This window comes from Primulina tabacum, chromosome 6 (assembly GCF_025594145.1).
Source record: "Primulina tabacum isolate GXHZ01 chromosome 6, ASM2559414v2, whole genome shotgun sequence".
Classification (NCBI taxonomy): Eukaryota; Viridiplantae; Streptophyta; class Magnoliopsida; order Lamiales; family Gesneriaceae; genus Primulina; species Primulina tabacum.
Window position 1 is genome coordinate 37144542 of NC_134555.1, and position 140748 is coordinate 37285289.

General features: G+C 35.7%; 10 protein-coding genes and 1 long non-coding RNA gene across 20 annotated transcripts; 7 read left to right on the forward strand and 4 right to left on the reverse strand.

The window, feature by feature from the left end:
- The first annotated feature begins 24326 nt into the window (after window positions 1-24326).
- Window positions 24327-32682, forward strand: LOC142549325 (uncharacterized). 7 transcript variants are annotated; one of them, XM_075658218.1, is made up of 9 exons: window positions 24327-24452; window positions 25752-26938; window positions 27490-27549; window positions 27718-27780; window positions 30033-30206; window positions 30810-30869; window positions 30964-31029; window positions 31141-31380; window positions 32169-32682. In XM_075658218.1, the coding sequence occupies exons 2-9, from the start codon at window positions 25765-25767 to the stop codon at window positions 32387-32389; spliced, it is 2058 nt and encodes a 685-aa protein (XP_075514333.1). In that variant the 5' UTR covers window positions 24327-24452; window positions 25752-25764; the 3' UTR covers window positions 32390-32682. The 7 variants fall into 7 exon arrangements, with proteins under 7 accessions (XP_075514333.1, XP_075514332.1, XP_075514334.1 ...); XM_075658217.1 differs by having other exon boundaries at window positions 24444-24525; XM_075658219.1 differs by having other exon boundaries at window positions 24444-24525; window positions 27721-27780.
- Window positions 32683-39468: 6786 nt separating this feature from the next.
- LOC142549329 (protein HEADING DATE REPRESSOR 1-like) lies at window positions 39469-44882 on the forward strand. The gene is made up of 4 exons (XM_075658228.1): window positions 39469-39826; window positions 41139-41351; window positions 43801-43928; window positions 44652-44882. Exons 1-4 carry the CDS (start codon window positions 39739-39741, stop codon window positions 44856-44858), a joined length of 636 nt encoding a protein of 211 aa, XP_075514343.1. The 5' UTR covers window positions 39469-39738; the 3' UTR covers window positions 44859-44882.
- Window positions 44883-45000: 118 nt separating this feature from the next.
- LOC142549327 (putative polygalacturonase) lies at window positions 45001-49586 on the reverse strand. 2 transcript variants are annotated; one of them, XM_075658224.1, is made up of 5 exons: window positions 48905-49585; window positions 48009-48129; window positions 47060-47308; window positions 46242-46395; window positions 45001-46018 (listed from the first exon to the last, which is right to left on the reverse strand). In XM_075658224.1, exons 1-5 carry the CDS (start codon window positions 49310-49312, stop codon window positions 45478-45480), a joined length of 1473 nt encoding a protein of 490 aa, XP_075514339.1. In that variant the 5' UTR covers window positions 49313-49585; the 3' UTR covers window positions 45001-45477. The 2 variants fall into 2 exon arrangements, with proteins under 2 accessions (XP_075514339.1, XP_075514340.1); XM_075658225.1 differs by lacking the exon at window positions 47060-47308 and having other exon boundaries at window positions 48905-49586.
- Window positions 49587-51722: 2136 nt separating this feature from the next.
- On the reverse strand, window positions 51723-54420 carry LOC142549328 (putative polygalacturonase). Its single transcript, XM_075658226.1, has 3 exons — window positions 53727-54420; window positions 52830-52950; window positions 51723-52129 (listed from the first exon to the last, which is right to left on the reverse strand). Exons 1-3 carry the CDS (start codon window positions 54132-54134, stop codon window positions 51867-51869), a joined length of 792 nt encoding a protein of 263 aa, XP_075514341.1. The 5' UTR covers window positions 54135-54420; the 3' UTR covers window positions 51723-51866.
- Window positions 54421-68032: 13612 nt separating this feature from the next.
- LOC142549330 (uncharacterized) lies at window positions 68033-73961 on the forward strand. Its single transcript, XM_075658229.1, has 7 exons — window positions 68033-68157; window positions 68543-68733; window positions 69088-69327; window positions 71584-71695; window positions 71796-71970; window positions 72375-72615; window positions 73444-73961. The coding sequence occupies exons 2-7, from the start codon at window positions 68550-68552 to the stop codon at window positions 73734-73736; spliced, it is 1245 nt and encodes a 414-aa protein (XP_075514344.1). The 5' UTR covers window positions 68033-68157; window positions 68543-68549; the 3' UTR covers window positions 73737-73961.
- Window positions 73962-80793: 6832 nt separating this feature from the next.
- LOC142550232 (cell wall / vacuolar inhibitor of fructosidase 2-like) lies at window positions 80794-81324 on the forward strand. The gene has a single exon (XM_075659470.1). The coding sequence runs from the start codon at window positions 80794-80796 to the stop codon at window positions 81322-81324; it is 531 nt and encodes a 176-aa protein (XP_075515585.1).
- A 5017-nt stretch (window positions 81325-86341) lies between these two features.
- On the forward strand, window positions 86342-88641 carry LOC142548172 (uncharacterized). The gene is made up of 2 exons (XR_012820927.1): window positions 86342-86580; window positions 88478-88641. It is a non-coding gene; the product is annotated as an uncharacterized LOC142548172 (long non-coding RNA).
- A 5462-nt stretch (window positions 88642-94103) lies between these two features.
- On the forward strand, window positions 94104-106291 carry LOC142549331 (uncharacterized). 3 transcript variants are annotated; one of them, XR_012821178.1, is made up of 21 exons: window positions 94104-94572; window positions 95144-95398; window positions 96137-96261; window positions 96537-96581; window positions 96660-96741; window positions 96842-96910; window positions 96991-97161; window positions 97250-97315; window positions 97834-97902; window positions 97993-98136; window positions 98208-98257; window positions 98514-98693; window positions 100169-100260; window positions 100372-100466; window positions 100535-100579; window positions 101007-101129; window positions 101212-101260; window positions 101336-101382; window positions 102070-102131; window positions 103967-104070; window positions 105934-106291. XR_012821178.1 is itself a non-coding variant. In XM_075658230.1 (20 exons), the coding sequence occupies exons 1-20, from the start codon at window positions 94411-94413 to the stop codon at window positions 105995-105997; spliced, it is 1995 nt and encodes a 664-aa protein (XP_075514345.1). In that variant the 5' UTR covers window positions 94104-94410; the 3' UTR covers window positions 105998-106291. The 3 variants fall into 3 exon arrangements, 2 of the variants coding, with proteins under 2 accessions (XP_075514345.1, XP_075514346.1); XM_075658230.1 differs by lacking the exon at window positions 103967-104070; XM_075658231.1 differs by lacking the exon at window positions 103967-104070 and having other exon boundaries at window positions 100169-100245.
- Window positions 106292-109726: 3435 nt separating this feature from the next.
- On the forward strand, window positions 109727-110844 carry LOC142549332 (fasciclin-like arabinogalactan protein 14). Its single transcript, XM_075658232.1, has one exon. The coding sequence runs from the start codon at window positions 109757-109759 to the stop codon at window positions 110624-110626; it is 870 nt and encodes a 289-aa protein (XP_075514347.1). The 5' UTR covers window positions 109727-109756; the 3' UTR covers window positions 110627-110844.
- On the reverse strand, window positions 110582-112961 carry LOC142549333 (ABC transporter I family member 17-like). Its single transcript, XM_075658233.1, has 4 exons — window positions 112808-112961; window positions 112128-112457; window positions 111409-111596; window positions 110582-111309 (listed from the first exon to the last, which is right to left on the reverse strand). The coding sequence occupies exons 1-4, from the start codon at window positions 112821-112823 to the stop codon at window positions 111055-111057; spliced, it is 789 nt and encodes a 262-aa protein (XP_075514348.1). The 5' UTR covers window positions 112824-112961; the 3' UTR covers window positions 110582-111054.
- A 2092-nt stretch (window positions 112962-115053) lies between these two features.
- On the reverse strand, window positions 115054-118201 carry LOC142549334 (ACT domain-containing protein ACR11-like). The gene is made up of 10 exons (XM_075658234.1): window positions 117510-118201; window positions 116995-117052; window positions 116779-116904; window positions 116557-116651; window positions 116319-116403; window positions 116154-116213; window positions 116016-116071; window positions 115645-115750; window positions 115313-115381; window positions 115054-115232 (listed from the first exon to the last, which is right to left on the reverse strand). Exons 1-10 carry the CDS (start codon window positions 117653-117655, stop codon window positions 115170-115172), a joined length of 864 nt encoding a protein of 287 aa, XP_075514349.1. The 5' UTR covers window positions 117656-118201; the 3' UTR covers window positions 115054-115169.
- Between the last annotated feature and the right edge of the window lie 22547 nt (window positions 118202-140748).

Sequence of the window (140748 nt, forward strand, 5' to 3'; positions counted from 1 at the left end):
TGAAAAGTGAATAATCTGCCATAGACTGCTTATATCCAGCCCTTTGAATAGCCATAGAAAATTTAGAATACCAATTTCGAGAAGCTTGTTTTAATCCGTAGAGCGACTTGTTTAGTTGGCAAACGATGTTCTCCCCCTGTCGACTATAACCAGGCGGCGGAAGCATGTAAACTTCCTCATCCAAGTCTCCATGGAGGAAAGCATTTTGAACATCAAGTTGATGAAGGGACCAATCACGAGCTGCGGCAATGGCAAGAAGGCAACGGACTGTAACAAGCTTGGCAACCGGTGCAAATGTTTCATTGTAATCTAACCCTTCGACTTGATTATAACCTTTAGCGACGAGTCTCGCCTTGTAACGCTCAACAGATCCATCTGATTTATACTTAATTTTATACACCCACCTGCAACCAATTGGTTTTTTATTTTTAGGTAAAGAAGTAAGGTCCATGTCCCATTTTCTTCTAATGCTTGAAGTTCCAATTTCATGGCCTCTCGCCACTTAGGATCTTTCTCAGCCTGGGAAAATGTGTTAGGTTCAACAAGACTAGAGATATTGGCAAGAAAGGCACGATGAGAAAATGACAAGTTTTTGTAACAGATAAAATTTGCTAAAGGATAACGAGTACCCTTACCTGAGTTCGCCGTTGAAGATGACGATGAGCTCGGGGAAATCAACTTGGTTTGGGAGCAATGAAAATCACGCAACCAAGTCGATGGTTGGCGAATACGTTCTGATTTTTGTAATGCAAGTTCATTTGATTCAGATGTAGGAGGTGACATGTTTTGTGTGGGTTTTTCATGAACAATAAGGTCACTGTTTATATTTTCTAGATGGTTATGAGACGTTTGAATTTCAGATGGAACAACATGTTCATGTATGGCTAAAGGTAGAACCAAATGGTTATTTTCATTGCTTTCTTGCATGGAACCAAAAGGGAATACATGCTCATGAAAAATAGCATCTCGGCTCAAAAAAATATTCTTAGCCTCTATGTCATAAACTTTATAAGCCTTTTGGCCAATAGGATATCCAACAAAAATACATTTTCGAGCTCGCTGATCAAATTTATGATTTGGCTTGACATTGGTAGCAAAACATAAACACCCAAACACTCGTATATGATTATATGTGGGTGGCTTTTTGTGAAGAACTTCAAATGGTGTTCTCTTCAAAAGTAAAGGTGTGGGTATGCGATTTATAAGATAAACTGAAGTAAGCACACTTTCTCCCCAAAAGGTCAATGGTAAATGGGATTGGAATCTTAATGCTCTAGCTACGCTCAAGATATGACGATGTTTTCGTTCAACAACACCATTTTGTTGGGGTGTGGAACTAACAGTAGTTTCATACATTATTCCATGATCATCAAAGAAATTTCGCATAGAGTAAAACTCACTGCCTCTGTCTACTCTGAATCTTTTAACTTTCCTATTAAACTGGGTTTCAACAAAGGTAAAGAAGGATTTTAGTATAGGTTGAGTTTCATATTTATGACGCATAAGAAATATCCAAGTATATCTAGAAAAATCATTCACAATAGTTAAAAAGTAATAAGCACACGAATGAGACATAACACGGAAAGCTCCCCAAATATCACAATGTATTAATTCAAAAGGTTCACTAGTGGATATAGAACTTATGCCAAAAGGTAGTCTTGTTTGCTTGGCTAAAGGGCAAATATCACAGACTTTATTTGAATGAGTAGAAAGTTCACCAATCGATTGAGTAAGCTGCTTCATAGGTTGCATGGATGGGTGACCGAGGCGTTTATGCCAAAGATCATATTTTGAAGATGCATTATTGACTTCAGGAATGGAGGTTTTTGGTGGTTCTGAAGTTATGTAATAAAGGCCATTATGTTGCTTCCCCAAACCAATCGTCTTCCTCGTTGACAAGTCCTGTAAATGACAAAATTCAGGAAAAAAGGTGATAGAGCAGTTTAAGGATTTTGTCATCTTACTAACAGATAATAAATTGACACAAAAGGATGGCACACACAAGACATCTTCGATGATAAGATTGGGACTAATTTTAGCAGATCCGATTGAGGAAATTTGTGCTTTATTTCCATTGGGTAGTCCAACAGATGTGTGAGGGGAAATTTTTGTGTCTTGTAATAATTTAGATGATGAAGCCATATGGTCAGTGGCACCACTATCAATGATCCATCTCTTGGGAGTTTCAGAATCAATATGACATGAAGAGCAAAAAGAAGTGATCAGACCTGTAACATTTGCATTCGGCAGAGTGCTACCATTGTTCAAGAGAGCCAGGAGTTGTTGATATTGTTCATTTGTGAAGCCCGGAGTTTCTAGTTGGGAATTGTTGGCCGATGATTCTCTCGTTCTTTTATTCTTCTCATTATTCCTGTGGTTTTTATGCCCAGTGGGGAAGCCATGTAAGTAGTAGCATTTATCAACGGTGTGGTTGTTTCCATTGCAATGACTGCAATACAACTTTGCTTTGCCTTTGTGTGATGGGTTGTTCCCATAATTGCTTTTTCGTATGTCTACCAGCATGGCCTCTTTAGAGACAATCATGTCTCTCTGTTTTTCTTCATTTATAATCATGGAATAAACTCTTCCAATAGGAGGAAGGGGCTGCATAAGTAGGATTTGACCACGAACAGCGGAATACGATTCATTTAGGCCCATAAGAAATTGTATCACCTTTCCTCTATGTTCTCGCTCCTCCATTTTCTTTAAAGCACCACAGGAACAAGCTGGAAGATCATTATATGAGGACAGTTCATCCCACAATCCTTTTAGTTTTGTGAAATAAATAGCAATAGACATAGAATCTTGTTGAAGTGAGGCAATATCTCTTTCGATTTGAAATATTCTAGGGGCATTGTTTTGAGAAAATCTTTCTTTCAAATCAGCCCAAACTTCAGCGGCAGATTCCGCATAGATTACGCTATTAGCGAGATCTGGCTCAACGGAATTAAGGATCCAAGATAAAACCATGTCGTTGCACCTTTTCCATGGGAGAAAATTTTCAGTACTTGATATTGGTTTCTTGACGGTTCCATCAATGAAACCCGTTTTGTTTTTGGCGCTAAGAGCTATGCTCATCGAACGACTCCAAGTACCGTAATTGTCACCATTCAAAAGTTTGTTGACCAAAATAATTCCCGGATGATCCGAGTGGAGAAGAAGAAAAGGGTCGGATGTGTCGACGACGACGCTTCCTCCAACTTTGTTTGATGTTGAAGAAGTTGAATATGTCATATTGGTCTAATATATTAGAAAATGATAATCCCAAAAACGTATTGCTCTGATACCATGTAAAAAAATAAGGAGACCAACAAATTCTGGAAGAATGTTTTCTCATACATCTCATCATCTACGCAAGAACTCTTACATCCATATATAAGAAAATGCTATGAAAGAAAAAAAGGAAAATACATATTTGACAATTATGACTCTAACGGTACAGAAAGAATAAAGGAAAGTATGACCAATCACATGCTAATCAAAGTAAGGAAAAAATACACGAAAATGGATAGGCAATATTTGCCCAAATTAACACAGTATATTTTAACACGCTAATCATATTAAAATATTTCATCATTCTACAAATCACACACTTCACCATTAAATTATTTTTTCGACGGATTCCAACCTCAAATCATGTTAAAACCATCATTTTGCACCATTCCTATTTCCAAATATTCAAATGAAAGAGGCAATTTAGTTTATTGGGAAAAAAATTTATTTAACCTAATTAATCATTTTTATATAACAACTTTGGACATCTCCCAATGAATATTTCTCACTTACGACTTGTTTGATCTATTTTCGTTTTTGAGAAGAGAATCTGAAATTGAGAGAGGATATTGCGTAATATTAGGTCAATTCTAAAATAGAACTAAAAAAAATCGATTTTTATTATTACAGTTATTATTATTTAGTTATATTTTAGAATAAATTTATTAATTTTTTAAAAAATAAAGATGATTCAAGCTCTTTTTTAAACCATAAAAGTGCATCATTCGTAATTATTTTTAAATTTGTTGCTAATTTGTATTGATTAGCATTTTTGTTTCTGATCATCATATTTTTTTCTAGATTATTTGTTCTACATTGTTTTCATATTCTATTCAAAATATTTAATTTTCCTTTTCAGATTTTTTAACAAGTAATCAAAATTAAATTATATTTTAATGTTTTAAAATAACTTTAATAATAATAGCCAATACTTATTGTAAGGCCCGAGAATTTGATTACCGTAATCTGAAATAATTTGGTGATAATTGATAGGATTATAGACAGAATGAATTAGACTGAAAAGACGAAAGAAAACACGGAATATGTGCGAGGGCAGAACACCTCGCGCATATGCGCGACAAGGAGCAGCGCATATGCGCGAGAGTGGCAGAAGACCTCGCGCATATGCGCAAGAAGTGGTCGCGAATATTTGCGCATATGCGCGAGCTGTGCATAAAGGGAGTGCCGAGTCCAGAATAGTTGGCGCATATGCGCGACATGGATGGGCGCATATGCGCGAGCATGGCAGAGAAGTTGGCGCATATGCGCCGGATGGAGGCGCGCATATGCGCAAGTTGTAATGCACCGAGACAATAGGTCTCGCGCATATGCGCGGGGCTTGGGCGCGCATATGCGCGAGTCATGCAGAATGAAAAAGTGCCACTTGCCCCTTACATGCAACGTGTATATATATATATATATATATATATATATATATATATATATATATATATATATATATAGACATATCAGTCTTTGGAAAATTGAAAAGAAAGAAACGAGAGCCGAGGGAATTCTCAAATTTTAAATCGTAGAGTTGTGGTTTCTGCAAAATCCGTCCGTCTGAATTTGAATCCGAGTATAGCACCGAGTTCCTAGCGACGACAGCTACAACAGGACGTAAGTTTTATTGAATTCTGATATCGTTTGAAATTATGATATTTGGGGAATTGTGATTTGACTTGTATTATGTGTTCTGGGTTTACTGATCAGTATATAAGTGAAGTCAGATCGAAGAATGTACTGTTTATGTAATTGTTATGATTTTCGGAAGTGATATGATTGAGATTGCGCAGATTTGATGTTATGACCTGTTATTATTGAAGATTATGATTCGTATTGATATCGATTATGAGTTGTGGTATTATATCTGTGATGTTGAGATTGACGGGGCTATCAAGACTGTATTTTTATGCCGTCGAAACATCAGTAGATTGATTTTGATCAGATTCAGTATTGATTGAGATTGTATCATGATATCGTTGATATGAATCAGATTATGTTTGATTTGAGTATTGATCAGAACAGGTTTTGAATTGAGTTATACATTGATACAGTGTATTCGATATTGTCATTTCAGATTGATATGGACAGGTTTGAATTCGAGACTTCGACTTCGTCAGACCGAGAAGAGAAAGATATAAATTGATGTTGATGCGGGATTGCACAACTCGAGTCCGATTCGACTTGAGTTTCCCAAAATCACATACTTCATCTTATTGCATTGATATTTGCAATTGATGTGATTGCTATCTTTGGTCTATTGATTTATGTATTGAGTCATAGGCTGATACGCCTAGATGATTGGCCGATATGCCAGGGCGGATGTGCCTAGTCTGTGACGGATAGGTCAAGACACCGGATGTTTGGCTACATCGAAGTGGATAGAATTGGAGTTTCTTCTATTACTGATGTTCGATATGGAAAGAGCCAAAGTCCGTGAATAAGAACGTGCCACCACTCCGATCGGGAGTGTTGTTAGAGTAGGTGCCCGTCGAGCCAAGTGTTGGCCGAGTGTTCACAATGAAACTCTATGTATAAGCAGTCTTTATTTTAATAATATTTGAAATTATTGTTTTGGCAAATCTTTATCTGTATACCCATGCTAGTTGCATAGATAAAGCCCTTGAATATACAAATAGTAGAAAGAATATGAGATGCTCATATGATGAGTATCTTGAAACTCATATTTGGAATACTGTATATTCTAAACAGTTCCTAGTCGATTCAGCCGCCGCTAAGAAGGATATAGGCCGCTAGAGTTCGAGACTAGTATCTGCGATGTGAGTACCATATTTCATTGGTATGGGACATTGTGATGTCCAAGCATGCAGATAGGTGCTCCTGGTAGAGTGCACTGAACAACCCTCCATAAAGGACTTTCCAAGTGGTTCTCACTTATCGAGTGGAAAAGTCCTAGTTTATGGTTGTACACCATTAGTCCTTATGACCCGGGACAACATTGAGACTCTATGTGCTAGAATTACACTTTGACTTGTTTACCGACTCTCATGGGGTCATCAGGTGGCAAGGTTGGGTGTTCTGTCGAAACATATAGGAGTCGATGCATTGTAGTCGGGGATTCACCGCTTACCTTCGGGTATGGATATCCTATGTGTTCTCATGTATGTGTAGGTTGAAATCTCTGATCAGAGTATGGTGGTAATTATGAAAGGGGTTTCATAGATTGCACCATCGATGCAACAACGACATAACACATAGTATCGATTCATTGACAACTCTCGATAAACCAATGGTTGTCGAATCGGTCGGGATATATGAGTTGAAGGGACCGTACTATACGCTAACCATAATTGAATGGTTCTTGCAGGCACTATCATTTGATACCTAGGGAATCATGTAAGCGATGCTGCTAGGCGTTTAACATGATTGGTTTGGTACTATCAGACTTGAGTTCTGACGTTCTTGTTATCAAGGAGTTGATAAGTAAGAATGGAGCAATTGGGGTATGCTCATATAAGGACATGTTTAGTCCGAATCACATGGAGATGTGAACCCACGGCTAGTTGTATCAATGAACCATTGAGGGCCACACAAGTACTAGCTTTCTAGATCCCGTTGAGAAGTAAAAATAGTTCAATGTGTTGAACGGCTTATAAATGAGTTTATAAGCGTTGAGAAAAATAGAAGTATGACTTCTATGAGAGAAATGTAATTTTTAATTTATGAATGTGTTCCTAAATTAAAAATAGGCCAAGTAAATAATGTATTTGAAATTTGTGATTTTCATAAACATTATTATGGACTAAATTAAATTAATTCAAGTGTTGAATTAATAAAACGCTAGTGGGCCTAGTAGAGTCCAAATAATTAAATTAATTCAAGTGTTGAATTAATTAAATAACATTGGGCATTGTAGAGCTCAATTGGAAATAATTATTTAACTAGTGGGCTTGAGTAAAATCAACTAAAGTCTAATTGGGCTCAAATATGTTTGAGACAATTTAAATAGTCCATAGGCCTTGTAATAGTTACAAGCCCAAGTCACATTGCATGCTTGGAAGGTGAAGAGTTGGGGAATACTTTTGATTAAAATAATGCATGGCATGCAACTTTTTGGATCAACTTTTTGCACTACCAAGACAACTCTTCCCTCTCTCATTATACACATGTTGGCCGAAATTTTTTGGGGATTTCTCTCCAAGTTTTTCTCTTCTTTTCTTCTTCAAGTGTTGAGGAAGAAATATTCTTCTCTTTGAAAAATCTTCTTATTTTTCTAGTGCAAAATAAGAAGGGTTCTAGCTTGCAAGTGGTGGGCTTGATATTGAAGGAAGGAGAGCTTGTAGATTTGTCATCCTTGAAGAGCCAAGTTGTTTACAACTTGGTTGGTGCCATCATCAACCTCAAGAGGTTGATAGATAACGATTTTCTCAACACCCTATGTATGATATTGGTGTTTTATTGTATTTGCTACACAAACATAAAGGTGGCCGAAAAATTTCTTGTAAAAAAAAATTCGATTTTTAAACTTCCGTTGCGCTTCCGGTCACCGTAACCGATCCGCTTTCAAGTGGTATCAGAGCTAAGGTTACGATTTTGTGTAGCAATTACAAGATATTATATTGAGATTGATTTCTAACCGCATGAGACCAAAATTTTGCAACAAAAGAGGCCGAAAATTTTCATGTTTCGGGCTGCCCAAGGGGCTGCCCATTTCGGGCAGCAAGGGCAGCCCGAGGGGCTGCCCGAAGGTTCCCTTTAAAATAAAAAAAAAATTTGTTGCCGGAATCCGGCGATGGCGATGACGACTAGGGTTTCCAAAAGTGTTTTGGATTATCAAAGTGGCTTGGGCCTTGAGTTGTTGGGCCATTGGATGGCTAACATATTTGCAAATTTTAAATGGGCCAAAATGTTTTTGGTGAAAAATAAGTTTTTGGGCCCTTAAGTTTAAAATTACAAAAGTTGCAAATTTTTCTCATAAAATAAATAATTGAAGTTGGACTTTAATTATTTATAGTAAATTGTAATTTATAAGAAATTCGGTTATAAATAAATTAATTGGAAAGTAGAAGGTGTTTGTATACTTTGTTAATTTAGTTTATAATCGTGGCGGTTAGTGATTGGATCAAGATATATAATATTGGATCAATTAATTATTGTGATAATTAATTGATGGTGTATGATATGTGATATTATGCATGAAGGATGATCAAAAGCTCAAGCCCAATTTGCTATGTGTATACTAGGATATTTTGTGTTGAATGATTGTAATAATTATCAATTTATAAAGTGGGCTTGGTTTATGGCCCGTTCCCACCCCCGATGAGATGTATCCCTATTTGCCATGGATATTTATTTGTAAATATTAGTATAGTGGATGATCAAGATTGGAAGATGGTGGCCATGATGATTATGAAGATCGAAGACATGTAAATATTGGAAGCTTATGTAATAGTTGCATTTGCATCCCGTGCATTTCCCTAGGATTGGACCTAGGCCCGTGTTTAGCTCACACGGTCCGTTAGTATTGGGGCGATTGATCATCCTTGTTTTGTTTACTGTTTATAATATATGCATGATATGTTATAAATAATGAGTATGTGCGTTATTATTATGATAATAACAAAGTTGCATGAATCCGACAAACATACGATCAAACATGGCGAGCTTTTAAATAAAATTAATGATGAGACATTTCAAAATTAAAAAAAAAACCCTCATTTTGAATAAGATTCAAAATTAATATCAAGCCCAAAAAGGGGGATTATAAATTTGTTTATAATTTCCTTGTCTTCCATCAACAATGGGTGCATGATGAACGCTACCTGTACTCGGGGCTCGGCTCATATTATTGGGGGGCCCTGGGTGCCGAAAAGCTGTGACATCCATTGACATGGTGATGTGAACTACGTGGAACTCCCATGATTTCGGCTCATATTATTGGGAGAACTCATGGCGACCGTCCATTAAGGTTCAACATCGATGGGTAAGGCTTGACACGTGAAGATGAACGACGTCATATTATTGGGTCCTAATCAAACGTGAGACAAAAATTTACGTAGAGGGTTGCATTGTGATGCAATTGGAAACTACCTTTTAGGAATTATGATTGGCTGATATTATTCGGGATCATGATTCGCTAATTGGACCTTACGTACCTACTAAGGAAAGGAGTTTCCCGTTTTCACTAGAGGGTAGTGAAAATGTCAAAACAGTGGGAGCGAAAATTTATAAAGTTAAAGTCCAAACTTTATATCTTATTAAATATTTTAAAATAGTCATTAACATTTATCTGTTTTACTTTTCAGTACAAAACTTTGACAATGTCTTCGATTCCCAACCCGATATCCACTATACTCGAAAAACATGTGTTAACCGGACCTAACTATCTCACTTGGCTAAGAAATCTGAAAATCGTCCTAAACTCGGTAAAGATTGCATATACACTGACTGAGTCGCCCCCTGCTGAGGCTCCGACTAACTGCACTCCTGAGGAATTGCAGACCTACAAGGATTGGTGTGACCATGACTTGAAGGCTAGATGTTATATGCAGGCTTCTATGAACGATGAGCTGCAGAGGCGTTTTGAGGATGCAATGAATGCTGCTGACATTCATTTGCACCTCAAGAAGCTCTTTGGTAAGCAGACTCGGCCTCTTAGGCATGCTACCGTCAAGGAGCTGATCACTATGCGCATGCGAGATGGGGCCTCGGTCCATGAGCATGGCTTGAAGATGATTGGGCTCGTGGACAAGCTCGTTGGCATGGATCTGGTCTTGCCTTCGGAGTTGACCACCGACGTATTGCTCTTATCGCTGCCTAGCTCATTTGATCCTTTTGTGGTGAACTTCAATATGAACAAGATGGAGCCGACCCTTGAGGAGTTGGTGAACATGCTTGTGACCTTTGAGTCCACCATCAAGAAAGAGAAGCCGGTTCTTTTTGTGGGCTCTTCATCTGGTACGAAGACCGGTCCACCTGGGAAAGGAAAGAAGCGTTCTTTCCAACGTCCCAAGAAGAACGCGCCCTTGAAGAGGCAGACTCCGGGTCCCATAGTGGCAGCCACACCAGTGAAGGCTGACAAGACTGTTGACATCTGTCATCACTGCAAGATGCCTGGACATTGGAGGCGTAACTGCAGGGAATACCTTGCCCAGAAGAGTTCTGGAAACGGTATGTTCTATATCGAAGTAAAAATTTCAATTAACTCTACTTCTTGGGTATTGGATACCGGCTGTGGCTCACATCTCTGTAATGATTTGCAGGTGATGGGAAGAAGTAGGAGGCTCAGGGAAGGTGAGACCTTCTTGAGGATGGGCAATGGGGCAAGAGTTGCTGCCAAAGCTGTTGGAGATGTTTCTTTAATTTTGAACAATGATTTTAAGTTGTTGTTAAGAGATGTTTTGTTTGTACCAGACTTGGTGAAAAACATTATTTCCATTTCTATGTTAGACAAAGATGGATTTTCTCGTTTATTTAGCAAAGGTGTTTGCAATATTTACAAGAATGAATGTTTAATTGGTACTGGAGAACTTGAAAACGATCTCTACAACTTAAAATTGAAAGATATTCCACTTAATAATGTCCAAGCTATAGCAACAAACAAGCGCAAACAAGATACTCTAAATTCGGCACAATTATGGCATGCTCGATTAGGACATATTTCCCTAAGAAGGATGAACAAGTTAGTGGGAGTAGGCATGTTTGATATGTCTGATATTAATGCTCTCACGACTTGTGAATCCTGTCTAAAAGGAAAGATGACCAAGATTCCCTTTAAGGGCCATGTGGAGCGAGCCAAAGGGTTATTGGATTTGATCCATACCGATGTGTGCGGTCCGCTTAGCATCACCACTAAGCATGGACATGCCTATTTCATCACCTTTACCGATGACTTTTCGAGGTATGGGTATGTGTATTTGATGAAATACAAGTCTGAAGCCTTTGAAAGGTTCAAAGAATTCAGAAGTGAAGTAGAGAAGCAATTGGGACGAAGCATCAAGACACTTCGATCGGATCGAGGTGGTGACTACTTGAGTGCCGAGTTCCAAGAGTATCTTAGGGAGAATGGGATTCTCTCGCAGTGGACTCCGCCCGCTACACCACAGTTGAATGGTGTTTCGGAGCGTCGTAACCGGACTTTGATGGACATGGTTCGGTCTATGATGGGGTTCACTGAGTTGCCGCCATCCTTTTGGGGATATGCGCTTGAAACAGCGGCAATGTTGTTGAACAATGTCCATACAAAGGCAGTTGATAAGACACCATATGAGATATGGATGGGTAAGCCACCCAAATATTCTTATCTTAGAATATGGGGGTGCCCTGCTTATGTGAAGCAGGTAGTGAGAGATAAATTGGATAGTCGATCCATTTTATGTTACTTTGTGGGATATCCAAAGAATTCGGTTGCATACTACTTCTATCATCCCCAAGAAACAAAGGTGTTTGTTTCTAGGAATGCAACCTTTTTGGAAAAGGAATTTCTATTAGATAGAAAAGACGAGATGATAGAACTCGAAGAGGTTCGAGAGACACCCACAATTGTAGAACCCACACCCGAAGAGCCAAGAGAGGAGATACAAGCTCCTAGAAGATCCGAGAGAGTCTCGAGACCACCTATAAGGTATGGTCTGCTTCTTGAAGAGGGCCATGATGAGCCTAACCATGGATGTGATCCAAGGACCTTCAAGGAAGCATTATCTGATGCCGATTCATCCAAGTGGCTTGAAGCGATGGAATCTGAGATGAATTCCATGCATTCGAACCAAGTGTGGAATCTCGTGGATCCACCTGAGGGAATTGTTCCCATAGGGTGTAAATGGATTTACAAGAGGAAACTTGGGGCGGATGGGAAGGTATTGACCTTCAAGGCGCGATTGGTGGCAAAAGGATATACTCAAAGACAAGGAGTTGACTTTGAGGAAACCTTTTCTCCAGTTGCAATGTTCAAGTCCATAAGGATTTTGCTAGCCATAGCTGCATGGTATGACTATGAGATATGGCAGATGGATGTTAAGACAGCCTTTCTTAATTGGGATATTAAGGAAGAGATTTACATGTCTCAACCCGAAGGGTTTACATCTATCGGAAGTGAGCATATGGTATGCAAACTTCAAAGATCTATTTATGGTCTAAAGCAGGCATCTAGGAGTTGGAACCTCAGATTCGATAATACAATCAAAGAGTTTGGTTTTGCTAAGAATCCTTAGGAACCCTGTGTGTATAAGAAGGTCAGTGGGAGTGCTGTGACATTCCTGGTGTTGTATGTTGATGACATTCTACTCATTGGGAATGATGTAGGAATGTTGCAATCAACGAAGATATGGTTAGCGAGTAAGTTCTCGATGCAAGACTTGGGTGAAGCATCTTTTGTATTAGGAATACAGATCTATAGAGATAGATCAAAAAGATTGCTTGGTCTCACCCAGTCCACATACATTGATACCATCGTGAAGCGGTTCTCGATGGATGAGTCCAAGAGAGGACATCTACCAATGTGTCATGGCGTGTCCCTATCCAAGTCTATGTCTCCCAAGACTGATGCAGAGATAGCGGCGATGACCAGCATTCCTTATGCATCTGCGCTTGGTAGCATCATGTATGGGATGATATCTACACGTCCTGACGTGGCTTTTGCACTAAGTGTAGTAAGTAGATATCAATCCAACCCTGGTCTTCCACACTGGAAAGCTGTGAAAGACATCCTCAAGTATTTGAGAAGGACCAATAAACTGTTCTTGGTCTATGGGGGTGGAGAACTGAAATTGGAAGGCTATACCGACTCTAGCTTCCAAAGCGATATCGATGACTCGAAGTCAACCTCTGGATTCATATTCATGCTCAATGGTGCTGCTGTCTCTTGGAAGAGTTCCAAGCAAGACAGTACAGCGGATTCCACCACTGAGGCAGAATATATTGTTGCATCAGCTGCAGCAAAGGAGGCTGTTTGGATAAGGAATTTCGTCCAAGAGTTGGGCGTCATTCCTAATGGAGTTGCTCCTGTCCCGGTGTTTTGTGACAACACGGGAGCCATTGCTCAAGCAAAGGAGCCGAGGTCTCATCAGAAGTCCAAACACGTATTGAGAAAGTACCACATCCTCAGAGAGATTGTGGAAAGAGGAGATGTCACGATTGACAAAGTCGGCTCCGCAGATAATGTTGCTGATCCACTAACTAAGACCTTACCTGGACCATTATTCGAGAAGCATCGCGAATCAATGGGTTTGAAGCATATGGGTAGTTGGCTCTAGTGCAAGTGGGAGATTGTTAGAGTAGGTGTCCGTCGAGCCAAGTGTTGGCCGAGTGTTCACAATGAAACTCTATGTATAAGCAGTCTTTATTTTAATAATATTTGAAATTATTGTTTTGGCAAATCTTTATCTGTATATCCATGCTAGTTGCATAGATAAAGCCCTTGAATATACAAATAGTAGAAAGAATATGAGATGCTCATATGATGAGTATCATGAAACTCATATTTAGAATACTGTATATTCTAAACAGTTCATAGTCGATTCAGCCGCCGCTAAGAAGGATATAGGCCGCTAGAGTTCGAGACTAGTATCTGCGATGTGAGTACCATGTTTCATTGGTAGGGGACATTGTGATGTCCGAGCATGCAGATAGGTGCTCCTGGTAGAGTGCACTGAACAACCCTCCATAAAGGACTTTCCAAGTGGTTCTCACTTATCGAGTGGAAAAGTCCTAGTTTATGGTTGTACACCATTAGTCCTTATGACCCGGGACAACATTGAGACTCTATGTGCTAGAATTACACTTTGACTTGTTTACCGACTCTCATGGGGTCATCAGGTGGCAAGGTTGGGTGTTCTGTCGAAACATATAGGAGTCGATGCATTGTAGTCGGAGATTGACCGTTTACCTTCGGGTATGGATATCATATGTGTTCTCATGTATGTGTAGGTTAAAATCTCTGATCAGAGTATGGTGGTAATTATGAAAGGGGTTTCATAGATTGCACCATCGATGCAACTACGACATGACACATAGTATCGATTCATTGACTACTCTCGATAAACCAATGGTTGTCGAATCGGTCGGGATATATGAGTTGAAGGGACCGTACTATACGCTAACCATAATTGAATGGTTCTTGCAGGCACTATCATTTGATACCTAAGGAATCATGTAAGCGATGCTGCTAGGCGTTTAACATGATTGGTTGGGTACTATCAGACTTGAGTTCTGACGTTCTTGTTATCAAGGAGTTGATAAGTAAGAATGGAGCAATTGGGGTATGCTCATATAAGGACATGTTTAGTCCGAATCACATGGAGATGTGAACCCACGGCTAGTTGTATCAATGAACCATTGAGGGCCACACAAGTACTAGCTTTCTAGATCCCGTTGAGAAGTAAAAATAGTTCAATGTGTTGAACGGCTTATAAATGAGTTTATAAGCGTTGAGAAAAATAGAAGTATGACTTCTATGAGAGAAATGTAATTTTTAATTTATGAATGTGTTCCTAAATTAAAAATAGGTCAAGTAAATAATGTATTTGAAAATTGTGATTTTCATAAATATTATTATGGACTAAATTAAATTAATTCAAGTGTTGAATTAATAAAACGCTAGTGGGCCCAGTAGAGTCCAAATAATTAAATTAATTCAAGTGTTGAATTAATTAAATAACATTGGGCCTTGTAGAGCCCAATTGGAAATAATTATTTAACTAGTGGGCTTGAGTAAAATCAACTAAAGTCTAATTGGGCTCAAATATGTTTGAGACAATTTAAATAGTCCATGGGCCTTGTAATAGTTACAAGCCCAAGTCACATTGCATGCTTGGAAGGTGAAGAGTTGGGGAATACTTTTGATTAAAATAATGCATGGCATGCAACTTTTTGGATCAACTTTTTGCACTACCAAGACAACTCTTCCCTCTCTCATTATACACATGTTGGCCGAAATTTTTTGGGGATTTCTCTCCAAGTTTTTCTCTTCTTTTCTTCTTCAAGTGTTGAGGAAGAAATATTCTTCTCTTTGAAAAATCTTCTTATTTTTCTAGTGCAAAATAAGAAGGGTTCTAGCTTGCAAGTGGTGGGCTTGATATTGAAGGAAGGAGAGCTTGTAGATTTGTCATCCTTGAAGAGCCAAGTTGTTTACGACTTGGTTGGTGCCATCATCAACCTCAAGAGGTTGATAGGTAACGATTTTCTCAACACCCTATGTATGATATTGGTGTTTTATTGTATTTGCTACACAAACATAGAGGTGGCCGAAAAATTTCTTGTAAAAAAAATTCGATTTTTAAACTTCCGTTGCGCTTCCGGTCACCGTAACCGATCCCCTTTCAAGTGTAGGTGGGTGTATGTTCTTATTCAGATCGGGATCCCTAGATTAGGATGAGTCGAGTCAGAGTCTATGAGTCACGGAGTGTGATTCAGAGTTTATATTGATTCATGTTTCTGATTTTGATACATGTTATGAATATCTGTTTCATGCTGTTATATTTGTTTATATGAAATGCATGTATACATGATTTATACTGGAAATGTAATTCTCACCGGAGTTATCCGGCTGTTGTCTTGTTTGTATGTGTGCATGACAATAGGTGAGAAATGATCAAGATCAGAAAGAGGATGAGAGATGATAGTTAGCGTGGAGATCCGGGCCCAGAAGCAGAATAGGATTCAGCACTGGATGTATAGATGTTGAACCTAGTTGAGATAGAGACATGTAGTACATGACTTGTACTTTTATATTGACATGTATATTGGATAGATTATTATTACGTTTCCGCATTTATATTTAAAAAGAAAAAAATTTAGTCCCACTTTTCTTAATTGTTATATTTGACATTAATAATGATTAAGACATGAATTAGCGTCCGGGTCCCCACAGCAGGTGGTATCAGAGCAATAGGTCTAGAACTGTAGGTCCTTGAGACTAAGACAGAAGCTAGTGAGCGGGGTAGAATGAGTTTTCTTTCCTTGCATGTGATTGCTAGCATGTGATTTATTATAATGTTGAATTACATTGTATATGCTAATATTGCAATATGTGTTTACTGTTTTTAAAGATACATGTTACCTGAATACCTGAGTTGATTTGATAATATGTATTATTTGAGAATGAATCAGAACCAATTCTTGATCAGAGGTAAGCTGATTAGAAAGGGACTGAGACGGATTTGTCTCATGTGATTGCTAACTCTTGTGATCATCAGATATCCCTTCTCGAAGAATTCCAGAACGAGAAAATACTTTGACCGATCAGATGAATGTGTCAGAAACTTTGATGGAAACACAGTTGATGAGGTTTCAGTCCTTTCAACCGACGATTCTGAGGGGTATTGAGACGACGACTGATTGTGAGAGTTGGCTTGATGACATCGAGATGCTATTTGATTCACTCGATTACCCAGATGAACGGAGAGTTAAACTGATTGGGCACCAGTTACGGGAAGTCGCAAAGAATTGGTGGATCGCAACCAAAGAAGCCCTAGAACAGCATGGTACAGTGATTATGTGGAAAGTCTTTAAAGTTGAATTCTATAAAAGGTTTTTCCCGGGTTCGTATCGAGAGGACAAGAGGGCAGAGTTTGAAAATTTGAAACAGGGACAGCTAAACATTGAAGAATATGTTGCTAAATTCTCTACTTTGCTACGTTTTGCACCTCACGTTGCTGGGAATGATGAAGTTGTAACTGACCGGTTTATCAATGGATTGAATCCTGGAATACTTGCATTGGTAAATGTGGAGCGACCCTATATTTTTTCTGACGCCTTGAATAAAGTAAAGAGAGCCGAAGCAAGTTTGATTCGACAACAAGAAAGGCTATATGTGATCCAATCTCAGAAACAGCAACAATCTCCAGTCCAATTCCTACAATCCCCTTTGAAATTGGAGGTTGGTAGTAGTAGTATTGGGAAGAAAGAACAGTTGAAAGCTCGAAAGAAGCATTTCAAGAAGTTAGGGAGCGGTTCATCTAGCTCCAGTAGTTCTAGCCCGAGTTATACCGGGGTCTATTGTAGAACCTGTGGAGGAATACATCTCACAGAGCAATGCCAAGGAGTGTATGGTAGTTGCAACATTTGCAAACAGCAAGGACACTTTGCTAGAGTTTGTTCACAGAAAGGTTCCCGAAGATTCCAGGGAGCATAATCATCTGGATCAGTGACTCAGATCGATAGTTCATCTTCTGTTGTTCACTCTTTCCAACCACCCTCTACTCAGACACAACCAGGGCCAGAAGGAAGCCAGAGTAGTGGTAGTAACCGAGGAATGGATCCAAGATGCACTTGAGGATGTAGTGGCAGGTAATCGATCTTTTATGATTATTTTGCGTATATATATATTGAGAAATATCAGTACATCATGTATATGATTTCTGAATGAATTGCATTGATATATGCTTTATCTGTTGAGTCCGTATTTACTGCAGTAGTTATCTCCTTACCTGTTGGGAAAGAGGTTTGATATTAGTGAATTCCGTGAGACATCGGATACTGCAATAGGATAAGAATGAGATTGAGTTAGCTTGTGTTGTACTGGTGTTATCTGATTCTGACCGCATTATTGATATTGATGTGTTGGCCAAGTACAGAGCTATCGCGGATTATTTCCAGGAAATGGTAAGATTCGGACCTGAAATTGCTGAAGAATGAACATGGTACGGTAAGGATTCTGGATTTAGAATACCTTTGATATATGTGATGTTCATGACTCGATGATTATCGAAAGGAACGGAGTGATTCCTTATGTATTCAGTTGATTTACTGAGATGGAGCGTATCATCGACTGATTTGCTAGTGACAGAAGCGTTGCTAAAGTCGTCCCAGATGAGCTTCCGGGTTTGCCTTTAATCAAGAAGATTGATTTCAGCCTTGACTCGATATCAGGTACTGTTATTATCTCTATAACTTTGTGCCGAATGATACTAATTGAATTGAAAGATCAGTTAAAAGATTTACGGCCTGAGAGTTACATCTGATTGAATGTTTCTCGTTCGGGATGTATCAGCAATATTGGTGAGTTGATAAACTCTGTGTTCAGAATATTTTGAGGATTCTCTGATTAGTTGATCTATGATATTCTAGTATAGTCGAAGATTATGACTGATTTGGTTGAATATCTGAGTATTGTATTGAATATTCTGGGAACTGAAAAATGGTATACAGAAACTGTTGAAATATGCATCTTGATTGAGATAGATTGTATTCAGGGTTTGTTATATCTGAAGATGATATATCTGTTGATTCTAGTACAGTAAAGCTGTGATTAGATGACTGAGATCGACATCAGTGTCAGAAACTTGTAGTTGCATGAGTTAGCAGGCTACTGTATCTGATTGTTATTCTGAATTGCTTGAGAATGATTATTTTCTGCAGCAGTATTTGATACAGATTGTATACAGTTGAGACTCGATACCGTACAAGCCGAATCAGAGCTGATGTTGAGAGTTGAAACAGTTCAGAAAGTTGATCAGAATGGGCAGAACTTAATTAGCGATAGTGAGAACAAGGTATCGATCAGAATATCAGGTAGGTGATACTGCATTGTATATGAATAGCTGATGGGTTGTGCCAGATATTTCGGATTTGAAATGAATGATGTTGTCAGAAATTCACAATAGTTGATTCAGCATTTATCCTGATAGAAACAGATGAGATCAGATGTGGCAGAATTTGTATTGAAATGTCTGAATTACCGGCAGATAAAGACTAAAAGAATGAAATCAGGAGATTGGTTATATAACTTATCGATTCCTGAATCGAAATGAGATTACATTTCTAGGGATATCGTGATGAAGTTACCGCATTCCTCTCGGAATTGAGCATTGATGGAGTTAGGAGTGACAGACTGACCCAGTCTGCGAGTGCTAGCTCGTACATGAAGAGGTATAGATATGATTATATTACTGAGATTCTGTCAGAAAAGTTATCAGATCACACAGAGTATCGAGAGTTGATTATATTAGACCGTGATTTTGGTTGACTTTGCACGTTTGGCAGAGTATACAGCAAGAGTTGGGTACAAGATTATATCCGAGTACTGCATATCATTCACCAACTGACGGACAGTCAGAGTAGATTATCCGGATTCTGAAGAATATATTTAGAGTTGTAGTGCTTGATTTTAGCACTAATTGGCAGGATTCATTGCCACGATGTGATTTGTCATACAGAAATAGCTATCAGACGAGTATGAAGATAACACCGTTTGAAGCGTTGTACGACAAGAAATGTAGATCCCTTTGTTATTGTAATGATATCTCTGATATACTTGAAATTGGACCTGATATGATCAGAGATATGACTGAGGAAATGAAGCTGATTCAGAAAAGAATGACGACAACTCTGAATAGATAGACTAAATATGCCAACGTCAGAAGATGACTGTTGATAGTTGAGGCAGAAAATTGAATAATGAATTAACTGGAATTAAACAGAGTTGATAACAGCTGTTGACGTTGATTTGTTATGAGCTATTGATGGATATATACGGATGTTGTATAGCCAGTATTCTGAGATTGATTCTATCATAGTTACTTCAAGTGGTACTATGACATTATATTTCTTGAAGTATTATTTCAGATTGAAATCAGAATCAGTAAAAGAAAGATAATTCTGAATGAAGACTATTCTACTGTTCAATAGAGTTGTTAGAATATCGAAGAAACTATTTGGAAGACAGAATCCAAGATGAGATAAAGATTCTAGACTTGTTTCATTGAGGTAAGTTTTCTACTTAATCCCTGTATATACCTCCTTCTTCTACCTGATTTGGTATCTGATATGATTACCTGTGAGATACGAGTGATTGCTTGTGATTTCGGGGACGAAATCAGATCTTAGGGGGGAGAAATGTAAGGCCCGAGAATTTGATTACCGTAATCTGAAATGATTTGGTGATAATTGATAGGATTATAGACAGAATAAATTAGACTGAAAAGATGAAAGAAAACACGGAATATGTGCGAGGGCAGAACACCTCGCGCATATGCGCGACAAGGAGCAGCGCATATGCGCGAGAGTGGCAGAAGACCTCGCGCATATGCGCGAGCTGTGCATAAAAGGAGTGCCGAGTCCAGAATAGTTGGCGCATATGCGCGACATGGATGGGCACATATGCGCGAGCATGGCAGAGAAGTTGGCGCATATGCGCCGGATGGAGGCGCGCATATGCGCGAGTTGTAATGCACCGAGACAATAGGTCTCGCGCATATGCGCGGGGCTTGGGCGCGCATATGCGCGAGTCATGCAGAATGAAAAAGTGCCACTTGCCCCTTACATGCAACGTGTGTATATATATATATATATAGACATATCAGTCTTTGGAAAATTGAAAAGAAAGAAACGAGAGCCGAGGGAATTCTCAAATTTTAAATCGTAGAGTTGTGGTTTCTGCAAAATCCGTCCGTCTGAATTTGAATCCGAGTATAGCACCGAGTTCCTAGCGACGACAGCTACAACAGGACGTAAGTTTTATTGAATTCTGATATCGTTTGAAATTATGATATTTGGGGAATTGTTATTTGACTGGTATTATGTGTTCTGGGTTTACTGATCAGTATATAAGTGAAGTCAGATCGAAGAATGTACTGTTTATGTAATTGTTATGATTTTCGGAAGTGATATGATTGAGATTGCGCAGATTTGATGTTATGACCTGTTATTATTGAAGATTATGATTCGTATTGATATCGATTATGAGTTGTGGTATTATATCTGTGATGTTGAGATTGACGGGGCTATCAAGACTGTATTTTTATGCCGTCGAAACATCAGTAGATTGATTTTGATCAGATTCAGTATTGATTGAGATTGTATCATGATATCGTTGATATGAATCAGATTATGTTTGATTTGAGTATTGATCAGAACAGGTTTTGAATTGAGTTATACATTGATACAGTGTATTCGATATTGTCATTTCAGATTGATATGGACAGGTTTGAATTCGAGACTTCGACTTCGTCAGACCGAGAAGAGAAAGGTATAAATTGATGTTGATGCGGGATTGCACAACTCGAGTCCGATTCGACTTGAGTTTCCCAAAATCACATACTTCATCTTATTGCATTGATATTTGCAATTGATGTGATTGCTATCTTTGGTCTATTGATTTATGTATTGAGTCATAGGCTGATACGCCTAGATGATTGGCCGATATGCCAGGGCGGATGTGCCTAGTCTGTGACGGATAGGTCAAGACACCGGATGTTTGGCTACATCGAAGTGGATAGAATTGGAGTTTCTTCTATTACTAATGTTCGATATGGAAAGAGCCAAAGTCCGTGAATAAGAACGTGCCACCACCCCGATCGGGAGTGTAGGTGGGTGTATGTTCTTATTCAGATCGAGATCCCTAGATTAGGATGAGTCGAGTCAGAGTCTATGAGTCACCGAGTGTGATTCAGAGTTTATATTGATTCATGTTTCTGATTTTGATACATGTTATGAATATCTGTTTCATGCTGTTATATTTGTTTATATGAAATGCATGTATACATGATTTATACTGGAAATGTAATTCTCACCGGAGTTATCCGACTGTTGTCTTGTTTGTATGTGTGCATGACAACAGGTGGGACATGATCAGGATCAGAAAGAGGATGAGAGATGATAGTTAGCGTGGAGATCCGGGCCCAGAAGCAGAATAGGATTCAGCACTGGATGTATAGATGTTGAACCTAGTTGAGATAGAGACATGTAGTACATGACTTGTACTTTTATATTGACATGTATATTAGATAGATTATTATTACGTTCCCGCATTTATATTTAAAAAGAAAAAAATTTAGTCCCACTTTTCTTAATTGTTATATTTGACATTAATAATGATTAAGACATGAATTAGCATCCGGGTCCCCACACTTATAAATCTATTTTAAAATTATACGTCTTATTGGAATAATTTCAGATTCTTTTCTCAAAAATCAAACTGTTAGAATATTTTTAGGGTTTAGGGTTTAGAATATTTTTACTGTCCTTTAGTTTTGATGAATAACAAAATAAATAGTATCAAGCTGTTTAAAAATCCAACTGTTTACTTTAGTATAAAACAAATTTTTTTTTACCACTGGATCATATATGTCTTTTTCAAGCCGTTCAGGAGTTCAACCCTCTCTGTCTAGAAATCCAACCATCGTATTTTATTCAACTCCAACTGCAAGATATCCTCTGACTAGTAATCGATCCAAACTATTAAATGCAGAGCACATGTTCAAACTATTGTTTTCCAATCACACCGTAGAAACGTCAAAATTGAATATTCCCAAAAGGATGTTGCATTTTAAACCGTTCAGTTGAAAGCTCAATATATAATTACACAGTATCCTACCGGTTCTCGAAACGACAGAAAGCTACCATATCCAGATATGGTGCATCAGCTCTATCTAAAACATGGACTTAAATTAGAGATGACATTTATAAGCATTTAATGATAAGTACGACGTATGCCCATATTATGAGGAAAGAGTGTATATGATCGTTGAAAATCAATTTCGATCGTCGAACACTCTATTATAAATATGCAGTGCATTTCAAAGAGAACACAACCAAAACTATTTTCAAATCGCTTAAACTTTCAAGAATATATAAGATATTCAAATATTAATTTGTTATCTCAGCCAAGTCAAGTAATTACAAAGCTGATTGTTGTGTCATTGTTATCTCTTGTGTTGTCTGGTGAACCGATGATTCTTAAAAATTCAGGCCTTCTAAAGTGATTAATGAGTTTCAATTTAGGCGGTGTGATAAATCCTAACTGAAGCGGGCTGTCATAAGTCGTTGTAAAACAAAAGTATTTTAGATTAAATATTTTTAAGTGGAAGAAGGGGTGACATAAGAATTTTAAGTCATTTATTTATGCATTCTACATTCTTGTATATTCAAGTTTTTAGACCGTTTCTAGTTAAACTGATAATTGTTTAATTATCACTAGCCAAACTGGACCGTTTTCACATTTATTTATTTTAAAATAGTCCAAGAAAGCTAATCATTCATGAATAGTTCTGAAAAATCCAAAAATTGTTGAGAACTGCTTAAAGTTTAAATAATTTTTAAAAATTGTTTATTCATATCCTCTAAACACATCACCGATGTTAACACAAACAATTTCAAAAAAGTTGCAAAGTGAGAAATAGTCATTGTGAGACGCCTAATATTGCTATGTTAAAAAGATTAATAATTATTTTCCCCATTTGAAAAAATTGTTACTTTAGTTTAAATATTTGGGGAAATATTCTATGTAAAAATAAAATATTGGAACAAACTGATGGTTTTAATATGATTTGAGGGTGCAAAAATATGCTAAAAAAATTAAATTAAAGGGCGAAAATGGTCAAATACCCTTTTTTATTATCTTAAATATGCCAATGAAAATCTCATATAATAATAAATCAATAATTTCTTTGCAAAGTTGATCTAATGTAATTAAACATCAAAACAAGATTAAGTTATTTTTGTTTAGCAAGTTAATGCTGCTATTATGTTTATTAATTATTTGAAATATTACCGCAGTATTTTAATATAATAATCAATTTATTTGTCTTTTTACTCAAAATAAGATAATTTCGATGGGAAATCATGTATTTTTGGTATATCAATAAAGGTTTATTTATAAATAAAATATCTATCTTTACCAAATAAGAAATCAATGGAATAGTTTATGACAAAAGTCAAAAATTTGTGTGAGACAGTCTCACATGTCGTATTTTGTGAGACAGATCTCTTATTTGGATCATCCATGAAAAAATATTATTTTTTATGCTAAAAGTATTACTTTTTATTGTGAATATCGGTAGAGTTGACCCGTCTCACATATAAAGATTCATGAGACATTCTCACAATAGATCTACTCTACATTTTTATATGTTGAATGAATATAACTTTTGATAAATTACTATGATCATATTCGCAACTTTTCGATTCCATTAATTTACAATCTATCTTTATATATATATATATATAAATTTGTTCTAATTTAAAAAATCGTCTACCCGATCTTTAATAAGTGAACAAAATATTGTTAATTATTAATTAATTATTTTTTAAAGCGTAGATGCGCCCTGTCACCGCTAATATATTATATATATATATATATATATATACACGTCAGCAGAGATCGGACTCTGAGACTTACACGTGTCACAGAATACGCCAGCGTGGACCCCAACAAGTGACCGAACCCTTTAAAATTCACACCCCAAAGCGCCAAAATAAGCTCGCTCCTTTCTCTCTCTAAGGTGACACTCGCTCGTTCGCTCTCTCTTTCTTGAATATATTAATTCTATTTCCACCGATCAAAAATCGAGCCAAGTATGTCGAAATTCCTGTCTCCGTTATGATAATTCAATTGAACGATTGTGTAAGGGTCTTAGGACTACTCGATCGATTCCTTGAATTGATGAGTTAAATTGTGGGTAATTGTTTGTTGCGACGGTGATATCATGCGATTGGTTTTTTTTTGGTGTGTGTTGTTTATTCGATTAGATTCTTATTGTTTTGTTTTAAGTGAGTAAAATCAAGTGGGGTTCAAGGTTTCTTTTGATTGAGAGGTTTCTGATCTTTTGAACTTCTTGGGTTTACATCATTTTAAGTGTTTAAGGTAGGAATTAGCCGGTTAATTGATATTTTTTTTTGATTTTTTCCTCATTCGATGAGTTGTTTGGAACTGAATATTTTGGGTAAAATGTCACAATTTCTTGGTTGCACATCAAAACATTATTCTGTGGGTGTTTTTCTAATGCGAATAATACGTATGTTATATGTGAAAGGGCTTTGCTCTCTCTTCTTTTGTGGGGGTGGTGGGATTGTATATGGTGTTTATCCATGACTTTAAGTACTTTCTGGTAATTTTTCTTTGCATTCTTTTGATGTAACATGAATCCTTTTTGTTATCCATAAAATGGATTGCGAATGGACACAATCTGTTTTAAAGAGTTGTGTTTGTTTCAATGCTGAAATTAGTCCAGCATAGATATATGTGCGTTTGTGAATGCTGCATCATATTTTTTAAGTCAAAATAATCAAAGGCATGAATCTCTTGATATCTATTTATTCGTGCACCCAAATGATCCTGGACTTATTAGCTACGTACGGAATATGTCATTACATAGTGAAAGAATATTCAAATGACTAACAAATACTGTAAATGTGACGACGGAAAACACCCAATTTTTATTCTTGCCTTGAAATTTCCTTTCTTTGGTTGGTGAGCTTGAAGTAATTTGATTTTGATTATCTTTTGTTACATTTTAGAACACTCAACATTTTCTAAAAGTTGTTTGACCTTATCTTTCTAAAAGCTACTAGTTTACCTGCTATTACCTCTCATGTGACTCATCTCTCTAAGTTAACATCACCCAGATATTGCTTAAAAATGTTGACAGTAGAAAAATGTCATATTTGTGCTTTAAAAGATACCGTGTATTGAGTTGTACCAAAATTTTATTTGCATGCCTGAGCCATCAATTGTCCATTTATACATTTAGTTCCCATGAAATGAGATAATGACAAAGATTCTCTTCCATTATTGTGTTTAGATTGCACTTAAAAATGAGATTTGAAGACTACCAGCCTGCATTGACTGGTACTATGGAAGGGCACCGCGAGCTTGACCTAACCATTAAACCAAGTGGAAGTGCTGATGTTGGTCGGACACATCCGGATCTTGTTCAGTTTCCTCGGCAGGGTGTAGAAGTAACTTGCCAGTCCAACCAAAATCAGTATGATCATGAACCCGGCATGATTGTTGGCCATGCACATTTGAATGGCTCGGTAGTTTCCAAAACCGATGCAAATACGATTGATGTCAGGAGTGATGCATACAAGTTCCTTATTGTTTCAGAAATGTCTCATCCTTCAGGGAATGCAGACTATCATAATTCACAATTGCGCATGAATTTCACTCAAATCAGAGAGGAGACCGCCTCAAATCATCTGGGTGGGTATTATAGACCAGAAGCTAATACTAACAAGTCACAGATCAGTGGAAACTTTCCTAATTCAGGAATGAGGACATCTGTGCTATCACATGTTGAGAATGCTAGCGGAAATGGGAATGAGAATCATGTGAATCCGGGTGCTCTTCAATTTGGTCATCCAGGAATAGGCGATGGGACTTTTCTGAGACTTGGTGTTGGAGGTGGTGTGGAAACCAGAGCCAATAGTAATTTTAGCGCTCGAGAAATTTCCAGTAAATTAGAGGAAGCAGATTCCTCCCCACATCACAATTATCATGCTCAGAGAACTGCAGGGTACCATTTGAATCTTGCTCAATCCGCGGATAGAGCTGCAAGATTACAGTTTAATGGCGGTGGGTTGTCGAATGTGGTCAGCAGGACATCTACTTGTGAAGGTGGTGGGCTTATCACTGGTGCCAATGGCTTGATAGGATCTAACCCTTGCCCCAGTTCACAGATTCCACAAGTTAATATACCGAGGAATTTTTCTTTCAGTGCTGATCGTAGCTTAGGTTTGCTACAGGATCATAACCCTTTGCCATTGCCTTATGGTAGAACTTTGATGTCTCATCCTGGATGTGCTGTGCCATCATTCATGGAATCGCAACTACCCAAGCCTACTTATTTTACTAGTCAACCTGTGTCTGCCCAGCAACAAAATTGTTCTGGAAAATATTCCAACCATGTCTCACCAGAATCTTTTTCAACATCCCCTATTGATTGGCGAAGAGGGAACTCCGTCAGGCATTCACAATTGCGTGAGTCATGCCAGTCTAATTTTGTGCATTCAAGTTCAAGGACCCTTTATCGTACAATTTAGAGTCTTCAGATGGCACTTAATTTACCTGTTACTTTATCCTTTTCTTTGTGATGATGGGAAGTCTTTTCTGAAATTAGGACGTAATTCATTAGGTCGAATTTTTTATCCAACTGCAAAGAGTGTTATCCATATGTCTTTCTATATTCTTTGAAGGAGATATTAGCACACCGCATAAACTTAGATACATCGAAAGAAACACCGTTTCTGCATTTTCTTTAAATACGAAAAGTGCTCTCATAGGCTTCAAAGTTGATGGATACAGCTAAATTGCTCAATGAACCATCATACCCGAGATATTTGTGGTATAGTTTAACATTAATTTTTTTTATGAAGTTAATTATGAGTTTTATGTTTGCATGTTATCAATTTAATAAAAACTTTATCTTGGTAAGGGATGTGGAGAAATTTTTTCTTGTCAACATATACTTCTAGTATAACAGTCCATCCTAGAATTTTTTAGCTTGCTCTGAAATTCAGGAAAATTGATTCCACTGACAGGTGGTAGACAAACTCAAATTGCTGACAGCGTTCCTTTCCCAGTGATCATTGAACCACATGGTAAGGGATCTGTGTCATTTTTAGCCTAACTTTTGCTGATAAACGATTTGATTTTGTAATTTTGGCTTGATAAATACAGTTTTGAGTTGTCTCAACTATGAAATCAGTGGTTTCATTTCTGCATTATTTTTTAAAGCGTTTTATAAGGAATTTTGGCTTCAATCACAGAAGGGTCCTCACCAAATGCCGTTAATATTGGTTCTTGTCAAACAAGTCTTCTTCAACCAACTGGTAACTTATTTACTTCACCTCAATTGCTATGTGTTTTAAGCAATAAATTCGTGTGTATGTCAATCAGTAGTCAGTACCTCTATTATCAAACACATATTTGGATAGGTGGACTATTGAAGAGACCTTATTCGGGTTAAGGTATCAAATATCGGTATCTGTATATTTCAAAACTTTAAGTTATGGGAATTTTGAAGTGCAAAAAGTTTTGATGTCAAGTTTGAGTTAGAAAAGAACCATGGAAATTTACATACAAAGTTAGACATTTCAAAATTAAATTCAATTATATATTCAAACAAAAATGTAAATGGTTATGTCATGCCCCAAGTATATTGAGTGGGGCCCATGTAAGCGAGACTGGACACGAATTGATTTTGCTAGCAACCACTTCATATCTATCCTCACTTTACAAAATAATCAACCAATTTTGCTAGATGTTACCATTGTACGTTCTTATTAATCCATTCATAATATCCCAACATTTCAATGTGACAACGGGCATTACAATCGTCCCCAACACTCTGTTCAACACATGATGTCCTCATCATGGTCCTTCATATTCTCAAAACACCTCAAGTAGAAGTTTCCGTTTTACATCCTTATAATCCCATTCGAAATATTCTGACATTTCAATATGGGACAGGGTATTATCATTATTGTTATATTCCATTAGACTCGGGATGTACTCAACTGGCTCCTTCACATTTTGGGCCTACCACTTGCACATCTAGCTGAACTTGCAACGATAATACCCTTGCTCTGATGCCATTCGTACACATCTTAGTTCAATGATTGTGGGGCCAGTGCAAGTGAAACTGAACATCCAAGTCATTGATTCGTATCTTTTATGAATGACAATGTTGTAAATGGTGGTAGGTTGGTGGTGGGGCGGTCAGTGACTGCCTACCGCCTCGGCCGCCTAGGCAAGCCGCTTGCATAGGCGGTTGAACTTTTATTTTACTATTTTATACATAATAATGAAAACTTAGGTGGTGGCAATGGTGGCGGTTCGATGCGGAAGGAGGTGAGGGTTGTGGGTGACTGTGTTGGTGGGACTATTATGTTTTGGAAGAGGAAGTGTATAAGTGTAATAATAATTAGGGTTTTTAAAAATTTTGTTTGCTTTGACTATACCGTTTGTCCCCGCTCATCTTCGATTACCTATAAAACCGGCTAAGGCAATGGCGGTGTGGTCGACAGCCGTCTCCTGCCTAGGCGCCACCTAGTCAGCTACCATTTAGGACACTGCTTAATGGACATAATTATCCAAAGCTGCTGATCCGTTGTACACCAATATGAAATCATTCATGTTGTCCCAACGTTGCAATGTAGGAGTGCGAACTACAATTATGGTCATGATGTGTTGATGATGTTTCTATTCAGTGATATTAAAAAATATCTGGATGCTTAGTTTAATACTTCAAAAAAAAACATGATATGCATAAATATATATTAAAGTACATACGCTATTGATGCTAGCTAATATTTGTAGCACGTGAATTTTTTAAGGGATATCGCATTTGAGAATTACCGAGTTCTTGTTTTGTATTGAAGTTTTTGCAGTCTAAAGAACAGTAATGCGTGGAAGAATTTTGGAATAGACAAACACTTTTCATTTTAAATCCTTTATGAAATTTGGATAAAATTTCGGGAATTTTGATGAAATTCTGTTACTTTTGTCTAGCTATTCTTAAATTCTGGCGAAACATCCACAAAAATCAATTGTTAGGAGAATTTGTTTTGATTGGTTCGAAAAATATGAAATTTCCCTTGAGATATAAAGCCATGGTTTAGATAACCAAAATTGATGAGTTACAATTCTTCAGTTAGCTGGGAGTTAATTTTTCGAGGGAAGGAGAGATTTAGTTTTTCTGTTCTAAAATATTATAAGAGCTGCTTTAAGTCTTCAATTAGATCCCCTTAAAATAAAGATGTGCCTTGGTCGAGCCAATTAAAAAGTTGTAACTGTGAGAAACGGCATTTGGCTGCGCACCTGCCGCTGTAATAAAAGCTGTAGCGATAAAAATGGCATCTAAGATATTTTATTTTATATAGGAATCTAAGTATCATGCTTCTATTGTTGTGTTACATAAACAGCAGTACAAAGTGAACAGTAGCTACTTTCCCAGATGGCTACATACACGGTGATGGTTTGATTAAAGCTTACAAGTTTGATAGTAGTTATCTAGTTCCAGTATGCCTTTTTAGCACACATTTACTTAAAAAATTAAAATATGGGTGCTTGTTCTTCTCAGGGCAGCTATTTTCTCCTCAAAATGTTGGTGCTACTGAAGCTCATGGGTATCATTTGTTCCCTGGGAGAATAGGAGTTCCAGTTTCAAAAGGCAGCACATTCCAGTTTGTTGTCCCAAATTCATTCCCGAGAAGGCTTGGGGTTCAACCTATTGACTTTGCTGCTACTAGAGCTGGTGAGCTTGTGTATTCTTAATTAGTGGGACTATGTTGGTCATGTGTTCAATCTTTGTTTACATGCTCCTATTTGTGAAAATGACTCTCTCAACAGTGCAAGTAGAATGTGAAAATTTAATTATTTTTTGATTGGTCAAATTCCATTGAACTACAAGTACCTACTCCAGATATGTCTTGACATAGAATATAGATAATTGCATCAATACATTTTCAGTTCTCGTAATTTGCACAGTTGCATGGCACTATGAAATGCTGGAAAAACAGAACATACTAGGCAATTTATTCATTTTCTTATGAATATGGGTATTCTACCTATGACTACTTTGCAAGTGATGATCATATGTCAATGAGTACATTTTTGGTGTTGAAAATAAACAATAGGTTGCCTTAGGTTCTGTCTGGACTTGTTTGGCTTCTTTTTATTTTTGTTTCTAATTGGTCAGGAGGGAGTTTTGTAAATAATTCAGGTTATGTGAACCAGTGTGAATGGACCTCAATTTTCTGTTAGTATTTTCTATTCCATAACTTCTGGTTGTCTTTACTTTAGAAATATGGATATACCAGAATGGGTATCACTTTGTGATTCATTCTGTTTGTGCCAGGACCTTCTCAAACAGGTTTGGATTCCCACATTAACCACCTTGGCTACACGGTACCCTCAGGTCATTATGCTGAGACCTTTGAATTGGCTATTTGTCGTGCCGTTTGCTTTCAACTTTGAGTTTTAATTTAACTTGCCTTGTTTGCTCAATCTAGGCCAACATGTTCGTGTTATGCCATCTCATATACCCAAGGATTTTCCTAAAGTTAGTCATACCAATGGTATCATCCTGTAACACATACATATTTTTTTGTTCTTTTTGGTTCCTTATAGATTGTTGATTCTAACAGCAACCTCTGTGATTATGGCTGGGAAATATTCCCACTTTTCAGGTCATTTTGATCCAGCTGCAAAATTTGGAGGTCGGCCTCAGGCTTTTCCTTTTCCGCATCATCGGTCTTTGAAAAGAGGTGCTATTGAAAATTCTACTGCCACACACCCAAATCACCGTAGAAAGATAATTCCTGCACCAATTATACATGGGTCAGTACCCCAGCAAAGGAAGTGGTCTCCTGCTCCTGTTCCAAATCCAGCTCAAATGCCCTCTTCCCCTTTTCATATAAAATTTCGAGGTAGGTCTCTCTTCTGGCCCTTTGCTTGTCATCGCTCTTTTTCAACATAGGACTGAGATTATTAACGTACTTCAAATGTGTAATCGGGATCAGATTTTGATTAATTTATGTGGTGTGTGACTACCCATTTTGTTCTAGGGAGTCATGCCTCAAATTTTATTGTTATAATATGTGGTTAAAGTGCTGCCAAGTTATTGAGAGTTTTTCTTTCAAAAGTATTCACCTCTTGCCTAGACCTATCAAAATGAGTACCACTTTTCATCTTCTGCAGAATATGTATATCAATTCTATTTGAGTTTATGAGGCAATTTTGTTCACATTACACGAGTAGAACTGATGTGCATAAACTTCTATTGCAAAGGCCAACTAATTAGTCCAATAGCGTAACCGTTGGTTTTTTTGTATTATATTCTGAGTTCTGAATCATAGCAAGGTGCATCAGTGTGTCCGAAAAAAGAAACAAGAATGTATTTATTTTTTAAGAGAACCTCCTCTAGGACCCTGGTAATGCCCAAATCAAACTAACCTTCCTGCCCAAATATTGCAATTACATCTCTCTCCATGGTGGAATAAATGTGACAAATAATGTGGTAATTTTCAGAGACATTTAAATGGAACGTTGAGGAAATAGTGTTACTTACATCTTGACCTTTTCATGCCTCAGCCAAAGTTGATGCAACCTATAATTTCCATAAGAGAGGTTACACAACATGAATATACATCATAGCCGTATTTGTTCCTCTAATTAATGTTCGTCACAATCCTGTGAGCTTTGTACATGTTTGTAGGTTCTGATGGACCACCTAAGCCAGGTGGATACAGTTGCTTCTTGTGCAAAAGAGATCTCGCGTTCAGAGCCGAAGGCCCAGTGTATCAACCTGCTGCTCCCCCAGCTGTTGCTGTTCTTCCTTGTGGGCATACGTTTCACGACAGTTGTCTGCAAAGAATTACTCCGGAGGACCAATCTAAACATCCTCCTTGCATTCCTTGTGCCACTGGTGAAACATAATACTTTTGCTCGAATCTACTTCATAAAATTGTGCGACTGACAACATAGAAACATCAAAATTTTGTTTAAAGCAGGAGTATAGAAAGAAAACTAGATTTTGGAGTTGATAAAGGAGTTCATGTAACTGTACATGGATAGAAGTGCACCCATTCTGTGATGGTGAAATGTTTGTATTGGCTTCTATTGACTGGTTTAACTGGGGAAGGCTCATATGTAGTTTAAAATTCAAATAACCAATTGTAATAATGGAGAAATTATGGTGTGACAAGTTTCAAATGGATACTCTGATAGGATATTTACAAGTGCTAAAAATTGCAGGTACTAAAACTCATATTCTTACCATAATTTGGTTGTTTTAGGTGGGACTTGATTCTCAGGCAATGACTGAATTAATCCCATGATAGGGTTTTAGTTTTAGGTGTTCACAAAATCCTTGCCTGTGATTATGGATTACAGTCCATTATTTATCAACATTTTTGTAAATCATGACTTGAGAACTTCTATTTGTTATGTTTCCCCTAAAAAAAGGGATTATTAAAATACTAGCTATATTCCCAATTGACTGATTCTCCCAACTCAACAGCCCGAATTGCCGGTCGCCCTTGTTTTGTAAGAGGAAAAATAAATATTTAATTTTGAAATAGGATTAGTAGTAAAACAATTTAAAATACTATATCTGTGGCATAAATTTGATTAAAATTTTATTTAACCAAGTTCCTAAATCATGTCAAATTATCGTAGAGATTTATAAACTATAATGTGGCGCATTATGATCACAGGCAGGAGTCTGGAAGTAGTTAGGCGAGACTAGGAGGGTGAGGAGGGGCTGGATGGGCGAGGGAGAATGGGTGAAGCGAGGATGTATATAAGAGATAAGGGCATTGCAGGTGCCGAGTGGTCTAGGCGAGGTGATGGGTGGAGGCCACGGGTGTAGACGGGGCGAGAGTGAAGTGTGGGCAGGGCGAGGGTTATGGATGAGAGAAAAGAGGAAGAATGACATAAGAGATGATTGTATTTATTAACATAAAATATGTTCGATGCACATTGACACTAATTATATACAATATGTATAAAAATATATATATAAATTTAAAAATTCAATCTAAAAAACTTGTATTATTAGCAAATAATAATAAACAAAACACATATAAAAAATAATATGAATTGAAACAAACTTAAAAAAATGTTTATCCATCCACACACTGTATTACAATACACTACAAAAAAAAGGTCGGCATAGCGACGGTTTTTCACAAACCGCCGCTCCTATCGCGACGGTTTTTGGTAAACCGTCGCCTTATTAGCGACTGTTTTACACAAAACCGTCGCCTAATAAATTAAGCGACGGTTTATTAAAAACCTAAATCGTCGCTAACATAGCGACAGTTATTCAAAAACTGTCGCTAAACTAGCGACAGTTAGAATAAACCCGTCACCATTTTGTGCGACGGGATTTTTGACCGTCGCTTTTGGCGACGTTAATAATTAAGTCCGTCGCCATATTAGGTGACGTGTTTTTTATCCGTTGCCATGTGCGACGGTATAAATAGAGACCGTCGCAATATAAGACGACAGTATTTTTAAAACGAGACCGTCGCAATAGAAGGCGACAATATTTTTTATCCGTTGCCAATAGCAACGGTTAAACCATAACTGTCGTCGATCTATGTTAGCGACCATTTGTCTAAAACCGTCGCTATGAGCGACGGTTTGACTCCAAACCGTCGCTTTTTAGCGACGTTTTTTGCAAACAACCGTCGCTACGAATTTTTTCTTACCCCACCTGCACCACGTAAGTTTATGAAATTTCGTTATTCACATTAACGTTACATTAAGAAAAATCGATATGATTCATTTTTTATCAACATCACAGGTGGAGATGGAGCGCTACATGGCTGAGTCGATGACAAAAAATCAAAGTTGTCCCATCCCACAGTCGGTGAACATCATGTTCAAAACTGTGGTTGTGGGGAAGAAGAAAGGGAGTATGTATAGGTGTGGGTCGATGACCAACACCTTATATCAAGTTGAGATGGCTCCGAATCGACGTGTTGGGTCATCGGGTATCAGTCAGTCATCGGAGAACGTCATGCTGAGAGATCGCATCCCAGTCACCGTATCCACGTTTTTTCTGATTTTTTTTTACGACATTTGTACCAAACACTTGTATTATTATTTATATATTAGTAATATGATTACATTTCTCAAATGTTGTTGTTAATTTTTTTCAATTATACTTGACAAAATATATTTTTATATAACTACGTATTTAAGGGAATTCATTTTAAGAGAAACAAAAGCGGTTTTAGAATAAAACCGTCGCTGCATTCGGCGACGGTTTCTGTTAACCGTCGCTCATAGCGACGGTTTTGTTTAACAGTCGCCAATAACGACGGTTTTCCTTAAACTGTCGTCGATCTAGATCGGCGACGGTTCCCAAGAAATCATCGCCAATAGCGACGGTTTAAATCTTAACTGTCGCTAGTGCCCACGGTTTTTGCAAAAACCGTCGCTATGGTTCTATATATACCGAGGTTTGAGAACATTTTTTCAGCGATTTGCGCCTTTTTTCTCTGGGAGTTTAAGGTCTATCAATTTTTTTCAAGTTTCTTTTTTTTTTTACTAACATTTTTTCGTATTAATTTTGTAGATTTGCTCGTCGGTGTGATCTTTCAACGTTACGTAGATCTGCATATCTTCGCGCACGTCAGGTTTTTAAAAGCTTTTTTTTTTTACAGAAAATCTAATATTTTATTTTTGCATAGTATTTTATTTATGAAATTTTGCGTAGTATTTGGATTAAATACCGTCGCTTTATGAATCTACGGTTTTTTTAAAAAAAACGTCGCTTATTATAGCGACGGTTTTCAACACAACCGTCGCTTATTTTTGCGACGGTTTTTGACAAAATCGTTGCTTATTAGAGCGACGGCTTTTGACAAAATCGTCGCTTATTTTAGCGACGGTTTATTTATAACCGTTCGTCGCTACATTAAGCGACGGTATTCTTAAAGAAACCGTCGCCATAGTAACGATGGTTATTGAGAAACCGCCGCTATACAAGGCGACACGACTTCCTGTGACGGACATGTAAACCGTCGTTAAAACCGTTGTCATAACCGTCGCTAACTTCTTTTTTTTTGTAGTGATAGGAAAAATAACAAAAAAAAAAAAAAAACAACTTAGATGTTGATGAGATGACATGCATAATATATAGATAATTAAATTAATAACAACAACAAAAAAAAACAAATTAATTAAATGAACTGCTCTATCTTCCTTTTGCACTTACCCACATGTTATTCTTTGAGAAACCAGAGATCAAAACTATGATCCCAAATACAATTTCAAGTAACTAACAAACTTTTCAATTTTAAACCCTTAGCAATTTACAGATATTCCAAACAACAATTACAATTAGGTGGAACATTTTAAAGAAATTAAATTGAGAAATAATGATTATAGAATTTAAATCGTGATTAATAATAGCATTTAATTTGACATTCATGGTTATAGACCCATTAACCTAAGAATAAATTATTTTAGAAAAGTAAAGCTAATAAAAATAATATAGAATACAATTTTCATATATGTCTTATGATATCAAAATTTAAATATATGTCCTTAAGGAGTCTTTCAATTTATGTAGATGATTTGAGATTTTCACAATTTAGACAACTAAAGTTAATGAAAATATTATTAATATATTTAATTTTTCAGGAACAATGATTATATTATGTAGTGGTCGGCTTCTAAAAGCTTTGTCAAGCTTTAAAATCGAAGGCAAGGAATGAAAATATAATTTTAATAGTAACAATATAAAATAAATAAATAACGTAAATTAAATAATAAACACATACATTGCAATGACAAGTGACAAGGTGTATGTATATTTAATAATATCAAAATAATTACAAATCAATTCGTTTAACTCACATCCACATTAACAATTATAAATAATCATAAATAAAAAACTTAATGCATGTACTCTCCTAATAAAAAAAACTTAATGCATATACTCTCCTAATTAACTTATAATCATTTCATTATAAACAAGTTATTTTTCGTGTTAGTTAAATAAATATCTACACCGAATTATTCTATTTACATTCTTCTACTCAAATTTGCACATATTTATTTTATTCAACAATAATTCACGATCACTATTTGTCTACATTTGAACAACAAAAAGAAAAACAATGTTATATAAGATAATCATATCAACATCACAAATCGAAATCTTTTTAATCATGAAGTTAATTTATTAAAGAAAAATAAAAAGATGAATGAGCTCAAAATATATTATATTTTTCATTCAAATTAATTGTTTATTGAATTTATTTAGTTAATGTTTGATTACATTTTTGTCAATATAATTGTCATTAAATATGTGTATGTGAATAATTCTACAAATGCAAATAAATTGTCATGACATTATTGTTATAGTTAAGTCGTATTTGATAATATATAATTATGGAAAAACTTAAATAAAATAGAATCTATGAGATAAATTAAAATAATTAATTATTCAATTTATTTTATTTATTATTAAAATTCGTTAGAAAAAATTTATTGATTTTCCACGTGGATGGGAAGGACGCTGGAAGCTGTACCTAGGGATGTGTGATTAAACGTGTCCTAGCAAGTATTACTCCCTTTGATTTTATTCAAAAACAAAAATAAAATTGAGGGTTGATGGAGAATGGTGGAAACCACATAACCCAGTCATAACTCAAGAATTTTAAATTGAGGTCACGAATATGAGAGAAATAATCTTGTTGGATGCAATAATTGTTCTTGTTTGGTAGAACGATCGAATCATAGTGTTTAAACTGTTGTGCGATTTAAAAAATTTGAGTTGCACCATTACCACTAGCTATAACTTTTGGTAAAGCGGCAAGCGCTCGGTCCTACAAATCGAGTTTTGAACATGCAATTCAACTTGATTTGAGAGGGGAGATTAGTGATACATCACGAGTGAGTCCATGACGTGCTCGAACCCGGTATAAGCCCATATCCAAACAATCAGGCTCAGGCCCATTTGTAAGTAATAAGGATGACCAATGAGGTTGAGCTTGCCCCTGTTAGATGAACGCTTAGCTACCGGCCTAATCTATATATATATAAAAGCAGAGGTTTTGCAAAAAATAGTGATTTTTCGCCAAATGTCATTTCTAAAAAAAGAAAGATTTATCATCAATATTGACAAATGTGCACTGCAATAAATGAACACTTCAATTATTTTTTGCATTGATTATATCAATTCATTTAATTCAGTTTTGAATTTATTTAATTTTTATATTAATTCAAATGTAATTTATGGATTATATGTCTTTATTATTTTTTATTCAAATTGAAACTAAACTTTATTGAAAACATAAACTACATTAAAATTTTTGCGTTGATCATATCAATCAATTTAATTTGTGATATGATTTGTGTTACTATGATTTTAATTATTACTTATTACTAATGTGATAATTTTCTTCTATATTACAAAGTTCACATATATATGATAATATAAAATGTCCCGTAATGAAAATGATTAAACATATTCTAAAGAAAGTACGCATCTTATTATAATACACCTTATAAAATTTATTGACATTGTTTTTTAATACACATAGTAAATGTTAATAAAATAACTTTTCTGATTTATACATAATTTACTTATGATCACATGTTTCATTTTTCTTTCGGAATAATAGGTTGTTGTGTATATTATTAAGTGATTTTGTAGATAAAATCATAATCCAGTTGGATAAAAATAACGATGAAACAATTATTGTTATCATTCAAATGTGTCAAACATGTGTCATGTCACAAAATTGTTTATGAATGTAGATTTAGACGAAATTACAGAATTTTTAAAAAATTATTTTTCATTAATTTTATTGAATGTGATTTAAAAAAATCTATCACATGTTAAAAAATAATAATATATAACTTCTCGAAAATTAAAGAATTAAATATGTATTAAGGTTGATGGTCGACATCAATACATTAAACACGATAACCATCATGCCATTGCCTTATACTAAAACAATCTAAAATTTTGATATATGATAGTGATTATTAGCCAAAAAAATTAATCGACATGCGTTGTATTTAAGAAAGATTTTTAAAATTAGCGAAAAAATAGTTTTTTTTATTTTTTATATTATATTATATTATTTTTTTAATTTAAATATCTATTCATTTTTCAATAATTTTTAATAATATCATTCCGTGCATCGCACGGATTAAATACTAGTTTGAAAGAAAAAGAAAGTTGTGGTGATATAAATGGAGTATGCCAAGAAGTAAGAACTTGAGAGATGGGTTAAGTAGGTGGAGGTTCGAAAAGTGAGGCCGAGAGGAGCAAAGATCGTCATGAAGGAGTGTAGACGGAGAGCTCACCTTTAATGGGCTAGCTACCGGGTGGCGGCGGCTTGCCTCAGGAGGGCGAGCTTGTGGCTGAGGAGGCGGGTGACAGACGTCATAGGCTTGGCCTAGTCGAGCCCTAAACACGTGGTCTCCTACCTTCTCAATATAATCAACTGCCTCACACATATGTTTATCATATTTTTTTTATGAGTAGGTCTTTTGTGAGAATGTTTCACGAATATTTATCTGTGAGACGGGTCAATCCTATCGATATTCAGAATAAAAAGTAATACTCTTAGCATAAAAAATTATACTTTTTCATGGATGACCAAAATACGATATATGTCTCACAAAATACGACATGTGAGAACGTCCCACACAAATTTTTGCCATTTCTTATATATATCAAGTTTGAAAATTATAAAATTATTACAATTATTACAAATAAACTATTAATATCACCATCAAATCATCAAATAATACAAAAAAAAAAAACAATAAAAATAAATAAACACAACCCACACATGGTGGAAATTAAATCCACGATCACGTGATTTTTAGAATCTGATCCTCACCAATAGATAATAGACGAATATGAAAATCGAAAAGTCAGGATATAAGAGTTTCTTCCGGTCTAAAAACAGTAGCATTGAAATTTTAGATGAAATTAACCTAAAAAAATAGATAATAATATAATAAATAAATAAAAAAACATCCATATTCATTCATGAGACCTACCCGAGGAGACGAGGAATGCACACCAAGACAACCACCAAAACGACAAATCTATTATTTTCCCTTCAAAAGCTTCGATCATCCCGTCATCAACCCAACCCCACCAACTCATTTCTCTCTTTCTTTCTACACGAAAATAGATCTTTTATCGTCCCTTTTCTTCTTTAGATATGTAATATGTTAATCAGTGTAACAGAAGTAGGCCAAGAATTTTGAAGCTGAGAGGTGGAATATATAGATCTATATAAATGGAAGACCAGAGGAATATGATGTGCTTGAGTGGATTCTTTCCTGTTTCCTCGACTCCTGTTTACTGGAAATCCAGGAAAAGATCAGGTAATTCTCTCTTACACCCTTTGGAGTTTCCTGTGGTTTCTGCTCAAATTTCAATGTTCCGTTTGCATGCAGACATGAATCAGATCGATCTTTCTGTCGCTGTGACCAAAGATTCATTAGTTTTTGGGAAAATTCAAAGATTTTCTTGAGCTTTAATTTAATTTAATAGATTATTATTTTATTGATAAATTCATTCAGTTTAAATGTCGAAACTGGATTATTCAACGGTGAGGCGTGGTTGAATTATGGTTTGCCGTTTGCTGACACGTCAATTCAGATGTGACCTTGGGTTGCTTAGTTATTAATCTTTTTTTTTTTTTTTTGTGCCAATTACTTTTCACGTTTTATCTAAAAAAAAATATTTTTGATTAATTTACATTTTGAAGTTGGTGAATACTTTACTCTTTTCTTCTGGAAAGAATGTAAATGGAATATTCGATAAATAGCTAAAGAATATATATATCCTCTTTTCTTATGGAAAGAATATAAATGGAATATATATATTAATTTTGTTACGTCATCAACTCCACTTTTATGTGCGCTAAAAAACTAACGAATAGGTTTCTTGTGAGACGGTCTCACGAATCTTTATTTGTGAGACGGGTCAACCCTACTGATATTCACAATAAAAAGTAATACTCTTAGAATAAAAAATAATATTTTTTTATGGATGACCCAAATAAGATATCTGTCTCACAAAATAGGATCCGTGAGACTGTCTCATATAAGTTTTTGTCTAAGCTGACATTCTCTTATTGAATGTTATGAAGCATATCAAAGTTTATATATTCAGGTAGATGTCACCTCATTTGTTGACATAGAGATTGACACGGTTGGTAGTTATATACTAACTAAAAACCAACAAGATCTTTTAAAATAATGCATGACATAATAGTATATCACAAAATTAATTTATAAAATAAAATATGCATAATGTTCTTCAATAAAATATTCAAGATTAACATATATTTATAAATTACTGATGAAAAACAACAGAAAACACTCCCCGAAAACAAGCAAGAAATTTCAATTTTTGAAAACTAAGAACGACTTTAAGAACTTTTGGGAAGTTGCATGCATGCTTTATCTTTGATTTAAACTGTTAATTCTCCTCTAATTTTTTTTAAAAAAATTGGATTTGTTTTACTATACATAAATGGCACTAGCTAGCTATATTACTAATCAAAATTTCACATTCTCCCCCGCCTTAGAAGAGTAGTAAGATCTACTATTACCAGGAATGTTTGATCACACCCGTCTGTCTATTCTTTGAAAGCTTCGTACTTGGTTGTTCAATTTGACTCTTTTCCAGCAATGGGCGTCAAGAGCTCAGACGACAGATTGGATGCTTTGAACGTGGATCAATCTATCGAGATCGGCAAACCACAAGAATCATCTCCATTGGACAAGGATCATCAAGAGCCGATTGATTTATCTTCCCTTTCTGAGAAACGGAAGGCCTTGTTTGAACCTTTGGATCCGATGTTGAACACCTACGGCAAACGTCCTTCGGCAGAATCAATACTCCCATGTAAGGCCCGAGAATTTGATTACCGTAATCGGAAATGATTTGGGTATATTTACCGTAATCTGAGATTAATCTGGGATGATTTCTTGATTAATTGAAGTGATTATAGACGGAATGGAGTGGACCGAGAAAGATAAGAAAAGACGTGAATATATGTGCAAGGTGTGTACTCGCGCACATGCGCGGCTGGAATGCGCGTGCATGCGCGAGCATGGCAGAGCAGTTGGCGCATATGCGCCGGATGGAGGCGCGCATATGCGCGAGTTGTGCGGAAAGAGTGGTGCGTGACCAGAAGGTCTCGCGCATATGCGCGACTTGTGTGCGCGCATATGCGCAAGTAGTCCTGTAGCCAAAGTTTTGAGACAGAACCTTTGGCGCATATGCGCGGAGTTGAGGCGCGCATATGCGCCAGCAGTTGTGAAGCAGCGCATCGAGACCAGTAGGTCTCGCGCATATGCGCCGGTTGGGGTCGCGCATATGCGCGAGACATGCAGATTAAAAATCAGCCACGTTTCATTGGCATGCGATTTGATATATATATATATATACATACAAACGTTAATAAGGATAAATCGAGAATTGAGGGGAAGTTCTACTTCTTGATTTTAGAATTCGATTTACGAGAAATCCGTTCGTCTGATTTTGAATCCAAGGACAGTAACGAGTTCCTATCAACGTAGACTACAACTGGACGTAAGTTTTATTACGTTTTGATATGTCTTGAAATTATGATATTGCCAGAATTGAATGGAATTCATATATGATGTTCTTGACATGTTAGACATCATAGAATCGAAGTCAGATTAAGAAACGGACTGATTATGAAATTGTTATGAATTTTGGAGTCGATTTGATTGAGAATCGATATCAGATTTATATTATCGTTGAAATTATGAGTTATATCGATAGTGATTATGAGTTCTGGTATTATATCTGTGATGTTGGGACTGACGGGGTTATCGAGACTGTATTGGTATGCCGTCGAAACATCAGTTGATTGATATTGATCAGACTCGGTATTGGTTGAGATGGTATTGTGGTATCATATGTCGATTGGCATTGATTAGATTATGTTTTGATTTGAGTATTAATCAGAACAGGTTTTGAACTGAGTTATATACTGATATTGTATCTATTCGATTGTTATTAGCAGATTGGGTATGGACAGAGTTGACTTCAATACTTCGTCTTCGTCGGACCGAGAAGATAAAGGTATAAATTAATGTTGAGTTGGGATTGCACAACTCGAGTGAGGTTTGGCTCGAGTTTCCCTAAATCACATACTTTACCTTATTGTATTGATTTGATTGATATACTTGTTCTCTTGATTGATAGATAGCAGGTATTAGACGAGTATCTTGGGACAGAAGTGCCTGATAGTGGTGGGATCGCCACGGGCACATTGCACGATGTCACAAGATAGTGTATTGGCGATAGTGCCAAAGTCTGTCACCGGATGTTTGGCTATCGATGTGGATAGAATTATAACTTTTTCTATTACTGATGATCGATATTATATCGATGTGGATAGAATCGGAGCTTCTTCTATTACTGGTGATCGGTACAGTATCGATGTGGATAGAATTATAACTTCTTCTATTACTGATGGTCGATATCATATCGATGTGGATAGAATCGGAGTTCTTTCTATTACTGGTGATCGATACTATACCGATGTGGATAGAATACGAGCTTCTTCTATTACTGGTGATCGATACCATATCGATGTGGATAGAATTGGTATTTCTTCTATTACTGGTGATCGATACCCTATCGACGTGGATAGAACTGGAGTCTTTTCTATTAATGTTGGTCGATATGGGAATGCTAACTTCTGGAAACCTGGATCCCTAGACTAGGATTGAGTCTAGTCTTAAATGTGACGTCATGAGTCTAATTGACAGTTTATATCGAGTTATGTTGATTATGTTCCTGAATGTGGTACATGGTGAATTATGTTCCTGATGATGGTACATGTTTAGAATAGGATTTATTCTTGATGTGGATTTATATTCTGATCTGAATACATGTTAGACATATCTGTTATATGCTTTTATATTGTTTTTATGATTGCATGTATACATGATTTATACTGAGAATGTAATTCTCACCGGAGTTATCCGGCTGTTGTCTTGTTTGTATGTGTGCATGGCAACAGGTGGGATAGGACCAGGGTCAAGAAGAGAAAGAGGCTGGACTAGATAGCGTGGAGATCCGGGCTTCAAAGCAACTTAGGATTCAGCACTGAGATATAGTTGAACCTAGTTGAATTCTTGTAGATAATACAAGATTTGTATATTTATGTTTAATATGTAATTTGAATTGAATTACATTACGTTTCCGCTTGGTATTTTAAAAAAAAAAAAAATTTAGACCCTGTTTATTATAATTGTTTGAATTATTCCTAAAGACGATTAAGGAATGAATTAGCGTTCGGGTCCCCACATCCCACCTCCGGATTTCGAATCTGCTAGCTATCCAAAGGGTTGGCTGATCGGGAAAAAACGGAAGCTTGTCAATGTTGATGTTGTCGAAAGTATGCGGAGGATTGCGGTGCAGGAAATGAACCGAAAGGTTAGAATTTCTCTCTTTGTTTGAGCAACATTTGAATGTGGCTTTTTGGGAAACAATTACAAGACAAAATGAAAAAGATTTTAGCAAGTTTATGGAACATTTGATAATATATTTATCATATCAATAGTGATAAACATAAAATAAAAATGTAACACATATGTAAAACTATTAGACATTGAATTATTGAAGAAGGAATATAAATATTAGATTATTATAGAAGAAGAAATAACTAGCTAAGGAGGCCGGTAATAAAATGTTTGTGAAGCATGTGTGTCTTAGTTAAAACAAAGACATTGTGGTTAAGACAATTGGAAGTAAATTGGTGAAGTCTCGGATTCGGGTCTTATGGATGGTGAAAGTATGTTTGGAAGAGCTTTTTCCAATAATAGGTCTGACCCAATTCGACTTGGTATTAGTGTGTACCCACCGTGGGTTTTAGGAGATTCAGAATTTGGAGACTTACTACTCCCCATGCACCTGTCATTGGGTGTCAAAAAATATAGGTAGATCCTAGTCAAAATTCGTGTGGGATCAATGATGCATTTGATTGTGTGCGTATGATCTGATGTTGTATGATTCGCAGGAAGCAGATCTCTCGTTCTAGCAAAGACTAAGACAAAATATACAGTGGTAGAACTGTTGGTGTATCATTGTACATTTCGGGTTCGAATCACATCAGAAGCGTGAATAAAATTGTATATATACTTGATTATTGCAATGCAGGATAGAGAGATCGGCGGACTTAACGAGCAATTAGAAGAGGATGCTCGATGCCTAGAGCACCTTCAACTGCAGCTGCTGGACGAACGGAGTAAGCGTGCTGAAGTTGAAAGGCAGAACGCCATGTTGCAGAACCAGATTACTCTGCTAATGGACATGTTCCAGGAAAATGATTTCATTGATTTGGATGAACGGGATGATGGGGTGTAACACATTTTTTTCTCTCCTTTTGGTGTTTTTTTATTCTTTTTGTACGTACCAATGTTTTAGAAATCTTGAAAATGAAAAAGAGTAGTGGCAAATCTGTTTGATCTGGTTACGAGGATTGTATATGAAGTATGTATACTCTATGTCGGGTAATTCTATATTTTGCTTAAAAATCCACATGTCTAGTTTATTTCGTGTATACATAGATACAACACAGAGAAATGTAATCAAGGACTGCTCCGGCTAGTCCGGCACAACATTTTCTCCCCATGTTCTTCACAACTTCACCATTTCAAATTTTAATCACCTTTTTTACATTGAATGATTGTATCGGTGAAGCTGCACTGAAAAATATTAGCAGTTCTTAGGCTTCGAGCACGAGGTATTTCCTGCTTTGGAATCCCAGGTCACAAGGATGTATTAGCACCCATACGAACATGAACAGCTGACCAATGTCTTTCCCAGTTAGACAAGACGTAAATATTCTCTGCTGATTAGTTCCATTGAATCTAAGTGAAGGCACCCGAAATTCAACATTCAGGTAGTGGAAAAAGGTGATCTTTCACCGGAAGCATGCTCATCACAACGGCAGAAGTTTCTTCGAATTGAGAAGATTCCGCCTCTATGAATCATAATCAGTGTCGGAGTTGTTTTCAGACATCGCCTTGTTTTCAGACATCGCCTTCCTAACTAGGCGTCCTTCGACATACACATCAAGATTCATGCACGGGGTCGGAAAGATCTTCCCTATCACACGTCCTTGCACAAAAGAACACTGAAAAATGTGCTTTTTCTTGTACGTGATGCCCACTGACATGTCTTGGAAGGTCACATTCCGAACTGGTATTTGCTCGCTGCCATACATCCTGACTGGAATACGAACCCCGCGTCCATTTATTCCATCAAAATTTATGTCCTCGATGACAGGAAGGGCGTCTGGATTGTATCCTTGGTCCGGATGCTCCTTGTAATCAGTCTTTAGTGCGATGCCCACCCTCACATTTTCTAAAGTGATGTTTTTGTATGTTATCTGTCGAACATATCCACCCCTGCCTGGACTTGTCTTGATTCTGATACCCCTTTTTGAGTTCCAAACAAGGAGATTTTCCACTTTAATCTTGGAGACTCCACCAGACATTTCACTGCCAATCGACACTCCTGCACTGTTAATTAAGAAAGGTGTCAACAAAAGAAAAAGTAGCAACAATCATGGATTTGCAAAGGCTGGCAACATAATGGATTCGTTCCAAATTTCAGATAAACCGACATGATAATTCTTTCTATTTTTCCCATTAACATCATATTTAAGCGAGGACCAATGCATTGCATGACTTTTACAACCATACCGGTGTACATAAGCCAAATGGCACCGTACAACATTTTTACCTTATCATCGACTGCACAACAACATTACGTATGAGAATGTTGGTAGAAGGTCGAGCATAGGCAATTCCATACTGATCCCACCCACTCTTGATTGCGATTCCATCATCGCCCACACTTATGTAACAATCTTCTATCAACACATTCTCACATGAATCTGCAGTCACGTAAAGAAACAGTCCAATTAATTAGTGCCAGAGAGAAAGGAAATAAAATAAGCACTCAAGCCAGTTTTTTGTCATTGAAATTGCTTAGAGACTAATTACAGAAACAAATGAATCATGAATTTGCTTCCACACTAATGTCTAAGATCTTATTTGGCTAAAATTACCTTATACATCCATCTCATGAGTTTAAAAGCTTTTAATGCTAAGAAAATGTTAAAGTTATAAGCTCTTTGATTTTATTTTTAAAACTTAAGATCTTAAGAAATGTTAAAGTTTCTAATATTTATTTTAGTCAAAAGGTTCTAATAACATGTCAATAAAATATGATTAAATGTTATGAAGTTGCTATTTTGAATCGTGTATGGAATTCAAAGTTGAACGAAGAAACAAACATCAAATTACTCTCGCCATCTATGATTACTAAATAAGATAACTAAATCCAGTTCCAAATTCCTAATGCCAACATCATTACCTCTATACTATATATAAATAGTCGCTACATGAAAAATACAAGAGTAATTATACGCAACAGAATGTTTGATTGGATCAAGATTGAACATCCTTGACCACGTCATGAGGTTATGATTCCTGTTCTTTGAACATCATTACCAATCATGAATATGGAAGCCAAAGAAATGAGCTATTTAAGCTCACCAGGGTCTATTCCATCAGTGTTGGGGGCACCAGTGAGCGGAGCCAATATGGTTACATTTTTTACAGTAACATTTTGACAGTCGTAAGGATGAAGAGTCCAGAATGGTGAATCGCGCAGAGTCACATCGGAGATCTGAATGTCTCTAGACCACATAAACTGTACGAGGGGACCCCTCGTGTGGTTCAAAGCCTTCTTAAGATACTTAGTCCACCACGTCTGGCCCTGTCCATTTATCGTACCATTATGTCCTGTGAGCAGTTGATTAACTCATGAGAAACATCCTCATGCTTACTTCAGTGAACATGAAAACTGAAATGTTTCGGTGTGAGAATGAGAAGCCAACCATGCAAAACCTAAAGCTCGTACTAGAGGAGAAACAGCAGCCTTGTGAAAGCTAAATTTCTCAACCATCTATAATTTCTTCCCTCCTCGCCAGTATAATATCATGGCTGACCCAACATTTACAAACCTAGCATCAGACAAATAAGAGGGAAAACAAAATATCCTGTACCATGCCTGAAAAGGGAATAGGTGGAGACCACCACTACCAATCCTGAAGTCCGCATTTCAAAGTGTTTTAAGAAAATCAAAATTTTCACTAAACATGTATCCAGTATCCTAATAAGGTATATCTATATCTATAAGTCTATAACTGAGAATTGGTAGTTCGAGAACAAGTGCCATTGATCCAAGTGATAGAAAGTGTTGAAGCCATGTCTTGGAAATAAATAAATAAATCAAGAATTTTCCTTTTGAAACCGGTGGTAATGTCTAAGTATGTCCTGTACTAGATCAAAGCCAAAAAGTAATTTAAGAAAGAGTGGCTTCCATGTATTAAATGTTAATTCCTAACTAAACAATATTATACCGTAGGTTTGGACGTACCAAAAGAAAATTTACTTGAAAGTTATAAATGAATTCAATGAAGAGCTCATGAGAATGGCCCACCAGTTATGATAACATCTCTCAGATTTTGGCCATGGATCAAACTTCCAAACCGTGGTCCAGCCTTTTCCCTTCCATATCCATAAGATGGCAAAGGAGGCATCAGTGGCCAATGCTTCTCATCCTGTCACATAAATTAAGAAGGTAGGGAGCTATATTTCTATTGCTTTATTTCTTCAATTTTCTTTCTTTACAGTGGGAGTAGGGGGCAAGGCAGACACTGATAAATACAATTGTGAATGATTTCAGGTAGCTGAATTTTTTTAGGTAAAGTAAATTCAGTGAATGAGAAAAAATATATATTGCGAACTAAAGTTTAAATCACATGAAAATCTGCTAATAAACTAATATAAGCTCTACGAGAATCATATTAAAAGGTCAAAGAAACAAGAAAAATTAGTACCAATTTGCTACATTAAACTTTAACTTACGAAGTATCAACAATTCAATCACTTCACGAGAACACTTGTATCGACCAAATTTAAACAGCGAGATTCAAGATATTCAAATCTTCCACCCACAACCTCATAATTCATAGACGAGAACAAAAAAAGATACTTTCCCGTTTCACCACATTTAATAAGCAGCTAATCAATGCAGTTGTTGAATTGATATTAGACTGAAAAAAGATCGCTGCGCAAATTTAAAGAAAAATCCAAGTGCTTAAATTTCTGGCATTCTCGATCAAGTGAGAAATTTAATGATTAAACTAAACGTCTGCCACCCTGAAAAATAAGAATTTGATTTAAAAAAAAAAACAAAAGACATCTAGCAAAAGATAAGCCATTTTTCGCTTTGACAGAGTTAATCATGTTAAACTGCAATCTATCTCATCAACAATTGATATTTTAACCAACAAAATAAAGCAGTCAAAAACGAAAAGGACCAAGGCATCTCACGTCAATTCCAAGAATAACAGCATTTTGTGCGAGAAACAAAGTCATGTGACTAGTGAGATTAAACGGAGCCGTAAGCCACCGCCCAGCCTCCACATTAAGCTGTCCACCGCCCCTTCTCTGGATATCCGAAATCGCACTCTCGAACGCCTTTGTATTCACCGTAAACCCATCTCCCACAGCTCCGAAATCGTTGAGATTGAAGACCAGAGACCGCAGCTTCGGGATGGGCCGGACAGGCGGAGCCCATATGCGTTCAACGACTGTCCTTTGCCAGGCTATTATCACGATGAACGCAAAAGCCCAGATCAAAGCAAACATAGAATTTCGAGAGAAGAGAAATGGGGGAAGCCAACGCTTGGATTCGGGTCTGAAGCTGGCGCTGCGTTGTGGGAACCGGGAATCCACCATAGTTCGAGGATGCTTCGATTTCACTGAGAATCAAAAGTTTTCATCGAAAAAATGAATCAGCTCACAGATTTGGGTAACTGCAGTGCAGAATAATTAGAAGGTGATTGGAAGTTTCACAGGAAAATGCATGATTTTGGAAGTCCAGCTCTTCACCGAGATTTCCTAATATGGAAGTATGAAATCAGGATTCAGGAGACGAGCCTCTTTTGAAAATGTTTCCTAAAAGATGAATCGACAGCTACAATATCAATTCGGGTCAGTTCCGGTCTGGTTGAGTCAAGCATCGCATTTGGATGGATTCGGATCAGTTGAAGCAAAGTATAAAAAAAGGTTCTCAATCTGAAAACTCTTCCTAAATTTGGACTAACCCAACCAACCCGATAAACCCAATATAAGTTTTTATTATAGAACATTAATAAATTATTTTTAAAAAAATTTAACAAAATAATTAAATAAAAAAATTCAAAATTCAATACACATAAAAATAATAATATTTTAATTTTGTGTTGTCCTTTGATTCGTTTAGCGACTACATATGAATAATAAGGTGGCGAGATTGGATGTAATAGCAATACACGTAGGAGTCATTACATTGTAGTTCGAGATTTATCGCTCGTCTAAAGGAGTTGATATTCTATGTGATCTGTTGATTTAATAAACATAAAATCTCTGACCAAAATATGTATGTGATTTAGGGTAAACTAATTATTTAGTTGCACATGTGATGCCACTATAATAACCCAAAGGTACATTATATCATTATCAAATTCACATGCAACACGATACAAGTTTTTACTATATAACATTAATACATTATTATTTTATTCTTAACAAAATATTTAAATAAAAATAATTCAAAACACGTAACAATGATAATATTTTAATTTAAACATATAATAACAAAGTTTAACTTAAATATGATCATTGTGTTTCATAGTTTAAAGATTTAATTTAAGATTCCAATAATTATTATTTAAATTATTAATAAATCTAAGAAGAATTCAAGTATAATAAATGAAAACAAAAAAAATCTCAATTACACATAAATACTTGGTAAATCTAACATAAAGAATGCAAGTATGATAGAATTCAATTCCATAAATAAATAGTTCCAAGAAATAAGTTTATCAAGATCTAACAATAAATCTATAATAAGATCATAACTTAAGAAGATCAAAAGGATGATAAAAAAAACAATAATTAACCATTCAAAAAAAAAATAAAAATAGAGAATCATATCAATGAAGTTTATCTTAGAAGATGTAGCAGCTTTTTTGCGTCGTTGTTAAGTTATTCTTGTATCAAATAATTTTATCAAGAAATAAATAATGGAGACAACATTTGCATGATACTACTAACGGTGATAAGTTATTCTTGTACATGAGATAATAACATCTATATGTCCAAAAATATATATGTATAATTCTAGAAAAAATAATTCACCGTACATTATACAAATTAAAATTAAATATAAACTCACAAAAAATCATTAAACGGGTCGTGTGGGTTTGAGTTGACGATTGACCTGATTTTTAATTTAGGTCAACTCGGATCAATCAGAATCCAACCTGACCAAAAAAAAATTCGGGTCAACTTTTCGGGTTTGACCCGAAGCTGAAAACTCTCAACTTTGACCCGATATTATTTGGGCCGCCTTGAGTCAGATTGGAGGGTCAGGTTAATTTTTTACACCTCCTAATGACATGGTTTTTTATAAATAATTTTAAATAAATAAAAATTTAAAATTAATGTATATAGTGGAGTTTTGAAAATATACATGCAAAACTCTACCATATTAAAAGATTTGATGAATTTTAGTTACTTTTGTAGAATTTAAATGTTTATAGGTATTCAATCAACACTTTTATACACTCTATATATGTTTAATGATATTCGAAATAGACATATTTCTAGAGTTTTAAAAGTCAATTGGTATTCATCTTTTACTTTTAAAAACTCTATAAAAATTTATGCAATGATCTGAATCCTTATTTGAATGAAGTAATACTAATTAATAAATGATTAAAGAGTTGTTAATTAAATATTATCAAGAAACTGATTAATTGAGGATTAGTATGTTGGGATATATCGAATTTAAAATGAATCGCCCAATTTATTTCAGATTATCTTATCCCAAGAAATCCAATTAGACGAACGATATTATGACACGTGACATATTAGATTGAGTTTAGATCTTCTGGATCAGTGTAGATGCAGCCCATAAATAGAATCCGATTTCATTTGTTACCTACTCTATTTTCTCTTAGCTTTTATCTATAGAGTTCTAGCCATATATCTTAGTTTTTCTAGACAGTTTCTAGGGTAGTTTAGTGTCAAGAAACTTCAGAGCTATTGTTGACTCAAGGAAGGGCCGGTGAACCGGAACATAGTGATCTAGACATCATCAACGCTACATGAAAAATACAAGAGTAATTATACGCAACAGAATGTTTGATTGGATCAAGATTGAACATCCTTGACCACGTCATGAGGTTATGATTCCTGTTCTTTGAACATCATTACCAATCATGAATATGGAAGCCAAAGAAATGAGCTATTTAAGCTCACCAGGGTCTATTCCATCAGTGTTGGGGGCACCAGTGAGCGGAGCCAATATGGTTACATTTTTTACAGTAACATTTTGACAGTCGTAAGGATGAAGAGTCCAGAATGGTGAATCGCGCAGAGTCACATCGGAGATCTGAATGTCTCTTGACCACATAAACTGTACGAGGGGACCCCTCGTGTGGTTCAAAGCCTTCTTAAGATACTTAGTCCACCACGTCTGGCCCTGTCCATTTATCGTACCATTATGTCCTGTGAGCAGTTGATTAACTCATGAGAAACATCCTCATGCTTACTTCAGTGAACATGAAAACTGAAATGTTTCGGTGTGAGAATGAGAAGCCAACCATGCAAAACCTAAAGCTCGTACTAGAGGAGAAACAGCAGCCTTGTGAAAGCTAAATTTCTCAACCATCTATAATTTCTTCCCTCCTCGCCAGTATAATATCATGGCTGACCCAACATTTACAAACCTAGCATCAGACAAATAAGAGGGAAAACAAAATATCCTGTACCATGCCTGAAAAGGGAATAGGTGGAGACCACCACTACCAATCCTGAAGTCCGCATTTCAAAGTGTTTTAAGAAAATCAAAATTTTCACTAAACATGTATCCAGTATCCTAATAAGGTATATCTATATCTATAAGTCTATAACTGAGAATTGGTAGTTCGAGAACAAGTGCCATTGATCCAAGTGATAGAAAGTGTTGAAGCCATGTCTTGGAAATAAATAAATAAATCAAGAATTTTCCTTTTGAAACCGGTGGTAATGTCTAAGTATGTCCTGTACTAGATCAAAGCCAAAAAGTAATTTAAGAAAGAGTGGCTTCCATGTATTAAATGTTAATTCCTAACTAAACAATATTATACCGTAGGTTTGGACGTACCAAAAGAAAATTTACTTGAAAGTTATAAATGAATTCAATGAAGAGCTCATGAGAATGGCCCACCAGTTATGATAACATCTCTCAGATTTTGGCCATGGATCAAACTTCCAAACCGTGGTCCAGCCTTTTCCCTTCCATATCCATAAGATGGCAAAGGAGGCATCAGTGGCCAATGCTTCTCATCCTGTCACATAAATTAAGAAGGTAGGGAGCTATATTTCTATTGCTTTATTTCTTCAATTTTCTTTCTTTACAGTGGGAGTAGGGGGCAAGGCAGACACTGATAAATACAATTGTGAATGATTTCAGGTAGCTGAATTTTTTTAGGTAAAGTAAATTCAGTGAATGAGAAAAAATATATATTGCGAACTAAAGTTTAAATCACATGAAAATCTGCTAATAAACTAATATAAGCTCTACGAGAATCATATTAAAAGGTCAAAGAAACAAGAAAAATTAGTACCAATTTGCTACATTAAACTTTAACTTACGAAGTATCAACAATTCAATCACTTACACGAGAACACTTGTATCGACCAAATTTAAACAGCGAGATTCAAGATATTCAAATCTTCCACCCACAACCTCATAATTCATAGACGAGAACAAAAAAAGATACTTTCCCGTTTCACCACATTTAATAAGCAGCTAATCAATGCAGTTGTTGAATTGATATTAGACTGAAAAAAGATCGCTGCGCAAATTTAAAGAAAAATCCAAGTGCTTAAATTTCTGGCATTCTCGATCAAGTGAGAAATTTAATGATTAAACTAAACGTCTGCCACCCTGAAAAATAAGAATTTGATTTAAAAAAAAAAACAAAAGACATCTAGCAAAAGATAAGCCATTTTTCGCTTTGACAGAGTTAATCATGTTAAACTGCAATCTATCTCATCAACAATTGATATTTTAACCAACAAAATAAAGCAGTCAAAAACGAAAAGGACCAAGGCATCTCACGTCAATTCCAAGAATAACAGCATTTTGTGCGAGAAACAAAGTCATGTGACTAGTGAGATTAAACGGAGCCGTAAGCCACCGCCCAGCCTCCACATTAAGCTGTCCACCGCCCCTTCTCTGGATATCCGAAATCGCACTCTCGAACGCCTTTGTATTCACCGTAAACCCATCTCCCACAGCTCCGAAATCGTTGAGATTGAAGACCAGAGACCGCAGCTTCGGGATGGGCCGGACAGGCGGAGCCCATATGCGTTCAACGACTGTCCTTTGCCAGGCTATTATCACGATGAACGCAAAAGCCCAGATCAAAGCAAACATAGAATTTCGAGAGAAGAGAAATGGGGGAAGCCAACGCTTGGATTCGGGTCTGAAGCTGGCGCTGCGTTGTGGGAACCGGGAATCCACCATAGTTCGAGGATGCTTCGATTTCACTGAGAATCAAAAGTTTTCATCGAAAAAATGAATCAGCTCACAGATTTGGGTAACTGCAGTGCAGAATAATTAGAAGGTGATTGGAAGTTTCACAGGAAAATGCATGATTTTGGAAGTCCAGCTCTTCACCGAGATTTCCTAATATGGAAGTATGAAATCAGGATTCAGGAGACGAGCCTCTTTTGAAAATGTTTCCTAAAAGATGAATCGACAGCTACAATATCAATTCGGGTCAGTTCCGGTCTGGTTGAGTCAAGCATCGCATTTGGATGGATTCGGATCAGTTGAAGCAAAGTATAAAAAAAGGTTCTCAATCTGAAAACTCTTCCTAAATTTGGACTAACCCAACCAACCCGATAAACCCAATATAAGTTTTTATTATAGAACATTAATAAATTATTTTTAAAAAAATTTAACAAAATAATTAAATAAAAAAATTCAAAATTCAATACACATAAAAATAATAATATTTTAATTTTGTGTTGTCCTTTGATTCGTTTAGCGACTACATATGAATAATAAGGTGGCGAGATTGGATGTAATAGCAATACACGTAGGAGTCATTACATTGTAGTTCGAGATTTATCGCTCGTCTAAAGGAGTTGATATTCTATGTGATCTGTTGATTTAATAAACATAAAATCTCTGACCAAAATATGTATGTGATTTAGGGTAAACTAATTATTTAGTTGCACATGTGATGCCACTATAATAACCCAAAGGTACATTATATCATTATCAAATTCACATGCAACACGATACAAGTTTTTACTATATAACATTAATACATTATTATTTTATTCTTAACAAAATATTTAAATAAAAATAATTCAAAACACGTAACAATGATAATATTTTAATTTAAACATATAATAACAAAGTTTAACTTAAATATGATCATTGTGTTTCATAGTTTAAAGATTTAATTTAAGATTCCAATAATTATTATTTAAATTATTAATAAATCTAAGAAGAATTCAAGTATAATAAATGAAAACAAAAAAAATCTCAATTACACATAAATACTTGGTAAATCTAACATAAAGAATGCAAGTATGATAGAATTCAATTCCATAAATAAATAGTTCCAAGAAATAAGTTTATCAAGATCTAACAATAAATCTATAATAAGATCATAACTTAAGAAGATCAAAAGGATGATAAAAAAAACAATAATTAACCATTCAAAAAAAAAATAAAAATAGAGAATCATATCAATGAAGTTTATCTTAGAAGATGTAGCAGCTTTTTTGCGTCGTTGTTAAGTTATTCTTGTATCAAATAATTTTATCAAGAAATAAATAATGGAGACAACATTTGCATGATACTACTAACGGTGATAAGTTATTCTTGTACATGAGATAATAACATCTATATGTCCAAAAATATATATGTATAATTCTAGAAAAAATAATTCACCGTACATTATACAAATTAAAATTAAATATAAACTCACAAAAAATCATTAAACGGGTCGTGTGGGTTTGAGTTGACGATTGACCTGATTTTTAATTTAGGTCAACTCGGATCAATCAGAATCCAACCTGACCAAAAAAAAATTCGGGTCAACTTTTCGGGTTTGACCCGAAGCTGAAAACTCTCAACTTTGACCCGATATTATTTGGGCCGCCTTGAGTCAGATTGGAGGGTCAGGTTAATTTTTTACACCTCCTAATGACATGGTTTTTTATAAATAATTTTAAATAAATAAAAATTTAAAATTAATGTATATAGTGGAGTTTTGAAAATATACATGCAAAACTCTACCATATTAAAAGATTTGATGAATTTTAGTTACTTTTGTAGAATTTAAATGTTTATAGGTATTCAATCAACACTTTTATACACTCTATATATGTTTAATGATATTCGAAATAGACATATTTCTAGAGTTTTAAAAGTCAATTGGTATTCATCTTTTACTTTTAAAAACTCTATAAAAATTTATGCAATGATCTGAATCCTTATTTGAATGAAGTAATACTAATTAATAAATGATTAAAGAGTTGTTAATTAGATATTATCAAGAAACTGATTAATTGAGGATTAGTATGTTGGGATATATCGAATTTAAAATGAATCGCCCAATTTATTTCAGATTATCTTATCCCAAGAAATCCAATTAGACGAACGATATTATGACACGTGACATATTAGATTGAGTTTAGATCTTCTGGATCAGTGTAGATGCAGCCCATAAATAGAATCCGATTTCATTTGTTACCTACTCTATTTTCTCTTAGCTTTTATCTATAGAGTTCTAGCCATATATCTTAGTTTTTCTAGACAGTTTCTAGGGTAGTTTAGTGTCAAGAAACTTCAGAGCTATTGTTGACTCAAGGAAGGGCCGGTGAACCGGAACATAGTGATCTAGACATCATCAACGCGCTGACGACGGACACAAGTATAATCATAAAGCCTTAAAATATGATTAAAGGATCATTAAGAAAAAATTTGAATCATGTTTAGTGATTCAATATCTTTTTTTATAGTGATTTCAGTATGTTGGTATTGTCTAGGTTCAGACGAGTAAATTTTCTGTCAGATTGTTTTAGGGAGGTACATGATGTAGTGACTGAGATATTCAACCGTGGTATACACACTTATATGTTGTATATTTATATGTTGCATGACACATGTTTTACTGCTTTAACATATTATGCATGACATATCACGTTGGACCTGATATTTTATATATATATATCTTGTTTGTTGAGGATGCTCAGCCTTGTTCTATATTGTAGATTGTTGGGTGTCGACAGCTACAGTGTCTGATGGGACCCACTGGCACTGATGACCCTGGACATTGTAGGTCAACGACTTGATGATATGTGTGAGAGCCAAAACATGTCTAGAGCAAATCAGAGACTACACATTTAGGGGCCTTTAGACTGAGTATGAGATTTTTGACTTGAACCTTGATAACTGAGCATATTGCATTTCACATGCATCATATCAGTTTGAATACTCGTACATTTTTGTATTGGAAGGAAGGGTATGGAAGCTAGCAAGATTTTCAGTTCGTTGGGACCGAGGGGTCAGTCTTTCAAGAAGCCTGTATCTTCTTTTTCTTCCGGTTCTTGAGGAATGCATAATTTTTGTAAGAAAAATCTGCAATGTGGTCATTGCGGAGGCAACCACTAGAAGGAAAAATTTCTAAGGTGACATGTGCTTGTTTCAATTGTGGTGGTTTTTGTCACATGAATTGAAATTGCCTAACTTGAAGGACTAGAGTAGATGCAGAGGCTCCATGGTAGGATCTTACAATGGAAAATAGTTTGAGGCCTTTGTGCACATAAAGGTTTTCCCGCTTAAGGTTTCCATCATGGAGGGAAATTGCAAGGATCTTAGCAATGCCCACGAGTCCAGGGGCAAGTGTTTGCCCTAAATCAAGAGCAAGCTGAAGAAGAAAACGAATAAGTCATTGCAGGTAATTTCTTTTTACGTGGTATTCCTGCATATGTATTAACTGACACGGAGCATCACATTCATTCATAACATCAATGTTTACTAAGAATTATAAATTACTCTAGGTGTTATTATATGTTTTAATGCCAGTATCTACATCTATGGGACAATAGGTTTTAGTTAAGCGATTAATAGTAGACTGTTTGTTAGATTTAGAAGGAAAATATTTGTCTGTCGATTCGATGATATTTTCTAAGGAATATTTTGATTGTATTATAAAAATTGACCCATTGACTAAATATAGAGCGAATGTTGTTATTAACGTCTCATTCAGTTTCATACAAAAGTATATGAGAATTGGTTCTTCTAAGGTGAGGGAGCTCAACCTCCAATGTCAGTAGTGTCTGCTATAAAGGCACGTCGGACTTTAGCAAAAGGAGGAGAGGGATACCTCATATATTATGTATATGTATCGAAAGATGTAATCTACTTGAAGAACATCGAAAGATTTAATCTACGTGAAGAACGTTCCAGTTTTCGATGAATTTTCTGATGTTTTATTTATTGATTTCCTATGGAGCGAGAAGTAAAATTTGAGATAGAATTGGTACCAAGAACATCACATATCTCCAAAGAGTCTTATAGATTGGCACCACTGGAGATGAAAGATTTGAAGCAATTTTTACAAGATCTTCTTGATAAGGGGCACATTAGACCCAGTGTGTCTCCTTAAGGAGCACCGATGTCATTCGTTAAGAAGAAAGATGAGTTTATGCTACTTTGCATAAATTATCGGTAGTTGAACCAAGTTACAATCAAGAATAAATATCCGTTCACCACAGATCGATGCCTTGTTTGATAAATTTCAAAGGACTTCAGTGTACTCGAATATAAATTTATGGTCTGGATATCATCAGCTTCTAGTTTATCAACGTAATATCCCTAAGACTGCATTTCGAGCAAGGTATGAGCATTACGAGTTTTTAGTGATGCCTTTTTTTTTTACGAATGCTCCAGCAGTATTTATGGATTTGATGAACCGAGTATTCTATGAGTATCTTAACAAGTTCGTCATTGTGTTTATTGACGACATGGTGATATACTTTCGTAGTCTTAAAGAGCATGCACAACATTTAAGGATTATGTTGCTAATATTGATGAATCACCAACTGTATTCTAAGTTGAGCAAGTGTGAGTTTTGGCTCGACAAGTTGTCTTCTTGGGACATGTCATATCCAAAGATGTGATATCAATGGATCCTAGCAATATCGAAGCAGTGTTGAGTTGGGCACGACTGGAATCAGCTCAAGATATAAGAAATTTTCAAGGTTTGGCAGGTTATTATGTGATATTCATCTTCGGGATTTTCTCATATTGCCAAGCCATTGACACAACTTACATGCAAAAATGTGCATTTCGAGTGGACACATGATTGTATAAATTGTTTCAATGAACTGCGCCAACGTTTAACAACTGCACAAGTTTTAGCTTTGTCATCTGAATTAGGAGGGTACATCGTGTACACTTATGCACCACTTCAAGGACTTGAGTGTGTTTTAACCCAGCACGGTCATGTGATTGCATATACATACATACATTTGAAGAAGCACGAAGAGAATTATCTAGTTCATTATCTGGAATTGACAGTGATTGTGTTTGCTTTGAAGATTTGACGACATTATCTCCAAGAAGAGAGATTTGAGATTTTAAGGATCACAAGAGCTTGAAGTATATATTTACTCAAGTAGAGTTAAATATTAACCAAAGAAGATGAACAAATTTGTTAAAGGATTATGATTGTGAAATCAAGTACCATATGTGATTAATGAATCTCACAACTGACGCTCTTAGTCACAAGGTGAGATTATCTGCAATTCAAACAAGTTTCATCCCATGTGTAATCCAACATTGTTGTTCTATGATATCAATTCCATCATAAAAAAAGAATGAAAAACATTCAAGTATCGAGCATTTTATCTGAATCAATATTGTATTCCTGAATCAGAAAAGCTCAGTTTTCTGACCCGAAGTTGAAAAGTTAACAAGGTTAGCTAACGGAGACAACACATCTGGCTTTACGTTTCAAACAGATGGAACCTTGGGTTTATCAGGGAGAATCGTAGTTCCAGAGGATTCTGATTTGAGAAATGAGATTTTATCTCAAACCCATAGGAGTAAGTTGAGTATCTACACTAAAATCATGAAATGTATATGGATTTGAAGACCGGGTTTTGGTGGAAAGGTACGAAGAGAAGTGTTTACAAGTTTGTAGCCAAGTATTTGTTTTATCAGCAAGTGAAAGCTGAACATGGATAACCAGAAAGATTACTTCAGAATCTTCCTATCCCTGAATAGAAGTGGGAGCATGTGACGATGAATTTTGAAACGTCTACTCGTTTAAAAATGCGGAACTATTTTTTATTTTTATTTTTTTTTTTGAGCTCTCATTTTAAAAATTAACATTTAAAATGATCATATTTATTTATCAATGAAAATATTACAGTTAAAAATAACCAACATCGACGTAAACGTAAATGAGTAAAAATCATGAAAATCCTCTACGTAAATAAAATGTTTAACTCCTCTCCAAAAACCATCACTCAAAATGCGGAAAAACGCGCGGTCCTCGGGTTATGTCACCTCACCAAGACTGCCTACTCAGAGTTCAACACCTCCTGTCTCCTGCTCAAAATGCTCACCTGCATCACACACGCCTAGTGAGTCTAAAGACTCAACACACCTGTATCAGTAATAACAAGTACATATACGTAGCACACAGCAGTGAAAAATAGCATAATCAACATACATTTCATGAGCTTAAAAACATGAACATAAGCGTGTCGTGTAAAATGATAACGTGTCAAAACACGTCTCATCATGTTATCATATCGTATGCGTAACTGTGACATGTCAAAACATGGTAATAGCATGTATCATCGTATCAGCATATACGTGTTAAAATCTTAATTTGAATTACGTTCATTAGCTGTGACTTTCGTATCATCATGTCATCATGTCAGTCGATGGATCCATCTACGTGTAACCGCGGTAACCAGCGGCGAGGGTCATCAGCGACGGCATTACCCGCCCACTGAGCCCGGGCCTTACATGTCATCGTGTTAGTCACAACTAATTCACTTCCTTCAAAACGTGTCATCATTTTCATCACTTAAATAAAAGCATGCATATACATAATTTTTTCATTTAAACCAAGCATGCACCGTATTTATCATAATTGCGTAAAAATTTTAAACATGATGCATAAACATTTAAAATATCATAAATTTGTGCTCAGGGCGCTGCCAGGACCAAAACCTCACCCCGGATGAAAAATGACCATTTTGCCCCTGTCAACCCAAAAATTATCGTTTTACCCCTGGACCTCTAAAATTGACCCGAAGCTTACCAAACTCCTTACAATATCCCAATACATATTTAAAAGTATTCCTAGATGTAATACCCGAGCCAAATTCAGAACTTAACCGATTCGTTTTAAAACTTGGATCGGGGTCCCGGTTTTAACCTGAATCGACTCGAAATTAAACCAAAACTTTCTCAAATTTTTACCACACCTACTAGGAACGTAAGAGTCCTAAACCCCAGCAATTCCAGCCCCTAAACTCACGAGACAAACCTCTAACAATTGCTGGAAACTTGCTGAAAAATCGCAACTTCCCTACTCCAAACCCGAAATGACCCCATCACATCTTAGTGCTTCCCTGCTCGCACCAGCTCGCACCAGCCACAACCCAACCTAGTAGGGACCAAGACAAGACCCTAATGGACCTACCAGACCCACGCCCCAGACCCCATGCAAGCCGCTAACCTCTATGAACCGTGAATCACCAAGGATCTCCTACCGCGGCTAACCCATCTCGCCCTTGCTCGGTTGTTCGTTCCCTCCTTTCCAGCGTGGCTCGAGCCATTCCAGACCCTGATTCAGACCCACCAGGGTCTGGTCCAGGGCTGGAGAAGGCCCTCGCTCAGCTGGCGTGGCAGAAAGAAGGACCGAACCCCTGCACTAACCTCCCGATCTGCACAGCCCTTAACGCTTCCAACCAAACCCGATCACTTCCCATTCCAGCGCCTACGCCTCACACTCCCGCTCTGTACAGAATCTTGACAACCTCATACAACAGCCCCTTGCACCACATAACAGAAATCGTGAGTAGCAATTAAGAGAAATGCATGGCAAAAGATGAAAAACTGAAAAGAATTCTTCCTACTCAAGGACCGATCAAATAGTTTCACACATCAGGTATATATATACGTGAATGATGCAGCAAAAGGGATACAAAGCATGCCTTAAATGATGCACACACGCGAGGGACCCGAGATGATGGCTGGAGGAAATTCTTTGCAAGAACAAGTGGAAAACCGATGGGGCCTCTAGCTATAATTGATGAAAACGAGAGGGAGATGGTGCTCTGAATGGGGTGTCGGCTGGTACAAAGTTTAGGTTTAGGGTAAATGGTGTTTAAGGGTTAATTATATAGATAAAATATTAGTTAATGGGCCTAAATTGTTTAATTAAAGATTAAAAAGATAATTAAGCCCTATAAACTCAAAAGTAGGCCAATTAAGCCCAAACTCACTACCAAAAAAATATTTCGTGTTGAAAATATTAGCTGAACCCTTAAAAAGTCTCCCGAATCGATAAAGTTTGCATACTGTTGAAAATAAACTCATGCGGGTAAAAATACCCAATAAAATCTCATTTTCGAAAAATACACTTAAAAACGCTTTAAATTAATTTATAAAAATAATTCGTGTAATAAAAATAATTTTCCTGAAAATTCTCCGGTCTCCGATCCTCGTTCAAACGTGAAATGCACCTAGAAACTCTAATGCGTGAACTTTTAAAATTTCATGAATTAAATAATATCATGCATGAATTATGCATAGAATGCATAAAATAATTTAAATCCATAATTTAAATAAAAATCCTAGATTGCATGAAGTTTAAATAAACAATGGGTTAAAACACAATTAACGAAATAAACATGCATTTAAATCTTTAAAACAATTTATTAAAATAACAAAGAAATTTAATAACTTGTATGCATGTGGTTTACGTGGACCATCAAATTTTCGGGACGTTACATTGTCTCTGACTTGCCGTTTTCTTCCAAGAATTGTGATGTCATTTGGGTAGTTGTAGACCAACTGACCAAGTCAGCACATTTCTTTCCGTATAGTCAAGAATATAGTTTCGATCACATGGCAAGACTATACATCCAACATATACTTAAATATCATGGTGTGTCAACAAGTATACTCAGTGACAGAGACTCGTTATTTACCTTAAGGTTCTTGGGAAATTTTTAAAAAGAGCTTTGGAATGATATTGAGTCTTAGTACTGCCTATCATCCAGTGATTGATGGTCAGTCTAAGAGGACTATTCAGACATTCGAGGACATGCTATACGCTTGTGCTATGGATTCTGGACCAACATAGCATGATCATCAACCGCCTGTGGAGTTTGCGTATAACAATAACTAACATAACAACATCGGCATGGCTCTATTTGAAGCATTGTATAGTAGACGTTGTCGTACTCCATTGTTTTGGGACGAATAGGAGAACGACAAGTGAACAGACCTGAATTAGTGCAACAAGCGATTGCACAAGATCATCAAGCAAGTTACGCGAATACCAAGTGTAGACCCATACAGTTTTAGCTAGGGAATAATTATTTCTTAAAATTTCACCATTTCAGAGGGTGATGAGACTTGGAATTAAGGTAAAATACGCGAACACCATGTAATATATTGAAAATATGGCGTATCGATTGACTTTACTGTTGTATACGTCCAGCATTCACAATGTCTTTCACGTATCATTACTATGAAGGTATGTAGCAGATGAATCACACATTCTTGACCCGACTTATGTTCAACTTGAATAAGACTTGACTTATGTCGACCAGCCGCTCTTAATTCTGGGTATGAAAGAGAGAAAGATTAAAAACAAGACCATTCCACTTGTTATAGTGAAATGACAATGCCGAGATACCACAAAGGTGATTTGAGAATTAGAGAGCCATGTGCACTCAGAGTATTCACATTTGTTTTAAACGTCTGCTATTCGTTTCTTTAAAATGTGCTAGATTTTTTTTTTAAAACCTCACTTAGCATCGGCCGAACCATAAAATATTTTTGACATCATTTTAAAAATAAACATCCAACTGTCATTTAAAAATCCAAAGGAAAATATTTTAAAGCATAAAATCGTCAGACATTTTACCAACCTAAAAACATTATTTGAAAAGTATAGCTCATACTATAACCTCTCAAAAATATCTCGTAACATAAATAAAAGACGTAAAAATATCTTTAACATTACTTAAAATCATAAATAATAACTAGTGCGGAAAACTAGCGTCGGTCCTCGGGTTATGTGCACCTTCAGTCCAGTCAAGTCAACCATCAAGACCTCCATTATCATATTCATAATCAATATCATCTGCATCAATCACACCTAGTGAGTTTAAAGACTCAACACGTCATATTCTTGATAACGAGTAATACTTAATACAGTTAATATATAACAGTGAAAAATACTTGTACTTAAAATATCGTTTTCATGAAGATGCATAAACATAAATATTTTCGTAAACATTTTCATGATGCATAAAACCTTTAAATAAAAACATTTTCATAATCTTATGCATAAACATTTTCATATTAACATAAACATATTCATATCGACATATTCATATCATCATATTCATATTCATGTTCATATTCGTGTTTGTTGAATTCAGATCGTGATTGTGACTCGTATTCTTAAACGTATTGGGCGATGGATCCATCTAAAAAAACCACAGTACTGGGCGGCGGGGACACCAGCAACACTCTCATCGGTCAACTGGGCCTTGGCCTACGTATTAACATATCATGTCATTGGAAATACGATCGTCGAGGCTCCCTCTGGGGTCTTTTCCCATAAATGGGCTCCCTCTGGGGCCTTCTCCTCTCACGACATCTCCAATCATATCATCGTATTCGTATTCGTTTCAACGGAAACACGATCGTCGGGCTCCCACTGGGACCATAACCCTCACGATATTTCCAACATGTAGTAGTCACAATCTCTTCACGTCTTTCAACATGTTATCATCACTTAATAAAAACATGCATATAATATCATTTTTATTTTGAAACCAAGCATGCAACATGTCTTTTAAATGCCAATATTTAAAGCATAAAAATCATAGACATTTAAAAATCATAACTTAACATATTAAAAATCATAAACATCGATGAACATTTTAATATAAATATTTTAACATCGTAAACGTTTAAAATAAACATTTAAATCATAAATATTTAAAATAAACGTTTTAACATATTAAATCATAAAACATCAAACATATTATCTTAAAAATTCATAAACATTTAAAATTGACATATGAACATATAAACATCCATAATCATTGAAAATAATCATATTAGCATATAAAACAGCATTCAGGACATTGCCATGACGTTTACTAATTTTTAGGTGTAAAAAGACCGTTTTACCCCTGGACGTAAAATTTCACGTTTTTTATATTATCTTAATTTCATTGACTTTATCATGTCACAAATAATTATTTAAGCTTACATGAATTTTCTCATATTTTTATTTAGCTTAAATCAAGGACTTTTAAATTAATCTTTAAATGTAACGTATTAATGCGTTTTAATCCCGAATTAAACCAAACCTTAATATAAAATTCCCAAATTTAAAACTTAGACTTATAATAATTATTTAAGCTTAAAACTAATTTTTTATAATTTTATAAAGCTTAAAACTAGGCATTTCAATTAACTCGTTAATTAGCGTTTCGTGCGGCGATTAAATCCCGAATAAATCCAAAACTCGTCATTTTGATCCCAAATTTTAAACAAAACATTTTTAAGATTTATTCTACCCTTTCAAGTCATGAGCCACACCCGTGGACCCATGGCTCAAATTTTAGCCTTTTAATTTTTGTTTTTGATACATCGACGAACACACCGAGCCATCTCCCAATTTACTCGAGCCACGCCCGAGCCACCATGAACCAAAACCTAGCCAACCCACCTAGGGACCCTACTGACCAAGCCCAGCTCGTAAAACCAGCCCTGGCCCGAACAAAAATCTCCTGGAACTCGACCCATGTTCTGTACGTGTGTGTGAGTGTGCTTCCTTGCAAGTTTAGCACTCCTAACCCAACTAGGACTCTCCCAGCCGAGCCACCACCGAGCCCACATATCCCTAACCTTCCCTGGACCACGCCTAGCCCATGCCCAGACCAGCCCAAGCCCCTGGACCAGCGCACAAGCCTCCTGAACCAGAAGCACAACCTGCACGCTATGGAGTACCCTCACGCTTCTCTCATTCTGCTCGACCCTGCCTGAACCAAACCAACCAAGACCCTGGTCCGTCCCTTTCCCATCCTCCTAGGACTCTGATGGACCTACCCTGAGCCACCTAGCCCCAGCAGCGAGCCCCCTTGGCTGCTGTCAAACTCACCCCTCGCGCGAGGAGTCCATGCTACGCGGGACTCCTCCAATGTTGCGTGCAGGACCCTTCCTGACCCTGACTCACGTCCAGCACGAGCCCTCCTCGATACCTGGTCGAACCCATAAGCCCCATGCATAGTGACCGCATCCAAGAACCACAACATGCCCTCTTTGTTTCTTCCTACGGTTTCATCTTCTGTTATTGTGTGTGTGCAGCATATTATGCATGATTCTAGGCCCTTAAACTTGTGTAAAACCAACCCATATTACTTCCTAATCATGGCAGCCTCTTGGGTACATGAATTTCATGATTTATGGATCAAATTACATGTTTTAAAAACCACCTAAGATGCTTGTGCGAAAATAATAAGGTGTGTGCCTTGTTTTTCATGCAAAACAATTTTAAATAATTACTATGGTGTGAAAGATGAGAAAAGAAAGAAATTTGACGTGCCTTTGCGTTAAATACGCACGAAAAACCGTTGACAACGTCGAAGAACGGAGCAAGACCTTGGCTTTGAATTCCCTAGAGCTTCTCGGTTTTTCCCTTCAATTATTGTAGATGTGTCATGTGTGTGTCGTGTGTTGGGGTGGGGGAGGGTTTCTGAATCTTTAATGAGTGTGGGGAGGCGTGAGTTATGAGAGTTGTAGGGTTTTGGGGGAGGGTTTACATATATTTAAACACTAATTAAATCACCAATTAAGGCTTAGGCCTAGTAAACAAAGTTTAGGCCCAATAGTGCCTGATTAAAGTTTAATTAGAATCTTAAAAATAATTTTGGATACAAAAGTTTGTGAATTAAATGGCCGGCTTGCTAAAAAGTTTGTATTTTTGTTAAAAACCAACACCGATAAAATTTACGTCCCGGCGTATAAAATCAACTCCAAACCCTTTATTTTCAAAAGTAATAAAAAGCATCACCCATATTTTAAATAATTAAAAACAACTATTTAATAGAAACATTTTCTATTTTCAGCCATCGGTATTCGTTCCTCGATCGCAACTCGAATAACCTTTAAAAATATATTTTTAATGCAACCATGTAGAAAAGTATATTTAAACATGTCAATATGCACAATATGCACAACATAATTAATTTATGCAATTAAAACATTTAATTAAAATACACAAGGATTTTAATAATTGCATGCATGTGGTTCGCGTGGACTTTCGAATTTTCGGGGCGTTACAGTATCATTACAATAATGTACTATATGTTATTCAGTTGTATTTGTACTTCAGTTTTGATTTCGATGAAGAATTCTTTGTAAGGAAGAGATGACGTAATGACATTAATCTTATTTGAATGAAGTACTAATTAAGACATGATTAAAGAGTTCTACTTTAAGTATTATTAAGGAATCGATTAATTGATGATCAACATGTTTAGATCCATTAAATTTAAAATGGACCACTCAAATCCGTAAGATTCCATGAAACTCAATAAAAATATGTCAAATCCACATATTAGTCTATCATTTTAAAAATTAATAAAAATAATTAAATCTCTTAATTGAATTTATCTCATTTAAAATCTAAATAATATACTTACTTTATGTTACTCGACCATTCAATCAATGAAAATTGAACACGCAAAAAACACCATGTGAAATTATGACTGAAAATTATTAAAGAATATTTTTTTATACGATAATATACTTTTTCAATGTTCCATATTGATATGATATTGCTATGACCGCTTATTAGGCTGACCATATTTTAAAATACAACTTGAAGTAGTTGACTTAATTTATTTAAATTTATATTTAAATTATTATAAAATTTTTAAATAGAATATTATAGATTGTTATAGAAAGCATATGAATATGATATTTATTTCTATATTGAATTTTTTTAAAAAAATATTGAATCAATGGAAAACAATTGCACCAAAAACAACAGGACTCTCATGAACATCAAGATTCCCTATAGGGGCTAATTGTAAATTAACAAAACACCAGGGTACAATGTCGAATTCTGACGTGTGCTCCAGAAGCGCCCAATTTGACTATTTATTTTACTTTCATGTATTATTCTCCTCAGCAGATCACACGCAATTTTTGATCATCTCCTATAATTCATCCTTCCGCAAATCAGGTAAGAATCCATACTCTGTACATCGGTTAGCCTCGATTATCTTTTCAATTCCCAGAAGTAGGATTTATTGGAAAATTTTGTTTAGGGTTCTTGATGATTCTCAATCTAGGGGTTGTCCTTCGATTCTTGAGATGTTTGATGATATTTGAAAGATTTTTTCATGATTTAGGAAATTCTCGATTTTGGAATTATTTTTCGAAAACACTGGAAGTTTGGTGTTGATGAGAACAATTTTTTTTGGGTTTTTGGTGTTTCTCAATTTTATTTTTGATGATGGATAATTTATACATATCCGAGGTTGCCCATCAGTTTAATTTGATATTTTCTGGGTTTGGATCGTTTGGCGTGATTAGTTTTTTTTAATTGATCGGTTATGTTTTTGCAGAAGAAAGATGTGGGCAGCTTCATGCTTGGCATCATGCTGTGCGGCATGTGCCTGTGATGCGTGCCGTACGGTTGTGTCGGGGATCAGTCGACGCTCAGCTCGTATTGCATACTGTGGTCTTTTTGCGCTTTCACTGATCGTTTCTTGGATACTTAGAGAGGTTGCCGCTCCACTTATGGAGAAGATGCCCTGTATGTTTTTATGTCCATTTTCTTGTATTTTTGCAAATCAAGCATGAAGAACTTAACCTAATATTTGTACCAGAGTATTGTGTTTTTCTTGCTTTAGGTGAAAGTCCTGAAGGAACAAAATTTGAATTTTGTTACCTTGTGTTCTAGCTAATTACCGATATTATCTTAGATTTAATACAGTTGAATTACCCATTTATGATTTGAATTATAGATTGCCAATAATTAAGTAAAATGCACCTTTAAAGTCATCAAGGAACGGAAATTCTCCATGCCATCATTAAGTTTCTAAGTTGAGTGAATTTATTTTTGCTGGCTGACTGATAAAGCTGATCACGTCATTGATAATTTATGAAGGGATCAATCATTTTCACTCAACACCGGACAGAGAGTGGTTTGAAACAGATGCTGTGTTGCGAGTGAGCCTGGGAAACTTCTTGTTTTTCACGATCTTTGCTATTTTTATGATTGGTGTGAAGAATCAGAAGGACCCTCGTGACAGTTTGCATCATGGAGGTTGGATGATGAAAGTCATTTGCTGGTGCATTTTGGTGATATTAATGTTTTTCCTTCCTAATGGAATCATCAGCTTCTATGGTAAGCACGAGTCTCTGGAATTTATGCTATTAAATGAGCTTTCTTCTACTTGTTGCGTCCTTTTTATATTGATGACTCTCTCTCCATCATTAAGGTAATTTTTAAAACAAGATAATATATCATGTTTGCTATGCAATGATAACTAAAATTCCTATTCTGCCAGAAGGAAATCTTTAAAACTATATTGACATGAGTTTGTCATGAGCCTCCATTGAACTAATATGGAAAGTTCAAGCCCCGAACATTATTCTGCTATAATCTTTTGTAGGATTTGTTGTTATCTTATCCTTTATTTAATTTTAAATAAATAGGATCATTTCATAGATAGAGTGATTTTTTTATTTATATTAGAATATGACTTTATTTATTTGAATCAATTTATTCAATTATAAATAGAGTGTGATTCTATTAATAAAATTATAAGAAAAATTATTCACAGTGTTGTAAATGTCGAGGGCGGGGGAAGGGAGGTCAGTTACCGCTTTCCGCTCAGCCCTTAGGCAGTTGAATTTTTTAGCAATTTTTATAGGTGATTATATATAATCATGCAATGTAATTACAAATAATCATCATTTTTAATCTAATATATGTGATTAATTAATGTTTATGCATAAAAAACCTTCATACAATATATACAAAGTGCAAATAAATATATAAATGCAAACTAACAAGATAATTAAGGTGGTGACTGGCGGGGGTTGGAGGTTGTTTGAGGCAGGTGGTGGCTAATGGTGGAGGATACTTGAAACCAAAACAAAAGAGAAGATTGAAATATGTTTTTATTATATCTAAGGTTTTTAAAATTTATAGACTCTGATTAGATTTTAAAATTATTTGACTTAGACAGTTAACTAAGATTTTAAAATAATTTACCGCATTGGCCGTCTGCTCGCCGGATAGCCTCGGACCGCCTATAGAGATCGCTTTAGACAAAGGCGGCTAGACGGCCGCCTCGACCGTCATTTATAACACTGATTATTCACAATATTGTGTCAAAAGATCTAAGGTTCTCTTCCAACGAGCCTTTAAACCAAGAGATCGCGAGATTATCTCAAAACGAGCCTCGAAACCCTATCCAAAATACATTGATCATCCCATAACATGATCCAAACCTGAGATAATAACAAATTGGTATCAGAGCCAATTGTCATAGAGGATTTTCACACCTTGCAACAACAATTCGAAGCATTTATCCAAACATACAAGGAAGATAGGGTTGCAAACAAGCGTCGGCAGCAAGAACTCCATGCCCAGCTGTAAGCATTATCCTTGACTATCTCTGCAACCGGAACTGAAGCAGTAGTGGGTAAGGAGTCTAAGGACAAGGGCAGAAGTTCTAAGGAGCTGCGTGGCTGCGAAACCACAGATGGAAGCACATTGTTACTGTCCATTGTTGTGGCTAGACCAAGTGCACAGGAAAACAAGGATGATGGGAGCTATACGAAAAGTATGGATGACCAGCAAAACAGGGAGCTGCATGGCAGCGGATCAGCATATGGCAGCACATGTGTGCCCAATCTCAAATACTCGAAATGGGATTTTCCAAAGCATAGAGGGGTGTCCGATCCATTAGGAGAGCTAAACCGATGCCAACAATTCTTTTGGCATCAACAGACACGGGAAAAAGATAAGGGTGGATTGGCTTATTTTTGCCTTGAGAGCGATATCCTTTTCGGTTTTCAAAGCTGGAACAAGATCATCCATGGTTACACTGGGAGGAATTTAAGAACCACCGCCACCTATGCCTAATCTTTGAAATACTCTAACGGCAACAATCAATCTTGAAGAGATCCAAGTACCTCCTTGCATGAACTGAGGTCGCATACACTTTTCATATTGTTGAGGACAACCATGATCTCCAGGGGGGAGTAATGTCATGAGTCTCCATTGCACCAATATGGAAAGTTCAAGCTCCAAAGGATTTGTTGTTATCTGATCATTTATTTAAGTTGTAAATAAATAGGATTGTTCCATAGTTAGAACGATCTTTTATTTATATTAAGATATAATTTTTTTATTTGAATCAATGTATGCTATTTTAAATAGAGTGTGATTCTATTGATAAAATTATCTGGAAAATTATTCACAATATTGTGTTACGAAAGCTAAGGTTCTCTCCCAACGAGCCTTTAACCAAAAGATCGTGAGGTTCTCTCAAAATGAGCCTCGAAACTCTATCCAAATACATTGTTCATCCCATAACATGTTCCAAATCTGGGACCATAACAGATTTCAACTTTTGTCTTGTCAATGCAGAGTCATCTTCAAAATTTGGCTCGGGACTGTTCCTTCTAGTTCAAGTGGTTCTTCTGCTGGATTTTATTCATGGATGGAATGAGAAATGGGTTGGGTACAATGAGCAGTTCTGGTGAGTCTTAAATTCTTCGGATTTATTCTTTAGCCCTTTGAGAACTTAATCTATCATTCTCTCTCTCATGCACACACACACGCACACACAATTTTTGCAGGTACATGGCTTTGCTTGTGATTTCTCTTGTATGCTACGTGGCAACCTTTTCATTCTCTGGACTGCTCTTCTATCTGTTTACCCCATCTGGGCATGATTGTGGACTCAACACATTCTTTATTGCGATGACTTTAATTTTCGTGTTTGTGTTTGCTATTGTCACGCTGCACCCAGCGGTGAGTTCTTAAAACTCTTCTCTTTTTTAGAAATGGACTCGCTCAATATCTCCTGCTCACAAGATCGAAAAGTTTCTTTTGGTAGATTTCTTGAGCCCTGGAGTCTTTGTGCTGCTGACTGCGGTTGTTTACTTCCTATAGATATTCTTTCTACAAAATTAAATATAAAACAAGTGCTCTTTTGACAATGGCTTGATCCTGAGGGTTCTCCCAGGCACATGGTTCAGAGCCAGGCGTGCACTTTTGACAACTCTGTTCATATACATGAGTTATGAATGTTTTTTACTTGGCGAACTAACCCAAGACAATTATCCTTGTTTTCTGGCTTTTGTTGCTACTCGTTCATGCCATTTTTTCCACTGCATGACAATCTTTGAATTTCAATGTATATCATAAATATACAGGTAAGTGGAAGCATTTTGCCATCTTCAGTTATATCTTTGTACTGCATGTACCTCTGCTACAGTGGGATGGCCAGTGAACCCAGAGATTATGAATGCAATGGTCTTCACAAGCATTCTAAAGCAGTTTCCACTAGCAGTCTTGCTCTAGGTTTGCTTACAACTGTGCTGTCTGTTGTTTACTCGGCTGTTCGTGCTGGATCTTCAACAACCTTGCTTTCCCCTCCGAGCTCGCCTCGAGCTGGTCAGTTGTTTCCTTTTTTCTTTCTTTGTTTTTTGCTTGGTTTTTTGTGTAATTTTCACTGAGCCAAGCTTTATCATAACAAATGCTTATTATTCCTACTGGATGATAACCTAGCTTAATTATATAATGGTGAGATATGCTCGTCTCGAGAGTGTAGATCCAAATTGGGGTTTCAATTTGTTTCTTTGAAATATTGGGGGGAAGGATGTCTTATCCATTTAATCTTCTGCTAAGAGTAGTTAGAAGGATGTGTCATACTTCAATTGTAAATTTTAAAATAATTACTGAATGAACTTAAAGAATGATATTCACAACCACATTGGACGGTAGGGTTTGATTGAATCTCTTTGATTGGAAGAAAGTATAACTTCTTTGTAACAATTCTTGGAGTTGTGGAGAGAGGAGTCTAAATTTCATGCTTTGAGTATGATCTCTGTTCTGCATTTAACTGGAAATATCAACCTTTTGTTTTGAATCAATACAACATCTTAAGCTAGAAGATTATAGTGGTCTCTATGTTTAAAACACTTTGGAATATACTCTCTTAAATATTAATAATTTTTCATCAATTTCATAGAATATTTCTTCCCATTGAACAATGATATGATATATTAAACTATTTTATTTAAATACTGACATTCAAGAAATTAAATCACTTTTCCAAAAAAGAAAAAATATAATAAATACCAATGTCAATCTTAGGATCTTCAACCCAGAGATTATGAATGCAATGGTCTGGAACTGCATTATTAATGCTGGTATTTAATCAAACATCATCTGATTTTTTTCTGCTTTTTGCCTGTCAAATGTATGACTTGCCATTGAAAGGTTCTGGAAAGCCATTGTTACCTCTGGACAAGGCCGACGAGCATCACGAGGAGAAAGAAAAGTCGAAGCCAGTCACATATTCTTATTCCTTCTTCCACTTGATATTCTCTTTGGCTAGCATGTATTCAGCCATGCTGCTCACAGGTTGGTCAACCTCAGTAGGAGAGAGCGGGAAGTTGGTAGATGTTGGCTGGCCTTCTGTCTGGGTCCGAATCGTGACTGGATGGGCTACTGCTGCTTTATTTATTTGGTCTCTCGTGGCACCGATTATCTTTCCAGACAGGGAATTCTGATTATCCCTTGTTTTTTTTTTTAACTCGGTTTAATGTTCGTTTTGATTGTCCAGCCTGAGCGCTTGGCTTTGACTCGACGTATTCGAATGTGTAACTAGACAAACTTGTGTTGCCGGTGAATTCCAGAAGATTGTGTGTGGATTACTGGATTTCTACTTATAAGGTATATATTGCTTTCATGTATATGTAAAATAATTGTGGAAGTATCCAATTTCACGAGCTCAACTTTGGCTTGATTTTTTTTTTTATGGATTTATGAAGTTAATAATTTCAAATGCATAATAAAAAATTTATTGGCTTGTTTTGATAAATCGACGTGACAATTGATTCAAATATCTAACTAGTTATTTTTGGGTCATTGCGATAAAATTCTAACATATCTCAATATGAAATCATTTCAAATCTTTTAATTACTCTTATGATTAATTATAGTCAGAATTGATGGATTTATATGGAATGAGGAATTTAATTTAATAGATGAATTTCAAATACATTTACTATTGATATTGCATAATTGTATATAAAATGGATATGAAATTTACTTCAATTTTGTGTATCAAACAAGGTAAGCCGTGTTTGGATTGAAAGAATGATTAGAAATGATTTCATGTTAGAATGAATTTATAATCTATTATAATGACTCAAAGACAAGAGATGTGAAAATGAGTTAGATTCATCAGAGTGGCTCGGCTTAGCACGTAAAATAGGTGGATTGAGTTGAGAATATTTCGACAATCAAAATGCGGAGCCAATTTTCCCCGTCCCACCTAATGGTTGGTTGTGAAGGGTTACGAGTCGAACCACCCGACTAGTTCGTTTTGACAGTGCTATAAAAAAAACAAATTAGTTGAGATTTGAAATATATTGTCGAATGAATTTACTTAAAAAAAATCATCGGCTTCAAATTCATAAATCCAAATGCAATATCGATTAATGAATTTCAAAACCATTAATTTCAAATATATTTTTGTAGTTTTAGATAAATAAGATCATAAAATTCAAATTAACATCTTGCATGTTTATATAATATTTATTGTTAATTATGATAGATTTAAAATTCACTTAATAATGAATTTATTCTACTTTGTGTAAATAAATAAGATATAAATTTAAGATTTAATATATTATTTCATTATTAACGATAAAACTATAATCGAAATCCATGAATTTTAAATTTACCCAACCACCTTATGTAATCACATATAATTTGAAAATAAATATATTTGAAATTTATCGTCAATAAAATTAATTCGCTATAGGCACTGCATGGGATGATATGATTTAAGTTTTGTAATCACACCTTGTGTGTTGTATGTCTCATAAAGCCTGATGTGATAGGCTTATAACCATCAAGTCATACAGATTCATATGCACGGAAACTTTGATTGAATAATTTTTCACCTTTATGCCATTTCTATCTCCTTGACAAAATCCCAAGAAAATCAATCGCTTTGATTGAAATTTTGAGTTTCCCTACGACAACGTATGTGAGCAACAGTGCCGCCAATTCTGAGCTAAAAATTTGTCCAAATCGGGTAGGAAGTTGCTATCCATTCTCTAAAGCTTATTTCTGTCCATCTTCGAGTAAACATTTTTGTTGGAATTTTTCAAGTTCGCAATCTTGATTTTGGTGATAACAAAACTTGTTAATCGTGTTACTAATGATCTACCTTAGTGTGCAGCATCTAAGTTAACTCACGAGATGTTTACATCGCAAAACTAAAGACCCAACTGATCGCACGAAATGAATCAGTCTAACTGGTTACGTCAATTGAGCAGTCCAGCTGATTGTCCAGTTGATAGGTGATTCAGCACGAAAACCTCAGAAGCCTGGTCAGCCGAAGAAGTGTTCAACTGATGAAGAAACCCAGCTGATCAGTCCAACTGAACAAGTGTGAAATCAGTTCAACTGACGAGTCAACTGATTTCACCAGCCCAACTGAAAGATCAGTTCAACTGACCAATTCGAAGTATCATTTAGAATCTTACAGTTATGGATGATGACAAACTCTTTCAAGTGGAATCCAGTTGTACGTGAAGGTACAAATCCATTACCCAGTCAAAGGACAGTAATGGACGTTGCATCAGAACATTAAAGACAAAAACGTTTCAGAAAGGCAGTCGAAAAGTCGAGACACAAAGTCCAAGAAACGAATTCAAGATGCAACAGATATAATAAATGAGGCTCACTGTACGATCAGTTTTCCCGCCTATATAAAGAGAATATCAGTGAAGACTCAAATATACACAACTCAAGAGAGAGAAGAAAAGGGCACGCTTCAAAGTCTTATCAGCTTAAGAGAAGCATTCAGCCCAATCGAGGGAACTCTTCACAGATAGATCAACTTAGATTAGAAGCGTATTTCCCTCAGTGTGTGAGAACATCCTGTTCAATTCTCACACACACAAACACTCTCAACCACTCAATACAGTCTTGCACAAAGACGTTAAACTTGTGTATGTAGTCTTTCTCACATAGACATTAAAGAAGTGTTGACTGGAAGGTGCTGCCTTCAGTCTAAGTCTAAGATTTCAGTTTAGGCAATGGGTAAGTCCTAGCTGAGTGGGTTTGTACAAGTGTTTGTATAAATCAAAGTCTTCTAGTGGATCCTACCCGAGGCGGTAGAAGGGGTGACGTAGGAGCAGTTGAAGTCTCCGGACATCCATAAACATATCTTGTGTTTTTAACTGTCTAACTATTATTTTTAAACTGTTTGGATCAGTTAGAGTATCCATCAGTTCAGTTGTCACCATAACTGAACTGATGAATGCAAAAACTAATCTGTCCCTTTTCGATTATTCAGTTTACATAGGATAAAATGCTTTCTAATATAACAGTCTTCTTCACGAAGGATTACTTCGAGTTTCTTCCGCTTGGTTTTTAACCAAACTCGATTTAATTCATCGGTGTTAATATTCTTAGAACATGAGCTATTGCAGCTCATTGGAGAATATTTTGTTTGAAGCATCCCAAAGATGCCCAGCAAACGATCCTCCAATTGGTATCAGAGCGGGTTGTTCTAAGAAGAACATTTGAAGAAAACTGTGTTTTAAAATCTTACTTTAAAATAGTGTTAAAAACTATTTAAAAGTATCTCATATGATTTTCAAAACTATTTGAAAATATTTATATGTCGCTCTTTAGCAAAGAGTTGAGAGGATTGGCTCTGTGACAAATATTGCAGCCACTTCTTTAGACTCTTTACTTAGGGGTTTTAATTAGCTTGCAGGGGACTGAGAATCATCTGCAAAGATGCACAGCTAAATTGCTCCTTGAACAAGTCTTCAGTTGCAAGCCTACCAGGTCAGCTGTTCTTCAGACGAAACTCATCCATGCTGGGATGTTGGATGATTAAATCACCAGCTGCATTCCAGTTGAGCCTAGTCAGAGTCTGCTCGACCAGTTAGTTTGCTAAGAAGTCAAGTTCAAGCAGTTTAACTCGTTTCTCTAGCAAAATGAACTCACAACCGATGCAGCAGTTCAAGCATTCAAGCAACTAGTTGATGGTATATCCAGTTCTGTCACACAAACCAACTGATATAAGATGTTGTTTAAAATATGCTACCATTGTAGTAATCTTTCTTGTTCAGCTGATGCATGTACTCAGATGTAAATACAAGAAAATTTATTTAAATAAACATTGTATTTGTTCAACTGTGTTTTATTGTGACTAAATGGATATTTCCAAATCTCTTGTCTACAATGCTTGAATGATTATAATATCTGAATGAATGACTATATAAATATCTTTTAGATACGGGTTTTTATTCAGTTTTTGAGGGGGAGCTTCTTGTTTTTCTCTCAATCTAAAAATATTATCAATCAGTTTTAAAACTCAGTTGTTAAGAAAAATTCTTTCCTTTTCATCAACTGAAAAGTAGTTTCTTAATTATGTCCATCTCTTTTAAAAGGTTTTAACTCAGTTTTGGAGATGGAGCTTTTGGTTATCTTAATTTCATTAAATTCGGTTATAAAGGGGGAGCCTTTAATGATATTTGAACTTGCTAACCCTCGAACTGAATATATTGCGCTTAACTGCTCAGGTTTTGTAATCATCAAAAAGGAGGAGATTGTTGGAACTTTTGAAGTTCGTAATCTTGATTTTGATGATAACAAAACTTGTTAATCGTGTTACTAATGATCTACCTTAGTGTGCAGCATCTAGGTTCACTCACGAGATGTTTACATCGCAAAACTAAAGACCCAACTGAACGCACGAAATGAATAAGTCTAACTGGTTACGTCAATTGAGCAGTCCAGCTGATTGTCCAGTTGATAGGTGATTCAGCAGGAAAACCTCAGAAGCCTGGCCAGCCGAAGGAGTGTTCAACGGATGAAGAAACCCAGCTGATCAGTCCAACTGAACAAGTGTGAAATCAGTTCAACTGACGAGTCAACTGATTTCACCAGCCCAACTGAAAGATCAGTTCCACTGACCAGTTCGAAGTTTCAGTTAGAATCTTTTAGTTATGGATGAAGACAAACTCTTTCAAGTGGAATCCTGCTGTACGTGAAGGTACAAATCCATTACCCAGTCAAAGGACAGTAATGGACGTTGCATCAGAACATTAAAGACAAAAACGTTTCAGAAGGGCAGTCGAAAAGTCGAGACACAAAGTCCAAGAAACGAATTCAAGATGCAACGAATAAAATAAATGAGTCTCACTGTACGATCAGTTTTTCCGCCTATATAAAGAGAAGATCAGTGAAGACTCAAATATACACAACTCAAGAGAGAAAAGAAAAGGGCACGCTTCAAAGTTTTATCAGCTTAAGAGAAGCCTTCAGCAAAGTTGAGGGAACTCTTCACAGATAGATCAGCTTAGATTAGAAGCGTATTTCCCTCAGTGTGTGAGAACATCCTGTTCAGTTCTCACACACACAAACACTCTCAACCACTCAAATACAGTCTTTCTCACATAGACATTAAAGAAGTGTAGAATGGAAGGTGCTGCCTTCAGTCTAAGTCTAGGAGTTCAGTTTAGGCAGTGGGTAAGTCCTAGCTGAGTGGGTTTGTACAAGTGTTTGTATAAATCAAAGTCTTCTAGTGGATCCTACCCGAGGCGGTAGAAGGGGTGACATAAGAGCAGTTGAAGTCTCCGAACATTCATAAACATATCTTGTGTTTTTAACTGTCTAACTATTGTTTTTAAACTGTTTGGATCAGTTAGAGTATCCATCAGTTCAGTTGTCACCATAACTGAACTGATGAATGCAAAAACTAATCTGTCCCTTTTCGGTTATTCAGTTTACATAAGATAAAATGCTTTCTAATACAACAGTCTTCTTCACGAAGGATTACTTCGAGGTTCTTCCGCTTGATTTTTAACCAAACTCGATTTAATTCATCGTTATTAATATTCTTAGAACACGAGCTATTGCAGCTCATTGGAGAAAATTTTGTTTGAAGCATCCCAAAGATGCCCAGCAAACAATCCTTCAATTTCCAAGCAAACTTGTGTTCACTTCAAGCAAGGAAAGACAATCACTTTCGAGTTCTCAAAGAAGAGTTGTTGTCCAAGAATTTTGTCAACTTTAGCGACCTTTCCGACAACTTTGTTCATATTATTCTCAACTTAAGATCAGGTAAGTGGACTTATATATATATGTGTGTGTGTGTGTGTTTTAAAATAATGGTGTTTTTTTTAAAACTCAACCGTACACTACTTGTTTAAAATAATTTGATTCGTATAAGTTTCGTTTAGCGTGATTCATCTGTTATACTATAAAATCTTGAAAACACATTGTTAGGATTCGAATTAAAAGTGTTAAGGAAATTTCAGGAATATGATAAGATAAGGTCCTGTTATGGTGGGTTATAATAATAGATATATGACCTCACCTCTTAGAGGAGTAATAATTAGAGGCTGATCAGTATGTAATGGATAAAGAGTTGAATAATAGTCCTTTGTTTTGATATGTTTTGTTTCGAATTTTGTTTGTCTCATGTCTTGATTCATGTTGTGATATATTCTGTGATATTTCACCTTTGAACTCATATTATATGTATATTTCAATATTCTTGTGTACGATTGTTCCTACATGTACATGTTGAGTGTTTCTATAAACATTCACCCCCTACTTCCCTCGCTAGATAAGGGTGAAGATCAATCGGAAGACGATGAACAACACATATTGTTTTGGGGCTGATGATCAAGTTCGAGATATGAAGTTTCAAGCATCAATTTTAGTTTTATTTTTCATTACATTATCGCTTCCGCATTTATGTTAAGCACTGTAAAAATAGTTTTAATTTATGTAATAAACCGACTTTTGGTTGTTTTATGTATCACATGGCTTGTTTTATCGTTATTTTAAATTGTTAAACAACGTCGATGATGCGTCTCGGTTTCGGAGCGTGAGAAAGTACATTATATCATTTAAAAACTCGATCCTAAAATTTATGTTACGAGCGGGAACAGACTTGTCGATCAATTTTCACTTGGATTAAACTAATTTCACACCATTACGCAGTTATAGAAATCTAAAAAAATTATTTACAACAAGGAACTAGTTATTCTGTCATAAAGACTTGTCTTTCACATACATATTTTTAAATTTTAATGACAGAATTACTTATATGGTCGTCCCTAATTAAGAATAGACTTAATTAAATTTATGTCGTCAAGATTTTAAAAATAAAATTTCATTATTTCAATTGTTCATGAAAAATAACAACAGAAGTTATGTCAATCGCTAGTTCCGTTGCTAATTGCAAGATTTTTATGCAAAAGCTAGTTCTGTTGGTAAATTAAAGTAAAAAAAATTACGAGGAAAATCTAATTATTTACTATATTAACATTATTAATTCAATTTCAAATTTATGAAATCTATTCTTGAATTGCTCAAACAGTCAAACTTAGTAGTATTATATTAAATATCTATTGCTTGTAGAATTCAATGGTCAGTCAGAATTCTGCAAAATTTTCAAGTAAAAAATTAATTATTCAAACAGAGTTCCTACTATATATTTATCCCTCCATCAACCAAAAAAATGAAACAAGAAAAAAGAAAAAAGAATCAACAACTCCAATTAATCCCAAGAAAAATTTACAAATGAGGTCTTTATTTCCTCCATCCTTCTGGGCACTGATGGTTTTTCATTTTCTTCTGCTTCAGCATTCGTCAGGCGATACTCAAGGATTGATCAGGAAAATTTGTCAAGGAACGGATGATTTCAAGTATTGTGTGCATGTTTTCAACAAGAACTTATACTCGCCAACTTTAGATATTAAAGGACTGTGCCAGATCGCTATCACCCAGACGCTGTCATATGCTACAGATACTCGTATTTTCATATCTAAAGTAAAACAAGAACAGAAGAACACGACCACAAAAAATCTTTTGGTAGTTTGTGAGGAAGGATATGGGTTGTTGGGGGATGAATTTGTTAATGCAAACTTGGCATTTGGTCGAGGAGATTATAGGAACATGTTGTTTTACGAGGATAAATGTGACAGATTTGTGAGTGACTGTCAATTTGTTATAGGGTCGAGAGTGTCTAACTTGGATGTCATGAACGCACATATGAGGGTGTTGGTTCGTATGTCACAAGTTAGTGGCGAGCTTATTACCGGCGGCCGATAGCCATGTTGGATAAAACAATGACGTATAATCTTATAATTCGTACAAAAACACAATCGTTATGATGTAATTTTGATACACTGATAACACACAAGAATTGAGATTTCTTTATCAGTTTTCGCGAATTAAGAATTATCGAATTGAACTTATCCACCGAATCTTACATAAAGGATTCAATATCATAAGTACCAATATTAATCCATTAATTTTGAGTGATACCACATTTATCATAATTATTTCGTATTTTAGTTACGGCAACAACTTGTGTGAGACGGTCTCACGGGTCGTATTTTGTGAGACAGATCTCTTATTTGGGTCATCCATGAAAAAGTATTACTTTTTATGTTAAGAGTATTACTTTTTATTGTGAATATCGATAGCGTTGACCCGTCTCACAGATAAAGATTCGTGAGACAGTCTCACAAGAAACCTATTCTTTAGCTACACGAATCGCGTGTGCCCATCCACTAGTTTTTAATGAATTTCCAAATAACATAGTCTTAAAGTAATTATTTTTTGTATCTAAAACTCACAAAAATTTACTTTCTTAAAATGCCCCTTCTCTATAATATTTTTAACTTTGATGATAAAATAAAGCACAATATAATAAAAGTTTGATGGGAAAAAAAATTCCGATATATATAGTTACACTTTGCACAAAAATATATTCAGTATAAAACTATATTACACTTTATTTTAAAATTGATAATAAATAAATATTATATCAAGTGCAAAAAATCAATGGAAAAGTATAGAAAGATTTCAACATGATATTTATTAGGTTCGTGGTTTTAATATTTTGATAAGTCGTTAACAAAATTGAGTTCCATGCAAGTATCATCGGATCTAGGAATTTTGACAAATGTAGAATGTCTTATTCAATAACATAAAATACGTACATCAAAATAAATAATAAAAAAATACTTGCGTGAAATTTACTGGATACAAAACACGGTTACACCAGGTGGATTATTCTTTCCACAAAAAAAATAAATAATAATAAAATCGATTTATAGTATATATTTTTATAACTTCAATTCAAGAACCTGTCTACAATGTACCAAATTAAAATGATACATTTGTTTATGCTTACCGATATCTCGGTGTACGTATTATGTACTTGTATATTGCATTGTTTTGTAATGAAAAACAAAACAAAAAAGATAAAATGATTTTTTTTTTACAAATATATGTAGAAATAAAATATAGAAAACAATATTGAAAAACGGCATACTTGTTAATTAATAACCACCAAAAGGCAATAGACTACGACGTAACCAGAAATTTTTTGATTCTGGGCTGAATGATATGATAAACAACTTAAAATAATATAAATCAAATGTTCAAAAATTAAAGTATAATAAAAGACTATTTTATAATCTAGGAACACTTACAAAATATTTTTTATTAACTACGTACAAATATTACATAATGACAAGAATCAGATATAAACTATTGAAGATGTGTCATGCCGTTTTTTATTGAATAAAACTCATCAATTATTGAATCAGTGTTTAACTTTGTAGTAAACTCTCTTTCAATCTAGCCAGTCATACAATCCGTCAAGAACTATTCTTCCACATTATTTCGGAGAGAGGTTTTAAGATGTTTCGTAGCTGAGAATGATCGTTCTGTTATTGCAGTAAAAACAAGATGAATCAATATGTTCAAATAAGTGATAATGATGTGACTTTTTTTATTAATGGAAATCGTATGATTAAGATTAGTACGTATCTCGCGAATATCTGTAGCTATCATATTTGCAATTTCAATAGCTTGGCCTTTGGGTCGGAACGTCTCTGTCAACTTGATTGATTAGGAACTTTGGATGTCAGCTTTTGGGTTGGATTACCTCTACCAACTTGACCGATTTCGGGATTTGGATGTTGGCCATTGGGTCATGATGCCTCTGCCAACTTGACTGATTACGGACTTTGTATGTAAACCTTCGGTTCGAGGTGCCTCTGCCAACTTGACTGATCACAAGCTTTGAATATCGGCCTTCGGGTCACATTGCCTCTATGCTTGGATTTATTTGGTCGAAATTATTTTTATTTAAAAATGTGACTCTATGCTTGGATTGTCAAGTTGCATGGATGTTTTTGAGGATTTTTATTTATTAGAATGATGGTATTTGTGGAGCTTATTTTATGATTTATGAAGGGTATATTTCGAAATCGTCGGTACAAATTTTATGTTTGTTTAGTTGCATTATATTTGCAGAATTATTAAATATTTAACATTACATGTTTCGGTGTTAAATGTGCTTCCTCTAGGTAGTGAATGGTATCGGTATCTTAAAAAACTATTAGTAACCCGGCCACCTCATGTGCATCTAGACCAACAAGATACATTTGTATTTTGGGTGAAGATTTTGTATTGTATTTGGTGCGTTTTGTGCTTGAAAAGTCAAATATTGTGCCTCCTTTTTCATTCTTTGGGTAAGGCATTAATTGACACTTGATATCAAATATGAACAATGTACAGGAGATGAGTCAAAATAAGTAGTCTACTTCCAAACATTTGAGACTAGCAAACTTGAGACAATTAACAAAAATACAAACATATCAAATCCAAAAATATTCTCAGAAGATTAATTTCTTTTCCAGCATAACCATTGGATCCATATAAATATTCAAGATTAGTTTTCAACATTGTTTCTGCGCATTTTCGTGAATCCATGAACAAGACTTTTTCGTCGGACATGATAGTGGCCACAATAGGATCTTGTTGTTCCAGAATACATGGAATCAATCATCGAATTCATGATTTTGAATTTCTTGTTATTGTTAGCCAAATTGCTAATAACAAAATATAGAAGTAGGGAACGAAAGCAATCTCGTAAAGATACAGACAGAGCTGCATCTACAGGAGCCATCTTTATTTAATTATACTCAATATATCAATCTATAAATGAAAAGTTTGCGAACCACTATCGATGAGTAAGTATATCCATGTTCGGCAGAGGGAATTCATCCTTTGGGCAGGCCTTGTTGAGGTCTCGGTAGTCGACAATCAAAATCAGTATACGAAAATGAGCATACTATTGAAAGTACGAATATCGTGTATAAAATAACAACAATAAAACAGTAAATCAAACCGAGTCATATACGAAGTACATTTTCCTTAAAACAGATTTGTCCCCTCCGATGGTGCTTCGAAGATCTCGACGGACAACTGTTTCCCAAGATACAACGGCAAAACCATGCAGCAACTTAGCACGAAGTAACTACACTGACGAATCGAAAACATACCTTCACTTTATCACTGAAATTTAACGGAGGCCAAATGGAAAGCTAACACTATGAAATGCAAGAGAATGCTTAAAAGAGATCTTGAGTGTTTGTAAAAACCATTTTATGCATATGGAATGAGGAAATGAACACTATTTATAATCCCCAAAGTGCACACCAAGAGTCATGCAAGATTAATTAACTCAATTAATCTTCTCATTAACTCAAGAATATGAAGAGCCAAAAGTCTTCAATTAACTCAAGAATGTGGAAAGTCAAAAGACACTTCCACAATAATGAGCCACAACCAACTCAAGAATTGGAGAGCCAAAAGACACTCTCACATTCATGAGACATAATTTTTATTCAAATTCTAAATTTGATTCAAATTTCCAACACTGTATTAAAAAACAATGAGAACCAATGTCAATCTTCATTTAGTCGAAAGATAATGTATCTGCATCTTTTGAACAAATCTTTGAGAAGTTACTTGAGTTTTTTTTTTCTGGTCTTAGATGTCAAGTTCCCAATGAAGTCGTCCTTGTACTGATGTTCCTTCAGACTCCGTTTTTTGGGCAGCACATCCAACTCCCAATGGCATCTCCAACCCAGCACTTTTCAACGACGCAGTCCCATTTCCTCTGCGCCACTCCTATTTTTTAAATTTTTTTATGCAAATATATTAGAAAACAGCGTGATCGGTGATGAAATTGATTATTAACATTTAATATGCGTATTCCAAAACAATGTTAATAAATTTTGTAACACATCCACCAAATTCTTTATTTTATGGGGAATCTATTGCCATCAATCTTCCAATGAATCTTCAAAACAAATCAAAGAGTAAGGAAAAAATATTTGGATCAATTACAGTAAAAACAAAATTATAAACAAACTTAAAAAGTGCCGATTCACCCACTACATCCGATGTTGATAGTGTTTGAAAAGATTTGAATTCATACATCATGGTGGGAAATGTATCTTTGAAAACCTCACAAACTTTAGTTTTAGCTGATTAATCATTTCCATTACAGAAAACTTTATGATTTCATATATCTATGAACCTTTTAATATAAAAAGAAAAAAAACTATCTCATTAGCGAATGCATAATAATTAAATTGATTACAAATAGGAGCAGATATTTCTTACTTCTTGGTCATGAAAGACACATTCAAACTAAATACCTCGTTTTCATTTGCAGGTAGTTCGTAGCAGCGAATCAATCTAAGTTTTAGTTCATTGTAATGTCCCAAAAATCGAAAAGTCCACGTGAACCATTTGCATGCAAATTATTAAATTTTTTTGATATTTTATTAAATTCTTTTAAAGCATAAAATGCATGTTTATTTTATTAATTTGTGTTTAATTATTTTTATGCATAATTCATGCATGTTATAATTTATTCCATACCTTTTATAAGTTCATGTATTAGATTTTTTTAAGTTCATTTCGCGCTCGAACGAGGAACGGAGACCGGAAAATTTTCAGGAAAATTATTTTAATTACATGATTTTTTTTAAATATTAATTTAAGATGTTTTAAAGGTATTTTTCAATAATTGGGATTTATTGGGTATTTTTAACCGCAAGATTTTAATTTTTATCGGTACACAAATTTTAGCGAATCGGAGAAATTTTTGAGAGTTCGGCTAATATTTTCAAAATCTTTCCAACACGAAATATTTTTTGGAGCGTGTTTGGATTTAATGAGCTTATTTTTAAGTTTATTGGACTTAAAATTTTTTAAGCTTTTAATTAAACTATTTAGAGAACATTAGCTATTTGTTTAATAATTAATTAATGACTACCTGCATCATTTAATTTACCATCAACCGACACTCCTTTTCCCACCACCTTTCTCTCTCCTTTTCAACATTATTTCTCCAGCAAAGGCTTCGGCTACCATTTTATTTCAAAGAGAAATTCCTCGGCCATCTCCATTTCCTCTCAAGCAAGCTCCTTCCCCGCTTCTCCGTCGCTCCCCGACCCGCGTCTCCTCAAGATTTCGAGCTTCTTAACATCAAAGGCACGCCATGTATTTTTATTGCTGCATCATACACGTTATATACATGCTGTATTATGTTTATTTGTTGTGGAATTCTCGATCCAAAGCATATCATGGAGATCCCTCGGTTTTTGTACAAATACATGCATCTTTTGTTCACTACTCACGTTTTCTCTAAAATGTTGCAAGGGGATTGCTGTACTGTGTGATGAGAGGCTGTTAGCACCGAAAAAGAAAGGGATTATAAGCTGGATACTAAGCTAGATCGATCTAGGTGTGAATTCTTGAGGGCCGATCGGGGATGGTGAGTGTTATGGGGAAGAAATGGTTCGGTCGGTGTTAGGAAGGGTTCGGTCGTGCATGGGCTGGAAACTATGTCTCAGTCCTTGTAAAGTCTGGTAAGAGGTTAGAAGTGAGCCATGGGTGCTTGGTTAAGGGAGAAGCTCGGTCTTGGGAGGTAGAGCTTGATCGAGAGGAAGGTCCTAGGTTCAATCGGTTCTGCGTATGGCTTGTGCAAAAGCTTTACATTTTGGTTGGGCTTAGTTTAGAAGGTTCATTAGGGTCCTAATGGTGAGCCATAAGGGTCGGTTAGGTGCTGAAGAAGCTGGGACCGAAATAATTAAGAATTGGGGCCATGTGTTGGAAGATGTTTATACAAAGGGTGGGGGCGAGAGTTTTGTTCTTTTCCTGGAATATAAGCAGATATTTTTTGGGTCTGATATTATAAAATTAGGAGCATTACAGTGTTTTTAAGGTATGGTAAAAAGTGGGAAAGTTTTGGTTAAGTTTCGGTCCAAGTTTTAAACCAATTTGGTTAAGTTATGAAATGAGCTCGAGTTTACCTAGGAATGATTTTAAATATGTTTTGGGACATTTATAAATATTAATTTAAAAATCATCGATTTAAGCCAAATAAAAATATGGGAAAATTCATGTAGGCTTAAATAATTATTTGGGACATGTTAGAGTCAATGAAATTAAGAAAATATCAAAAACGTGAAATTAGAGGTCCAGGGGTTAAACAATAATTTTTGGGTTCGAGGGGCAAAATGGTCATTTTGCACCCAGGGTGAGATTTTGGTCAAGGCAGCGCCCTGAGCACAAATTCATGATATTTTAAATTTTCACGCATCATGATTCACGATTTTTAAGATTTTATGAAAATATACGTTGCATGCTTGGTTTAAAGAAAAAATTATGTATATGCATATTTTTATTAAGTGGTGAATATGATGATATTTTTGAAAGATGAGAGTTGGTTATGACTGACGATGTATATGTATACGATGATATGATTGGAGATATCGTGAGGAAAAAGGCCCCAGAGGGAGCCCGTTTACGGGAGAAGGCCCCAGAAGGAGCCCGACGATCGTATTTCCATTGACATGATATGATGATATGATAGGCCAAGGCTCAGTTGACGGGTGAGAGTGTCGCTGATGTCCTCACCGCCCGGTACCGTGGTTATACGTAGATGGATCCATCGATAGAGCTGATACGAAAGTCACAACTAATGAACTGAATTCAATTAAAAAGAAAATGTATATGTATATGATGATATGAGATGACATGCTTTAATACGATATGATTTTACACGACACGTATACGTATATGATGACATGAGATGACATGCTTTGACAAGATACGATTTTACACGACACGTATACGTATATGCTGACATGAGATGACATGCTTTGACACGATACGATTTTACACGACACGTATACGTATATGATGACATGAGACGACATTCTTTGAAACGATACGATTTTACACGACACGTTTACGTTATGCTTTTAAATTCATGAAAGATATGTTGAGTATGATATTTTTCACTGCTGTGTGCTATGTATATGTACTTGTTATTCCTGGTACATGTGTGTTGAGTATTTAGACTCACTAGGCGTGTGTGATGCAGGTGAGCTTAATGATGAGAAGACTGGAGGTGTCGAACTCTGAGTAGGCAGACCTGGTAAGGTGACACGACCCGAGGACCACATGTGTTCCGCATTAAAATTTATGAGATTGAGAGGAGATGAATATTTTCATACGTTAATGATTTTTAAGATTTTTATACGTTTACGTTCATGTATGATTTTGGATGCGTTTGATTAATTTAAACTACAATATTTTTACGTTAAGATAATTACGATTATTTTAAATGTTATTTCGAAAATACGAGCTTTTATTTTTTCAATAAAAAAATGTCCAGTAGACTTTTAAAAATGAGTGAGACGTTACATAGTTCTTATTGCATCTTTGAAGGATTCAACTCACGGATGGTACTGAACAGAAGAGTCATTTCAGTATTCAGATTTCGGTGTACAAAACTATAGTTTGAGCAAACAATATACAAATAATGGTTTCGTATATGCAGATCTATTTAAATATGTTGGGCTGCATTATTTAAAATGCAAATAAGGCTGCCCAAGAGACAAACAATATACATATGGTGGTTTTGAGAGAAGTATAACATGCATGAGCTCTTTCAAATTACGGAAATCTCGAGTATTGCATGCATTGGGGGTCAAACATTTATGATATTTGATGGTAATTTAATGTCTATTGAAAAGCCTCCCGAATCTTGAATATATAGCTCTCTTTAAATATATTGAGCATTGTTATATATTTTTTAAGAAAGCATCCCAAGAGACATGATACAACTTGTTTCAACCAATGTTTTTTTTTAAGAAAAATTAAATAAACAACTATAAGAGACATGATACACTATTTGCTGCCAAAGGTAGCATAAAGGTAATGGAAGCTGCAGTATTGATGATGGAGTTTTGCGGTAATTTTACAAAACTCTACCATCCACGTTATATTTGAAATATTTATTTTAAATTACTTATAAAAAGCATAAAAAATTTGTCGCACAAATATTGTTATATGATACAAATATTCTATATTCGTGACACAGACGAAATACAAATCTAATAGCAAGAGTACACATGATCTTTATATAATTTGTGAGCTCGGGGTATGAATTCTTGTTGAATGAATTTCAAGATGCAAGCTTGGCATTTACCAAAAGAGATTATAAAAGTATGTTGTTTTATGAAGAAAAGTGCAACAAATTTGTGTCTAATTGTGAGAACCTTAAATAGAGTTTCCCCGTTGAGTAACATGAACAACCAAGCGACGATATTGATCAATATGGCATTTAGTACCAATAGGATCTGATTGTCGGTATAGTAGTCATAATTATAAGCTTTTATATTATCTATTGATTTACATATTTATTTCACTTCTACTTGATTTCTAAGATGCAATCTTAAGAGAGTGTGTTCGGATTAAAGGATTTGAAATTAATTTTTTTTAATGTAAGGTATATATATCATAGAAGCTCTTATGAGTCGGTCTCATGAGTTAATTTTGTGAGACTGATATTCTATTTAGGTTATCAATGAAAAATTATTAATTTTTATGTCAAAAATATTGCTTTTTATTGTAAATATGAGCATGGTTAAACCGCCTTACGAATAAAAATCAATGAGATCGTCTCACAAGAAAACAAAGTCCATATTTCATTTTTAACTACTACGAGTATATTAACATATCTAATAAAATTCGAATTCCATGAAATAAAATAATTCAAATTCCATAAAATTAAAATAATTCACAAACTATTGCATATTATTGTCAGATGCATGTATCAAAATTATATATCAGTTTTGATATTGTGAAATAATTTATAAGTATCTATGCGCAGGGGCGTAGCTATATAAAGGGCTGGGTTGGACTCCAGTCCCACCTAATTTTTTTTTAAAAAAATAAATATGTTTTATTTTAAAAAATTTGTTGATTAGCCCCAAGGCCCAATCTGTATTTTTTTCTCTCTTTCACTTGTCTACTGCGTCATCTCCATTCTTATCTCTCAAACTATCACAATTTTCATTTCTTCAAATGGCCGTAACTTCATCATCGGTCGCCAATTTTCGAAATCGATTGTAGATTCGGAAAGCCCACGACATAAGCTTTCTTTTAATACCAAATTTTCGAAGTTTCTTTGTCGTCTTGAAATTTTCCGTCGCCCATCGGTCATCGTTTTCACCGAAAATCATGATGAAATCTTAGTGTTAGACTTTCTACAGCTCGTTCTTGTTGTTCTTAGTTAGCTTTCGAATTTTAAAGGTAATTTCAAAGTTTAGTGTTTCGAAATTTGGTTATTTTGGTTTTTTTGAATTCCGATAATTGATATATATTAAATTGTTGATTGTAGGTATTATATTTAAGCCGATTGATGGTATTGATATTTTTTTTGAATATATTTGAGCATTATTTCGAATTTTCAGATTTAATATTGGGGACTTTCGATTTTTAGTGTTGATTATTTATTATTTGGATGTTTAGATGCTATAGAAAATATAAATTCGAATTTATGGAATTTTGTAGGAATTTTTGAAAAATTCAGAATTATGTAAATGGGATTTTCGAACTTATAAGGCTGTAAAAATTTTATATTTAAATATATTATGCCTTAAGATTGTCAAATATTAACTTCGGAATTGTTTTGAAATAATTATAATTATTCGAGATTTATTGAATTAAATAACAATTATTTAATGTTGGTAATGTTGATTTGATTCAGTTAGCCATAATAAGTTAAACTAAAGTTATATTTTATGGTGTAGACGGCACCAAGGAGAAAAGAAACCCAAGAATGAAGAAAAGGAAAACCATCGACTCATTTTTTTAACAAAAAGAGCAGACATCTGCAAGTTAGGACCATTCTCCATCCAATATTGATGTCTCAAATCCCAGTGATCAACAACTTAACAAATCTCCTAGAATTGATGTTGATGTTAGTTCTCTTGAACCTGATCCGGCATTATGTACTCTGATATGGAAATATCATGTTAATCAAATGGATGAAATTAGACGAACTTATATCAAGATGGAGCCATATCAACCAATTAAGAAAAAGTATCCACCGACCAAATTTGGAAGTCAAACTCGACGATTCCAAAGTCATCGGTTCAAAAAATTTACTTGGTTAGAGTACTCTCCTTCGAAAGATGCTGCAATTTGTTTTCCATGCTTCTTGTTTGAACATAAGCATCTTCGTGATCCTGCATTTACAATTGATGGATTCAAATATTGGAAGCGAGTTAATGATGGCGATAGATGCGCATTTTTTATGCATATAATATGTAATACTTCGCCACATAACAATACTGTGGAATATCTTGATAATTTGATGAACATATCTCGTCATATTGACAGAGTGATAAATGCACAATCTCCATAAGAAAAACAGAAGAATAGATTGCGGCTTACTGCAACTATTGAAAGCATTCGATGGCTCACTTTGCAAGCATGCGCATTTAGAGGGCATGATGAATATCAATCTTCTAATAATCGTGGAAATTTTATCGAGATGATAAATTTTATAGGAAAAATGAATAAGGGTATTGGGGACATCGTCTTAGAGAAAGCTCCTAAGAATGCAAAGTATACTTCACCAGATATTCAGAAAGATGTCTTGAATATCATTTTCAACCAAGTGGGAGCCAAGATTCGTAAAGAAATTGGGGATGCAAAATTCTACATTTTAGTTGATGAAGCGAGAGATACATCTAACAAGGAACATATGGTTATTGTATTAAGATTTGTGGATACTGAAGGCTTTTTACGATTGCGATTCTTTGCCATTTTACACGTGACAGATACAACTGCTGCAACACTTAAGCAAGAAATATCTGATGCACTTGGTCGTTATGGCTTGCATATCCACAACATGCGTGGACAGGGATATGATGGTGCTAGCAATATGTGCGGTTCTTGGAATGGATTGCAGGCTATTTTCTTGAAAGATTGCTCGTGTTCATATTATGTACGTTGTGTTGCTCATCGGCTTCAACTAGCATTAACGGCAGCTGCTGAAAAAGAGGTATCCATTTGGTTATTCTTTTCAAAATTAAATTCCATTTGTAATCTCATCAATGCATCTCCTAAACGGCACGGTGAGTTACATTCTGTTCAAAGAATTGAAGCGCATATGGTAGCTACTGGTGAACGTGATACAAGTAGAGGATATAAGCAAATTGGAAATTTATTACGACCTGGAAAGACTCGTTGGGGTTATAATTTCGACTCACTTTGTAGCATGATTGATATGTATAGCTCTGTGATTACCGTGTTAGAAAATATGGTGAATGATGGAGCTTCTAATTCCATTCGTGGTGAAGCTAGTGGTGCATTGATTGCGATGAAGTCTTTTGATTTCATATTCATATTACGCTTGATGCATAGGATAATGGGGATAACAAATATGCTTTGTCGAGCATTGCAAGAGAAATCTCTAGATATTTTAAGTGCAATGGATTATGTTTCAACGACTAAAACTTTGCTTCGTACTTTGAGAGAAGAAGGATTTGATTTCTTACTTGGTCATGTGAAAGAAGTTTGTGTCAAGTATGACATTGAGATACCTCACATGGAAACTCGTTATAAATCTGGTACAGGTCGTTCTTGTCAACATAATGATTCAATCACAGTTGATCACCGTTATCGATTTGATGTATTTACAGCTGCAATATATTTCAAGTTGAAGAGCTTAATAATAGATTCAAGGATGAGGCAGTTGAACTTCTTAAACTTAGTTCTGCTTTGGAACCTAAAGAAAACTTTAAACTTTTTAATGTTGATCATATCTATCGACTTGCTGAGAAATTCTATTATCTTGATTTCGATTTACAAGATTTGCATCATTTGAGAATACAATTGGATCATTATAAACCTGATGTTGTTGGCCATGAAAGATTTCAGAATTTATCAACTATTTCTGAATTATGTCGAAGATTATTTGAGACAAATAAGTCAGGAACCTACGATTTGATTGACAAGTGATTTATATATTTTTATCTACGTCGTTTACTTAGTTATCGAATATAATATATTTATTTACTTGACAGGTTGATTCGTCTTGTTTAAACTCTCCACGTTTCTATATCAACAACGGAACGAGCATTTTCAGCAATGAAACTTGTTAAAACAGCTCTTCGTAACAAGATGGAAGCAGAGTTTTTCGGAGATCCTATGGTAATCTACATCGAACGAGATTTGGTTGAAAAAAAATTGATATCGATTTAATAATTAATGAGTTTTATTCTAAGAAGAATCGAAGAGCACAACTTCAGTAGTGTTTTAGCTCCATGTTTTTGAAGGTATTAAATATTAAATAATTTTGTTCTAAATTTTTATGATGTAAATGTTTACATATTTTTTATTTTAAATTTTTTAGTTAATTATTATTTTATTAAATACAACATGAGACGGAGCTAGCCCGAGGTAATTTTGAATCCTGGACCCGCCCCTATATGCGAGCACTTCTGAAATAACATTCTACATATCTAATTAGATTAACATTATTTCAATCGATGCTAAAATACATATTCACAGTAAACACTGGCTATGTCAAAACTATATATAATTTACACAAGCAACCTATTAGAAGTAAAATTCAAGTCGGAAGGCATTGCATATAGATACATACATACATACGTGTATGAATATATATTGCATGTAACAGGTGGCGGGATTTATACACACAACACACACAAAAAGTTCTTAGCGGCGATCCGGTTGCTCCGCCCTCTCGCTCTCTTCAGCTTGATCACTACCTTTTCCATTTATTAATATTTTTGTCAAAATATCTTCGTGCAATTGATTCTGCATTTTTATTCAACTTTATTTGCGGTGTTGATGTCACATGCAACGGACAAAGAGTAGGAAAATTCGAATATTTTTTTCCCTTTTTTGTGAAATTAGGGGAATTTGGTTAGTGCAGTTCCGAATCTCTGATTGCCGGGGAAGTTGTAATCGTGCGAGTTTTCAGGTTTGAATGCAATGGAGAAGGAGAAGAAGTACCCTATTGGAGCAGAGCATTACACGTTGTATGAGGTGGTAGGGACGGGAGCCAGCGCTTCCGTTTATCGAGCTCTCTGCAATCCTCTCAATGAGACTGTTGCGGTCAAGATTTTAGACTTTGAACGTAATAATTGCGATTTGGTAATCCCCATTTCAGAAACTGTGTGCTTTTGTTGGGAAAAAATATTAATGTGTGAATTGCTGTGTATGCTCGATTTCTTCTGGGTTTTTTTTTGTTTTGCATGATCGAGTGTTTATTGCTGATTGCACAATTTGGTGTACGTTGAGGAATACTTAGTTATGGTGGAGACATGCTTGGGTGTAGGTTGGCTTTACTTATAAAGGATGCAGAAGAATAGAAGGGTGTGTTTTGGTTTGGTAAAAGATGAAGAATTGGAATTGTCAGTTGTAAGGAATCACAAAACTTTTGATTTGTTTGCTGGACCTAAGGGGTCAAGAGTCGTATGTGCTTTCAAACCTCAATTGGATTTAAATTCTTAGGTGTTGCCTTGAGCATTATAGCGTAATTGACTTTTAGCTGGGCCGCAGTTGGTTTTTTATGCTAGTAAGAATGTGGAATACTTGCTGATAAATATAATTATACAGTTTCTTTTGCTATTCCTTCATTTTAATTGGTGGTCCACTCTTTAGTTCTTCACTCTGCTAGCATGATAAACATAATTTCTAATTCACTTCTTGCGTTTACACCCAGAATAACATTTCAAGGGAAGCTCAAACAATGATCCTTGTTGATCATCCGAATGTTCTTAAATCGCATTGTTCATTTGTTAGTGATCATAATTTGTGGGTCGTGATGCCTTACATGTCTGGAGGTTCTTGTCTACACATATTGAAGGCAGCACATCCAGATGGTTTTGAGGAAGTTGTTATAGCTACAATGTTACGTGAGGTGTTGAAGGGCTTGGACTATCTTCATCAGCACGGCCACATTCATCGTGATGTAAAGGTGAGCAGATAAGTTTTATGCATATAAGAGCATGCACAATCTGCTATATATTTCTTTCTTCGTCCTAGTGTCAAGTGAAATAGTTTTTTTATACTTCATAGAGCCAATTCTTTGCTGTTATATTGTGAAGGAATGAAAATCAATCTGGAAGCCAACCTCTCTCATTTTTTTCCTGAATTTTATGCTAGTTTTGCTTGTAGTTGTTGGTATCTATATCAGATGATATCATCATTCTAAAAGGTTTTGTATATATGTAAAAAACATAAATCTAGAATTACAAAGATTGTTGTGTTCGTTAGAACTTATGATATTATCCTGTTATGCTTTTGTGTCCGAGTTCCTTAATGGAGATGAATGATTCCTCTTCCTTCTTGAAGCTTTCCATAACTTGTAAAGTTTTAGGTTTATCACTTATCAGATGTATGAAGTGCCAGAATTGAAAGAAGAAATGTTTCACTAACTTTTTAATTTGATCTGCATGTACTACCACTACCTAACATACGAGGAAGAATTACAAATAAGGAGCACTTTTTTCAATACCTTTATTAAATAAGCTTTATGAACTGGGTATAAGTATCATCTTTCACATACTAGGACCTGTTAGGACACTTAATTCACCGCCAATAAATTTGCACCTAGAACATCGACATCCCTCTACCAGAACAGTACACAATACCATATCTGTTTCTAAAGTTAATTCCTGAATCCTGACACTATATTTTGTTTTCTTTCGCAAAGGCTGGTAATATTTTAATTGACTCACGTGGAGCAATCAAACTGGGGGATTTTGGTGTTTCTGCCTGCTTGTTTGATTCAGGTGATAGGCAGCGCATGAGGAATACATTTGTGGGCACTCCTTGCTGGTATGGGTCAATTATTGTTTTCCATATATTTCACATTTTTTTGTCTTACGATTTGCATCTCATTCTGAGTGTCATTTCCGAGGAAATTTCATTCTTTACTTTTTTATCTTCAGCTCATGAGAAGAAGCATACCTGATCAGAAATGACTCTTGCTTGATAATTTTTTGCATCAAAAAATAGACATACTAGAATTCTTCCGTTTATACATTAATTTCACCCACGTTACCTAAAATCTGATCGGTTTTCATTTGTTGAACCAATTTGTGATTTCATAGGATGGCCCCAGAAGTTATGGAGCAGTTGCATGGTTATGATTTCAAGTATGTTGATCTGTATTTGGATTACTCTTCTTATCATACCTCAATACATTTCTCTTATAGCGGTTGCTGAATTTACAGAGCTGACATTTGGTCTTTTGGCATAACTGCTTTGGAGCTTGCACATGGTCATGCCCCTTTCTCAAAGTACCCCCCCATGAAGGTTCTCACAGATACAATGAGTTTCTGACATGCTTCATTTTTGCTGAAGCCCTTTCAGTTTATTTCTAATCTCATGGTATGAACAACACGCCATTCATTAGGTATTGCTTATGACCTTGCAAAATGCACCACCTGGTCTTGATTATGAGAGGGACAAAAAATTTTCAAAGGTATGACTCAGAAAACGTTAAATGAATACTGATTTTAACTTTCCTCAATTTTATTGTTTGTATCTGTATTTGGTCTCTAGTCTTTTAAGCAGATGATTGCTAGTTGTTTGGTGAAAGATCCTTCGAAAAGGCCTTCTGCAAAAAGGTTATTGAAGCATTCTTTTTTTAAGAAAGCTAGGTCCAATGATTACTTTGCTAGAACTCTTCTAGAGGGGTTGCCAGCTCTTGGTGATCGTCTTCAGGCGTTAAAGGTTTCTGGTTGAAGATATAATTAAATAGTTTCATTGTTTTTGCAACATTGTGGATTTTTCCTAATTGAAATACATGGAATGACCTTAGAGGAAGGAGGAAGACATGCTTGCACAAAAGAAAATGCCAGATGGACAGAAAGAGGAAATATCACAGGTGTATTTTAATTTTCCTAATTAATTGTGTGTAAAGTAATATAGATGCTTGTTTTCCCTTAGTTGAAAAATTAAGGTAGTTGAGAGGGAAAGTAACCCTTGTAACCTTTGTTTGAAACATCTACAAGCGATCAAACATAATGAATCAATTCTTAATGCGTTTGTTAAGCTAATTTGGTGCTAGAGCACTTGCACTTCTATTCTACTCTGATTGATTGATTCTGTTCTTACATCAGAAAATCATAGCTTAAAGTACCTCAGATTATTAGTAGAAGAGCTCTTAAGGTATATACCTGTGTAGAATTCTGACTATCCTCACCTACTCGAATCTCTTTAGGTAAGTTGGCTTTGAAACGAGCCTTTACTGTTGGAAAGGCTTTAAGGCGGCAAAAGGGTTTATACATTTAATCAATATCATTGCTGTCAATTGCCACAAAATTCTTGAATTGCTGCAGGTAGAAGATTGCTTTGACGGTATTATGGTTCTAAGCTTTTGATTGTGTTTTGGTACATTCACAGAATGAGTATAAACGGGGTATTAGTGGTTGGAATTTTGATCTTGAAGATATGAAGGCTCAGGCTTCATTGGTATTCTTTCATCTATTTTGTGTAAAATTGGTTTAATGGCTGCAATTGTTTGGCCTGGGTCAGCTCGTGTATGTTTGCTCTTGCTTTCAGATCCAGGATGATGATATCATAGCAGAAAAAGATGAAGATATGCCAGATAAGCAACTCCTTCACCAGTCATCTATGTCCAGACAAGTCTCACAACTCCTTCACCAGTCATCATTTGCAAGTCGATATTCGGATGCGGCAGATTCCGTATGCTTGTATAATTTTGCATAGAGCGAGGTCAAATATGCTTTAATGTCTTTCTCTGACATCTTCCACAGGACGATAATCCTCATGCTTCTCTTTCATCAGCAGATTCTGCAAGTAACTTGTATGTTATCATAGTTCTAGTTATAACTTCAAAATTCTTCCAAAATGTAACATCATGTTTGTGCCATATAACATTAGAGGTCATAAAATTGATAATCCATGTACACTTTTAGTTCTATATCCAGATTGTATTCCTGCATAAGAAAATCATGCATCTGTGTTGCTTGTGCTTATTGTGATGAGACTTTGGATGCTATTCTCTTCAATGAATTTGGTTGGGTGTTGGTGTTCTTAACAAACTTATTTTATCTTTTTAGATCTAAATATGAAAAATCAGATGAAGATATGATGATTTCTGGCCCAACCACGGAGCAACCAACGTCTTACTTCTTACCTCTTGACAATGAGAAGCACATAGAAAGCAATTTGGCAGAAAAACCTTTCTCAGAGCTGAATATTAAAGTATCAGATGGAGCTCCAGCACTGTCCAATCATAGGTATTATACTCAATTGCTTTTTTCTTTTTCAATTTTTCAAATGTTTCTGAGGATCCATTGTGTTGTGAGTTTCTCCAGTGAGTAGCTGTTCCACTATGCTGAGTCAATATTTCACAAAAGTATGGAATCGCACTAGTAATGTCAAAACACCAGTAAAATCAGTGGTATCAGGCTGATATATTTAGACTTGTACCCTTGCAGAATTCATATTTTTCATGTTACTGTTCATTTTAACTTTGCTTCTATCTTTTTCATTCGATATCCATCTAATATATTGTGCCTCAAACTACATTTCATCCAGGAAGTTCATGTGTCACCTCTAGTTTAGAAGCAACATATGCTAGCTTACTCAGGTTTCTGATAACTATTGGTTTTCCCTCGATCAGTTTTCATATGTTTAAAGCCTTTTGCTGTTGTCAACATAGATGCCTGTACTTTTATGTAACGGCAAATACAGATGTCAGGAATTCATGGTTCTGAAGGATTTAGTGCATCGAATGCTAGACATATGACTGAATTAACCCAGTCAAAGTGGCTGAAACAACTTCCCAGAAAAGTAAATCCTGCTTGAAATTTGTTCATCAGTTTCTCCTGGTCCAAGACAACATAGACGTGACTTCATAAACTAGTTCTGTTTCAAATGGAATAACAGTTTCTGTCAATGAAAGATTCCTTAGAACTTTTTAGGTAGTGACAGGTGGTAGATGATATGGTCAAGGAGAATGATATATTAGTTACCTTTTTTATTAGTTAAAATGCAATTTGTACAAACACTCACCGTCTTTGTTCCATTTGATGAGCTGACCTTCTCACCTTCCGTACACCTTCCTTTTCCTACATACCAAGCTTTAAACTGTAAATCTGTTTGATGATCTGCAATCTTTAACCCTTAACTTGATTTTCCACCGAATATTTTCTCTTAATTTTTTTATCTTTGGAGTCAACAAAATACTGGCCAATGCAACAAATATATCCAGATACATATTTCTACTGATTAGAAATGAGGAATGTAAAAATGTTGTTAGGCTTCCATATACCGCTGCAAATTTTTTCTGATTGTGGTCTTTTGTAAATTAATTATGTCAACCTCATGCTCATCAAAGGTTGTCCCAATTAATGCTGGTGATTTTACTCAAAAAATATGTGTTGCTTTCTCATGTTACGGACTTGTGTACCGTATAGGTTGTTAAACGGTGTAACTTTTTCTTGTCTCTCTCTTTTTGTTGACCAAATGAAGGAGACTATTATTGACTTCCCTTTTCTATCTCAGTGTTGGACTTATGAAGGTCACAGTAAGGATAATTTAGCACAATAACTTCCTTTTTCATTTTAATTTATTTATATCATCAAGGCTGATTTAATCACAGATCAGATTCTCGAGTTCTAATTGCAGTGTTCACTTACTAAGCTTTCTTTCACCGTGTCTCTTTAGTTTACCGGGTAAAGTTACTATTTTCCTGTTACGAAATCTTTAGTGACAAAGTACAAAGTCAGTCGCAGAAAGTGTCGGGTGCTGGGATAGAGACTGCAAACCAAGAAATCATATCAAAAGGTTCTAAAACATCGGGCAAGTGAAGTTTAATTTATTTTATTTATTGGAACTCACATTCAAATGAGTATTCACTTTTGACTTGAGTCACATTCATATGATTTCTCGTTTTGCAAATATGTGATGCAGCTGCATGTGAGGAACTTGACGAGAAAGGCAAGTGTCCAGTTGTTCAGCAAAAAGGTCGATTTAAGGTTACATCAGAGAGTGTTGAAACAGAAAAGGTTGCTATTCAAGTCTTGTTGCAATTAGGCTCGTGAACTTTTAAGTCAGGTTAAATATTTGTGTGTAGGTTGTTCCAGCTCCATTAATATTACAGAAAAGTCAGAGCTTACAGGTTGGTATGAAAGTTTGTCAAGCTAGCATATTACTCTTTCTCCTCTGGGTGCATATTATATAGTTGAGCCAGTGTCACTTGTTGGCATCAAACAAAAGTTCTAATTCAGATTAACCTTAGGTTTAAGTTTAATTCATGTAGTTCTTACATTTGTTTAAATCTGTTAAACAAATCCAGGATATGCTAAAATAATTATCATTGGAATGCATACTTTAGATATTTGTTTGCCAATGAAGCTATATCTCAATTTCACTTGTCCAGAAAACTCTATTCTATTCTGGTAACAAAGTGTGGCTGCTTATCTTACCAGTTTCTTAAATTTAAGTATAACTTATCTTATTTCTTTTTATGTTGTCTGAACCCTAATTGGATCCCATTTTGTTGGTTTTATTATATGGCCAAATAAGAAATTATACAATATATTTAGGTGATTCCTCAACATCCTGCTGTTTCATCACCACTATGTTCTGATGCCACTCCATCAAATCCTCACGGTCATGCCATTTTTCCCATGTTGCAATCTGTTTTGCAGACAAATGTCCTTCAAAGGGTAATGAATTTTCTGAAAAAGAGTGGTTCTTTGTTTTGATTTATTCATTTAATGTAAGTGATCCGTTTTTTCCTCCCAACAGGATTGTATTCTTAGTCTTATGAAGCATATAGCTGTTGGTGACTGTTCAGGTATCAACTATTAATGCGTCAGAAATTAGATATTAGACCATACCCAGATGTTTTAACACTTCTATGTATTGGCAGACATGGGAGGTGGGCCAATGAACATAGCAGTGCCTGAGAAATCCTTGGTATGTAGAAGTGTTTTGTTGATTAACTAAGGGTGTACCTGAGTTTGATCTGTGTTTACCCTGTATTATTTGAAGAGCAACTTCCCACTTCCCCCTTCCCCCTTCCCATGTAGTAGATCAAAACGCAAATGCCAGTGTGACAGCATTTACTGTGTAATTGTTTTCCTCATGTTGTATGTCTCCTCTGTTTTTGTCTTTCTGTAGTTTCTTCTGTGGGGAGGGGGCTGGCCGGAAAATGACATTAGAAGTTTTGTGTGCTTGTGTATGCATGCCATTTTGTACTAATAATGTTCTTTCACCAACACCGAGACAAATTCTCACGTTTTTTCTTTGCTGAAGCACAGACAAGAATGGTAAGGGACAATGTTTTCCCTTGCATAATGTAAAGTAAAGATTGCTAAATTTCTATAAATATAATTAATGATGAACATTTGTGAGTCTGGATGATTTGTTTATTTTCTGTTTTGCAATATATTTTAAAAATTTATAAAATTTGTTCAGATAGAAGGTAAATTAATATTTTGTATTTATCTTGCTTTCATTTTCCCTGGGGTGCTTGGCTTGGTAGTCGGTGCCCACTCTATCCTTGAAATGTTCAATTGTTCTACTGTGGCATATGCAACCTTCTAGACTTGGACTTCAAGCTGTTTCAGAAGAGTAGTTCTTAACATTTCTTCCTTTTTGTAGTTAGAGGCGGCTCATGATAGGGAAAAGGAGTTACTACGTGAGATAACTGATTTACAGCGGAGGTATATATATATATATGTTCTAGGCACATTATCTGTTTCACAATGTGTTTCTTGTCATGATTCATTTTGTGCGTTGGAGGTCTTCCTGTCTTAGAACTCAACATGTAGTGGAAAAACAAAAACTTGTGTTTTCCTTGATACGGGATGATCGATACATACAATAAATAAGTTGCATACGGCGAATATGATGATCATTCATGTCGTCTATCTTGGGAAGATTGACAATCCACTGGAATAAATTCGAATCAGATATTGGTCACTAACAGAATTTAGTGGACCCGGGAACATGTCTGCTTAGTTGACTTTAGAAGTTCGCTCTTTGACAGGGGTCGATCGGCGTTCAATAGACTCGAAAAACTTTTCTAGACAATGTTTGGTGTATTTGGGTGTTAGAACTTGAAGGGGCTGTTGATCATAAACGGACAGGAAATTAATATATTGTGTGTATCAGAAGTTAGTGTTGTGCTCTGGTGTTGTCAACAAGAGCACACAACATGCAGCGGAAATTAATTATTAACACATAAGTAAAACATGAATAAATAGATATTAGATTTAAATTATGTCTCACGGCAAAAATTCACTAGGAAAATATGTAATTTGTTTGTACAAAACAATACTAATGAAAATAACAAAACCAAATTTCTTGACACTCCTAGGAATTAAAATGCATCAAAATAAACCAAACTCAAAAAACTAGATGGATAAACCGAAGTTGCTTAAAAACAATAGAACACTTTTCGATCAACACTCTGCGTCATTGTTATTTTGCACGTGTCTTCAACACGAATCAGCAACATGACAATTTTGTGAATCAATCACACAAAGTCTTCACACGAAAATATCCAAAACTGAATTTGTGTAAATTTATAAAAACTCCAGCAGCTATGCAAAGTGATCAACTGATCACACGAAAAACTTCAGCAGCTGCACAAAGTGATCAACCGATCACACAAAAGCTTCTCATCAAAATAGGCTCGGCTATCGTGTTTTTCTTCTATGCAAGTACTCTTCTGCCAACCTCTCTCAAGCCACTCCACACGGGTGTAAGGCGCTACATATTTATACCCAATGCTTGACCTAAAAACAATTCAATAAAAGAGTTCTAGAAAATATAGAAACAAGATTTTCATTAGGGATAAAACTCTTTTAAATAAGGATAAAATATCTTAGAGATAAAAATCATATTAAAAACAAATGTTATAATATATAGAGATAAATCAAGCAAGATATTATCATTTAGAAATAAATCAAACAAGATTTTATAATCTATAAAGGCAAAATCTTAAATTGATATTATCAATTTTAACAAAAATAATATTCTTTTCAGAACTCTTCCGGTTATAATCCAAATCCAACAAGGAAACTATAAATATAACTTGTCAAAATAAACCGTTTATAAGTGAAAATTCTTAACCCAGTAAAATCAGTTGAATTAATCTTCATGACAAGCATTTGTATGATTGGATCTCGTCAGGAGTCACATACTGACCATGTCCAGATTAGAAATTTTAAAGAATATTGATCTCATGAATTTGACCTCTCTCGAATTCTTCTCATAATCAATGTGATGAGTTAGGAGATTTCATCCCATTAATTTTTTATCCAATTCGTTAATTTAACTGGCCTTAACTTAATAAGCGATTCACGACCAGTGATTGTATGATTCTTTAGATTCAGGTGTATCCTAGGAGTAGGACGATGTTTCTTTGTGATTTTGATTCGAACACTTTTTGCTGTGAGAGCATATATTTACATTCCCCAGCGAGCTAATCATACTCTTGAATGAATGCACATCATGTCCAAATATCAGTTTCACAAAAACCTATTGATCGCAGTTAGCATCTAATACTGGTGCCGAGAAAGATTTGGGTATGATTGAATAACAAACGCTTAGCCTACAGTGCAAACCTTTCATCCGCATATCCTGGATGAATTTAAGGTATTTGTTTGTTGAGACCCGTGATTGAATTTGACGATAACTGTGCAAATTTTCCAAGTGATATGACTCACTTGTGGACTACTAGAGAACCATTTTTTTCCCAATATGTTCGTCTTATTTTGGCTGGAGATTTATGGATGCTATGGTTGTCAATTTAGTTTGGCAAGCCCAGACTCCTGGTATGGCATTTGCAAATCTGGTCCATAATTGATCAGGCCATCTGGGGGGACATTCCTCCCTTCCTGGTTCAGTATGCTTGTCATCTTCCATTTTTACATAAATCAAGTTGATGGCTTGGCCAATGAGTCGAAATAATAAATATTCTTAAAATAACTGAATGATGGAAACAATAAACCACAACTACTTTAATAGTATGTGTTACATAAGTATAATTATAAATGTAAAGTTTTCTAATTATTTTTTCATCATCATCATTATTATTTGGTATTATTATTGCTTGTAATTTACATTGTAGTTTAAGAAATATTTGACAAAAAACAATTAGTTTTATTATCTTTTAAATACTTCAAATTTTTATATAATAGTTTTATTTTGTAAAAAAAGGATCTGGACCCGTCCAGGTTAAATCCATATGGTTTGATCTACTACAACTAGAGCTATCAAACGGTGTCGGGTTGGCCCGTTTCTTGGCGGGTTGATAATTCCTCAACCTAGTCAGGCCGGCTCGGGTTGCAGGTTAGATGGACCAGAATGCGGTCCACCTATGGAAAAAATATTTAAAAAATATATAATTAATTGAATTTAATAATTTTATAAATAAAAATTTATATTAAAATTCTAAATCATTGAATTTCTACCTGTTAGCTAAAGTAATTATGACAAAATATTCACAACCCATTTAGAGGCTCGCCTTTAAATGGGTTGAAATTTTCCAAATCCAACTCAATCCACTAAATTTGCTTGGCGAATTGGCCAATTCACCAACCAAATTTAGTGGATTGGGTTGAATTTGGAAAATCAGGTCTCATTTTTATTAGCCCGATTTTACTATATGACTTCCCTGCTTATTTGCTGTCCTACTCGAGGCTATATACTTGACTGAACATGGATGACATCCTTACTAAATATTGTTACAATGGATCCACGATTACAAAACACAAGCTCGTACTTGACTCACAATGCACCTTAATTGAAACCTTTCTACTGTTGAAGAGTAGGTAAAGGAATCAATTTACGTGTTACCAATTATGGATAAAATGGTTTTCTCGGTTAAAGAAGATTAATGTTGCACAACCGTATTTAGAAATTCTTTTCTTAACTATTATTGATCACTTGGGGAAAGATCGTTCAGTGAATGCATACCATGTGAGTGCTTATTCATGTATCTTGATGTTTTCACATCAATGCCACTGAATCTCAACACACCTGATGATACAGGTCAAACATGAATATCAGTCTCGAGTGAGTTTATGTTAATATGCTTGTTGTTAAATGTTTGTTTCACAGTAACATATTTAAGAATTGTGATCACTTGTTTCTTGGTTATGGTCAGAGCCAATACCCTGAGGATGTATGTGGAGCTATAGCATCAAATAGTAATCTCAGTATCTCGACTGATGTATAATGCATGGATTTACAGATGAATGGTGTTATAATTAAGTATGAATGTTATTAGTGATTTTATTCATAACAACATTCATTTAGTCTCAACATGGAGATGAATTGCACCTTCTAAAAGATAGTTATGAACTGATTTGCTATGTGTGAAGTAAGAGATTGAATACTATTAGAACAACAAATTTATAGTTAGTTCATGACTATATATATTTACATGATATTCTTGTTTATTCAGTTTATACCCTAAAGAGACTTATAATTGTTGTAATTTTACTGCATGTGTAGGCTAATAACTGCTCAAGAAGAGCTCCAAAGAAATAAAACGGACAACGGACAGGTGATCTCTTGATTTGTTTTCTTTGGATACGTTTCTCGATTCTCCTCTTGTGGGAGGACGTGGTATCACACTTCAAACATAATTTGTTTGGCGGTCAACACGTAAATCATGAAACATGAAAGAAACATGGAGCTAGAATGATATTCTGAGTGATTAAGGCTTTTTTGGAGAATTGGACTCACTTGGCTCAGTTGGTCTTTCAGTTTTGAGTCTAGATTCACTAACATTGCCGAGTTACTGACCTTGAAAGTAGATGCACTGGATCTTGTTGTTAACTCAATTTTGTGTAATATAATTTATTGTCGATCGAGGTATTTTTTTATTGTTTCATTTTATTTGTTTTTTCTAGGAAATCAATCATTCTTCTGCATTTCCTTTCATTTATATGTGTTTGCTTCATTTGTGTGTGTGCGCGCGCGCATATGTCTACTAGCAACATATACGGCTATACATTTATTATATATCACACTTGCTTCTGGATCTGGTGCTCGGTTGTACATCAATGTGTTTGGTAAAGCTGTTCCGGGGTTAGGCTCGGGCTTGTGCTTCATTTGAGTTTGTTTGCAGTAGGTTGCTTCTATAATTCCTGAGGAAATTAAGGTCTGCTGGCATGTTGTACTTTTGAACCATGTTACAACATGGATTCAAAATTACAACTTTGTTGGAGAACAACAATTATTCCACCTATTCTATGTGGTTGTTTATGCGGCATATTGATTGACATGTTGAACTACTGCATGGCTTTAAGCCTTTAAAAGATGTGTGTTATATTACTACCACAGCCTGTAAGTTTTGGTCTATGCATTTGGCATGATAATTGAAGTGTAACATTCCGAATGCTGTACATTTTAAACGGTAATATATAATTTTTTTTAAAATGATAATACATGTATAAAAGTATTTTTTAAAAAATTAATTAAAATATATAAAAGGATTAACTCTTCATTTTTTAAAAGAATAATGTTAAAGTTACAATAAAAATATTGTATAATGATATTTAGAATAATTACATCATGATATTTTGTTGTTATGTCGTGAGATTTTGTATTAATTTTTTTGTGTTGGAATAAATGTACAAATTTTATTGTGTGTGTAGCATTCTTCTTTAAAAAATAAGGTTTGTTGTCTTTATGGCCTATATTGATGTCATATGCATAATGAAATTAGGTGGGAATGTAATTTGGGAAAATTGTAAGTTTGGTCACGTGTATTTGTTTTTTATTTTTTTATTATTATTTTGATATTTAAATTAAGTATTTGTTAGGTGTAATAATTGTCTTTCCTGGAAGAGCGGTTGAGCCGTTATGTTTGAGTTGTGCGATTTAAAATATTTGAGTTGCATTGTTATAATCAGCTATGTGTTTTGATAAATCGGCAAGCGCTAGATTTTACAGTTGGTATCAAAGTCAAGGTCACAGGTTTGATTGTCATTGATTACAAGGAGTGTAATTATTGGGAAGAAGATTGTTGGGTGCAATAATTGTTTTTGCTGGAACAACATCGAACCGTGGTGTTTGTGTTGTGCAATTTAAAATATTTGAGTTGCATAATTACCACTAACTATAATTTTTGGTAAAGTGACAAGCGTTTGATGTCATATAGCTTTAACATGTTATCTTTAATTTGTTTTCTTGTATTTTTTGTAATTGTCTTTTTCTATATGATATGGATACATATGATGATTACTTATGGTGTTATATCAACACTTTCGTGTAAAAGAATTTAAATTGTCAAAAATTGAAAGACCTAAACTAATGTTAAAATTAGTAATATTGATGATCAAAATCTTAAAGAGCATGTGTAAAGGAACCAAATCACATTTTTTCCTAGATAGTTCTAGGTTGAAGATAAAATCGAAATTGTATTAAAAGAAAATAATGGATTATATATTTCTTATTTAATTATAATATTACGACGAAAATATAAAATAAATATTATGAATAAAATAAAATTATTTTTAAACTTGAATCACTCTGTAAGAAAAAACTAAATAATGATTATAAAAGAAGTTTACTGTGACTTTATTATGATTATTATTAAATGACTAACGTTATTTTATAACTTATGTTTTTTTAATATAAATAATATTAATTTTTATTTTATGATTATCCTATGGTAAATAAGTTTAGATACATGTACTATCGATTAAAGTTTAGATCAATAATCTTTGGTATATTTTCATGGCTTGTTTTGTTCGCTGAAAGATCACATATTATACTGCAAAAGTTGGCCTAGATAAAATTTTGTCATCTAACTAGTCAAAAATTTATTTGGGTGTAATACTTATTTTTTGCACCTCAAGTTTTAATTTGTTGATAAAATGTCGACATGATATTGAATAATGTGGATGTGAAATCAAATAATACCGACAAAATATCGGATATTGTTGACATATTCGTTATCATGTTAACATTCTGATAAAAAAAACTAAAAGTTGGAAGAAAATCAAGTTCTTGCATTGAGATTATCAAGAGGGTTGTAATTTCAATTTCATTTCGTTGTTTGAATTTAGTAAAAAAAATCATATTTTATTAGAAATTTTGGATAAATAACATTTAACACCCAGGAAACCTAAAAATACACCTTATGCTATTTTTTTTTAAAAAAAAATAGCTTAAAACCGGGTAAATGTAGTTGATTTTTAAAAATATATGGTTGTAAAAGACATCTAATTTAACATAGGCTTTACGCTTTTTTTTTGGCTAATTTATATGGGTGATAAATGCAATTTTTCGGAAAAAAATTTCAAATAATAATGACAAATAATCCAAAAAACTATAATGATGCATAATTCATAAATAATTGAACAGTCACCCAACAAACACGAGAAATAAATAAAGTAGAAACTAAGATTTTAAGATATAATTTATCAACAAACACGAGAAATAAATAAAATAGAAACTAAGATTTTAAGATATAATTATATAAAAAAAAGTGTATATATAATTGATAAAATAATTTGTTTCCATCTTATTTAAAAACTAAAAATTATTTTTACGACATTTAATCTTGAAAATATTCATTTATAGAATATTTAAATAAAAATATTAAGTTACAATAGAAAATACATAAAATTTTATTGATCCATATAATTGAAAATAAAAATAATTTTAATAAATAAAATTTAATTTCTTATTATTATTTAACATAGAGATTGCATATCTATTTTTTATAGTATTTTCAGTTAATGTAAACTACTTCATTAATTCGAAAATTATATTTACACAATGAAAAATAATATTTTTAAATTTTTTATTCTCATGGTTTCAAGCAAAAATTAATATTTTAATTTATTTTTCATATATAAAATGTGTTGAATTCTATTAAAAATTAAATTTATAAATGCTTATAGAAATCCTCCAATATAAATCCAAAAATATATATTAAAATCTTTGACAACTTTATGAGATCATATTATAGAATTCAATAAAAATCTATCCAACTACACAAAATTATTATTTAAAAAGCTAATTAACTCTTTGCAATAAATACACCCTATTTAATCTATTTAATTGTTTCCAGTTCTTTCCTTTAATAATCAATATAACCATTTATCTATCTTTGGGTAAGCACCTATTTCAAGAAGGCAGTTATGCTGATTTTTACACCACAATTCCACTTTCTTTCAATACCAACCAACTCCTTCAAACATGGAGAAAATGAAGAAGCTTTACTCCTTTCCACCTATTTTTGCATATAAATATGGCCAATCTATTTCCTACACTTTTCAAAACCAGGCATTCCAAGAAAACCTTTGACAAAAACAGAATTATGAATGTGAAACTCTCTCTTCTCTTCTCATTCTTTCTCCTATTCCACAGAGCAAATGCATTCAACATCACTTTAGTCCTCAGTCAATTTCCAGAATTGAGTACCTTTAGTAGTTACCTTACCAAAACGAACTTGGCGGGCGACATCAACTCACGCCAAACAATCACAGTTCTCGCAGTCGACAACACTGTCCTGTCGTCCCATGAAGGAACATCATTAGATGTCCTAAAAAAGATTCTAAGCATACACGTACTACTAGATTATTTCGATGTCTCGAAACTCCAGAATCTAGCTAACAATTCTGCTGTTGTGACTACACTCTTTAAAACCACTGGTTTAGCCAAAGGCCTACAGGGATTTGTAAATGTTACCAAACTAAGCACAGATACTATAGCGTTTGGGTCAGCAATTCCAGGTTCGAAACTTGGATCCAATTTGGTCAAGCTTGTTGTTTCACACCCTTCAAATCTGTCAGTTTTGCAAGTAAGTGGCGTTATTATCCCACAGGGGATTGATGGCACATCTCCTTCGCCATCTAAACCGCCTTCAAATAGCCCAACGATATCTCCGACAATATCTCCAACACCAACCGTTTCACCAATTACGACGCCTCCAACATCAGCACCACCAACAGCCCCACCAACACCGAGCCAGGCTCCTGTACCCTCAAATGCCCCGTCAAATGCAGCAGCCCCAACCCCCGGTTCGCCTCCTATCCCTAATGAACCTCCTGCCGATGCTCCAACAGCGCCTGCTCCAGGTCCAAATCCACCAGCAGATACTCCACCAGGTGCAGGCACAGCACTCCAGCATAGCTATGAACTTGTGTTCTCAATAATGTGTTGGGCATGGCTTTCACTGAGCTCGTAAAGGAGACTTTCTTTGTCTCTACACATGGATTATGACAAAAGTTGAACTACATTATCCCCTCATCTTTTTAGAGTTTCCCGTTTTTCTTTATTTTATCATACATGTATTTAATTTGACTTTCTCAACACTTTGCCTAGGGATAGGACCATAGGAATTCCGAACAAGAACAAATATCTAAACACTCTCAAATTCTAATTCACTGAGATATTCACAGTTTTTGTAGATTCTTCTTCGATCGAATTATCTCTGATTAGTTTAGCTTGATTCGAGGGATGATAAAAAAAAATGGGTATCACAGAAAATATTCACCCATAACTTCATACTTAACACAACATTATTTTTTACAAGTTAATAACTAGTATACTAATATCATGTCACGACTAATTACATATTAAACAGAACTTGAAGTAGGTGATTTATAGAAAGACTCAAGAGCTGAGCTGCAGAAACCTTTGTGCCATAGGATGTTTAGCATCAGAAATCTGATCAGGTTTTAGAATCTCGACAATCTCACCGTTGACAAGAAGGCACACTAAATCAGCAATCTTCTGTATTTGTTTAATGCTGTGAGAGACTATAACTGTAGTCATTCCACGATCTTTCTTCAGCTTCACCAGAACGTCTTCTATGTTCTGGGTCGATATTGGATCCAATGCACTCGTTGGCTCATCGAGTAGCAAGACCTTCACAGAAAAGGCATGTGAAATAAAATAGAATTAGACAAATATTACAAACTCCCAATAAAGTTAATAGTTGTGTAACTCCTTCATTCAGCAAGTCACCTCTGGTTCATTAGCCAAAGTTCTCGCAAGAGCGACCCTTTGAGCTTGACCAACAGATAGTTCTCCACCAAGTTTTTTGTAGAAAGAGGAATCAAGATCTGCAAGAGCCAGTAACTTGTAGATTTCATTGTCACTTAGTTTCTTCCCTTGTAGTTGTGGCCCATATCGAATGTTATCAGCAACAGTTCCTGGAACACAACATTATTGTAAATAACAAATGATTTAAATTTCATGCTATACTACACTGGAGACAATGAAAAAAGGACTGGTTGTAATACCATGTCCCATAATATCGCACTACGGGTTGGTAAATTATTTTCGCCATGGGAGAACATGTAGATGTGAAGTAGTTGATGGTAAAATCATGTACATCTTCTTGAGTCTGAGACATGACACTAGCATGTGACAAACTACAAAGAAGGGATCAAAACTTAGAGACGCGAGTATGAACCCTTATTTTTATCAATTAGCATGGAACCTACAAGAATTCGACTCCGGAAATAAAAGCATATATAGCATGCAGTAAATACACTTACTTTGAATCTTGATCACATACTTCAACTAAATTTTTTGGACTCTGTCCAAAAGCATTTTACCCAATGAAAAACTAATGACAAAGAAATCCCACTAGCTCTTATTTCCAAAAGCATTTCTTCCCAATGAAAAACTAATGACAGAGAAATCCCACTAGCTCTTATTTCAACTTCTGCACACATTACCTTCGAACATAACCGGAACCTGAAAAAGCATGCCCACCTTCCGCCGGAGGCTAATGACATCGAGCTCGCAGATATCCACACCATCAAGAAACACGGAACCAGAAGCGGGCTCCCAAAGCCGATTAAGGGCCCGCAAAAACGTTGATTTCCCGCTGCCACTCGGCCCGATCACCACCATGATCACCCCTTTGGGGATATCCAAGTTAACGTTGTTTAGTATCCGGACATCCTTGTCAGTAACTCGTGTCAAATTCCTCACCTCGATTTTCATGTCTGCTGAGAACCCATTTTCGGGATCCGCTGCTAGCAGACGAGCTTCGCATCTCTCAACTAGCAGAAATGAAAATACCCATTAAAAATTCAGATTCTATCGAGCAAAATTTACTCTGACTATATTATTATATTCAAATTGCAAACTATTAACAAATTTTAAATACTGAAACCCATCTGTTATTATTGTTTACAGGACATGACAATTAATTCTGTACAAGAATTAGATTTGCTCAAGTGATCACAACTTTTTTTTACTTATTTGAAAACAAAAAAACTTAATCCCAGCATTAAAAAACGATTCTTGAATTAAACGAAACCAAACAGAATTCAGTAAACAAAAGACAAAATTCCATTCAGAGAAACAAATCAAGAAAGACAAAAATTCTTGATAAATAATTTATTAGTACCTTCGAAAGCTTCCATGGTTTGAAATCAAACTTACAATACTCTGAAGAAAGATATATAAATAAGGATTGGAGAGAAAATTTTGGCCGTGGCATAAATATAATGAACGGTGGTTTGTAATATGTGGCGGAGGTGAAGTACAAATACTGTATTTCAAATTTTTATGCATTCATGTGCCTTTTGTTGTTTACGAATTATTGTTAGACAAATACTTTTTTTGTTGTTATTATTAATGGATTTTATACATAAAAAATTTTAATAGATATAAAAATATATTGTTATTATATGCTAAAAACTGAAAATCCCATTGTTGGATCAAATTAGAGTTAAAAAATGGATGAATAAATTCTTTTAAGAATTTTTTCAATTTTGAAATGTTCTTTAACAGTTTTAAGAAATATTATTGAACGGTTGCACGTGATAGACCACTTTAATGTGTAAGTGCGGAAATGGTTCGGCTACACTATTGATATATTATTTTTGACAATAAACGACTTGAAATGAGATTTACCGGAATGTACGTGTGTGATGTAATAATACAAGTATTTTATGGATGTTCGAAAATAAAACTCATATGTCACTCATTCCGCTTAAGAAAAATTTCACTATAAAAATTTGGTTTGACAAAGTTTTGTAACAATCCACTTCAATTGAGACTTATCATTGTCTAACTGAAACTTTTAGTGATTGATGATAACTTAAAAAGGGCGCGGGTCATCCTTGGACTCGGGTGAAGAGAAAGATACCGGGAGCCCAGAGCTGATCCCGAGAAGCTAAGAGAAGATTGGGTGGGAGCTAGCTTGAGTAAAGAAAAAATATCTTACTTAAACCATCACTGGATGTACATCAACTCGGATAGCCGATAAAACCACTATATACCCATACGAGCTCGGGCTCTTAGTCTAGCCCGAGTAGCATAAGAAGACCAAGATGATGGATCAGGAACCTTGTCTACAGATAGTCCAGGGACCATGATCCCCTTTGTGTCCTCACGTCATGACCAGTGCCCAAGCATCTTGAGACAAGTATCGATTCTGGTCCCAGAGGTATGGGTCGTCATTCCTCGAAATTATTAGTATATCAATCAGCACTAGGGTAATGAGAAAAAACTGAAAGCAGTATGGATTGTCAGTTGTGACAATATCAGAGAACAAGGCATGGGCAGTCGTCTGATCATGAAAAATGACCATGAATTGAAAACAAAGTCATCGTTATCTTTTCTTATATAAATACCCAGGTTTGCTCGATCATTAGGTTGGATTTACTTAACATTTTCACAAGCACTTCTATATAATCATTATATAGAACTTTTATTTCTTTTGCATGAAAATTTGACTGACTTGAGCGTCGGAGTGACTACGTCAGAAACTTTTTCGGTGCCCCAATAATATTCATCTCACCACAATAATATTTATCTCACATATATAAATCCATGAGACTGATGCACATGATACTTACTCTTGAGTGATATCTTATCTTATTATATTAAAGAGAATTATTTAAATTTCTTTTATGGGATGAAATATTTGTTTAAAATGAAGTGAACATTAAAATTAAGCAAAAGAAAAAAAAAATTGGTTCAAATTTGAAAATTACATAAGCGGAACCATCGGCTTGGATTTTAACCCCCTAATTTTTTTTTTGATGGAATCACAAAATATAGGTAAAATTTCAGAGGAGTTAATTTATTGTTTTTTTTTTGTCTAATAATTAAATCTTCCATTGAATTTGAGAGCAATCCAATGCGAATGTTGATGTTTAAACATAACCAAAATTCAACAGTTTTTGTTGATGCTTTATATGTCTCTTGGTGAGCGATCAGACTGCATTTTTTTATAAAAATATTCAGACTTAACGTTCAATCATTTTACACCCATTGATATTATTTTCCATAGAATTTGTTATTTATTAAAAATAAATTAGATTTGAAGTGAAGTGAAGTGAAGATATATATATTTTTTTAATTTTTTGATACAATTTTTCTTAAATGAAAAACTTTAAGCATTCACTGAAGTAAAAGAAAGACATCACAAAGAATCAATATTGGCAGAGAGTTGGCAACAAATATACAAGAAAATCAACGTTGTATGTTTAGCATCAAATTTTGAAGTTGTATCTAATGGATATTTACGTGCAAGACACGTGCTCTTTCGCTAGTTTCACCAAATGTACTAGGTGATTCTTAGAGTTCGTATTTTAAATTTTAACCTAAAAGGAAGAAGCAAAAGCTAAACTTTTTTAAAGCAAAAGTGCAAGAGAACACTCATATAAATTGCCGTAGCAAGGGTTGGCATAGGCTGATTCAAAAATTGTTACAAATGCATTAGCAACTTATATGTATTTATGGCATTTTCCTCTACTGTGTTAAAAGCTCGCCTCCTCTGTTGTCGGTCTCCTCAAGAAATACCGCAAACTATTTGCAAGAACCTGCATCGAGTAAAAAAAAACCGTGAACATCGAGCTTTTTTAAGCTCAGTTCTGAGTGAATTGTTTAGCTAGAATCATACCAGTTGAAGAGGTTTGATGAGAGCTTCACCTTTGTAACTTACATGAAATTTTGCCTTGGCCAACAAGCCCTGTACTCAAAAATAAAATAGATTCATTACCAAGCATACATATAGTAAGAGAGTGGATCTCTTGATCCCCTGCCGCGCCCCCCAGTATCCCGTCTCTGCCCTTAGGTGAGCGTCGACACCAAAACATGAAAAGCATTGACAATCATACTCAACGGTTTTAAAATCGTTGCACAGATATATTTACATGCATTGAAAATTTGTGAAGCATCCGTTTATTTCGAGAGCACGGTTCATTAAAGAATATAACAAATCTTGGTATTTACCTCAGTGTCGAACTCTCCTGATTTAACAGCGATGTTTGTATCAGTTACTATCTTTACCAGATCCACCAGTAACCCAGGACGATCCGCTGTCTCCACGTAGAGCAAACTGCAACATTAAAAGAATGTCTTTAACATGCCAGAGGAGTGAGGCGATTTTTAGTTTGGGTAGGACCAACTCTTTGTCGTTGTGTCAAATATCATAGGTGATGACAGCGGTAGAAGTCAAATATTTCAAACTGTATACAACCCGAGCATCATATTTGAATCAATATGCTACAAAGGCAGTCACATAAGACAGTAGATGCTAATTTGGGTAAATTGGTGATTCCAAACAGTGTGAAGTGGACAGAATAGCGAACGGCTATGAGCACCTTTGATCAGGACCGTCATCATAGACACGGACATGTGTGGCTATATCCACATCAACCTGCATTAAATGCGTGAATGACAAATGAGTCTCTTTCAAGCTCGAGTACGTATGTGTGAGACAAAAAGACACTTATTTATACCGTTTGATTTGGTGTCATCGCGCCAAACGCAGCTCCCATGGCTAACTGGGCACTTGACTCCTGAAAATTCAACATAGTATCTTTAAGATACAACTGGTTAAAAGCTTTGAAAAAGATGATGTATCGAAAAAATCCCATAAATCCAAGATCTTTGAAGAGTAATACTGGATGATACTCCAGCAAATTGTTGATAATTGTCAAACGAATAGCCTCAAGCAACTCTGGGTCATCCACTTTTCTCCCTGATGAACTGGAGACGAGACCACATAGTGATAAGAATAATCACGGAATATCACCAGCATATCTATGAAAATTTATTCAATTGATGCAGGCTTCTTGATTACTAATAAGAGAATGTCAAACATATGGAGCAAACAGGTACTTGTTATGAACATAGACATACGCTTTAGTGATGGAAAATTTGTTGTGCTTGCCAGATGAATCGAGGTACACATTTGCCTTGACAACGTTCAGCCCAAGGTTCTTCAGTGCATTCATCTGAAACACATTTTCCAACAAACATGAAACAGTTACTCAAGTCACTTAAAACCCGAATGCTGACAGTCATATTCTTTAACATTTTCAAAATTCAGAACACAAACTTAATAAAAGAATGACATTGCACCGTGTCCAGAAGAGCCCCAAGCCGGTCCCCAAAGGTAATCTCAACAATAGTGGCATCTGGATCCGAATCTTGATCTATTATCACACTGGGGACGGGAATTACATCAGTCTCCTCAGATTTTCCATCCTGTTTAGCCAATATGGTGAACAACCAATGTTCCTCGATAAGAAGTATCAAACCGGTGCGAAAACAAAAGCATCATTCAACATATCATACCTCCACAGCCGTACTTAAAGATGCTTTTGGTATAAATACACTAGCGGCAGATGATGAGCTGAAACAAAACCACGGATCAACATAAATCGACAGTCTAGTAGTTCACATATACAATTTTACCACCTAAATATGGCATGCTACAGTTTTTAAGGTATGAGGTAATACAGGATTCAGAAAAACCGCACTTCTACAGTACATTTCCAGAAAATTGAGGAAATTTTAAATGAAAGTGTTTTAAAAAGAATCAATTGATAATGAACATTAGCTGAAAAAAAATTAAATTATAGCAAGAACAATGGAGCATCAAATTAAAAATGTTGTCTCTTCAATCAGACTACTCACAGTCTAACTACCCAATTTTTATTAACAAGAGTGACATCATCTTCAATACTCCAACCAGATATTACTCAAACATAAAATACCCAAAAGTATTCCAACAAACACTAAGTCGATCCCAAAAGATCTAGAAAAAAGTGAAAAATACCTGAAATATATTTACAGAGTAGATACATTACCTCCTCTTGGATACCATGCAAGATAGATGAATTGGATCAAAACCAAATGAGGAAATGAAAGGGGCTGCACTTGAATCGAGTTTCTTAGCTTTTAAATAAACGTAAAGCCCAAAATTGCTCCCAGTAGAGGCCATGGTCACAACCATTTCTTCTTTAGCTTAAATAAAATCCCAATCAGCAAAGATATCAATCTTTCTTGAAATGGGTCCTTCTCGAACTCATCAAGATTGTTGATAAGCAACTACAAGATGTACGTAGCGAAGAGTGATAGGAAAATGCAGGGATGGGTATAAATAACCAAAAAAGTAGATAATGTGGGGACTAAAGGAAAAGCCTTTGGCTTTAATAAAAAGGAGCTGTATTTGTTTCACTAGTAGTTAATGTTTTGGTTCTAGCAATATCTGCCATACCCATGAATCAGCATCAAGGACATCTTAAATTTTCCAAGAAAGAAATTTAATTTGTGGGTTTTATTGTTTTCTTGCCATTCGCGTCCTCCAAAAAGAAACGATCCACAGGATTGAAAAACTAAATCTTTAAAAAAATGGAGGATAAAATCAAAGATAAAAAGAAAGGAAAAAAAAGGGATGAACTATAAAGAGTGGCGGAGTTGTAAGTTTATCTGAAAATTTAACGGCCATTTTGATTTCAAGATTTTCATCTAACCTTCGTTATGCACTAAGTTGGGTGGGTAAGAATTGTGACGCTATTGGTTGAAGCTAGACTACCTTCGATTTTACCGTATCTCTACGGCGGCTCCACATAGGAATATGCTACATTGGTCAAAACAAGCAGGAGCCAGGATTTCAGATGGGGTTGAAATGTCCTTTTCCTTTTTCTAATGGCATTATTTCAAATTGCACTTCGGTGTTTATGTCTTTTTTTATTTCATTATTTCAAAGTCTCTCGTTAATTTTACTCATTTAAATATAATAATTGAAAATGACAGTATGACTCTTCATTATTTATTCACCGTAGTTAAAAATATTCCCATATTTGTATATAAATCGAACTAATTATATAAAAAAATATGTACAAACACGCAACGTGTCGGCTTATCATTGTTGTGTTCAGATTCAGAATGATTGAATGGTATTCAGAGTAGATTACTCAACTCAATATGTATACACTTGTGATGAAGCATGTGAATGTCATGGCATACCTTAATTCCAAATACTTTATTTTTTGAGTGGTGGATTTTGGCTTTCAATATCTTCTTCTTCTGGTATTTCATCTACAATGCAATCATCAGCAGTGGTCGATACTGCTTCGTATAACCCTCGTTCTCGTTCTCGTTCTCGTAGCTCGGTAAATGCATCCCTTATTGCCTGTGCTGTAGCAGGCATGTCTATTGAAGTGTATTTTGATGGAGGCACAACAAATGGTAAAATGATATCATCTAAGCTTTCGGTGTTGGGGAAAACCCATAAACCGCAGAATCCATCATGATAAATCATCAAGAATTTGACTGAAAACTTAAGCGGAAGCGTACCTGAAGCCATAATACTGAATTCTTTAGAACGTGTCTTGATCTTCCAGATCTACGCGCTCTTTCCTTGAGAGAATCCTTTAGTTTCTCTTCAGAACTATTTTCTTAATGGGGGAGAGAATAGTGAAAGTGATAACGCGAGGTCTGGGGACCATGACCCATATTTATATATAATGTTTATCAATATCTTCTGATATTTTTGTTTTAGCCCATCATAAAAACAGAAATTACACTTATGTCTATACACATTAAAGGCCCACAGCCCATTAGATACATTAAAGCCCAATAATCCGAAACATTAATTGATCACTTTATTTTGGGCTTAACTTAATAGACAATCCACAACACATAATTATTCACATATAAGTCCATATAAATAAATTGATCTAACAATCTCTCACTTGGGCTACATGTGCAACTTTATAATTATGTTTGTGAAAATAACTTTATGAGCTCAAAATTGTTGTCATTCCGAAATGTATCTATAACCAATCCGGTCCATCAATCACATCAACATAGGATCAAAGCAGTCTTCGCTACACTCAAGGTAACTAGACCCATCAATGGTCACATATGCCAACACCACTGAATGACATGGATCATGAATTGGATGTGTAGTATGGAAATTTCATGCAATGTGACCGTAACATACCTATTTCCAACTGGTCCTCCCTTTAACCTTATTGAGATCAAACTTTAAATCATAATCAGAGTGTGACTTAACTTGAAATTTATTTCTGCAGAAAATAAATTTACATAACTGTAACTGAAAATGTCTACAACTGAAAAGCATTTAAAATAGCAAACTCCCACTAAAACTGGATTTCCTCGATTGACATAACACCCATACTAGCAGTGTGCTCATCAAACTGTTTGGGTGGTAGTCCCTTAGTAAGCGGATCCGCAACCATGGAGTTTGTACCGATATGTTCAATAGACAACTTTCCACTCTGAATTCTTTCTTTAACAACCAGAAACTTGATGTCAATGTGTTATGACTTCGTCGAGCTCCTGTTGTTATTGGAATACATAACTGCTGATTTATTGTCACAATGTATTCTTAGTGGCCTTTCAATGCCATCAACAATGCGCAGTCCCGTGACAAAATTTTGCAGCCATATTCCATGATTGGATGCCTCATAACACGCTACAAACTCAGCTGCCATGGTGGAAGAAGCTGTAGCACTCTTCCAGGAAATGGCACCTCCAGCAAGGAGATAGATATAGCCCGACGTAGATTTCATACTATCTTGGCATCCAGCAAAATCGGAGTCAGTATACCCAATGATCTCAAGCTGATCCAACCTCCGATATATGAGCATGTAATCTTTTGTTCTCTGTAGGTACCGTAAAACCCTTTTGACTGCTTTCCAATGTTCCACTCCTGGATTACTTAAATATCGTCCCAACATTCCTGTCACGTACGCAATATCTGGACGTGTACAAACCTGAGCATACATCAAACTCCCCACTGCAGATGCATAGGGAACCTTCTGCATTTCTTTTTCCTCAAAATCATTCTTTGGGCATTGTTTGAGACTAAATTTGTCTCCCTTAGCCACAGGGCTATCTGTTGGTTTACAATCTTGCATCCCGTATCGCTTGAAAACTTTCTCGATATAGTCTTTCTGAGATAATCCAAGAATACCCCGAGAACGATCCCGATATATCTTAATACCCAGTACAAAAGATGCATCACCAAGATCCTTCATCTCAAAATTCTTAGCTAGAAATCTCTTGGTTTCATGCAACAACTCTATATCGTTGCTAGCGAGCAGAATGTCATCAACATATAAAACCAGAAAAATTTGCTTACTCCCACTGAACTTGTGGTACACACAATCATCGACCAAATTCATCTCAAAACCAAACGAGATGATCACTTGATGAAATTTGAAATACCATTGTCGAGATGCTTGCTTGAGCCTATAGATGGATTTCTTTAATTTGCAAACCATATTATTTGTGTCTTTGGACACAAAATTTTCTGGCTGCACCATATAAATCGTTTCATCAATGTCACCATTTAGAAACGCAGTCTTTACATCCATCTGATGAAGCTCAAGATCGAAATGCGCCACCAAAGCCATTATAATTCTTAAAGAGTCTTTCGAAGAAACCGGAGAGAAAGTCTCTTTATAATCAATGCCTTCTTTCTGTGTAAAGCCTTTAGCGACAAGACGAGCCTTATATCTTTCCACATTGCCTTTCGAATCCCTCTTGATTTTAAATATCTATTTGCAACCAATGAGCTTCGTACCTTTAGGCAATGGGACAAGATCTCATACGTTATTGTCCTTCATGGACTTTATCTCCTCATTCATGGCATCATTCCACTTTTGAGAGTTAGAAATTTCCATGGCTTGACGGAAGTTAATAGGATCATCCTCCATCAATCCAATGCCCGCCTCATGTTCTTGAAGAAATACAATGTAATCATCTGGCACTTCATTTCTCCGCTCTCTAGTAGATCTCCTTAATGGCATAGGTTCTGGAGGTGCTTGAGTTTGTTCATCTGGAATGAGAGGATCTCTAATATTGTCTTCCTGTATTGTGTCTTGGTCAAAATGAGGAATATGATCCTGATCAATGTCCAAGACACCTGTGGGAATATTTACATATTCCTCTTCAAAGACAATATCTCTTACTTTATCTCCCCTCGCAAACTCAACATCCTCAAAGAACGTGACATTTCCTTACTCAATAATCGACTTACTCGTGGGATCATAAAACTTGTACCCCCTGGATCTTTCAGAGTATCCAATAAAATAACAACTAACCGTCCTTGAGTCCAGTTTCTTTTCATTAGGCTTGTAAGGCCTTGCCTCAGCTGGACATCCCCAAACGTGCAGATGCTTAAGACTGTGCTTTTTACCCGTCCAAAGTTCATAAGGGGTTTTGGTCGCTGCCTTAGTTGGAACCCTGTTAAGGATATATGATGCGGTCTTTAGTGCTTCTCCCCAAAGTGATTCTGGTAAGGTTGAATGACTGATCATACTCCTCACCATGTCTTTAAGCGTTCTGTTTCATCTTTCAGCAACACCATTCATTGTGGGCGAACCCGGCATAATGTACTGTGGGACAATACCGCATTCCTCCAGGAATCTAGCACAAGGTCCTGGACGTTGTTCACCTGAACCGTCATATCTACCATAGTATTCACCACCACGGTCAGATCTAACACTTTTAATCTTTAAGCCAAGTTGATTTTCAACTTCAGCTTTATAGTTTTTGAACACATCCAATGACTGTGCCTTTTCATGAATGAGATAAATGAAGTCATATCTTGAAAAATCGTCTGTGAACGTTATAAAATACTGTTGATCATTCCAAGAAGCCGAAGGGAATGGTCCACAAATATCAGTATGTATAAGTTCTAAGACGCCTGAACACCTGTTGGCTTCAAATCTCCTTTTGTTGGTTTGTTTTCCCTTTATACAATTAACACAATTATTAAAATCTGTGTAATCTAAAGGTTCGAGAATTTCGTCTGACACGAGTCTCCTTATTCTCTTTTCAGAGATATGACCCAATCTTTTGTGTCATAACGCAACTGAATTCTCACTGGTTAATTTTCTTTTAGTGCCTCTACTTGTTTGCAGGGATTTATTAAATGAAGCTATAACATCCAAAGAATAGAGATTATCGTATCCTGATAAAGAACCAGAACCAACCAATTTTGAATCGAGAAACAAACTGAATATTCCATTTCCAAAAGAACAAGAATAACCAAATGTGTCCAATGCAGAAATGGAAATCAAATTCCGTCTAAAAGACGGCACAACAAATTTTTCATAAAGATCCAAATATATTCCAGTCTTTAACAATAATCTAAATTTTCCTATTGCCTCAACTTTAACTTTGTTGTCGTCACCAACATAGATGAATCTTTCAGCATCACTTGGTTTTCGGCAATCCAGGCAACCCTGCATAGACACACTGATGTGAGTTGTTGCACCAGAATCTATCAACCACGTGTGTCTAGGCACTGCTTCATGATCATCATACACATGCGATTCGATCTCTCCCACCTTTCAAACTCCCTCTTTTCATCAGAGGTACTCTTATTCGTAATGGCGGGAGGAGAGTCAACCCTTATCGCAAGGTCCAAATCCATGACTCCGAGAACTATCAATAAATTCTCTTGCCACGATTTAAAATTCGAGCCATTTAACATATGAATAGAATTTATGTTGGAATGAATATTTGCAGGAGTCAAATCTGAACAGAGAACAAAAAAAAAACATACATGCTCAACCAAATATCCAAATAAAATAATCAATAAATTCAAATAATGTAAACCCCATCAACAGAATATCGTGCACTCCATTAATGTTTCATCTTTGGACAAAAGATTAACTTGTAAGTGATATCCTGGTGCAGCAGTCAAACACTGACATTAAATATCATGTCAAATAACAACCTTCCTTTGGGCCGATTTATTATTCACATGAAAAAACCGAACAACTATCACATGTTTACCACCACAAGTGCATATGTAATTATATTAAATATTAACCTTCCTTTGGGCCGATCAATATTCATATAAATCACATATACCTAAAATCCTTTTGTATTTCAAAATAAAATTAATTTCCATAAAAAGGTCACTTTGGCGACATTTTATTTCCATTAATCAATTTTTAAAATACATATAACCTTATCATTATTTGAATTAATGAATATTTAACCTTAACTGAATAAACCTGAACCGAATTTTTTTTTTAAAATTTTCGGAAATTCCGTACGGGTCGGGTCGGGTCGACCCGGGTCCGTACGACCCGACACGAATCCGTACCTTATTTTTTTTAATCTGAATTTTCGATTTTCTTTTAAAATATTTTGTTGAACAAAACTAGAAGAAAAATCGAAATCTTATACCAAATTTTTTTTTTAAATTTACAACCAAATCTTTTTACCAAAACTGAAATTTAAAAGATTTGGTTTTCAACCAAAATATTTTTCAGATCTGAAACCATATCAAAAAATTTTCAGATCTAAACCAAAATAATTTTCAGATCTGAAATCATATCAAAAATATTTTCAGATTTGAAAACATATCAATATATTTTCCAGATCTGGAGCCATATCAAAAAGTTTTAAACAAAATTTTCTTTTCCAGATCTGGATCCAAATAATATGCAAAACTTTAAACAAATCTCAATGATTCAAACATGAATGGCTCTGATACCACTTGTTGGGGAAAACCCATAAACCGCAGAATCCATCATGATAAATCATCAAGAATTTGACTGAAAACTTAAGCGGAAGCGTACCTGAAACCATAATCCTGAATTCTTTAGAACGTGTCCTGATCTTCCAGATCTACGCGCTCTTTTCTTGAGAGAATCCTTTAGTTTCTCTTCAGAACTATTTTCTTAATGGGAAAGTGAATAGTGAAAGTGATAACGCGAGATCTGGGGACCATGACCCATATTTATAGATGATGTTTATCAATATCTTCTGATATTTCTGTTTTAGCCCATCATAAAAACAGAAATTACATTTATGTCTCTACACATTAAAGGCCCACAGCCCATTATATACATTAAAACCCAATAACCCGAAACATTAATTGATCACTTTATTTTGGGCTTAACTTAATAGACAATCCACAACACATAATTATTCACATACAAGGCCATATAAATAAATTGATCTAACATTCAGCACTTTCTTTGACACAGCGGAGGAACAATGAAGACGATACCTAGTTCGTAATTAGAAGTGTCAAGTCTTGAACCTAGTACACAACCACTTGTCACCGTCTGTCCCATTGGACTGTCTGTCTGAGATTGGCCGTCCCCGGGCTGCCGCACTGAACCACAATAAACTTATCCATAGGAAGATCTGTCCTTTGACTTGAAACGTCTTCTTCCCACCTGTTCATACTATTTATGAACAAAAGAATTGTAATAAATACGGCTAAATAATTTTCTTCATTCTCACATGAGATTGCATTTTCCTGAGGTTAATGGAAAATTAGCCATTTTTCAACAAGGACTTGTATTGAATCTAATTACAGCAACCGTCCTCCAAAAAAAAGAAGAAGAAAGAACAGAGAAGCAAAAAAATGCTCCGAATGCATGCCGGTGGCACTAAATTATTTATCATGAAAGGTTGAGGCAGCCTTTGGGTCACTGGATGACTCGATACATGTTTGATGAAAAACTAAATCTGTGAATTTTAAATGAATCCCCACTTCTAGGAAATTTCAAATTCTCTGATTATGGTCCAATACCTGCGGCCCTGAAAGAACAATGTCTAAATGACCTTTGGTGGCAAACTTAAATGAATTTCGAATGATTGATTGTTTATCAGAGTGGTTCATACCCAACTATCCAAATTAGGAGTGAAGCTGGTTCACAATCTTTTTGAACCAGCTCGAAAATATTTGATTCGTTTTCGAAATTATTGAATTCGAGAAAAGCTCGTTCGAACTTTTTTTCGAGCCGAACTACTAGATTCAATATTTTACTTAGAATAATATAATTATATATTAAATAAATATATTTCGAGACGAACTGAAGCTCATATTCGAGCTTTAAAATTATAGTAATATATAGCTCGGCTCGGTTAATTTACACCATAATCCAAATCCAGCCTGAAAATAGGTACTAACTGTTACACACTGTAATGTGTTAGCATATAATCAGTTCATTAGTTGTTAGACTACGTTTTTGGTTACTTAGTTTTGAATACATTCCCTTCCTGTACATGTATAAATAGACACACATTGTGAATAAAACAGTAAGTCTTCTTTGATAAAAATTCTCTCACTTCTGAGCTAAGAAACCTCTCATCTCGTCTCTGTTTTTCACGATCATCGATCGATGAATTCAGATAGCACAATCTGTGTGCACTTTAACACTAACATTCAATAGACTTGATAATGCTGGATAGAAAATTGTTCCCAAACAATACGGAAGAAGCAATGTACAGCAACATATCACTTGTTCCTGGTGGAGTATGCCAACTTTTTTCGACCTCAGCCATGTTTTCTGTAAAAGACGAATGATCTAAGATGTTATTTGCTCAAGTGTAAAGACGGCAAGCAAACAAAGAAGGGGCAAGTCCTTGGGTTTCCTCTGGGAAGCACAACATCCGCCTTGAAGAAGTAATTCCACACCTATTGTTCTCGACTCTTAATAATAATACTGACCCAAGGATTCTTTATCTCTAGACTGCTGCTTAAAATGCGGCCAGAAATTGTGCACTTACAGATCCAACTGGCAATGAACTTTCATGATCAAAGCAGTAACAGGAAACAAAACCACACTCTGTGAGAAATTTTATCTTAACTGAGATAATACTTACACTTACGAAACACTAATTCAATTTTACTTTGTTGCCGCCTCCATCAAAAACAGTTGAAAGGACTTCCTTTGAATTGATATATGCAGAAAGTGCACAAAGATCATTATCTGATAGTGGAGCAACCCATTTTGCAATATTCCTCCTTAGAAATCCAAGTTGAATAATATCTAGAGCAACAAAAAAGCATATCACAACTTTATGTAGTCATACAGCTACTGAAATTAGCAAACAAGGTAGGTTCAACTGGAAATCCTGAGATATCGATCTAACTCTGTGTTTCCAATTTGGTTAGTTTATAATGCATGTGTTCGACGTTAAACCAATCATCTGACCATTTTTTGCCTGAACTGTGAACCAAAATGAGTTCCATATTAAAACTAGGTTGTCTGATTGACATTTAAGTAATTTTAGTTATCTAAAAAATTTGAACTATACATTTGCTACATCAATGAATGATGAAAACCCATAACAAATTGAGGAAGTTTAAACGAAAACCATATTTCATCATGACCGATGCACCATCGGCTGCTTCTCAGACTCCTCAAACTCATGAAAGTGAAAGCAAACTCTGTGGAAACTTGAGTAAGCACACTTCTACCTCCCAGGGAAGTCGATCTTCTGGGTTAGGAATAAAACACACACAGCATTCAAGACAATCTCTGGCATTCCGTCCAGATTCTGAGAAAGGAAGCCGGTTTCTTCAATCGTGCCCCATTAAAATCAGCTGACGCATGATCAAATAGAAGAGGCACCAGACATTTAATTCATCAAGAAGCCGATAATAAATTATAATGCGAAAGCATCACTTTCACTTTGTCATGGTAGTATGTTGAGATCACACACCACTAAAAGAGTCATTTGTAAAACCTCAGGTGGAAAGCTTGTCTATTTATATATACCTAAATAACGCTTGGGCACTTTAAATAAGGCAATGATGTCATAACCTTAAAAACTTTTGGGAATGATAATGGAAAGCATGAAGCATTCCATGCAAATAGTCAAAGAATCAAAATCTGTCAAATATCTCTCATCCTAAATAAATCATGTAAACACATCAATCAAGGGACAACTAGAGGTACCTAGCACCAAGAGATGTTTTGACCTGGATACTCGAGGCCTTAAAAGGCGAATGAATTCCAGGTACAGAAGCTACCAAATAACCAACTGCTCTTTTGAAGTCATGCAGCATGCCTGACTAGGAATATCAACCACTAGTGATGCGACATGTAGAACCCGTAACTTAGACTACGTATAAACCATGCATAATTCTAGTATTTAAATTAAAATGATTTTGTTGCATGAGTATTTAAAGTGCCTTTCTTTAAAGTTAATTATTTCATTTCAGTAGTTTTAATTTTATTCTTTCAGTTATTTCAGTGAGGCCGAACTGGAGTTGGAGTTTAGAAATAAAATTTAAGATTTAGAAATCATTTCCAGAATTTATTTTATCTAGCAAGTAAGTTAATTTAAGTTAATAAGGAAGTTTAAGGAATTATTTAAGTTACTTGAGGTGAGTAGAAAATAAATTTATTTAAGTTTCTTAATTAAGGTGTTAGTTCACTAAATTATTTAAATGATAGGTGAGGCTTTTAAGGGTTATAAATTTAGTAACTAAACAATATTTCCTTCCATTTATTAGATGAATTTTCGGCCACCCTTAGTAGATTGAGCAAGGATATGCCAACTCACCTTTGACCCATTCTTTGTCATTTTTTTTAGCATGATAACCTTTTTAACTATTGATCAATCTTAATTAGTTTATTAATAAGCAATATCCTAGTCTAATTATCATGGATAATATCGGCCATGCTCCCCCTAAAAAAAAAAGACTTGATCAAACCAATTCAAAATTTGAATGAGAGGTAGACTTGGTCTTGATTTTCTTCCCTATATTTTGCACCCATTCTCCTCACCCTCTTAACCACCATTCCCCCTCCCTTAGTCTCGAAATTCAGAGTGATTTTGGAGAGAAAAATCGTGGCTAGCAATAGAGGAAACTAGAGAGAAAAATCGAGTAAGTAGCAAGGTAGAATAGAAAGCGCTCCACCACCTCCGCGCCGGATCGTCTCTTCTTTTCGTTTTTCTTTCAAACGAAACCAGGCATGCATATATTCTTCCTTGACTCTTCAATCAAGTCCTAATACCATTTATTTTCATTACATGATCATGTTTTATTAAGCAAAAACAGAAATACATCAAGAATTTTTCAGAAAATAAGAATGCAGAATTTTCGATTTTCATGATGCTCTTCAGGGGTTCTCTTGTTTTGATGTTTCAGGTGGATGGCTCGACTCCAGGCTCACTAGGCTACATCTAGACACATACTAGGGTGTGTCAAGACCATGTTGGTCCATTCAAACAAGCCCCATGCATGATATAATTCGAATTTGACAGCAACTCTTCAATCTTGGCCCTTTTAGTTTTCGAAAAATCTGTTGCGTGCTGTCAAGGGGATGGATCTGATCTGGGCTGCCACAAGGCATATAGCCATGGTTAGATCACTTCCCTAGCATGTCTAAGACTTGAATAAGTCGCCTTTTTGGTGGCTCGGTCCATGGTGCATCGGTGTTTAAATCAAACGCAAGAACATCCCCTTTCCCCATTTCGGCCCTTCCTTGGTACAGCACATGAGTTTCGGTTTTGGGTGGTTTGGTGTGGATCTTGGTTGGCCCCTAGATGTCTAGGTCGTGCCATGGTCAATCAAATGGCCAATGGAACGATACGAGACAGCAAGCAAAGCTAAACACCACACGCGCATGCAAAGGTGCTCTCGGGTGAATCTTTTCGATTGTTGCTGGAATATTCCGAATTATGGCTGGTTTAAAGCACTTAGCATGGTTCGAATCATTCCTTGGGACATTGGTAAGAGGTTCTGGTCGGTGGTTCAAGCCCCAATGGCCATTAGCCTCGCAAACGACGCAAGCAAACCAAGCACATCTGCTGTATTTTTGGACAGCAACTTGCTGTGACGGTTCAGTGGCTCGTTCGAGTTCTCGGTCGGCTTTTAGCCTATGGCCTTGGACTGGACAGTGCCTCATTGAGTTAGGAAGGTCATGTTTTTGACCGTTTGTAATTCGGTTCATTTTTGAGGTCGTACGAGAATTTACGGTGTGATGTGCCAAATTGACTCTCGAAAGAGCGTTTCTTGTTTTGGCCTCCATTCACCTAGATTTCGGCCCTCACCATTTTAGGAGCATTATTTTATCATTTTAGGCGTATTTTAATCATGACTACATGACGGTTTAATGTTGGTTCGGGTTGGTTCGGAGTCATGATTAAATACGAAGTCGGTAGGCGTAATTGTCACATTTTAGAATGTTATTGCATAGTTTGGTCCCATAAATCTATTGCATATTTTCCATGACATATTTAGGTTGCAGCGAGCCTGGGAGCGATCCAATCCATGCAGTAAATTAATTGTGCCATTTAATTATATTACGTGCATAAATATATAAAATGTTCATTTTTGAGATTATGCGATATTGCTTGTGGCCATTTCACTATCATGGGATTATTGCTAAATCCGGTCGCCAGTTACCGGTCCGGTCGTCAGTTACCGGTCAGTTGAGTTTGTTTCACCCAGTATACTGTGGCTACAGTCTGATCAGACGTTTACTATTTTATCCGGTCGCCAGTTACCGGTCATGGGAGCATTTTATTATCCGGTCGCCAGTTACCGGTCAGTTTCAGTGCAGGGGCCACTTGCGTATACCATAATCTCACCAGGAAAATTATTACAGGCTATTTCAGTACAGGGCTCCAAGGAGCAAACATTTTTACCATGATATTTTCAGTTCAGTTATGCACGTATTATAATTAATCATGACACGACACTTTTACGATATGCCTCATGACACGACATTTTTATTCCATGAAATTTTACTATAGTATTTACTCGTTATTTACGATATATGCATGTTGAGTCTTTAGACTCACTAGACTTGATTGTTGTAGGTTCTGATGATGCTGGGGCCGAGGGCGGAGACCAGTGAGCAGGCTCGAGTCGGCAGTAGTAGGACCCGAGGACCTCAGTTCAGCATTTATTTTTAATTGATGGCTCAAACGTTTTAATTATTGTTGGAAAAACTTTTTACTGTTATTTCAAAAATGTTAATTCTTCCGCTGCCACATTGAACATCAAACTTTATTTATAAGTTCATTTATGAAGGAGGCAATTTTAATTATTTAAAAAGAAAAATTTTAAATTTTCCGCAAATTTCCAAGTAAGGATTTTTAGGGCCTTTACAGATGGTATCAGAGCGGTGGTTCTGTATAGGGTTGTACTACTACTGACCAAGAGAAGCTCACAAAGTCACGTCTTCGGTCTGTAAGTTTATATTTGCGCATTTTCTTTAAAGCATGAATTATTTTCTTAACGGCATGATTTCATGAAGCATTGTATGTCCAGATTCATTTTATTTGTTCAGTATTTAAATTTAAATAAATTATGGAATTATGCATGTTAGTTACGTATGGGTTATGTATGGAACAGTATGCCCCCTAGACGCACCCTTGAGCGCCCTACTGGGGAGGAGCCTCGCCGAGAGGACAGAGAGGAGCCGAGGCAGGAGAGAAACTTACCACCTCCAGCTCCACCGGACTTGAATGCCCAGATGTTAGCTGGGATGACTTAGTTCTTCGCACAGTTTGCGGGGAACAATGCTGTGGCGGCCAGGCCGACAGGGCCCGAGGCTGTCTACGAAAGATTCATGAAGATACGTCCGAAAGAGTTTTCTGGGACGTCTGACCCCATGATTGCCGAGGGCTGGATCAAGTCCCTCGAGGTTATTTTTGATTTCATGGAGCTTGACGATGCGGATCGAGTTCGTTGTGCCTCTTATCTTTTCGGAGGAGACGCCCGCTTATGGTGGGAAGGAGCTTCAGTAGCCCTTGACTTGGCTACCCTGACTTGGGCATGTTTCACGGAGGTGTTCTACTCCAAATACTTTGCTGAGGAAGTGCGCACCAGGTTGACCACTGAGTTTATGAGCTTGAGGCAAGGAGATATGACTGTTACGGAGTTCATCCGTAAGTTCGAGAGGGGTTGTCATTTTGTACCCCTGATCGCAAACGATGCTAGAGCCAAGATGATGCATTTTCTGGTGGGTCTACGGCCGATCTTGCGCCGTGATGTTAGGGTGTCTGACCCTACTTCTTATGAGGTCGCTGTCTCCAAAGCCCTAGCCGCAGAGCAGGATCAGCGTGATATCGAGAGAGATCTCCTGGGAAAGCGACCAGCCCAGGTACCGCACCGCCCTCCTCCTCAGCAGCATCAGCACCAGAACAAGAGGCCTTTTCACGGACCGCCTAGAAACAGAGGCCAGCAGCAGCAGCAGCGGGGACGCCCAGCCCCGAGGGCTCCTGAGCGCCCAGTCTGTCCTAGGTGTTCACGTCGCCATCCTGGAGCATGTTTGTACGGCTCAGGAAAGTGTTATAGGTGTGGCAGTCCAGACCACTTATTTCTGCAGTGCCCTCAAAGGAACCTGCCTACCCAGGGCAGAGTGTTTGCTCTCCATGCGACGGAGACGAACCCCGATACTATGCTGATGACAGGTACCTTAAGCTTTGAGTCTGCATTTGGAACTTAATGTTTTGGGTTAATATTTTGAACATAGAATTGCGTTAGGATTGCATGCTCTACTTTGTAATATTTTGGAAATTTAAGTTAGAAGAACTTCAACCTTTGCATGTCTATAAGTTTAGCCTTTGTAACTATTGGGTTCAACTTAGAGTTCCGATCTTTCAGGGAGAATTTTTATATCCGGTTTCGCTACGAAGACCTTGATAGATTCAGGGGCCACTCACTCATTCATTTCAGAGGTTTTTGCTAATTTCCTCAAAGTTAAGACCATTGGGCTAGATATAGCCTATTCCGTAGTACTGCCGTCTGGCGAGGAGATGGCAGCCACCAATGTGATCCGAGACATAGATCTTGAGCTCCATGGCAACCTTGTTTATGCGGATCTGATCGTACTGCCGATGCCAGAGTTTGACATTATACTGGGGATGGATTGGCTACTACGGAACAGAGTTTTGATTGACTTCCAGCGGAGATCTGTTCTAGTCCGACTGCCTGGAATGACACAGTTCTTATTTGAGCCAGACAGGTACTTTCCTCTACCACGTATTATTCCATATGTTCAGGCTAGGAAGCTCATGCATAGAGGGTGTCGGGCGTTTCTAGCAACCTTTGTATCTGTCCCCGAGGCACCCAGTCAGTCAGCCTCAGATGTTCCGATTGTTAGAGACTTCTTAGACGTTTTTCCTGAGGACGTCTCTGGTATGCCACCTGAGAGAGAGGTGGAGTTTTCCATAGAGCTTATGCCAGGTACGGCTCCGATCTCAAAAGCACCGTACCGACTTGCACCGACAGAGATGGCAGAGCTTAAGAAGCAGATTCAGGAACTTCTTGACAAGGAGTTCATTCGCCCTAGTTTCTCACCTTGGGGCGTGCCAGTCTTGTTTGTTAAGAAGAAAGATGGCACGATGAGGCTTTGTATTGACTATCGGGAGTTGAACAGGGTTACAGTGAAGAATAAATACCCACTTCCGAGGATTGAGGATCTGTTTGACCAGTTGCAGGGAGCTTCGATTTTCTCTAAGATAGATCTGCGTTCCGGTTATCACCAGTTGAAGGTGAGAGATGCTGATGTTTCAAAGACAGCTTTCAGGACTCGTTATGGTCACTACGAGTTTCTTGTGATGCCGTTCGGTTTGACGAATGCGCCATCGATCTTCATGGATCTCATGAATCGCGTATTTCAGCCATACCTCGATCAGTTTGTGATAGTATTCATAGATGACATTCTCGTCTACTCCAAGAATCGGGAGGATCACAGCAGGCATCTGGCCACAGTGTTGCAGACATTGCAAAAGCACAAATTATTCGCAAAGTTCAGTAAATGCGAATTCTGTTTAGAGAAGGTGGCGTTCTTAGGCCACATTGTATCTAGCAGTGGTATTGAGGTAGACCCAGCGAAAGTTGCAGCAGTCAGAGATTGGGTTGTGCCGCAAAATGCATCAGAGATCCGCAGTTTTCTTGGCTTAGCAGGATATTATCGGAAGTTCATTAAGGGATTCTCTTCGATTGCAGTTCCACTCACAGCACTTACAAAGAAGAATGTGAAATTTGTTTGGAGCGAGGAGTGTCAGAAGAGCTTCGATACTTTGAAGCAAGCTCTTATCTCAGCACCAGTTTTGGACGTTCCGTCAGGGTCCGGTGAGTTTGTTCTGTATACCGATGCTTCGAAGCTCGGTCTTGGCGCAGTATTGATGCAACATGGGAAGGTAATAGCTTATGCTTCTAGACAGTTGAAGACTCATGAGAAGAACTACCCTACCTATGATCTAGAGTTGGCCGCCGTAGTTTTTGCACTGAAGATTTGGAGGCACTATCTGTATGGAGAGAAGTGCCAGATCTTTACCGACCACAAGAGCCTCAAGTATTTCTTTACGCAGAAGGAGCTGAACATGTGTCAGAGGCGTTGGTTGGAGCTGGTGAAGGATTATGATTGTGACATTAGCTACCACCCGGGTAAAGCTAATGTAGTTGCGGATGCATTGAGCAAAAAAGTCGCAGTGATGGCTCATTTGACAGTTTCGAGACCTCTTCAGTTTGAGATGCAGAGGTTTGATCTTGAGACTTATCCTCGAGGTAGAGTTTCTTGTCTATCTACCTTGACCATTCAGTCTTCCCTTATGGACCGTATTCGCAGTGGTCAGTCATCAGATGAGCAGTTGGCCAAGTGGAAGCAGAGAGATGAGGCCAAGGGCAGTCTCTTGTATTCAGTCAGTGATGGTATTGTGAGATACCGAGACAGGATATGGGTTCCTAGCAGTGATTCTATCCGAGCAGATATCTTGTCAGAGGCCCATATGTCGCCGTACTCTATTCATCCAGGGAGTACGAAGATGTACAAAGATCTGCAGCTATTGTATTGGTGGCCTGGTATGAAGAAGGACATCAGACGATTTGTATCCGAGTGCATGACTTGTCAGTTAGTGAAGGCCGAGCATCAGAGACCAGCAGGTTTGCTCAAGCCTCTTCCCATTCCCGAGTGGAAGTGGGAGAATGTTACCATGGACTTTGTGACCGGATTGCCAAGGTCAGCCAGAGGATCGAATGCCATCTGGGTGATTGTAGATCGTCTTACCAAATCAGCGCACTTCTTGCCTATTAAGACGACGTTCACCATGATTCAGTATGCAGAGCTGTATATCCGAGAGATAGTCCGACTCCATGGTATTCCAGTTTCTATCGTATTTGACAGAGATCCCAGATTCACTTCCTCGTTTTGGAAGAGCTTGCATTCGACTATGGGGACGAAGTTGCTGTTTAGCACAGCTTTCCATTCGCAGACAGATGGGCAGTCAGAGCGGGTTATTCAGATTTTGGAGGATCTTCTCCGTGCTTGCGTCATTGATTTCTCTGGGAGTTGGGAGTCGAACTTACCATTGGTAGAGTTCACCTATAACAACAGCTTTCAGTCGTCGATAGAAATGGCTCCGTATGAAGCTTTGTATGGTCGCAAGTGCAGATTTCCTGTTCACTGGGATGAAGTAGGAGAGAGAGCAGAGTTGGGTCCAGAGATTATTCAGCAGACTGTCGACGTAGTAGCCCGGATCCGTGATAGAATGAGGACTGCTCAGAGTCGACAGAAGAGCTATGCAGATCAGAGGAGGAGAGATTTAGAGTTCGTTGTCGGCGACCATGTCTTTGTGAAGGTGGCACCTATGAAGGGTGTCATGAGATTTGGCAAGAAAGGGAAGCTCAGTCCGAGATTCATTGGACCATTTGAGATCCTCGACAGAGTTGGGACGCTAGCTTATCGTGTGGCTCTTCCGTCGAATCTGGCCGGAGTACACAATGTGTTCCACGTCTCCATGCTGAGGAAGTACATGGCGAACCCTTCGCATGTCCTGAACTTTGAGCCGTTGCAGCTTACTCCGAACCTATCTTATGAGGAGAGGCCAATGCAGATCCTAGACAGGCAGAAGAAGAAGCTCCGGAACAAGCTGGTTAAGCGAGTCAAAGTCAGATGGCTCAACCATTCAGAGGAGGAAGCTACTTGGGAGTCTGAGTCGGAGATGAGAGATCGTTACCCCGAGTTATTCGGTGAGTTTTAATTTCGAGGACGAAATTTCTTTTAAGGGGGGAAGGATTGTAGAACCCGTAACTTAGACTACGTATAAACCATGCATAATTCTAGTATTTAAATTAAAATGATTTTGTTGCATGAGTATTTAAAGTGCCTTTCTTTAAAGTTAATTATTTCATTTCAGTAGTTTTAATTTTATTATTTCAGTTATTTCAGTGAGGCCGGACTGGAGTTGGAGTTTAGAAATAAAATTTAAGATTTAGAAATCATTTCCAGAATTTATTTTAGCTAGCAAGTAAGTTAATTTAAGTTAATAAGGAAGTTTAAGGAATTATTTAAGTTACTTGAGGTGAGTAGAAAATAAATTTATTTAATTCCTTAATTAAGGGGTTAGTTCACTAAATTATTTAAAGGATAGGTGAGGCTTTTAAGGGTTATAAATTTAGTAACTAAACAATATTTCCTTCCATTTATTAGATGAATTTTCGGCCACCCTTAGTAGATTGAGCAAAGATATGCCAACTCACCTTTGACCCATTCTTTGTCATTTTTTTTAGCATGATAACCTTTTTAATTATTGATCAATCTTAATTAGTTTATTAATAAGCAATATCCTAGTCTAATTATCATGGATAATATCGGCCATGCTCCCCCTAAAAAAAAAAAGACTTGATCAAACCAATTCAAAATTTGAATGAGAGGTAGACTTGATCTTGATTTTCTTCCCTATATTTTGCACCCATTCTCCTCACCCTCTTAACCACCATTCCCCCTCCCTTAGTCTCGAAATTCAGAGTGATTTTGGAGAGAAAAATTGTGGCTAGCAATAGAGGAAACTAGAGAGAAAAATCGAGTAAGTAGCAAGGTAGAATAGAAAGCGCTCCACCTCCTCCGCGCCGGATCGTCTCTTCTTTTCGTTTTTCTTTCAAACGAAACCAGGCATGCATATATTCTTCCTTGAATCTTCAATCAAGTCCTAATACCATTTATTTTCATAACATGATCATGTTTTATTAAGCAAAAACCGAAATACATCAAGAATTTTTCAGAAAATAAGAATGCAGAATTTTCGATTTTCATGATGCTCTTCACGGGTTCTCTTGTTTTGATGTTTCAGGTGGATGGCTCGACTCCAGGCTCACTAGGCTACATCTAGACACATACTAGGGTGTGTCAAGACCATGTTGGTCCATTCAAACAAGCCCCATGCATGATAGAATTCGAATTTGACAGCAACTCTTCAATCTTGGCCCTTTTAGTTTTCGAAAAATCTGTTGCGTGCTGTCAAGGGGATGGATCTGATCTGGGCTGCCACAAGGCATATAGCCATGGTTAGATCACTTCCCTAGCATGTCTAAGACTTGAATAAGTCGCCCTTTTGGTGGCTCGGTCCATGGTGCATCGGTTTTTAAATCAAACGCAAGAACAGCCCCTTTCCCCATTTCGGCCCTTCCTTGGTACATCATATGAGTTTCGGTTTTGGGTGGTTTGGTGTGGATCTTGGTTGGCCTATGGCCCTTAGCAACGGTTCATACCATAACCCTAGATGTCTAGGTCGTGCCATGGTCAATCAAATGGCCAATGGAACGACACGAGACAGCAAGCAAAGCTAAACACCACACGCGCATGCAAAGGTGCTCTCGGGTGAATCTTTTCGATTGTTGCTGGAATATTCCGAATTATGGCTGGTTTAAAGCCCTTAGCATGGTTCGAATCATTCCTTGGGACATTGGTAAGAGGTTCTGGTCGGTGGTTCAAGCCCCAATGGCCATTAGCCTCGCAAACGACGCAAGCAAACCAAGCACATCTGCTGTATTTTTGGACAGCAACTTGCTGTGACGGTTCAGTGGCTCGTTCGAGTTCTCGGTCGGCTTTTAGCCTATGGCCTTGGACTGGACAGTGCCTCATTGAGTTAGGAAGGTCATGTTTTTGACCGTTTGTAATTCGGTTCATTTTTGAGGTCGTACGAGAATTTACGGTGTGATGTGCCAAATTGACTCTCGAAAGAGCGTTTCTTGTTTTGGCCTCCATTCACCTAGATTTCGGCCCTCACCATTTTAGGAGCATTATTTTATCATTTTAGGCGTATTTTAATCATGACTACATGACGGTTTAATGTTGGTTCGGGTTGGTTCGGAGTCATGATTAAATACGAAGTCGGTAGGCGTAATTGTCACATTTTAGAATGTTATTGCATAGTTTGGTCCCATAAATCTATTGCATATTTTCCATGACATATTTAGGTTGCAGCGAGCCTGGGAGCGATCCAATCCATGCAGTAAATTAATTGTGCCATTTAATTATATTACGTGCATAAATATATAAAATGTTCATTTTTGAGATTATGCGATATTGCTTGTGGCCATTTCACTATCATGGGATTATTGCTAAATCCGGTCGCCAGTTACCGGTCCGGTCGTCAGTTACCGGTCAGTTGAGTTTGTTTCACCCAGTATACTGTGGCTACAGTCTGATCAGACGTTTACTATTTTATCCGGTCGCCAGTTACCGGTCATGGGAGCATTTTATTATCCGGTCGCCAGTTACCGGTCAGTTTCAGTGCAGGGGCCACTTGCGTATACCATAATCTCACCAGGAAAATTATTACAGGCTATTTCAGTACAGGGCTCCAAGGAGCAAACATTTTTACCATGATATTTTCAGTTCAGTTATGCACGTATTATAATTAATCATGACACGACACTTTTACGATATGCCTCATGACACGACATTTTTATTCCATGAAATTTTACTATAGTATTTACTCGTTATTTACGATATATGCATGTTGAGTCTTTAGACTCACTAGACTTGATTGTTGTAGGTTCTGATGATGCCGGGGCCGAGGGCGGGGACCAGTGAGCAGGCTCGAGTCGGCAGTAGTAGGACCCGAGGACCTCAGTTCAGCATTTATTTTTAATTGATGGCTCAAACGTTTTAATTATTGTTGGAAAAACTTTTTACTGTTATTTCAAAATTGTTAATTCTTCCGCTGCCACATTGAACATCAAACTTTATTTATAAGTTCATTTATGAAGGAGGCAATTTTAATTATTTAAAAAGAAAAATTTTAAATTTTCCGCAAATTTCCAAGTAAGGATTTTTAGGGCCTTTACACGACAACTCCAGCCAATTGAGCAGCCCTTTAAATCGATATTTTGTGAAATGTCTGTCCTTTTTATTGCTTTAAAAGTACTAGAAAATTTTAACTTTTTTTAAAAAAATACATTTTAATACAACCATGCAGAAAAGTATATTTTAAACATGTAAATATGCACAAAATAATTAATTAATGCAATTAAAACATTTAATTAAAATACAGGAGCATTTAATAATTCAAATGCATGTGGTTCGCGTGAACCTTTAAATTTTCGGGGCGTTACATTTTCTTCTCCAGTTGATAATTGAGAGAAATTTGGTTAATCATCTCTTATTTTTATTAATTTCAAATTTTAAAAAATATAGAGGAGAACTCGTATAATTTTAATTGGAGATAAAGTTTAATTGTTTTGAAAATATGATTTTTTTTATTCAGGAAAAAAGAAGAAGAAATATGTTAGATGAAATCATTGTTTATACAAATTTTGTGATCATTAAAATCAAGATTACTTGTGTTTCTCGACCCAACAAGATAACTTATTAATATTATTTATATTTTAATTAAAATAAACATGTTATGTACTCATCTTGAATACGATTAAGCATTAATTTGACCTAAAATGTACTAAATTTTTGTTAACAAATATCTTATTTTGCCTTGTGATATTCAATTTTGGTGATAAAATACTGGATTTTCGGGAGGTTACAATTAATGAAGTCAATGTTGGAGTTGAATTTTAGTATTTTTCATTATATAATACAATTAATTACATCATACGTTATATTTTTATAATTTTTCATTAAACTTTTGAGTATTCATTCATAAATATTATGAATGCGTAATCAAATTATGATAGTAAAAATTATAAAAATTATTTGTATTCATTAATTATAATTTTTGTATCGATTATGAGTATTCTTATAAGTATTATGAATTATTATTCAACTTATGAAAGCAATCATTCATAATACTTATTAGTATTCATTCATTATACTTTTTTGGTATCATTAGTATCCATTCATATACATAATGATATTAATGGAATATCAAGATAATACTTTATTTGACATCATGCATTAGCATTCATTCATAATATATGTAGGGTCGAGGGCTTTCCGTTTTACAAAAAGCTATAGCTGGCAGTAATGATGCAACTCAAATCTTTTAAACCGTACAGCATCACAAGTGTTCAATAATTACTGCACCCAACTATATATATCGGTATTTGTGAAATAATATGATGGTACTTAACTTAGAAGTTTTCAACAAGTATTATTAATGAATACTTCAAAATATAAGTTCAATTTAAGTATCCTCGTGTAGTTCATGAATATCAATAAGTATTATTATTGAATACTGATTGTAAGTATTATCACTGAATATTCATAAAAATAATGAATGGATAATACTAAGTATAATAGATGATAATCAATAAATAGTATGAATGGATACTATTAAATATAATTAACGACTACAAATAGTATTGTAAGTGAATATTAATAAGTACAATATCAAATTTATTATTTTCTTCTATTTTAATGAATAATGATAAATATTATGAATGTGTACTATCAAGTATAATAAAAGTGTATTTTCTAACAAAAAATGGGCATTAGATGGGCTAAATTAGGTATCTGGTATCCCAATTTAGGTACTGTTAAATTAAATTTAGCAGTCACTTGTATTTGATGGTGGAAACATTTTTTTTTGGGTATGAAATCACATGAATACTTTATTCTAATGCATCTTCAATTGAAACTCCGGGAGCACTTCATTTGTGGTGACCGCTCAAAGATCAAATGTATTTTCAAACAAAATATGAGTATCAAATAGGCAAATAAGGTATTTGACATCTCATTTTAGGTATTTTGTAGTTTATATTAAGTATTTACTTGTGTTTGATGGTTCGTGAGGAACATGTTTCTTTTGTATTAAATCACATGAATATTTCAACATAATGCATCTTCAATAGAAACTCTAGAAGAATTTCATTTATGGTGATCACTCAAATATAAAATGTAATTTCAAACAAATATGGGTATCAAATAGGCCAAATCAGGTATCTGATATCTGAATTGAAGTGTTTGGCAGGTTAACTTAAGTACTTACTCGTGTTCGATGGTTATCGGAGAACATGTTTTTTTGTATTAAATCACATGAATATTTCATAATAATGCATCTTCAATAGAAACTCCAAGAGGACTTCCTTTATGGTATACACTCGAATATCAAATT

What these genes read in the sequence shown, in the direction of transcription:
- LOC142549328 (XM_075658226.1), bottom strand. Translation starts at nt 54,134, where the DNA reads ATGGTGGATTCCCGGTTCCCACAACGCAGCGCCAGCTTCAGACCCGAA. An exon ending in CTGTTATTCTTGGAATTGAC is followed by an intron (nt 52,951 to 53,726) that starts GTGAGATGCCTT and finishes TTTATGTGACAG; the next exon opens with GATGAGAAGCATTGGCCACT. An exon ending in GAGAGATGTTATCATAACTG is followed by an intron (nt 52,130 to 52,829) that starts GTGGGCCATTCT and finishes AACTGCTCACAG; the next exon opens with GACATAATGGTACGATAAAT.
- LOC142550232 (XM_075659470.1), top strand. Translation starts at nt 80,794, where the DNA reads ATGAGGTCTTTATTTCCTCCATCCTTCTGGGCACTGATGGTTTTTCAT.
- LOC142549332 (XM_075658232.1), top strand. Translation starts at nt 109,757, where the DNA reads ATGAATGTGAAACTCTCTCTTCTCTTCTCATTCTTTCTCCTATTCCAC.
- LOC142549330 (XM_075658229.1), top strand. Translation starts at nt 68,550, where the DNA reads ATGTGGGCAGCTTCATGCTTGGCATCATGCTGTGCGGCATGTGCCTGT. An exon ending in TGGAATCATCAGCTTCTATG is followed by an intron (nt 69,328 to 71,583) that starts GTAAGCACGAGT and finishes TTGTCAATGCAG; the next exon opens with AGTCATCTTCAAAATTTGGC. An exon ending in TTGTCACGCTGCACCCAGCG is followed by an intron (nt 71,971 to 72,374) that starts GTGAGTTCTTAA and finishes ATAAATATACAG; the next exon opens with GTAAGTGGAAGCATTTTGCC.
- LOC142549334 (XM_075658234.1), bottom strand. Translation starts at nt 117,655, where the DNA reads ATGGTTGTGACCATGGCCTCTACTGGGAGCAATTTTGGGCTTTACGTT. An exon ending in CGATGACACCAAATCAAACG is followed by an intron (nt 116,072 to 116,153) that starts GTATAAATAAGT and finishes CATTTAATGCAG; the next exon opens with GTTGATGTGGATATAGCCAC. An exon ending in GATGACGGTCCTGATCAAAG is followed by an intron (nt 115,751 to 116,015) that starts GTGCTCATAGCC and finishes TTAATGTTGCAG; the next exon opens with TTTGCTCTACGTGGAGACAG.
- LOC142549329 (XM_075658228.1), top strand. Translation starts at nt 39,739, where the DNA reads ATGGAAGACCAGAGGAATATGATGTGCTTGAGTGGATTCTTTCCTGTT. An exon ending in TCCTTCGGCAGAATCAATAC is followed by an intron (nt 41,352 to 43,800) that starts TCCCATGTAAGG and finishes CGGGTCCCCACA; the next exon opens with TCCCACCTCCGGATTTCGAA. An exon ending in TGCAGGAAATGAACCGAAAG is followed by an intron (nt 43,929 to 44,651) that starts GTTAGAATTTCT and finishes ATTGCAATGCAG; the next exon opens with GATAGAGAGATCGGCGGACT.
- LOC142549331 (XM_075658230.1), top strand. Translation starts at nt 94,411, where the DNA reads ATGGAGAAGGAGAAGAAGTACCCTATTGGAGCAGAGCATTACACGTTG. An exon ending in GGGACAAAAAATTTTCAAAG is followed by an intron (nt 96,911 to 96,990) that starts GTATGACTCAGA and finishes TTTGGTCTCTAG; the next exon opens with TCTTTTAAGCAGATGATTGC. An exon ending in AGCTGTTGGTGACTGTTCAG is followed by an intron (nt 101,261 to 101,335) that starts GTATCAACTATT and finishes ATGTATTGGCAG; the next exon opens with ACATGGGAGGTGGGCCAATG.
- LOC142549327 (XM_075658224.1), bottom strand. Translation starts at nt 49,312, where the DNA reads ATGGTGGATTCCCGGTTCCCACAACGCAGCGCCAGCTTCAGACCCGAA. An exon ending in CACTGATGGAATAGACCCTG is followed by an intron (nt 46,396 to 47,059) that starts GTGAGCTTAAAT and finishes ACGTGACTGCAG; the next exon opens with ATTCATGTGAGAATGTGTTG. An exon ending in GTTGTGCAGTCGATGATAAG is followed by an intron (nt 46,019 to 46,241) that starts GTAAAAATGTTG and finishes CTTAATTAACAG; the next exon opens with TGCAGGAGTGTCGATTGGCA.
- LOC142549325 (XM_075658218.1), top strand. Translation starts at nt 25,765, where the DNA reads ATGAGATTTGAAGACTACCAGCCTGCATTGACTGGTACTATGGAAGGG. An exon ending in TTCACAATTGCGTGAGTCAT is followed by an intron (nt 26,939 to 27,489) that starts GCCAGTCTAATT and finishes TTCCACTGACAG; the next exon opens with GTGGTAGACAAACTCAAATT. An exon ending in AGTGATCATTGAACCACATG is followed by an intron (nt 27,550 to 27,717) that starts GTAAGGGATCTG and finishes CTTCAATCACAG; the next exon opens with AAGGGTCCTCACCAAATGCC.
- LOC142549333 (XM_075658233.1), bottom strand. An exon ending in GGTTCCGGTTATGTTCGAAG is followed by an intron (nt 111,597 to 112,127) that starts GTAATGTGTGCA and finishes GTTGTGTTCCAG; the next exon opens with GAACTGTTGCTGATAACATT. An exon ending in CTTTGGCTAATGAACCAGAG is followed by an intron (nt 111,310 to 111,408) that starts GTGACTTGCTGA and finishes TTTTCTGTGAAG; the next exon opens with GTCTTGCTACTCGATGAGCC.